The following is a 122,337-nucleotide window of genomic DNA, read 5'->3' as shown; positions in this document are numbered from 1 at the left end:
CCCAGACAGACTTTTAATTCATTTGAAAGCCTGATGCTTAGCCTCGTCCACCCCAGCTGTAAAACTCAGAAACCAGTCTTACTTGTTATCATCTATCGTCCACCTGGGCCTTACACAGAGTTTCTGTCTGATTTCTCAGACTTTATATCTAATTTAGTTCTGAGCTCAGATAAAATAATTGTTGTGGGTGATTTTAACATCCATGTAGATGCTAAAAATGACAGCCTCAACATGGCATTTAGTCTGTTATTAGACTCAATCGGCTTCTGTCAAAATGTAAAAGAACCCACCCACCACTTTAATCACACTCTAGATCTTGTTTTAACATAAGGCATAGACACTGAACATTTAACAGTGTTTCCTGAAAACCCTCTCCTGTCTGATCATTTCCTGATAACATTTACATTTACAATAATTGATTACACAGCGGTGAAGAGTAGACTTTATCAAAGTAGATGTCTTTCTGAAAGCGCTGTAGCTAAGTTTAAGAATATAATCCACCCACTGTTATCATCTTCAATGCCCTGTACCAACACAGAGCAGAGCAGCTATCTGAACGCTACCCCAACAGAGGTCGATCATCTTGTTAATAATTTCACCTCCTCACTACGTACGACTCTGGATACTGTAGCTCCTGTGAAAACTAAGGTCTCTAATCAGAAGTACCTGACTCCGTGGTATAATTCTCAAACACGTAGCCTAAAGCAGATGACTCGTAATCTGGAGAGGAAATGGCGTGTCACAAATTTAGAGGGTCATCATTTAGCCTGGAGAAATAGTTTGCTGCTTTATAAGAAAGCCCTCCACAAAGCCAGAACATCTTACTATTCATCACTGATTGAAGAAAATAAGAACAACCCCAGGTTTCTCTTCAGCTCTGTAGCCAGGCTGACAAACAGTCAGAGCTCTGTTGAGCCAACCATCCCTTTAACGTTAACTAGTAATGACTTCATGAACTTCTTCACAAATAAAATTCTTATCATTAGAGAAAAAATTACCAATAATCATAAAAACCTATCTCTAATAATCAGCTATGTACCACAGGCCTTCAAGCTGGCTGTAGTTAAACCTTTACTCAAAAAGCATCTCTAGACCCAGCAGTCTTAGCTAATTATAGGCCAATCTCCAACCTTCCTTTCATATCAAACATCCTTGAAAGAGTAGTTGTCAAACAGCTAACAGATCATCTGCAGAGGAATGGTTTATTTGAAGAGTTTCAGTCAGGTTTCAGAGCTCATCACAGCACAGAAACAGCTTTAGTGAAGGTTACAAATGATCTTCTTATGGCCTCTGACAGTGGACTCATCTCTGTGCTTGTCCTGCTAGACCTCAGTGCAGCGTTCGATACTGTCGACCATAATATCCTATTAGAGCGATTAGAACATGCTGTAGGTATTACAGGTACTGTGCTGCAGTGGTTTGTATCATATCTATCTAATAGACTCCAGTTTGTACATGTAAATGGAGAGTCCTCTTCACACACTGAGGTTAATTATGGAGTTCCACAGGGTTCAGTGCTAGGACCGATTCTGTTTACATTATACATGCTTCCCTTAGGCAGCATCATTAGAAGATATAGCATACATTTACACTGCTGTGCTGATGACACACAGCTCTATCTGTCCATGAAGCCAGATAACACACACCAATTAGTTAAACTGCAGGAATGTCTTAAAGACATAAAGACCTGGATGGCCGCTAACTTTGTGCTCTTTAATTCAGATCAAACTGAGGTTATTGTACTCGGCCCTGAAAATCTTAGAAATATGGTATCTAAGCAGATTCTTACTCTGGATGGCATTACCTTGGCCTCCAGTAACACTGTGAGGAACCTTGGAGTCATTTTTGACCAGGACATGTCCTTCAACGCACATATTAAACAAATATGTAAGACTGCGTTCTTCCATTTGTGCAACATCTCTAAAGTTAGAAATATCCTGTCTCAGAGTGACGTTGAAAAAGTAGTTCATGCATTTATTACTTTCAAACTGGACGACTGTAATTCATTATTATCAGGAAGTCCTAAAAACTCCCTGAAAAGCCTTCAGCTAATCCAAAATGCTGCAGCAAGAGTCCTGACAGGGACTAGAAAGAGAGCAGATTTCTCCTGTATTGGTTTCCCTTCATTGGCTTCCTGTTAAATCCAGAATTCAAAATCCTGCTCCTCACATACAAGGTCTTAAATAATCAGGCCCCATCTTATCTTAATGACCTTGTAGTACCATATCACCCTATTAGAGCACTTCGCTCTCGCTCTGCAGGCTTACTTGTTGTTCCTAGAGTATTTAAAAGTAGAATGGGAGGCAGAGCCTTCAGTTTTCAGGTCCCTCTTCTGTGGAACCAGCTTCCAGTTTGGATTCAGGAGACAGACACTATCTCTACTTTCAAGATTAGGCTTCAAACTTTCCTTTTTGCTAAAGCATATAGTTAGGGCTGGACCAGGTGACCCTGAATCCTCCCTTAGTTATGCTGCAATAGACGTAGGCTGCCGGGAGATTCCCATGATGCATTGAGTTTTTCCTTTCCAGTCACCTTTCTCACTCACTATGTGTTAACAGACCTCTCTGCATTGAATCATATCTGTTATTAACCTCTGTCTCTCTTCCACAGCATGTCTTTATCCTGTCTTCCTTCTCTCCCCCCAACCAATCACAGCAGATGGCCCCGCCCCTCCCTGAGCCTGGTTCTGCCGGAGGTTTCTTCCTGTTAAAAGGGAGTTTTTACTTCCCACTGTCACCAAAGTGCTTGCTCATAGGGGGTCACATGATTGTTGGGTTTTTCTCTGTATGTATGAAGCGCCTTCAGGCGACTTTTGTTGTGATTTGGCGCTATATAAATAAAATTGAATTGAATATGTTTTTTTCTATGGAGGTGATACACACATCCAGATGACACAAATCAACTAGTTTAACTACAGGCATCCATAACTTGCTACTTTTAAATTCTGAGAACTCTGAGTTTATTGCACTTTGGCCTAAAAATCTTCTATTTCTTCATTTCCATTTAATACTTGTACAGCTGCTGTTATTGTATATTTATATTTGTATACATTCTTAAATATTTCTATACTGTGTATTGTGTATTTTGTTGTACAGTTATTTTATTTTCAACTTTAACTTATATATTTTATCTTCTTTCCCAGTTAAATTTACCCTTCATTCTAATTTGTGTTGTACAGTTATTTCAGTTTTATATTTTATTTTATTCCATCCTAGTTAAATTTACCCTTTTTAATTTTCATATTTATGTCACCGGTTCTGTTCATAATTTTTATGGACAGGATTTCTAGGCGCAGCCAAGTGGCGGAGGGCTTTCGCTTTGGTGGCCTCAGAATCTCATCTCTGATTTTTGCAGATGATGTGGTTCTGTTGGCTTCATCGGGTGAGGGCCTCCAGCTCGCACTGGAACGGTTCGCAGCCGAGTGTGAAGCAGCGGGAATGAGGATCAGCACCTCCAAATCTGAGGCCATGGTTCTCAGCCGGAAAAGGGTGGAGTGCCCACTCCGGGTCGGGGATGAGTTCCTGCCCCAAGTGGAGGAGTTCAAGTATCTCGGGGTCTTGTTCGCGAGTGATGGGAGAAGGGAGCCGGAGATCGACAGACGGATTGGGGCTGCAGCTGCAGTAATGCGGACGCTGCACCGGTCCGTCGTGGTGAAGAGGGAGCTGAGTGTAAAAGCGAAGCTCTCAATTTACCGGTCGATCTACGTCCCTACCCTCACCTATGGCCACGAGCTGTGGGTAGTGACCGAAAGAACGAGATCGCGGATACAAGCGGCAGAAATGAGCTTCCTCCAAAGGGTGGCTGGCCTCTCCCTTAGAGATAGGGTGAGAAGTTCGGCCATCCGGGAGGGGCTCAGAGTAGAGCAGCTGCTGCTCCACATCGAAAGGAGCCAGCTGAGGTGGTTCGGGCATCTGACAAGGATGCCTCCTGGGTGAGGTGTTCCAGGCATGTCCCACCGGGAGGAGGCCCCGGGGCAGACCCAGGACACGCTGGAGAGATTATATCTCTCGGCTGGCCTGGGAACGCCTTGGTATTCCCCCGGATAAGCTGGAGGAGGTGGCTGGGGAGAGGGAGGTCTGGGCCTCTTTGCTTAGGCTGCTGCCCCCGCGACCCGGTGTTGTGCCAAAAAGTGATTGTCTGCCAAAAACTGATTTCCGGTATTTGCCAAAAACTGATTGCTCGTATTTAAACTGCTATAAGTAACTTGTTGGGCTATAATATGTGAAACATATGTCAAATGCATCCCTCATGGATGACATAAAGTCATCTTGAGCCACAAACAACATTCGTGTAACAAGGTAGAAGCCGCAATCAGTTTTTGGCAGCGACTTTTATAGAACCTTTATTTATGCAGTTAAAAAAAATCTCATTAACATTAAAAATGTCTTTTGTAAGAGTAAGTTGGCCAAGAGGACAGCAGAAATGGCAGCAAATATTACAATATTTCTGTAAAAATATTTTAAGTGGGGATAAAGGACCGGATTGGTTATAATGTAAGTACAATAGCAGAGAGTTATAAAGATACTTGAAAAACAGATATTGTTTTAATTCTCTATATAACCCCTTTGTAAACCCTGTTCACCGAAGTCTATTTACGAACATACGTAAAGATATTACACATAAAAAATACACAGAAACATTGGAAATCAGTTTTTGGCAGACAATCACTTTTTGGCACAACACCGGCCCCGGACAAAGCGGATGAAGATGGATGGATGGATGGATTTATTTCCTATCCTATTCATAGCCTTTTCTTTTTTTCTTTAGGTCACGAGCAGTTGTGTAAGCATTTCACTGCATATCGTACTGTGTATGACTGTGTGTGTGACAAATAAAATTAGAATTTTTAAACATGATCTCTAATGAGTCTCTCTCTTGCAAGCAGGTAAAGCACTGCATGTGTTATATAACTATCTGTGAAACTGAAAAGAAAAACTCTACTCCTCCAAAGGAGAAATTCATTAGTTACAACAGGATAACAAGATTAGAATTTCAGCTGTTACAAAGAGTATTTGTAGCAACATTTTTGACTGACATGAGATAAATACTTTATTTAACCAATAAGCAATACACATGCAAAGCAAAATAAGCAACAGCCAGTGTAACCTCTACTAAAACTTTGCTCAAGATTAGCAAGCAACTGAGTCTAAAAGTGGTGACTTCCTGGCATGAAATATATTTTATTTTATAATATTATTATATTTCAAAATTATACATGTCACACACACACATCTTAGACTTCGGTGTTTTATTGAGGAACAATAAATATCAGTAGAGAGCAGTCAGTCCCAACGCTGGCATGAAGTGTGACTACTAGGGTGGATGGTCATCTTCCACACGTCGTTTCTGGTGCTGCCAGAAAAATAGTCCGTACATAAAGACGTCCAGGAAGAGGTGGAGGAATCCATGTCTGTGCTTTGGAGCTGTCAATAGTCCCACAGGTTAATCAGCAGGGGCACATGAAGGAGAAATAGTGGTTACTTTAAAGGTGCTTAGGACGCATCGACTTACTCCACAGGTTTGTCCACCATAAAACACCAGTGCTGCTGTCAGCCAGTCAAAGTCAATATAAATTAAAAACACAGGAAGGCAGGATGTGTTGCCCATCACATACTCTGTTCTGGAAACAGCAGAAATGCAACCGTGTCCACATTTTGTCGTAACAAAGCAGATAAACTCCCCTGCTATTTGTAATCCATTAGAGTGCCACATGAATACAGCTTAAATGACAGCGTGCGTTGACAATATGTACACCTGAAAGTATCCATTTAGCAACAGGCAACACAAAACTGCTAATGCTGCAAAAGTTCAAAGATAGGACATCTGCCCAAGATACACATTTCCAAACATTTTACTCTCTGCTGCCAAACATATTTACATTTTGAGCGCATTTAGAGGAGGTGAAACACAAATATGGCGCGTCCCTTCATGACACATTTATGGACCACAGAAAACAAGGTTAACAATTCTAATTGTGAAATTCATCCATTTATGCCAAGTCTGCAGTTTACATAAAAACCCCTTTAAACAATTAAAGAACATTTAGCTTAGCATAGGCTAGTTTGCTTTATTACAAAAAATAAAATCTAGATTTTAAACAGTGTATAAACAGCCAGTGCTACTGCGGCTGTTACACAGGGACTAAAAACGTAACCTGTGACTGGCTTGAAGTGGGACTTTACGGGAATCATGACACACACACAAGCATGAAAGTTGTTAAGACCATAAACCTGCTACTTCTCGCTTCCTATGCTAATTGGTGACAAATGGGTGCTATTACACTCAGTCTTGTTTATAGAAACGTCATTTTGTGAAGTAAACGTTCTAAAATTTCAGCTTATTCCTGATGTTTGATATGAATGCAGTAAAAAGCTGAACTGTGTATACTGATTATTGTTTTTGAAAGAACCGTTTTGTTGTTTTGTGGAAAAGTTTAATAACTGCCAGGACTTTAATTCATTAATGTTATACTTGAATTAATTTCTGTCGTATATTGTTAATGTGTCAGGTATCTCCATAGTGTAGGAGTTCACACTTTTGGCCCACACACGCTGGTTTCAAGGAAAAGGCATAAATCAGCTGAAATTCATTTTTCATTCTTAGATGAGCCTGTATGTTACAGTTTAGCTGTTATTTAGTTGTTGAAACTGGCAAACTGGCAAGAAATCCTACATGAATTTGTGTGTAGGCAGATGGTGTAATTGTGTTTGTAAGGCACACAGCCTTAAAACCTGATCTTACATGCGCACATCTGTGAAGTGAGACATAGATGTATAATGTAGGTAGGAATGTTAGCCACAGGTTAAACTCTTAACACTGAGTCTGTCATTGTGTCAGTGATCCCTCAGCTCAGTCTCTTCATGGCATCGTACTCTTTCCGTGCACAAAAGCATTGTTGCTCACGCTAACAACAGTTAGGTTGATGCTACTATAACCAACAGTTACAGGTAAGATAATGCATCTACTCGTACCAACTGAAGGGGGCTATGCTACACACAGCTGTTACATGTCTGCTGCTACAGCTATGTCTCTATGCTGTCATTTCAGCATGCACTCAATTTTTTGTTTTTCTTCCAAGCAGCCATATTTCAGTACACTAAGAGAATCAATAAGGCAGAAAGATGCTGTGATTCATATCAGCAACGACAATCCTGCAGCCTAGAAAAGACCTTAAAGCAAAAACAATATAGAAAGTATTTTCATGCTCAATCATCAAGGTAAGGAAATCCCAAAAAGTGGATTCTGTTCATCTGGACGTTTCGTCACTCATCCAAGTGACTTCTTCAGTCGTACGCTTGGCCACCGCTACGTCCAGATGAACAGTTTTTGGGAATATAAAAAAGTAGTTCCCTCAAACATGACAGTGAATAACTGCTTTGCAAAAGTCTTTTTGGAACAGATTTTTGACTTGCAGCTTGAGTTTAATGTGAGCAGGAAGCCAAACAGTCATTTTCCAAGTGTACTGAAATAACAAATACATGGAAGGCAGGAAGTGCTTCTAAAAGCTGATATGTCTGCAGAAACCTGTGCACTGTGATGAACAGCATTAGTTCATCAAGTAAAAAACTACAGATCCTTGGTCTGATCTTTTGTTTAAATAGTCTTTGAAATTCACAGGAAGAGTGGAAATACTGCATGCAAGCTCATGGGTCACCCACAAATTTTAACGTCTCTCATGAAGAATCAAGCAACATGAGAACATGTGGAACTTATTGCTTTGGTTTCCAAATTGTCCTTTCAATTTAATGTCCTCCAAACCTTATCATCCATCTAATCACAAGGCCAAGGAGCTAACAGTTAGACGGACAGAGTGAACTGAAGAGGAGGACAGAAAATTAACCAGAGTCCTGTGGAGCTAAAGGTTGATGCCTTTGACCAGTGAGGCTTCCAGTGTGATGGAGAAGTCGTGCAGTGTCTCAAGGACGCTAATAAGGGTATTGAGAGTGGAAGGGTCTCTGAGCATTGCTGTGTCCTCATACATCTGCAGGATCACTGGACATTCCACGAGCAGGGGGAGCCACTGGGGCAGCAGGCGGTCTCTGTGGGGCCAACAGTGATCAGAATTATTAAAACTTCACAGTTTATCGCATTTTAAATTTCAATTTTTAATTCAATTTAGTTTTTAAAAAATGTTAGTTTCAGTTTGGTTTGATTATTTTTATTCATTATTGTAGCATTATGTCACAAGATAAAGCGCCTCGAGGTGACTGTTGCTATATAAACACAACTGAACTGAATTAGCTTCAGTTTGAGTTGCTACACAAAGCCTCCCATTGCTGAGGTGACAATCCTGACCACACTGACAGAGACTCAACCCAAGGACATCTCCTAATTATTGTTTAGTTTGGTTTTAGTTGAACGCACAATATGATTTGGTTTAGTCTTATTCAAGAGTCCAGTTTAATTTTAATTTCAGTGAACAATGTTTTTCTGCATACCGACAGTAGTGTTAGCTTTAGTTTTATTAACTGTAATAATGAGACAGACAATTTAATATGTGTAGTGTATAGTAAATGTGTGTGCTTATGCTATGAACAATATGTAAGTAAACAGTCTGTGTCAGTTAAACGTAGTAAGAGTTAAATCGACTTAAATGTTAATCAGTGGTGAGACTGCAGATTTTCAACAGGACTAAAAAGATAAGCAATGTGGATTACTGGGTCTGGTATTGAGATGAAGCATGACAGGTGGAATATCCGGAGGCTCAACACAGGGCCGGCAATGAAGACAGAGACTTGGGAAAGAGGCCAGAAGAAGACAAGTTGAAGCCCCTCTGGAGAACAAATGAAACCCTCAGGAGTCTTGAGAGCAGGCTGTCCATAAGAAGACAGAACAGGAGCCCAGCAATGAAGACGGTGGACTACCAGAGATGACTTGGCCAGCGATGGTGAGGCAAGACAGGGAAGCAGCAGCTACGGCAGAGGCCATCTGGTGGCCCAACAGGAGGCCAGCAATGCTTGGGAGGAGGCCGAAGACAAGGAGAAAGGCCGGGAGACTAACGGCTGAGGGAAAGCCGAGCTGGTAGCTGAATTTAAAGCAACTGATGGTGAAGCACAACAATCTGCTAGTTTTGAAAGTAGCAGCCATCTGGCTCAGACAACATGGGACCCTCTGGCTCAGCTTCTGGCTGCTCATGTTCAGCCTGTGCAGGACCCACTGAAGGTTCCTTCTAGGATCTATGCCCAATGAAGAGGATCGGCTCCCTGGCTCAAAGTACTATATCATCTCAAAGGAGCACTTTGCGCTTAGACTGTGGGATTTCTTTTAGTTCCTAGGGCATTAAAAGTAGAATGGGAGGCAGAACCCTCAGCTTTCAGTTTGGATTCAGGAGAAAAGCAGGTTTTCTACTTAGATTAAGCTTAAAACTTTCCTTTCTCATGAAGGTTGTAGTTGGGGCTGTATCAGGTGACCCTTCTTTAATTATGCTGCACTAGGCCTAGGCTCCTAGGGGCTTCCCATGATACATTGTGCCTTCCTTCTTCACTCACCATGTATTTATACACCACTTTGCATTTAATTATCATTAACTTCTGCCACAGTGAAGAGAAACAAAGAAAAAAAGAAAACAAGCCAAGTGTCACCTGTGGCCTGTGACTCAGTGTTTGTGTGCTTTAGTTATATTCTTTAATTATTGTAATTCGTGGGTTTTGGTTCTGCTGTGTTATATTTTTAGTCCTATGGTTTTGGTTTCTGTCATTAGGCTGTCTCGTGTTCCTCGTCTTGTCACACTCGTCCTCGTGTTCCCTCTGTCTTCCCGGTCAGCCATGTCTCTCTGTCTCAGTGTCAAGTCCACATCTTTGTTATACCTGTTTTATTTTGGCGGTCCCTCATCTCATGTCAATGTATCTAGTTTTGCTTCCTTTGTCTCGTTCTGGCTAGTTAATCCCAGCTGTGTTTCCCTCCCATTTCCCACTCTGATCACTCTGGTGTGTATTTAAGCCCTGTGTTTTCTTTGCTTTGTGTCGTGGCGTACCCTCACCATGCTGGTGGTTTCCTGTCTGTGTTCATGACTAAAGCTTAGTTCATGTTTCTTAGTATTTAGTTCTTGAGTCCAGTTTAATATCTAGTTTGAGGTTTTACTTTTTTTGTTTGAATGAAAGCTGCTATTAGAGTTTCACTCTTGACGTCTGAGAGTCCTGCATTTGCTGCCAGCCACACAGCACTCGCCTCGACAGTGAGCATTTATTTTGTCCTGTCTCCCCTGCCCTAGAGGAAATCCAAGACAAATGAAAACTTCTGACCACAATCGTGACATGTTTTTAATATGTCAAATTTCTGATCGAATAATCACATATCAAAAGATGCTATCAGAGCCCACACCTGCGCAGGAACAGCTTCCATCACAGCTCACAACATAATTTACATTAATTCGTTGTCTCCACACTGACCTGGCTCCGAGGCAGACTAACAACTGGAACTTTCCGTCCTTGCCGATGTTTCTGGAGGTGGAGTTGATCGCATTGAAGTAATGACAGAGTGACTGACAGGTCATCTTCATGGCCTCAGTGGTCTCCTGAAGGTCTCCCACCTGGTCAGCTGACTCCATGTAGGCAACAGCCTTCTCTGTAGGGTTTTAGAGGAGCATCACACACCATATCAGCTTACTTAAAGCGCTCTACTGTTGTGTAACAGCTCAACAAACTGAGAACACTAGGCTGAAGGCTATGTTACAAATTCATTTGAAAGCCCAGATTACACAAAAATAATTGTAAATGTTGTATAATCCTCTACAAACATGTATAAAAACCATGACACATGAATAAAAAGGTATTCCACATTTTTTCTTTAATCCAGTAAAACCAGTACACATTGTAACACAGTTTAGCCCTTGATTTTCTGCCATGGGCCAAACTGAACAGTTTTCCTCATCAGCAGCAGAGCGTGCCGTCTCTTCACACTCACCCACAAAGTCCCACACAAACACAGTCTTCTGGAAGAGCCTGGCAGATTTGAAGCCGTGATGGAAGAACTGTTCCAGAGCCGCGACCAAGCTATTCTCGCCGCACAGCAGAACAGTCAGACTGCCTCTCTGTGCAACACACATCAACACGTCAATGCACAAAAGCAAATGTTGATACAATGTAAGAAGTTTGACATTTAGCAAGTGACGCTGTTACTTTGTCTGTTACTTAGTACACACATGTAACGAAGCTTGCTTGTGTGGGCAGGTAACTTGGCACCCTGTCATCTAAGTGGCTTAACACTTTTTGCTAATTACACTATTCCCATGAACGTTGGAGTACCTCTAAAATTCGATTCAACAATGTGCTGTGACAGACTGTCACTGAAGAGAAATGACTACAACTTGAAAGATCATCACTCTTTCAGACTTTCTATGGTCAAAGCACAACTTTACTTATGGACACATAATGAATGCACTCCCTGATGGAAACAGGAAAACAGAACCCACACTACTCAGAATTCACAGACAGCATAGCAGTAGTTAAGCTATAAGGCACGCACTCATTAGAAAAGGATTTCAGAGTGCTGAAAGTCACTGACCTCTTTCTCTGGTTTGTGGAAGTGTTTGATGATGTTGTTCACTGCCTCCCCAATCCCCTCTTGGATTTGTGCTGAATTCAGCTCTAGAATGGGGAAAACATCTGCATCAGTACAGACTGCTACAGACCTCTGAACCCTGACAGCCTGAGGTAGCAACAGCTAATGTCTGTAGCTACCATCCTTCCTGGAAACGCTGCATTTTTGAGCTGCAATGGAAGTCTGAGCTTTAAACCACACTTTAAGAATTACCCATATAATTGAGTTCCTGGCAGCTTAATAAAGAGATTATCATTATTATTATAGAAGTTGATATGCCTTAAAGTTTCCAAAAAAACTACTGCAGAAAGGGTTTTTAAAAAAGCATTTAATGGAAGCCTGGCAGTCTTATTTTGATGATATTATGAGATTCATTGCACATAAAAGCTCAAAAATAACGAAAACATCGATAGAGCCTGAAAGTGTTTAGTGAGGTGGTGGATGACTGAGTAATTGCACACAGACCATCTTTTGTTCCTACTGTGGATAAAATCTATTTAAAATCCTGCACTTCAAATATCAGAAAGTGCGGCAAAACCTGTCAGGAAATGAAAACATTTCATTCTCAGTATTAGAGATTTCCTGTTGTGTGAGAACGCTGACAGTTACTGACTGGTATCTCGTCCGGTGAGCGATGTGATGCTGATGCGTCTGCCCTGGGAAGGTGAACGCTGTAGCGGGGGTGTACGGCAGGCCCTTGCAGAATCATCCTCTCCGCTGGGCAACACTAATTCCCCGATTAGGACCCTTTCCAGGCTGCCGTCATCCACACCCTTACCGAGCCATCGACCGCAGGGGAACCTGATGGACAACAAGGTGCTGAGGTTACACATCAACGCTCTACATCTGTTGGCATCGTTCTATTTGTTCTTCTGATTTTCAGGGGAGATATTTTATATTTGACTTGCTATCAACAAACACGCAGAATGGTTCCTACTAACTAGCACTTGGTGTGCATCAGAGGGTGATGTACTAAATGTGGTTCAGACACACAGGCGGGCGAAATCTATGCGTTTTCCATCCGTATATCGGTTTGTTCTTTCTCCACACGTCTCCGCTCTGATCTTCTCTCTTTGTCTTTCGTATGTTTTATATTTTGTATTTTTCAGTGTCTTGTTTCTTTTCTTGTCTGCTTTTTGACGTTATGAGAAACAAACAATTTAATATTTTCTCCGATTGGGTTATACAAACAAAATTGACCTCCAATATTGTCAGTGAGCCACACATTCCAGTTAATTTAACAAATGTCTCTATAATATAATATAATGCTGAATGAATATGCCTTTTTTAACTCACTAACAAGAAAAAACACTTTATTAATTTTCATTTTAAATTCATCAAAACTGCCGAGAAACAGCAAACTATTAAATGCCCAGAGTGTGACACGCGTGCGCCAGCAGTTACACTCATGACAGGACGGTTATCGGCTGCTAGCTGCACTCTTATTGGTCGTAATGTTGTCTGAGGTCTACAACAATCTAATTTGGCTGCACAGAAAAGCATGTGAGGGAAGTTTACTAAATGAGTAACAACAACAGAACAAAGACAGGTCCTCTACTCGCCTGTAGGTGTGTCCTGTGATCTCGTTCCGCACCATCACACAGTCCACCAACCATTTAGCCAGGAGGCCGGCATTATCGTGACCCAGCTGCACCGTGGTGAGCTTCCCCAGGTTCTGACACTGAACACAGAGAGCAACTAGTTAATCAATACAATATCAGATCCTACTCTCTTTCATTACTGTGCATGATATACTTGTCTGTCTCTGGTTAATTCAGTTATTTGGGCACAAACGTTTTACTTTTTATTTATTTTTTACATTTCCTTCAGCATATTTTCCTAATAGCTCCAGCAAAGACACACAGAGCACAACTTCAGTCAGCACTCATGTACGCAGGGTAAAGGAGCAACTTTGAGCAAGTCAAACACAGAAAAGAAAAGCAAGCATTTCAAAGGGATACGCTTGATGGTGGGAGATGGAGCTGTAGAGCAAGGGCTTTGCCTAACCTTGAATATGGCAGAGATGTGCGTGTGAGGCCTGAAAGCAGACTGAGGGAGATGGAAACATACGTTAAGACACAAAGAAAGGACAATAAAACTCACTCATGCATGCAAACTAGGCTTGGCTCACAGAAATCCTACTTGCATGATTTGACACTGTAAAACAAAATTGATTTATTGGAGTGCACTGCATAGAAGTGCAACTAGAGGGCAGTCTTCACATGACCTACATCACTTCATAATCGATCTTGCTTGATGGAAAATTTCTTGAGGTAAAAGGAGAATTGTTTAGGGCTTAGGAAGTAGACTGCTGTGAATGTGATGGCAGATGCTGCTGAAATTCACCACAACTGGTTCACTTTTAGAACTAAAACAGCAGCTTTAAATGCTTCTTAGTCAGGATGGGCGATAAACTCGCGCAGGCGACTTTTTTGTGAATTTATACGTTTTGTTTGCAGCGAATATTTTACTTTCTTTTCTTGTTTGTTTCAGAGTTATTATAGCTACTTTTTGGATTATTCATTTATTTAAGATGCACCAAATCGCACAAAAGACTTAACGTTACATCAAAGATTTATTTTTATGTTAGCTGGAGGAGACATTTTTATTTTTAACTTACTTTTGTGTTTCATTTTGTATTTGTTGTTTGGTCGGGTGTGTAAGACGGATAAACACTGGAACGACCTGTAAACACAGTTACAATGGGGAAAAGAAGCCAGTTTCTTTGTTTCCCTCCCTCCATTGTGGGTTTTTAAAATGTAAATAATATAATAAAGTTTTTGTTTTTTTTAACATGAGTTTGAGGAAATGAATGGCTGAATTTGGGCGCACTCTGAGGAGGCTGCATGTGCCTGCAGATGGAAGGCAGTGCCGTTAAAACAGTGTTATTTTTTTTTTCCATTGGCTCCTTCTACTGGGTTCAACCAAAATTATTAGCAAACTTACTCATGGGCGAATAAATGAATGGCTCTTGTAAAAATGATCGGCGAAAGGCTCGGCCTATCGTCGATGGTCGATGCATTCATCCACTCGCCCAACCTTAGTTCTTAAAACTGCAAAACTCGTGCAACGTGGACACAGAGCAGGAGAAATTCTCCAGAAGTTATGGGAACTAACTCTCCAGTCCAATATTGCCTATTCAAGAAATGCTGAAGCCAAGGCAAGAAGCATTTTACATATCACTTCATGTTTTGGAGCCTTGTCCCGAGACTTCTGGGATGAACTATTCTCTTTACAGCACCTTTAAGAAACACTGATTTTTGATTACTGTGGCTTTAAATAAGCTGCAGTGCACCATGTGATGTTTGACAAACAGTGACAAGGAGTGAAACATAGAAAACACAAACTCAATGCCTGCACACAACATCAGAGTGGCTGACAGCATGATCAACTTGTGGGAGGTCAAAGGTCACAGTACTCACATCAAAGGTCATTTCTAATACGTTCTTGGGGATCTGCATGATGCCCGAGTCTCCCAGTTCCCCTGAGACGCACACCCAGGGGTTGGATGTGGTCATAGCGTTGCTCAGCTTCTTGATGGGGATGATGACGACTCGGTATGGGATCACTGCAAAAAAGACAAAAAAAGCCTCACAATTTCACAGTCAGCTATTGATCCGTAGCTCTATGAATAAAGTAACTGACATTTTTACTGTAAGGCTTCAGTAGGTGGTGCAGGAGGGCTGAAGGGCTTTCCAGGAGTTTGATGTCATGCCATTATAAACAACACGACCTCATTATAAACAACAACACGACCTCTTTTCATAGAAATGCTGCTGACACACAATTTCAGTTCCAATATACGTTTATATGTGTGAGTGTATATATACAGTTCATAAAAATACACATTGATATGTGACATATTTAACAGCATAATTTGCTGTTTCCAATCACCTAAAGCTTCTCGTCTTAAAACGTTTCTTTTGTTCAAGAAAAGCATTGCTGTGGGTGGCCAGAGGTCAGAGGTTATGTGTAGCTGATGGAAAACTCACTGATGGTGGTGAAGACACTGGTGAAGCAGAAGTAGTCAACAGCATTGAGAGAGAGCAAATGGAAGAGGAACTGCTCCTTCTCCTCCTCACAGCGCAGGAAGGCGTAACGTTTGTACAGCTTCCTGTGGCGGTCAGTCAAGTCAGGTTCAGATACAGCGAAGTACATCACATCTCTCCTCATCAACATCCATGTCAAAAGTCTTTTTAGTTTGACAGTTTTTGCACCCTTAATAACTAAACAACAAAATAAAACGTTATCTTTCTAGACTAACAATTAGAGAGCCCGACCATGAAACTAGCAATGAACTGAAACGCTTCTGTTTTGTTTGAAGGGGCAAAATGGAGGCGTGCAGGGAAGCTTACAGTTATACTTCACTCAGAAATGGATGTGTGGAAGTCAAGTGGGAATGTCATTTGGCCAGATGGACCTTTTACCTCCTGTAAATGAATACAGCAGAAAAATACTCCCAGTGCTGCACTGGTGTGGCTCAGGGTGCTCACTGCTGCCCCCTGTGGCATGATCAAGCCACACAAAAAAGAGCCACTTTCTCCCACATCGTATAAAACGGAGGGTTTTCTACAACTTTGTGTCATGTGTTTTAACTGTATGCAAACCCTTACTGTGAAAACGACTGCAAAATGTATGTTTAATAGTGCACGACATGTAAATATGAAGGTGGGATTCAGTCACCAAAATGCTTACTTGGTTAAGGCTTGTCGCGACAGCAACTGTTTGAGATGCTGAGAGAGCAGCTTCTTTTCCAGGGACAGGCGAATCCAGGCTCTGGCTCGGCCAACGTCCGTCTTGATCTCTGACATACTCTGGATATGCCTGGGACAGACGGAGAAGAAGAATAACGCTGTGGTTTTAAGATGAAGGAAAAGTTATTTACTTTAACTTCACTTACAGATTTTATACATTTTCACAGATGCACCAACACGGACATACAAACTACTTGTTTACAGTACGTGCAGCGAGTATACTGTATATAATATGATGTTTAATACTAACAGGAACACCTAAACAGTGTTACTCTAGTCTACCTGTTGTAGAAGAGGCTTGGACAGTGCAAAGGACAACAAAGTCATACCTCATATCCTGAATGAGAGACACACGCAGAGAAGGCATCGCTATGGAACTATCAGACTTCCTCCTCTCAAGAAAGCGAGGCGCTACAAGGAGAGATGGATTTTTTGTTGATGCTTTAACATGTGACTGAGGCTTTCGACTGCGTGTGTGTTCGTGTATGTTACCTGGTGAGTCAGCCTGCTGCGCCAGCATCTCCTCCCGGGCCTGATAGTGCAGCAGGTGAGACCACAGAGCAGACTTCCCCTGAAACATCACGATCAGCATGAGAGAGCCGAGGACAGAAATGACACACATAACAGCAGTTATTGCACCGATGGATGAGGCATCACATTATACACAGACACAGAGGGAGGAACCTCAACATCTATAGCGTGTTGAAGAAACCTAACATTTGTGCAGCACTGTATATATCTTTACTTCAGTGTGTGTGCTGACCTGTTTGACCTGCAGCCCGTGGCTCCAGATTCTCTCTAGCAGGTCACACAGACTGGCGATCAGAGTGTTCTCCTCTAATCCAGTGATGCTGGCCTCGCCATGACCCAGCTCCACCGCCTCGCGGCCCATCTTCTCCACCAGCATACGCTTGGTCTACACACCCACATACAATTAGAGGAATCACTGTGATATATTATGAACATACTTAAAATCCAAGGCATATGACACATCCATGTAACCTATCCTCCAGTTATATTAAAAACCACTGCATTCTGTGGATGGACGTGCCTCTTCATCATTTCTTATGATGGCTAAATGGGCAAACTGGAGTAGAAGAGCCTTGCTTTGTATTGTGGAGAATTTGTGTCATAGTTGAGGAACTTTTTATGTGTATGGGTTAGAGATGGCACGATACCACTTTGTTATGTCCGATACCGATATTGATATACCGATAAATTTGGATATCGGCCGATACGAATCCGATATAGTGTGTTTTTTAATCAATAAAAAAAACACTATAAATAGGGAACCACCCCCCACCCTCCACCTCATGATGCTTAATCGACGTAATCAACTTTAATTCGATGCAGTGTGAAAAAAAATGCACAGAAATCAATTATTTTTCCACAATAATTAAATAGATTCAATATCTTTCTTCTACAGAACTGCAGACTGCACAGATGGTACCTTCCCAAAGGAAAAAGTGCTACAGCTTACTAGGGTATATATATTAGACTTAATAGTCACTATATACAGTAATTGATTTCTATTCATTTTACATCAAATTAAAACTTTGGGTGTAAGATTCGGATAATTATTTATTAAAAGCTCGACATTTTAAATGAGAATAAGAAAGAAAAGTATGTCTTTGTGCCCCCTTTTCCCTGTTCATGCCCTCTCGGCCCCCCTGGCTAAACTTTGCTAGATCCGCCCCTGCACAGTTACAGCCGTCAGCTACGTAGAAAAAGATCCTCGAGTAGAAAGTAATATTAAATAAATTCTAACAACAGCTTATCAAGCTTAAACGTGCTGCTGTTGTTCAGCCGCTGGTTTCCTCTTTCTGGTGCAAAGTGGGCCAAAAACAAACAAGAGAGACGGACTCACGACGGAAAAGCCGATCAGCTGATCATTGATTGAAGTGGCAGCAGGAGAGAGAGGGAGAGGCAGTCGCTCCATATATCGGTTGTCAAGCTTAACGCTGGAATGCTTTACAAACATTCAGAGATGAACTTACACACTTGCTTTACTTCTCTCTGGGATAACTTTCTCTGAGATAAAATGCTCGTTTGGTAGCGAGGCTCCAAATGCTCAACCAGACCACCGACAGGTCTCACACGCCACAGCCGCTCTATCACGTGACGCATACTGCTCCGACGTGCTAAGGTTATGAGCCGAGTTACGCCATGTCGCAAGTTTTTTGAGGTGCTTTTTTGATATTTGATGGATCGATTACATTTTTTATTTCCCTCCAATATCCGATCCAGTAATTTAGGTCAGTATCGGACCGATACCGATAAGTAATATCGGATCGGTCCATCTCTAGTATGGATTTGGAGGTACTCTATGCGACACACTGCAGTTCATCGTTAAACATTACAGGAGTCATTTTGATAGAACGCAATAATGTGGTAATTTCACAGTTATTACCACTCATTCACCATGGTAGTTTATAAACAGGAAACAGAGCTGCAAAATGCAAAACTGCCCGTTTCTATTTAATAACATATTAATAACCAGGTAAAAACCCTTGGAAACAAACTTAAAGAATAGTAATGACTACCAGGAAACTCCTGTGGCAGTTTATGTGTAATAAGCAGCAATTTAATACTATGGTCATGATAGCTGATTAAAACAAGCATCAGAAAATCTGTAATGAACTGGAAACACTTATGCAAAATGTCAATAATTAAAGAGTAACCCTTTAACTGAGAAGTATAAACTGTATATATATTTACAGTTTTCAGTAATAACTTCTGTAAATGAAGGACAGCGAATGAGTGCATGCAAGAATCAAGAATCATGGGTCATTTCCAAGTGCAGAAGCATTCTGTTTCACCTTCATGCGACACTCCTTGAGCAACCCTTCCACAAACTTCCAGTTGGTCTGGGCGATCACGGCAGGCGACAGGTCGGAGAGTTTAGGCTGTCGCAGATTCTTCCCGAGGCTGCGGGCCTCCTGCATGTACTTCTGAAGTGCAGACGACGATATTTAGTGAGATTTAAATAACAGGCACTGAAAGTGTCATTCTTTTGTATGAATGTTTGCAGTTAACACGTATTAGAGGTTGAGGTAAGCATCCTCACTCCTGGCACAATCTCACAAATACGTGCCTTCCTTATACACTGTTAATAACCTGTTCTAGTATTTCTGTGACTGTTAATGGTAATTTTGTTCATGTGAGACACTTCGAGGAACTTAAGTGAGTTAAGTTAAAGGGTGTGACACAGGAGGCGAGTAAAAAGAAAGGCTGTGTTGGCAGGAAGTATCACTCAGTCTGGAGCATGGCATACCAAATTCAAAATGTTTCCTATAATGAGCTCTGAGTGCTTCGCAGAAATGAGAAATCCATGCTCTTACATCACTGTTCTCACAAACAGAAGATTTCCCACTGCTGCTGTTTCACATTTAAAGTGTTCAAAGCAGAACATGACATGGAAATAGCTGGAAATACTGTCAATGATGTATTTGATGTCCTTTTTTTTTTTTTCAAATTAAAGGTTCAGTGTCTAAAATCTTAACCACTAGATGTCAGGAGATTGCAGTTAAATTAATTCTGTTTTTTTTTTACCATCCCAGTTTAAGAGGAAAATTCTAGCTATGGTGTCTGCTGTAGGACAAACAACTCAGGCTGCTGTAGTGAACGTAGGGTGTCACTCTGCTGTTCCCCTCAGCTGTCAATACGCCTGCATGTGTATTTACTCTGAAGGAGGCTGTACAACTTTGTGGAAGAGTCCGACATGTGTTGATGAGTCAGTGCAGCTCAAGTCTGTCTGAGGCAGGTTTTTGAAGATGTCATAAATGCTTCTGTTGGTAAGAGCTGCTGTTTTTGCCATTGTTAGCTGCTGTTAGATGGCATCAGTGAAACTGATGGGACTTTTTATGACACTGAGGCCTAACATTGGTATACTGGTGTAATGGCTATAACTGTCTGGATATGGGATGGTCACATCTTCATCTACTCACAGTGACAAATTGCAACAATATGAAGAAAAAACAAGCTTGTTTATGCACGTTTTTGTGTTATTGCCCGGACTTCAGTCAGGAGACGAGGCTTCAGGTAAGACAGAAGAGGATGACATACATACATACATAGTAGATACATACATACACATACATGAAACGATAACACGCATTTAGGTGAATCTCGACCGCTGTGTTCAAGACAGGAGGGCAACATGGTGGTTTCCATAACTCGGTGCCAGGTCCAATATATTTCTGATGGATTCACTCACAAGTTTATGAGAATGTAAATTTTTTGAAACACACAATTACATATGAGTGCAACTTTTTTCCTCTTGAAGGACCTAAAAATTTACTTGCGGTACCTTAAAAGTGAATCTCTCTGGATTTTTGACTGCTGCACATTCAAAACAAAGAATTGGAAGATATGCCTTTGCTAACTGTGCAGCTCACCGAGCCTAAACACCCCTCAGATATGCAAAAAGATTGTATTTTGCTTGTTTTATTCTTGTTTTCCTTTAGAATTTTATATTTTTTAGTATTCAGCAAGGAATTGTGCCTTAGAGAATGTGGGAACCTCGGAAAAGTAGGTGGAAGTGAGGGTGGAGGCTATGAGAGGGAATCCAAAACACAAGCATCTCCTGCACATACCAGGCAGGAAGCAGAAGCAGATTTTTTAGGTGGTTTGACAGGAGGAGGGGATGCATTGTCCCACTCCCAAAATGCCATGGAATTCTGTAGGACCAGGCAGCCCTCCACCTGCTCGAGGAGGAAGAGCGGTACAACCCGACCCCAGACGGACCGGAACAGGACACACAGCCAGATAGAAGACGACAGAGCCAAAAGAATGGAACATAAGAAGACAGTGAAGGTAGCATAAACATAACATAAACCAAACAAAGAAAGCTCAAACAGAAGGAAACATAAATGTAGTTACACAACAGAACAAAACAATAAGCAGAAAATAAAGATGAGAGAGTTAGAGAACAGTGGAGACCAGGGAGCAGTCAGAAGGATGGTTTTTCACCTCTTTCAGGTCATTATCAAGGGTTAGATGTTCCGTTTGTTGTCTGTGGCGATCTTTTCTGCGCTGAGCTGTTGTTGCCTTGTGACACCACCTGCAGAACAAACACGCTGTGAATATACTGCGTAGCCTTTAACTATCTGTGCTCCTGTGAGTCAAACTGAAGGGAGAAGAAAGTACATCAATTGTATAAAGTTACTTTAAGATTTAAGGTAACAAAAACATTTGCCTTTAACAGTAAAGCAGTTAATTCACAACAGTTTTTTATGTTTTACTTCGTCTTTGATTTGAACTGCATTTTAACATTGATGATATTATTACGAGCAGCTTAAAACAATCCTATTAAACTATTCTATAAAGATTTTTCAGCAGTGCAAACAGATTTGTCAACATTTTTGAAGTTTTGCTTGTTATGTATCACTGATTATGGAATGCCACACGAATAAAATGGAGAAAAGGAAATAGGATCTGAGTGCATCTAGCTGGGCTTTCAGTTGTATGTGTGTAACCTGATCTAACCAATCTCTGTTGAACCTACATTCAAACTGTACTGGAGTATTCTGACAAAGACAGCCTGAAGCTTCTGCTGTCGTCTGTGAAATCTGTCCACAGTGGAGGCTGACTCACTTGTTATTGCTCGGTCCTGTGTTGAGCACTTCGGTCTGCAGTTTGGGGAAGAACCCCTGCTCGTACTTCCCCTGACCGATCTTCATGTCCAGCAGGTGTGGGTGGATGGCCGTGTGGTCAATCTTCATCAGCCGCTGCTCAATGGCCTGAGCTAAACAAAAGACGGTACAGATTCAGACAACGCTGTAAGGACGTGAAACCATCATGGCATTTGGAGAATTCCAGTAGGTGTCACATTACTGAAGGTAATTTCAGATTTAAACGCTGCAGGCATGCATGTGGATTTATGTGTTTACTGATTCCACCATCTAGATCGCATCTTATCTGAACACACACACACACACACACACACACACACACACACACACACACACACACACACACACACCACTGGAAAAAAAACTGCAATTAAGATGTAAGACATTGCGTGATATGTCGCCGTCCTTCACAGATAAGTTTTGCTGCAAAGAGTGACTCAGCTTCCTGTTTGTTCTATTCTGTGTCACTTCTAGGCTGTACTTCAAAACAGGCTGTTTATATATTAAATCACAGCATGATGTATGACGTTGTGGTTCATTCTCTATAGAGACCTGGTCTGACTGACTCTTACTTGTTGATCCTTCTAAAGATTAAACATCATCAACAGCAGCGACTGCAAACACACTCCATCTTCATCTGTCATGTGGTTATACTGCGTTTGTCTCTGACTGAAGTCCTCAGAGAGCAGGTGGCGTGTTCTCTGAGTGGAGGCACTGGAGGGAGGCAGGCAGAGGAAAGGCCTGTCCATTGTCTGCATAATTAAGTATGCAGACCATTGCAAATGAAGTCACCCTTGGCAACTGCAGTTCACATGGACTGGCCTATTAGTGCATGGAAGTCAGAATCACTGAACACACTGAGCCACGGCAGCTCACTCGTACAAACAGCGTTATCTTGAGCTGACATGTGAAGAGTTATAAGCCACTGTTGTCGATCTCAGCAATGATCATGAGAACTGGCAGGAAACCAGAAGAACACCAACACTGTCAGAACATTGTGCTCCCTGCTTTTTTTCTAATTCTTGTGTCATGTCCTGCATTTTTAGCATGCTACCAAGGCACCAGCCCACACTTCATCCAAGGGGATTATTTCTAGAAGCAACAACTGGTCTGATAGAGACTACTCCTTATTGTCTTCTAAATGTTGCGAAATTCCAGACAAGGCCAGGTTATTATTCTTTGCAATTGTTAATAATGAGTTTATATGTTTTAAATGGTCATAAAGGGGGAGAAACTTTGCCTCAAGACAGTTTTTTAAACAGGTGCCTGATAGGATTCAAAAAGCTACTACGGACAAAGGCAGAGGTAATGCACTTTAAAACTGTCTGACAATGACGAATAGACAACAGATTAATGGGTAACTTAGCAAAGAACCAATTTTAATTTGTGTCTTTAGGACTTTGATACCATTAGCCTTTGCAAAAAGTCATAATTTATTTTTCATTTCTATAGTTGAATCACAGTTTGACAGGCATTACATCGTCTTTTGCAGCATCAAAAAGATCCCAAAGAGCTGTTAGTTGTGTTTTTAAAAAAACTAGAGAGGGGGACAAAAGGACTAAAAACGACCCACAGCAGATGAATAGCATCTCAAAATTATATCCTAAAGAAACTGGAAGAAATCCAGCAAAGACCTGCCCTTCAGAATGGCTTCTTAACAAATATTCTTCCACTGAGACAGTGCATGGATTAACTGAAGTATGGAAACTAGAGATGGCACGATACCACTTTTCTATGTCCGATACCAATATCATCAATTTGGATATCAACCGATACCGATATGAATCCGATATAGTGTTTTTTAATCAATAAAACAGTTTTTTTTAATATCTTGCTGCATTTTGTATAAGTTCATACTCAAGTTAAAACAAACACTAAAGCTATTCTGTTACACCTGTATGCAAAAAATACACTGCACCCAAAATATTTCATAGTTCAGCAACACTGATCAATCTAATAAACTTAAACCTGCTCCATCCTCCCTATTCTGGTATTTTAAAGAGTTAGCAACCTAACTAATAGGGTTCTAAAACTCCCAGCAAAAATAAATAAATAAATAAAAAATAAGGAACCACCCCCCACCCCATGATGCTTAATCGACGTAATCAACTTTAATTTGATGCAGTGTGAAAAAAAAATGCACAGAAATAAATTATTTTCCAAGAATAATTAAATAGATTCAACATCTTTCTTCTGCAGAATTGCAGACTGCACAGATGGTACCTTCCCAAAGGAAAATGTACTATAGCTTACTAGGGTATATTTTACATCAGATTAAAACTTTGGATGTAAGATTCAGATACTTATTTATTAAAAGCTACACATTTTAAATGAGAATAAGAAAGAAAAGTATGTCTTTGTGCCCCCCTTTTCCCTGTTCATGCCCTATCGGCCCCCCTGGCTAAACTTTGCTAGATCCGCCCCTGCACAGTTACCAGCGTCAGCTACGTAGAAAAAGATCCTGGTGTAGAAAGTAATAATAAATACATTAACAACAGCTTATCAAGCTTAAACGTGCTGCTGTTGTTCAGCCGCTGGTTTCCTCTTTCTGGTGCAAAGTGGGCCAAAAACAAACAAGAGAGACGGACTCGCGACAGAAAAGCCGATCAGCTGATCAGTGATCAGTTTCATGATTAAAGTAGCAACAGGAGAGGGAGGGAGAGAGAGGCAGTCGCTCCATATATCGGTTGTTAAGCTTAACGTGGGAATGCTTTACAAACAGAGATGAACTTACACACTTGCTTTACTTCTGTCTGAGATAACTTCCTCGGAGATGAAATGCTCAACCAGACCGCCGACAGGTGTCACACGCCACAGCCGCTCTATCACGTGACGCATACTGCTCCGAGTTACGCCATGTCGCAAGTTTTGTGAGGTGCTTTTTTGATATTTAATGGATCGATTACATTTTTTATTTCCCTCCGATATCCGATCCAGTAATTTAGGTCAGTATCGGACCGATACCGATACGTAATATCGGATCAGCCCATCTCTAATGGAAACAGGAAGAAAATGTTGCGCTTTGCCAAACTATGCTGTGGTTGCGGTTCTGTCATGGTGCAGGGCTGCATTTCAGCCAGTGTGAAGATGATCTTATCTAAACAAATGGAATTATGAAAGTGACAAAGTACAGTCAAATTTTTATCCACCACACAATCTGGACAGTGTTTAACCCTTTAAGACCTGCCATAGAACCAAGTCTGCCAGAGCTTATATTATATTTTTACATGCTGTGGAGCCATTTTTGGGAGCATTTCAAGTTGCTATACATCAATACAACCATTATAGCCCAGATTTTAATAATATGTATTCATTAAGTGCATAGAAATTACATAAATTGCAAAAGTGCAATAAACTACAAAAAAATTTTAATTCGTTTTTGTTTTTTTAACATATATTTCTAGTTAGAGAAATTTAAGAGGCTTATCCCTCAAAACTGTAAATACAAAAAAGTTGCAAAAATAGTTTCCCACCACAGGAAATTTATTTTGAGTGTCTTCATAGTTTTATTTTTGAAATACACCAATTTTTATATACTGCAGGAAAAACGAAAATAAATATTATAATGCAAATTTGCAAAAAAAACCCAAAACAGCATGTGCATCAAAATAAACTATTTCCAGCAGTGCAATATGAGTCCTCAGCATCCCAGAAACGACACAGAAAGTCATAAACTCAAACATAACTTTTAAAAACACCAGTATAGGCTCACAAGGCCCTGATGGCAAAAAACTACATTTCCGCAAAATGACGTCACTTCCGGTTTCGGGCAGGTCATGGTGGACATGCGATAGTTCGCGCTGATGGACGTAGGAAGTGTTACAAACAGCTGATCGGATCGGCGAAGCGTGTTTCCGGAATATTATGTTTTTGTTGCTGCAAGCGCTTTTTATGCAGTTTTTATATGTGGAAGGAAACCGTGACCGAGGACAAGCTGATGGCATCAGATGTAAGTACAACTCCTCTGGTTTCATATGCAAAAAAAATTATTGCGCTAGCTTACGTGGTTGCAGTGCTATCGGGATTTAAAAATAGTTACGCAAAACGGAGCGTGCTGCTCTGACCGGCTTTAAAGGGTTAACAGACAACAACTTCATTTTTCAGCATGACAACAATCACAGACCTCAGCATTACTGAAGCAGTATGGGATTATGTTGACAGAGAAGTAACAACAGGCACACAACATCCAAAGAAGAGCTGTAGCATGTCCTTCAAGGAGTCTAGATGACTATTCCTGAAGAATATTCAAAGAAATTCCAAAACAAGCTGTGATGAAGAATAAAGATTGGCTTTCAAACTTGATAAGAGCTGTACAAACATCTTCCATCTATGTTTGTACATGGTTTACATGGTAACTGCAACTTTGCATCAATCACTGAGCTAATTCCCATTTCATAAGCAAAATATAAAGAAATGTATCAACATTTTTGCATAATCTCTGAGCAAACACTACTTACATATAACAACTCTTCCACTGAAAGCAGGCACTGAAAAGACTTATTTCACTTCAGTGAGAAAGTTAATTAGCCTGGAATATTTTCATTTTCACAACACATGCTTCTCAAACCAACAATCTGAACCATGTTCACACAGAAATAAATCTCTCACACACACGTCCCCATCTGAGCTTACCAGACTCTTTGAGGATGGAGCACCTCTGGTAGCAGGACGACCGGAGACTGGGAGCACGGATATTATAGAGGCGTGCCTTGTCAATACGAGTGTCAAAGACATGGAGCATAGGCTCCTTCTCCTCCCACTGAGACATGATCTTGTTGTCGATGAAGGTGGCAAACATCTGTGTCTCGATGAAGTGAGACAGAAAGGGAAGGTAGGGCTCTGGCTGGTCTGACAGGAATGAAGCCTGTTCACAAGAGCATATGTATTTTCAGTACTGTGCAGTTCAATGTCATTTATATAGCATCTTTAGTAACTTTAGATTTTAAGGTAAAGACAGCACAATATTATAGAAAAACCTCAACTATAAAACAATCCCCTACGGCAAGCACAGGGAGAAAGAGCCCACTTTCAGACAACAATTTGTTTGTAATAAACAAAGCTAGCCTTAAACCACAAATGCCAGGAAAATGTAAATATAGAATTTTAACAGAAAGGAAAACAACACAATGAAATAAATAAGTCTAATCAGCACTAAACATTGACTGAAAATATGCAGACTGATTCTTCAGTTTAAAATACTGTCCATTCTTACATAAAATACTTTAATAGGAAACAGTAACAGGAACTAACAGGTTTCACAAATAAACAGAACAAAGAAAATAGAGTCCAAAGAGACTACGCTATCATTTCTTCCAATTATGGATGATCTCCAGCTAATTCATGATAAATCCTCTGGCTTTTCTTATGATCCACTGTCCTTCCCTTAGATATGCCCTTCTTTCCATTTGTTCTTTTGCTTTTTAAATCACTACCAAGTGAGATGAACTACAACTTATTTGGAAACTGTTTCCTCCTGTTTATGTCATTTTAGGGAGGTAAGCTGCTGTTTCTTTTAGTTATTTCTTGGTTATATTGTGGTTTGTTTGTTATTTTGGCCTCATGTTCTTTTGATATCATTTTGTACTTCTGTCCAATAACAACTAAAACATCTTGGGACTTGGAAAAAAAGGAACTGGTAAGAAGAAAAATGCCTCTTTTACAAATACCATGAAAACGTTGAGTACAACACTTGTTTTCCAATAAGGTACGACCTTTTTACAAACATATTTCTGACTGAGGCACAACGGGAAAGAAAACCTTGATCACCTTGTCAAAGTTGTGCATCTGCTCCCTGTTGGTGAGCCAGGACTCCAGATCAGGAGCGCTCTGGATAACAAACGATTCATAGTCTGCAAACATGGTAGTGAAGCGGCTGGCGAACACCTCCCTCAGCTGAACGTTCAGTTTGGCGTTCCTTAGCTCCTCTTCTTCACCTCCTGTTTGGTTTCCTCCGTCGGTGGGCTGACCTTTGACTCCAGCCCTCAGGGCTTCCACACGTGCCACAGTCACCCCAGTGCGTTTAGTCAGTGCCTGCAGTCTCTCCAGCGTAGCATTTCCCTGCAGCAGCTCCAGCACCACTAACTCCTCTCCTGCCAGATTGCCATTACGTCCATCGTCCTCTAGCTGTCGAAGGGTGGCGGATTTGCGTTCCCTTCCTGGGGTGGACGAGGTGCTGCCAGGACTGGAGCGGGTCCGGGGCGGGGCGCCAGTGTTGGCAGAGAAGCCAAAGCTTAATAACACCTCAGTGAGCTCCTGGATGAATTCGGTCTTGTTTGGGAACTGAGGGAAGTCCTCTGGAAGCTCGATGGAGTGGTTGTCAATATCCACAAAACACAGGTTGGCCTGTGAGAGGAAAACACGTTTTTATTAGGCTCTGAAATAAACTCTAATGGTGCAAGTTTCAGTTCTGTGATGTGCATTTCTGTTGGCACAACAAGTGAATTCAAATGTGTTCACCGCAGACATTGGATCGATGTGTCTTCTGTGCACTGCAGACAGGAGAAACAGCTGGTGGAGGCAGGATTAGTAAAGACAGATCGTTTTTAGGAGGTGGAGGTATGATGGGGGTTGGGATATGGAGTGTCGAGAATATAGGCCAATGGAATAACAGCATATATTCAGACACCAATCCAAATGTGATAGGATGGAATTTGCATCACGCCTCATGGGGGATTAAAGCAAAACCTCTAGAAACACTAAACATGTAGAAATGAGCTTCTACATATCACAGAATACAGACTGCTAAAGGACCTCTCAATTTAAAACGTTTTACAAGGACTATAAAAATGTTGCCAAACAGACCGACGTACACCACAGCTGGGGGAATTTCTTAGTTGTTAATTGATTGAATGTCCAAGTGCAATTCCTGTTTGCTGACTTCTAAATGTAGTAAATCTCACTGAGCAAAGTAAAAGAAGGTTTGGGTGAGAATATTGAATGAGTGTAAAAACAGACATCGAAATTAGGTGAGATGTACGTGGAGTTCTGTGAGATAGCAGTAAGGCACGTGAGCCCATGAGACTGTAAGCATACAGACACAACCAAAAACCAACTTGTTGAATTAAGTTTACAGAAACGTTCGTTTGGCTCTGGCCTCTCATAGCTATACTTGCAGGCAGAGAAAGGCACAGTGTAACAGAGCCAAACATCTCTCATGCTCACGTTTTTAATAAACAGGGTTAGAAAAAGACAAACTCTGGCTACACTTTCCTCCCTCTCATCATCTACTCTTTGTGTGGCTTTTCATTTCTAGGTCACATCCACTTCAAAGGCAAACACAGGGACAAACTGTTCATGCAGGGGCTCCTGTGAGGGGATAAGGAGGAGGTGAGGAGAGTTAGAAGGGAGCTGTGGGTGATGCACAGAGGCATCCTGCACTGAATTGGATAATTAACACCCATATGTAAAGTCCCAGATTAATGACCCAGGGTGATGATGGGGGTGTGAGCAAAGCCAGAGGCCTGAAAGAATCGATTTTCTGCTTTGTTAGAGCCTTATCGTGCCCTAACACATAAACACACACACACACAGTAACTGTAACCCACCCAGCACTGGACTATACAATGGTTAAAATCCAGGACACATTCACCTCCTCACTGTCTGACTGAGGCTGAAAAGTGACAACGCAATAAAAGACTACTCCTGTCTGGCTCTGCCTTGAGGTGAATTTAACGATAACAAGGAAACTGACTGTTTTTCATTTAATTATTTCATATCAGTTTATTTATATGTCTATAGCACTTCGCTCTCGCTCTGCAGGCCTACTTGTTGTTCCTAGAGTATTTAAAAGTAGAATGGGAGGCAGAGCCTTCAGTTTTCAGGCCCCTCTTCTGTGGAACCAGCTTCCAGTTTGGATTCAGGAGACAGACACTATCTCTACTTTCAAGATTAGGCTTCAAACTTTCCTCTTTGGTAAAGCATATAGTTAGGGCTGGACCAGGTGACCCTGAATCCTCCCTTAGTTATACTGTAATAGATGTAGACTGCCGGGGGATTCCCATGATGCATTGAGTTTTTCCTTTCCAGTCACCTTTCTCACTCACTATGTATTAATAGACCTCTCTGCATTGAATCATATCTGTTATTAACCTCTGTCTCTCTTCCACAGCATGTCTTTATCCTGTCTTCCTTCTCTCACCCCAACCAATCACAGCAGATGGCCCCGCCCCTCCCTGAGCCTGGTTCTGCTGGAGGTTTCTTCCTGTTAAAAGGGAGTTTTTCCTTCCCACTGTCGCCAAAGTGCTTGCTCATAGGGGTCATATGATTGTTGGGTTTTTCTCTGTATCTATGAAGCGCCTTGAGGCGACTTTTGTTGTGATTTGATGCTATATAAATAAAATTGAATTGAATTGAATTGAATATAGTGCAGGGGATGATACAGTTAAAAAAAACATCACCTCATCCAATAAAGAAGAACAGCATTGTAGCATTATAAAGCATTAAAACTGCATGTTAGGCTTTTATAAACTAAAACTACAATAAATACAAAGATAAAGATAGCAGATCCAGAACAAAGACAACATAAAGACTGTATTTCATCCAGCTGAGCTGGCTGCTGTGTCCTTATAGAGACTTGATCAAACGGAACCATTATTAATAAAGTTTGATTCAGTTTTTTTCTGGTTTAATAAGTAAAATGTGTGCCATGCTCATTTAAATGTGCAAGTGTGTTTGTTTTGTGTGTGTGTGTGTGTGTGTGTGTGTGTGTGTGTGTGTGTGTGTGTGTGTGTGTGTGGTTAGACTTAAAGGAGGTTACCTACACACCTGAACAGAAACTAGAAGATGTGAAATTATAAATTAAGTTCTATGTTATTACAATTTCCTGTTACAAGCTTTTCAGTTTGGGTGCTCCGAAAAGGAACATTTTTATAAAAATACAGATGACATCCTGATCTGGTGAAAATGCAAAAATCCTAGGTGACATCTTTCTGGAGTTTTGTGTTCACAAGAGTTTCAGAAAACCTGACCTCTGACCTCTTAGGTGGGACATAACAAAGTACTTCGTTACTGTATTTATGTAGAATTTTCAGGTATCTGTATTTTTCTTCTGACAACTTTTACTCCCTACATTTTAAACATGCCTGTTACTCTAGGTTTATTTAAAGAGAATAATGTTTTTTTTAACCCTTTAAGACCTACTATAGAACCAAATCCGCCAGAGCTTACTTTATATTTTTACATGCTGTAGTGCCATTTTTGGGAGCATTTCAAGTTGCGATACATCAATACAACTGTTATAGCCCATATTTTAATAATATGTATGCATTAAGTCCATAGTAATTACATTAATTGCAAAAAAGTGCAATAAAGTACAAAAAAATTGAAAATCGTTTTTGTTTTTTTTTACATATATTTCTACTTGGAGAAATTTAAGAGGTTTATCCCTCAAAACTGTAAATACAAAAAAGTTGCAAAAAATAGTTTACAACAACAGGAAATTTATTTTGAGGGTTAACTCACTAACTATTTCCAGCAGTGCAATTCGAGTTCTAAGCATCCCAGCAACTATTCAGAAAAGCATAAAGTCAAACATGACTTATAAAAACACCAGTATAGGCTTTTAAGGCCTACAAGTAAAAAAAAAACTACATTTTCCGCAAAATGGTGTCACTTCCGGTTTTGGGCAGGAAATGGCGGACATGCGATCGTTCGCGTTGACGTCTTTTTCAATGTGGGAAGTGTTACGAACAGCTGATCAGATCAGCAAAACCTGTTTCTGGAATATTATGTTTTTGTTCCTGCAAGAGCTTTTTATGCAGTTTTTGCAAAGCTATATGTGGAAGGAAACCGTGACCGAGGACAAGCTGATGGCATCAGATGTAAGTACAACTCCTCCGGTTTCATATGCAAAAAAAATCATTGCGCTAGCTTACACGGTTCAGGTTCTACAGGGATTTAAAAATAGTTACGCAAAACGGAGCGTGCTGCTCTGACCGGCTTTAAAGGGTTAAGGGGCATCCAATGTCTGCACAAACATCAACAAACACAGAAAGAGTGAGAGACAACTTCAGTCAGAAATAAAGATGAGAAAGACAGGACAGGAGAGGAAGAAGAGAGGTTGGATTTAAAGGTAAGGACGGCTCAGTAACCGACAAATTTAAGACATTTTGTCTTATAGCTTGTGAAACATCTGCTTACATCTTGTTGAAATCAGTTTTGTAAATCCACACAGAGCAGCAGACCAGCTAATCACAGCCTGTACACAAAGGAAATCTACTGAAACTCACATCTTTTCCCTGTGCTGAGCCACAGCACATGCTGTATCTCACGTTGACCCCTGACAGTACTCATGTGTGAAGTCATCCTCTTGATTCAGTAATTTGATATTTACCGGAGTATCTGCGCTTCTACTTAAATACAGAACGTCTGTACTTTTTCACCTCTGCCTGACCCAGAGTCAGATTTAAACTAGTCCCAAATTTCTAGGAGATGCACCTGTGACATAATTATGAAAATCCTTCATTCTCGAGTTACGGCGTTCACAAACTTGGCTGCCTTCTGACCATTGTTGATGCAGTTTCATGAATCCACAGCTTGATCAAGCCCAGTCACAGAAGCACCATACACCTACAGCACTCAAAGGATCTGCGGCCAGCATCCTGTGCCAGACCATAGACACCAACACTGGTACCCTGCCTGGTAGGACTCCTGGTCGATAGTAATTAATATTATACAGCTGGTTTTAATGTTGTGGCTGGTCTGTGCATTAACGCTACCCAGGCTGATGTTGTACCTCCTGAGGAAGCTCAAGTTTGGAGCGGTCAGTGCCCTCTTTGGACTGCAGGCCCATCAGGTAGGGAACAGGTGCATCTAGGAAATGAAGGAGGGAGGCTGGCAGGATGGGAACATAGACGTGCTGCCACTGGAAGGGAAATAGGAGGGTGGTGATGCCCTCTGCCACTGTCATCAACCGCTGGTAGTCTGAGAAACACAGAGAAAGAAGTGTGATGTGAGACAAGAGCATTACAGCAACACGTAGTTTCATGTCAGTTGTAAAATTGCACTCTGATGATCCTAAATTCATGCTAAGCTCCACCAAACACCACACAAGCACTGCTACAGTGTCTTGCAGGCTGAGTTCAGCAGCAGTTCAGAGTGAAAAGTCCACTTGGAGGAAACATAACTAAGGTTTCATGAATTCATCATCCTCTCCTCTCCTATGGTCCACTCCCCCTGGCTCAGCCAGCATCTCCCGATCTGTATGTGCACCTTCACTGAAGGTTTCCAAAGTCTTAACCACAGTCTGCGTGTCGGAGATACAGCTGGTTCACTTATCGGAAAACGTCCGTTTCTAGAAGCAGAATGTATTTACAATTGTGTTTAAATGTCTATATAAACACACACACACACTTGGAAACAATTATAAGCACAGCTGCTCTAGGTAAGTGTGTAAAATACATGTTAGAATAAATGTCACACACTCAAACAAAAAGTGAGGCAATAGGTCTTTTTCTTTTGTGTTGGGAGAATTAGTGATGTCTAAAGAACCAATACGTGTGATTCCTCTCAAAGGCAAATTTTGGAATCTGCAATAGTACTTGATGTTTTTTTTACTAAGGTAAATACCACAGGCAGCAAACCAAGGGTGCAATTGTTCTGAAACTAAAGGGGGCAGCATAGACACGTATTCTAGTCTATTCTTAAATAAAGAAGAAGAAGAACGGCAGCTAGGAGCACAGGAGGGAGGCAGAGCCTTCAGTTTCCAGGCCCCTCTTCTGTGGAACCAGCTTCTGCAATTCTGCAATGGCAACTGATGTTAAAGACTCATGACCAATTATCACAAAGGCTTGATTAGGTTTACAAGGAAATTACTTTTTCAAACAGCATCAAGTGGGTCAGGATCGCCTTTTTTCAGTCATTATTTAAAAAGTGCATTTTGTATTTACTTAAGCTTTGTTTAAGATTCAAATTTGTTTGATGATCTAAAACATAAAGTTGTGACAAATATGCCAAAAGAAGTAATCAGGAAGAGGGCAAACACTTTTCCCATCGTCATTAAGAACCTCCACAGGCAGAGTTGCTAGAAGTTACTAAAGCTGCTACCACAGCAGACACTTGTGTATGTTAAAGCTCTCGTGGTATTCAAAGCCCCTTGTACACATCATGGTACTGGGCACTATTGGCATACGGGGCCATATGGTACGGAGTAAGATGTGGGGCTAAGTTGGCGCAGTGCTCAGGTTTGGGCCTACTTTTTAAACTGCATTATAACACATATATGAAGATTACCTTTCATGCAAATCTAAAATAACTGCACTTAATCAAAGCACGATTTACAGGTTGGCTGTAGCTCAGGAAGTTGAGCTACTACTAATCAGAAGACTGGTGGTTTGATCCCCGTCTGCTCCAGTCTGCAGACGGGGATTGCCTTTGGCAATATTAACCCCAAGTTGCTCTCTGATCCATCCGAGGCGAGTGTTAAATTTAGGGGTGAATGAGGCATAAGGATGCATTCTCAAAGTGAAAATCTGAGTAATTAATAAATGTTTTTGTGGGAAAGAGACAAGCCAGGTTTTGAAGCTCCTACCTGTAGGCGTGTGAGCATATTTTTCATATGTCTGTACATGTTCAAAGTTTCTCCTTTGTGTGGGGAACACAGCAAGCAAATCTCACAGAAACACTCCTGTTTCTTAATGTTGCAGCATGTCTCATCCTATTTGCTCTCTTTAGCTTTAAAATAACAAGTTCTGCTGTTATACTTTAGTCATCAACACTTGCTGTTCTAATCTGACTTAAGTGGCGAGGTGCAGTATCTCATAAATTCCCTCCTCTTCCCTTTACTCACACTGACAGACTTTAAACTTGCTAACTCGAGGCACCTTCAGATATATTTTGGAAAGCCCCAGCAGTGACAGGGCTCAGGGTTGCTGTTGTTGTTATAGAACTGAAAAACAAGACGAAACAGGTCAAGTCATTGTGAAACTGTAACGGTGCATTAGGGCCTGATAAAGACCAGCAGCTCAGTCTCACAAGGCAAGAAGTGAGCAAGTCTGTGGTAAACAGCTGTTACTGTCAGGAAGCAAGTTGTCATCCCATGACAAGTCAAACACGCTGATTAATCACACTGTGTGAAAACGCTGGCCGACTGCTCTGGATAAACGCATACGATGCACCTTAAACAGCAAACAGACTAACAGTTCTTGTGAAGGTCAGGACAGGAAATGACATTTGCATCAGTGCAGTGTTAGTGCACACAGGCACCTGGCTCTGTCTGATGCTTTTTAAGCAGTTCAAGCAATTTCTGTATATAGAGAATAACTGCAGACAGATTCTTAAGGTGTATCTACAAAACACCTGTGAATCTCCTGCAGTGGTCCCATCAACATCCAGTGAGGTCAGTGGTTCCATCTTTGGCCTGTGATTGATCCACCGACCTTCTGCTGCTGGAAGTTTTTTAGCATCTACACATTTTTTTCTTTCTTTGAGTGGTTGCCAAAGTCAGAGACTCTGAGTAGGAATGTGAACATTATTAAACACTTTCACTGCATGTGACCAATAAAGAATCTTGACTAATCCTTCCGTTCTCTAACTGCATGTCTTTGGACTGTGAGAGGAAGCTGGAGCACGTGGAGACACACAACCTTCACACAGTAAGACCCCTGATAGTGGAATTGAACTCAGGATCTTCTTGCTGTGAGCCGACAGTGCTAACCGCCATGCCACAGTGCTTAATAATAACGGCTAGCTTATTATTAACACAATCAATAACGACACGGCAGGACAGCAGCTCATTAACGTGTAGCACTGTTCCATGTTTCCCTGCCTACAGCGCCATTATATATGAAGTTGGTATATTTCTGTACGCACATAATTACTCAACTTTTTTTGATCACTCGTGTTTGTGTAATCTGTGCAGAATGTAAAAAGACGAGGAATATGCTCATTTTTAATCAGTTTGTATTATTGAGTATTATTGTGGATTTTCAAAGAAAGTAATTGCAGAAACCGGCCTAATTCATGATTTCAAATCCTTGATTTTAAACTTGTGGCAGAAACAAAAGTACCTATAAGCATATAAAACTTAAGCTAACATTAAATGTAGCAGTTCAACTGCAGCTTAAACACACAGTCTTTCTGGAATTTGCACTCGTGAATTTGTATTCTGTAAGAAAGTTTGTTGACCTAAATTGACTTTGACAGTAACCTCAGAACATGCTGAAACAAGGAAATCACGTTGACATATGCACAGTCATAGTGTCTTCATGACTGCACAGATGAAAAGGTTTTTATTTGCCTTTAATTTGGAGCAAAAGCTTCAGTGCTTGTTAAAGTCTGACATCATTAACTCAGTCGGTTAAGCACACCGTCTTTGCAGCTATTAATGTTTTATCATATATGTCATTTGACACTTTAATATAATTTTTTTTGTAATGCAAACATTTTAAATGCAAACCTCACGTTCTCGCAGCAAATCTCCTTTGCAGAATAAATGTGACTCGGAAGGGCCACAAGAATCATCTTTACTAACAAGCTCACACTAAAATGTGTTGAAAAACCTTTTCTTTACTAAGAACAATACACAGTGAGGTGCGTGATCAGATCCAGAGAGTGAAGATGCCAGAACAATGGAACCAGACAAGATTTTACAAATGTAGAAAGGATCACTGGGACAACTTTGACATCTATAGTGAGGGAGTCGAGTTTTTGGTCACTCTCATTGATGCCCACTTCAATTGCTTGCCTCAAAGTTGAGAAGTTAAATGTCCCTCTTTCAGCAGAGTTTGTTCTGTCTGGACAGATAACTCCTTACGACATTTATCAGAATCCCATTTAATCAAACGTGACTCACAAACTAAAAAAGGGTTTTCCTCTTCATTTATTTACACGAGCGATTTCTACGTGCCTACAGAGAACCTGGACCTCCTAGAGGTAGTTTCTGATGGTTGTTATGAATGCCGCCTTTAAAACTGGCGTTTGTATTCCCATATATCATTGTGATGTTGTTTATTCTATTACTCTTGTTCTCTTCTGCTTGCTTTCTTTTTTCTTTCTCAGCAGGTGACCCAGGTGATTGATATATGCATTTTTTTTTCTCTGCCCGTTCTGCTGGTTTTTGTTTTTTGCCCTTCTCCCCCGTCCCTCTTCTCAGCTGTTTCTCTTTCCCTCTTTCTTTCTCCCCTTCTTTCCCCCAGTCAAGTCTGTCCCGTATTCAGTAAGTGAAAATAAAATAAACAATAAAAGGTGAATCAAATGGACCATTACGGCAAGGCTGGGATGGTCAGTTTGGTAAAGTAAATCCGTTGGGTATCTTTCTTTGCCTTTAGACAACAATTCTGATGCAAAAGAGCCAAACGGGACAGGCCAAAAAAAAACAAAAAAAAAAACTGGCGTTTTTTGATTTGGAGTTGAAGGTCTGGTATATGAGCTAACAGCTTCTTTTTGCATGACTCATCATGCACAGAAGATAAACAAGCTGCAGAGAGAGTGCTGAAGCTGCACTGAAACTGCAAAAGAGTATGACTGAGGAATGTAGGACAAATAATGATCTCAGTCTACACACTAGATTCTCTGCATTTGGCTCTAATACTCTAACACAGTGAGGAACGCACACACTGCGTCTCACTGCAGCTGTCAATAATAAATGAAAGGAATCCTAGAAGCAGGGAAATCTGATCACTGTGTATCTGAGTGTGATATGCACATAAAGCCTCATTACAGTGTTCTCTGTTTTCATCTGAGTTTTTACTTTACAAGTTTCTAATGCTTCTCCGCTTCAAAGTATAGAAAACAGGAACAGTATGTTTTCTTTTCTGTTATCAAACTGTTCTGGAGAACTGGTGCCAGAGGAACAACCTCCTTCTAAACGTCAGTAAGACAAAGGAGCTGATAGTGGACTTCAGCACTAAGCAGGAGAGGAACTACCAGACCCCCGTCATCAACGAGTGCCCAGTGGAGAGAGTGGACAGCTTCAAATACCTCGGAGTTCACATCACGCAGGACCTGTCATGGTCCTGTCACATCAACACCGTGGTGAAAAAGGCCCGACAGCGTCTCTACCACCTCAGACGCTTGAGAGACTTCCAACTGCCCTCCAAGGTGCTCAGGAACTTTTACTCGTGCACCATAGAGAGCATCCTGGCGGGAAACATCTTAACCTGGTTCGGGAACAGCACCATGCAGGACAGACGAGCTCTACAGAGGGTTGTGCGGTCAGCTGAGCGCACCATCCGCTCCGAGCTCCCTGACCTGCACTCAATCTACAGCAGGCGGTGCTGGACCAAGGCCAGGAAGATGGTGAAGGACCTCAGCCATCCCAACAACAGACTGTTCTCTCTGCTGAGGTCAGGAAAGCGATTCCGCTCCCTGAAGACCAACACAGAGAGACTGAGGAGGAGCTTCTTCCCGCAGGCGATACGGTCTCTCAATCACACCACCACACAGTACTGACCCACACATATGGTTCTTACACACACACTGGACTTTCTGGACTTTGGTTTTGCACAACACTGGTCACTATATTCTTCATTTCCGGTTAATACTTGTACAGCTGCTGTTATTGTGTATATATTTATTTATATTTAGATTTCTTCATACATTCTTATATAGTTCTATATTGTGTATTTTGTTGTACAGTTATTTCATTTTCAACTTTAATTTATATATTTTATCTTATTCTTCCCAGTTAAATTTACCCTTCATTCTAATTTGTGTTGTACAGTTATTTCATTTTTAACCTTAATTTATATTTTATTCCTTCCTAGTTAAATTTACCCTTTTTAATTTTTCATATTTATTTCCTATCTTATTCATAGCCTTTTCCTTTTTTGTTTCCTTTAGGTCACGAGCAGTTGTCCAAGCATTTCACTACATATCGTACTGTGTATGACTGTGTACGTGACAAATAAAATTTGAATTTGAATTTGAATTTCTCCCACTAGGAGCTCAGTCTGAGTGGAGTTTTTTTCTCCTCCTCTTACCTCATGTAGTGTATTTTCGTTGTTTTTTCCTATCAGCCTACCTTCTGACATGTCTGCCCAATGTGATGTTTGTGTAAAGTTGGTCAGAAGGTTCCTTTGTGAGTGCGCATGCGCCATTAGCGTGCTGCCTGCTGTAACCCTAATTTCCCTCGGGATGAATAAAGTATTCTGATTCTGAAACAAATTTTCTCCACAGACATCCACAACTTCTGGCAACCAGACAGAAAGCCTTACAATAGCTTCCAGTGGCTAAAAGGCCTCAAAGTAAGAAACGACATCATAGCATAATAGAGTGAAGACAAAAATGTATCCACTGAAACCTCTGAAGTTGATTAATTGAATTTGATTTCATTTTTTTCTCAAATATTTTTATTGAGGTTAACCAAACAGAATACACACACATTAATAACAAGCACAATAAAAAAGAAAACATCGCAGAGGTTGTGAAAGGGGAAAAAAGCATATTGCAATGAGGTCTTAGATTCTAAGAAAGAACAGAGCTAAACTTAGTTATTGTTAAGGTGGCAGTTAAATAGAGAAATATATATGTAGAAAAAATAATATAGAATAAGAATATATAAGAATAAACAAATGAATATCTACATGCATAGAGCAGTGATGAACTCAGGGCCTGGAGATTTGCAAATATTTCAGCAAGGACCCTCACAGCTGTTTGTATGTTTTGCTGGTATCGCTAATCAGAACAGATCTTTTCCAGGCTTAGACAGGACATCAGATCTCTCAGCCAGTGCGAGTGGGTCGGGACAGAAGGATGTTGAATTTATCAACTTAAATATTGAATCTCACATATCCTCAGACAGAGACATGCTTAAGTCCTGCTCACAAGCAGTTTAATGCCTGACAATCGAAGGGCCTTTAATGCCCACCAGCATGTGACAGATAGCAGATATTAACCCTTTCTGAGTTGGACGCAAAGTTAGGAACATATCTGCCGTCTTCAAAGTACCTCAGGAAAGTTCGACATCTAAGACTGAAGAAAGTGTCTAATCTGAAGACGCCTGAATAAATGTGAATTTTCAGAGAGTTTCATAAAAGATGCTAAGTTATTATCAGTGAACAAATCATTAAAGCACCTAGTGCTCCGTCCACGCCAATCTTGAAATACAGGATTGCTTGTAGATGGTTAGAAAGGGTCATTTGATGCGATTGGACTCAAACAAGACAAATCAGTCAGACAGAAGTGTTTTGTCATCTGAGCCCATATCCTCACAGTGTGCCAGACCAGCAGATTATCAGATGGCTGTGGAGTGGAGATCCAACTACTGCCGAGACAGATGCATCTTTAACATAATTTAACTCCGCCGGCACCCAGGACGCTGAATTGTCCCAATTTTGGAAATGAAACCAAAATATGCTGATCATATGTTAGCTACCCACAAACTGGCAACATAACAATGATTAAAAATGAAAATGTGCCATCATCTTACAGTGACCAAAAGCTAGGGACCACAGCAAGTCTTCCAGGTCCTGATGCAACAAAACAGCCCCATCACACGACCACCACCATCTTTTACTGCTGCTATGTCCCTTTTCTGAAACGCTGCATTATGCAGTGTGACACACGCCTTCCAAAAAGTTCAACTTTTGTCTCGTGAGTCCACAAAGTTACCTTTGCTACTGGTCCTGGCTACTTGCAGCAGATGGCCCCGCCCCTCCCTGAGCCTGGTTCTGCTGGAGGTTTCTTCCTGTTAAAAGGGAGTTTTTCCTTCCCACTGTTGCCAAAGTGCTTGCTCATAGGGGGTCATATAATTGTTGTCTGCATGTATTATTGTAGGGTCTACCTTACAATATAAAGCCCCTTGAGGTGACTGTTGTTGTGATTTGGTGCCATATAAATAAAATTGAATTGAATTGAAAGTATTTTCCCACTTTCCACACAGGGCTGTGCAGGGTTGGATTTCTTCCCCTTTAATAATAATAAACCTTCATTTAGAAATTTAGAAACATTTAAGTGTTACTAACATAGAAAAAATAGGAAATCAGGAAGGCGGCAAACATTTTTCCCACTACTGTATAATGTTACAGTAGTGTAACAATTGTTCATAAGGCAACATAAGATATTACTAAAATAAGGTAAACTGAAGCTGATGACTGGACATTTAACTTATCAATGACTCTCCAGGTCCTATAACATGTTAAAATGTCCATTGAAACCATGTTGGAAGCATGTTTAGAGAATAGGTTAATGGAACTATCTAACAATGTGTGGTATAGGTGACACAGCCTGTTTGTATTCTGTATGCAGAACCAATTCAAAGTGTAATAGCACCAGAAATCCAACAGCATGTGTAGAATGTACTTACCCTGTGAGTACAGCAGAATCTGCATCTCCAGCAAGGTGCAGGTGAACACCTGGACCAGGTTTTCCACGCCTAGCAGAGAAAAGGCCTCTGCCAGGGGGAAGTCGGCCAGGGGAAGCTCTCCTGGTCCCGGCCTTTGGCAGACAATGGATTCGTATATGCCGTGGAATTTGAGTGAACGCCCCAGAGCAGGCAGCGGCACCTCGTACAGGATGTTGTAAACGTAGCTCTCCAGTGGCAAGGGGGGTGCGGTTGCAGCTATGACAGCAGAGTGCATCTGTGCAAGGAAGCGCCGGCAGGCGTGCATGAAGGGCATAGGCGTGATCAGACACAAGGCTTTGGACACATAGAGCGTGTCCCGTGACGAGTCATAGCTCCCCGCTGCACGAGATAAAGATGATGAGGATGATGAGGTGGGGGAGTAACCATCATCTAAACTGCTGGCTAGTGAGTCCATGCTGGAGGAAGAAGAGGAGGAGGAAGAAGCGGCATTTGTTTGCTCGGCATTGTGCATCTGGTAGAGAGTCTGCATGGCAGAGCAGATCTGTGGGCTGGTCACCTCCTCATAAAAGGTGTGAACGAAACCATATGTTCGAGATCCATCCTCCTTGGTGATGATGAAGGAGTGGAACTGAGGCTCGCGCTGGTCTGCCTGTGTCCTGAATGACAAACCTTTGGGCATACAGAGCTGCGGAGAGAAAGGGCAAACAGAAGTCATCGCGTCAGTTCTGATTCACTCACGCTGGAATCTTTTTATGTGTCCATAATCTTTCACTTTTCCAGATCTCATAGGATTTTCAAACACCGGTAAAAATGGTTCTTACATTTAATTCTACAGCTGAAAATCTTACAAGAAAAAGGCAGCGATTCTCTGCATGACCATTCTCAAATTTGAATTTCTGCGGTTTTATGCTTTTGTTTTCCATTTTATTGTTATAATGAGTTCAATAAGGAAGATCTATGGCCTCACATTTGTCCGCTCCAAGGTGCTGCCGGCTAAATCTGAACTTCATCACTTCCATTCATGCCACGTACCCTCACTGCGTCTTTGTGCAACCCACCACCTCTCCATCTCATCACTCAAGCTCCATTCAAGCCACCTTCATCTCCACCAACGGTGTCTAGGCTCCAGGGGGTCCTCACCTAATCCTTTTTACAGCTGGGGTTCTGTTTTGCCGAGACAGACCATCGGAGTATTCTGTGATTCTTTCTAATGATCTGTCCTTATTGAACTGATTTGTTTGTTGCTGTGACAAAACAAAATACCTGAATATGTTAACTACGGCACTGAGGTAGTCTTTCATGGCATCTTATACCACACATCCACTATTTTCAAGAAATGAGGAGAAGATTAATTATTAAATAAATTTGCTAACTCTCTATAGCAATCACGTGTCATATGATTACTTGATCACTTGTTGCTTTCACAGCCAAACTCTATCAGTTACTGCCATCATCAGGTTTACTTGGCTGCTGAGACGAAGGACACACTGTGGAGACAAGTCTCAAGTCACCATGTCCATGCATGTGTACATGCACACAAACTGTTATCCACAATAATTGTTTTGACGATTTGTTGACATTTTGAATTCTCTTCCTTATTGTGCTCTGTGCTGACGGGCATCTAAACAAATATTTAGGCCTGATTGGATTATCCATGGCTCTTAATGAGCAGTTCAGTCAGCAATGAAAGATAATGATATAAATGATGACATCTGGCAAGTCTTGTCTCAAATAAGCATTAACCAGGCTTCAGTACAAGCCTGCAGAATGAACCAGGAAGCAGTAACAATCATCTAACTACGTGAGTGAGGAGCAACACAGGAGATACCGGTGCAGGGTGGCTGTTCATGTAGGAGCCAATATACTTATGAGCTCCACGATGTAGCAGTTAAAGGACAAAACAACCAAATTTAAATGTCTTCCTGTTTATAATACTGATGTGAAAAAGAAATGAGGACAGCAGCAGTTCAACCTATGTGCATGGTTTATTGTTTATGGTACAGGAAAACTGCTGCTCACAGACTGCAACACATCAGAGATCTAGTATGTAAAATGTGGTTTAACTTAAAGAGCAAGAATGGGAATATATACACTAGTATATTAGTATATATGTATACTAGTATATATATTAGTGTAATGTAAAGTTTTGAAAAGTGTGCGATTTCTGTGCCTGCAGAACATGGGCTAATACTCATTTGGTTGTATTTATTCTCTTTACTGACAGGACCATATCCATAAGAAGTGGGCAAACCTCCCTGCCATTTACAAATATATGATTTTCCCTCCCAGCAGAAACCTAAAGAGGAGGAGATTAGATTCCACAGACGGTGAGACGGTAATAAGATGAAGAGATGATGGAGGTATGTAGGTAGAAGAAGAGATTTAAGGCTATAATGATAATGATTTAAAGAGCTGTAATGATCAGAAAACATGGGAAAAGAAAGAATGATATTTCTGTCATTAAATGCCCTTGACATGGCATCATCAGGTTTCAGCTGCTGCACTGCTGCATAATGGACTGTTTCCATGTCAATGTAAGGAGAGATGCGCGGCTGAATTATTTAAAAGATGTGGTGCTGGGTGAGGTGGAAAACAAGGTGTGTACTCTTTATCCACACGGAGAGTACACGCCTTTGTTTCCATCACGAACACTGTGCTGGTCATGTCTCCTTCATTCCTGTCCTGCTGTCACATGTGGTCCATCTCTGCTGTCTAGGACTACAGTTGGAGATGGTAGGATTTCTTCTGCTCGCAGCAGGTGGAGAACTAGCTGACGGCCCAGTACGTTGGGCTCACCTATGCTTCAGAGCAGAGCAGGGACTGCCATCATCAAGTTTACTTTTGCATATAAAATGAGAGATTCACTCGAAAGGCAGCTGATTACACTACTTAGTAATTTATTTATATGAAAGCACTTTAAAAATATTTTATTTGCAGAGTAGAAACTCCCTTTAAGGCACATATTTGCATGTGTGCGCATCACCTTTGCCACAGGTAGAATGTAAAGCTATATATTCAGTACATAGCCTGTCCCTTTTAACTGTTGTGTTGCTATAGATCTTCCTAGATGTCTAAACTTAAAAATCTATTATTTCTTCATCTACATGTGATTCGTATCTGTTCATATATGTCTGGTATCTCTATCCCAAATACTGTTTGGCAGTGTGGAACTCTTCTCTTGACAAGATTTTAAAAGACCTAAATCAAAACCATAACTCTGCCACTGTCAGTACAGCTTTAAATGTAAAACTTTTTGGAGGGGATTTGTATTAATTGCTTTGTTACCCACAATTCCTTGAGGCCCAACTGTGTTTTAAATCAAAGCCTCAAAAGCTTCTTCCTCTGCCTCTGGCCAAAACCACTAATCTGCCCCATTTCCTCTAGAAATGATCCCATTGGGCTCTTCCCGCCGTAATTTTGATAGAATCCATAGCCTCCTTTATCCTCTGCCTATCATTTCTCCAGAAATCACAGTCCACATACCATGTTAACAGCATCCTGGTCGAATGGGTTCCACTCCACATTTTCTGGATAACGTGCCAGAACTTTGGACTTGAATGTCCTCTTCAGGGGACTCTGCTCAAAGTTTTCACCTGGACAAATGAGAAAGGGAAAATAAAAAGGTAATAATGCATCAACAAACAAAAAATCAAACAACTTGGGCCTGAAGCTGCAGAGTCATGCTCCAGATCAGCTGAGCTCAATGCCAGCCCACCTCAGTTTTAGCTAAACGGATACCCGTTTGGCGTGCTGTTCACAAATAGCAGGATACTGTTTGCTGGTGACTCTGTAGGATGCTTCCCCATGCTTTTTCTGACTTATGCAATGCCATATCTGTTATATTAATGCCTACTTTGTTCTGTGAGGGCTATTGCTGCTAAACTCGATGCTTGTCTGGTGTGCTTGTCATGTATGCAGGTGAAAACGCAGAGATGGGTTCTTTCCCCTCCTTAGAATTTGCAAGAATGTTTTGGGAGGTTCCAGAAAATAGGCATATGATTTTACAAACACATTACTCCAAATAAAATATCAACCCTAGTTTGAAAAGTGGTCCTGACACAGTTCCAATTATGTTGGACATGAGATACAGAAGTAGAACATAAAGCTTAGCAGAATCAGTAGCACTGGCTCAGTAAACCAAATGGACAGAATATCTCTGTGAGCGACTGAACTGCAAAGCAGATAACACCAAGTTCACACTTGTGCACCTGGAAGCTCTGCAGTGAGCTTTCCTGAAGATGCAATCAAAGATGTTTTCAAAGAGATTATTAAATACTATATAATAGAAAAAACAACACCACTCAAGTGGTTCATAAAGGAAAACAATATATGAAAAACCTCAAATAGAAATAACTGTTCTCAATTCTGGCTAGCTGAGCCCAGTTCCAGTTAACTCAGTTCATTCACAAAGAAAAAAAATCTCTATATTTTGGTTATCCTCTGTCAATTCAAGTCTACATCATAGAATGTAAAATACCCCACTTTGGGTTTTTAATCCACGAAGAGAACCCAAAAGAAGGAAATCAAAATCCTAAAAGGTTGATTCAGTTTATCTGGATGTAGCGTTTTCACTGGGAGAAACGTTTAGTCAGTCATCCAAGGGAATTCTTCAAACATCTCCCAGGGCCTCGTCACTAGGATTTGTAGCAGTTTTCCCGCCACCTTACGGGTTTCTGGCTTCTATTTCTGGCTGACATGAGACTTTTGTACATACTTTTTCGAATCCAAACCTATTCCTGGCCAGTATACCAATGTTTGCACCCTTTATTAGGCTTTGTATCTGCCAAAGTGGCCAAATGTAGGGTCATCAACTAACAACTGTAGAAGGGTTTCCCAGAGACAATCTGGTATGCAAACCTGAAGCTGTAAGACTCAGTAGACCTTGTCTTCCAGGATGGTGAACTTGGTAGCCTCAGTCACAGTGAGATTCCCATCATCTATTTTAGCATGGTAAATCTTTTGTATTTTTGCATCATTCTGGTTGGCTCTCCATATGTCCTCATCTGATAATGAAATGTGCTTGCGAGGTTCCCCTTTAACAGATAATATGCTGGCAACCTGGGTTTCATTGCTGGCAGGGTCACTAGGGGCTCTGGATAAAGCATTTAGCAGTGTTATATTTTACTGTACTCACCTGTAAAGGTGAACTTCTGCAGATACAGGATCCAGCAAGTGACTGTGCAGATCCCTTTTAGGTTTTGAACACCCAAACCAAGGAGGAGTGATCAGGTATCTCCATTTCTTGAATGCCCACACTACAGTTAGCACTCGTTTTCTGTAGTGGAATAAATGCAGGCCATAGGCCAGAATTTCTCTGCATAATCTACTTTGTTTGCACAAACACAACTCCAAGTCCAACATCACTGGGATCTGTATACACCACAAAGGTTAGGTCAGGGTTGGGATGGCCTGAGATATCAGACATCAAAGGAATGCTGACATTCTGGAGTCCAATGGACTTTGGGTCCTTTTCACTTCAGTGGCTCAGCAATCTGAGAGATACCAAACCTGTGATACCAGCCTGCCATTTCTAATAGCTGGCTTTTTTCATCTTAACAGTGAGTTTTGTCTGCCTTAATTTGTCTAATATAGCCCAAAGATGAAAAAATGCTGTTCTCTGGTTGGAGAATAGATTAAAAAATCATCCAAGTACAAAAAGCAGGACCAACCTCTGAGATCACCCAATGTTATCTCCATCAGCCTCTGGAAACTAGCTGGCTCGTTCCTCATTTTGAAGGCATAACTTTGAACTGGGAAAGGCTAAAGGGACAGGTGAACACTGTTTTGTCAATGCCTGGACACCTCCTGGGTAACAAAGGAGTTTATTAGTGAGCACTTCTGTGCATCCCAGTCTTCACATGCATACATCCCTGTTTTTATTAAGTTAACAAAAGAAGTGTCTCTTTTACCACTGCTTCCAGTTGGGAGACCTCAACTGCTCTTGGCAGGAGCTCTGCGTCAATGTTACTCTACTCTAATAGAAGCCCTTAGCCCTTACTCCCTATCCCCAATCACCAGGTATGTCCACACTTCCTCCAAAATCAAACCTTTTCTTCTAAGCCAAACCAATACTGGTGATTTTTACTCATCCCAGTAGGATATTCCTGGCACACCTCACTCAGGAGGTCCCCAGGGGTCATCACTGTCAAATGCCCAACAAGACTCTAAGATACCAGTTGAGGCAGCAACTTGTCCTTTATCCAGAGTGGGCACTTAACTCTTTTCTGGTTGAACCATAGTCTCAAACTTGGAGGTGCCAATTCTTACTGATGCTGCTTCATACTCACTTGGCTTTGTCTAGAAATTCTGTCCATAACAATTTTGATAAGAAGGTGGAGTCTACTACCCACCAGGAATGAGTCTGACTCGCAGTGTGAACCAAGTTCAATAGCTGTGCAAGGACTGAAAGGTTCGTAGCAACAGGCCGGACACTCCATACTCCTGAAGCATCTCAGACAGAATGCTCAGAGGGACATGCTCGAATGTCTTCTCCAAGTCCATAACATACATGTAGACCGGTCACCTTGTTTCCACACACATTTCAATATCCTCAAGAGGATAAAGAGCTGGTCCAGCATTCTGTGACCAGGACGAAAACTGTGTTTTTCTGCCTGAATCCTAATTCGACTAACAGATAGACTCTTCTTTCCTTTAGCCTGATGTAGACCATCCCATTGAGGCTGCACCTGAGAGCACTGTCTCCAGTCTCACTGCTTAAAGATGGGACCCAACATCCCAGTCTGTCAGTCCAGAGGCACTGCCCCACGTTTCCAGGTGACACTGCAGAGGCATGTCAACCAAAACAGCCCTACAACATCCAGGGCCTTAAAGACCATGGCTACCTCACCCCAGGGACCCTACCACCAACAAGCTGTCTAGTGACCACCCAGACTCTGCTTTTTCTATAGAAGACATTTCAATTGGATTAAGGAGGCTCGACTATATCCTCATTTGAGGTCAGTAGCACCTCACGCCATGTACCATGTAAATAGAGCGCCGTTTTCCTCTCCCAAGTCACCCGACTGTTTGCCAAAATTGCTTTGAGACAGATCAAAGTCTTTTTCTTTTCCCATAACAAAGTCTTCCTACACCCAAGTTTTTTTCCAGTGACTGCCTGAGCTGTGTTCCACTTGGACTGCAGGAGCCTGCCAGCTGCCTCCAAAATCTTACAAGCTAACCAAGCCCGATAGGACTCTTTCTTCTGCTTGATGGTGCCCTTCACCAGATGTGAAGGGCACCATCAAGCCTGAAGCCAAAGCATTTAAGAGTGCTCTCATGGGTACTGCAATACTGCAATATACTCGCTATTGTGCATCAGGGATAACATTTACAACAATCACTAAAGCAACATCTAATATACAAAGGAGAGAAACTTGGAAAAAACTGGCCCATTCTGCTCTCTCATACCTATAGACCAGGGGTAGGGAACTCCAGGCCTCGAGGGCCGGTGTCCTGCAGGTTTTAGATCTCACCCTGGGTCAACACACCTGAATCAAGTGATTAGTTCATTACCAGGCCTCTGGAGAACTTCAGGACATATTGAGGAGGTAATTTAGCCATTTAAATCAGCTGTGTTGGATCAAGGACTCATTTAAAACCTGCAGGACACCGGCCCTCGACACCTGTGCTATAGACATTTGACTGTCTACCCCAGGAGATAACTGCTTTACTATAAGGCTGTCAACTCTAAGGCAGAAGAGAAGAGAAGTCAGGCATAAGCACAATAACTAAAAAAAAAACCCAAAACAATAACTCGCTTTAGTCATGAAGACAAGAGGGACTGATTTGGATAACAAGTTCAAATAAGCTGACCTACATTCAGCATTGTCAGTTGTAGAATGCAGACAGGAAATGAGAGACAGCGACTGGCTAAGAGGATGAAATGGATTGAAGACTGTAATCCACATGGAGGTGGTGAGGTGATCCACGGGGATCTACAAAGTAGGGCTGCTCGATTATGGCAAAAATGATAATCACGATTATTTTCACTGAAATTGAGATCACGATTATTTGACGATATTTATTTAACCCTTTAAGACCTACTATAGAACCAAGTCCACCAGAGCTTATATTATTATTTTTTTTTTTTTTTACATGCTGTAGTGCCATTTGTGGGAGCATTTCAAGTTGCTATACATCAATACAACTGTTATAGCCCATATTTTAATAATATGTATGCATTAAGTCCATAGTAATTACATAAATTGCAAAAAAGTGCAATAAACTAAAAAAAATTGAAAATCGCTTTTGTTTTGTTTACATATATTTCTACTTGGAGAAATTTAAGAGGTTTATCCCTCAAAACTTTAAATACAATAAAGTTGCAAAAAATAGTTTCCCACCACAGGAAATTTATTTTGAGTGTCTTCATAGTTTTATTTTGGAGATACAGCAATTTTTATATACTGCAGGAAAAACAAAAAACAATCCTATGATGCAAATTTGCAAAGAAAACAGCATGTGCATCATTTCACTGTGGGAAGTGTTACGAACAGCTGATAGGAACGGCAAAGCGTGTTTCTGGAATATTATGCTTTTGTTCCTGCAAGCGCTTTTTATGCAATTTTTGCAAAGCTATATGTGGAACGAAACTGTGACCGAGGACAAGCTGATGGCATCAGATGTAAGTACAACTCCTCCGGTTTCATATGCAAAACAAATTATTGCGCTAGCTTACACGGTTCATGTTCTACAGGGATTTAAAAATAGTTACACAAAACTGAGCGTGCTGCTCTGACCGGCTTTAAAGGGTTAACAATGACTTTAAAAAATAATATAACATAGTGTGCAACACCACTGAAGTTTTTTTTTTTTAAACTCTCTTTTCAACCAACGGCAGTCACTCTCCAAATAACTTCTGCTTAGCTTTCCGAGCTTCCCTCGGGTCCTCTTAATCAGCGGTCTCCAACCTTTTTTGCGCCACGGACGGTTTATGCCCGACAATATTTTCACGGACCGGCCTTTAAGGTGTCGCGGATAAATGAGGGAGGGGCTAATAATCGGCTCAGTCATTTTTAATGATCGTTGAAAGCCCAGATCGTAATCGTGATTAAAATTCGATTAATTGAGCAGCCCTACTACAAAGCACAGGAATGTTGGCCTAACACAAACAGATAGGGACTGACATGATTTCTCTATCCCCAAAAGGGCCAAAAGTTTAATTTGAAGCTAAATATGTGGTACGATGCGCCCTGTGCTATGTGGAGAATTTCATGCTGGCCTTTAAACTCCCTAAAGCTGGTAAATAATATTAACCTAAAACTAAAACTGTGAAAAGATTTAATGGACATAATCATGAATATGGTTTACATAATAAACACATTTTCTTAGTTCTATTCAGATGTGTTTAATTGCAAAGAGAAACTCATCATAATTCAGGAAACACAGTGAAGTATGAACAGATGTGCAGAAAGACCAATTCAAACATGCAAACAGGTTTTATAGCTAACGCTGTTAGCATAATATTGCTGATAAGTAACAACTGGTATAATAAGTGGAACTTGCTATACTGAGTTTTCATTCCATGAGTAAAGGTAGTAAACTGGTGAAAGGGACTGTTTGGATCACAGCATTATATGAAGAACATATACAATAATACAAAACAAGTGTCATCTCATCTCACACGTAATTTTTTGGGAGCTGCAAAAAAATCAGACTGCAAACAAAGAACATTACTTTGCAAAATATGCTACAAATCTGTTTGAACTAAAGGTAGAAACAAGCTGCTTGGATGGAAATTACTGGTGCAACTGCATGAAAAAGCAGGGCTTTAAACAAGTGGTTAAAAACTTAACCCAAGATACAACATACCAGCAAGATTCTTTTTCAAATTTCTAATTAGTTTAAATTTACTTATTTATTCTCTAATTTATTTGTTCTCTAATTTCCTATGTGACAATATCGTGCAGGCTCCCAAAGTTACACAGTAAGGGTACTTTAGTTCTTGTTTTTGTTAAACTAAAGTGTTAAGCAGTAATGTCATAGTTTTATTTAAACATTTCGATGGAAAACAGAACCTAGGCTATTTTGACTTATCCCATGTCACGGCGTATACTCTGCCGCTGGCACTGTTTGGTAATCAGTTCATACTTCATATTAGATAATCTGTCATCAGTGAGCTCTTTGGAAAATAGCTGATTGATGACATCAATAAATGCTGCTGCCTGCAATCACTGAAATTAACAATTTTTAAAAACATATAATTTTGAGGCTATATCACCCACACCTAGTTTATCTAAATATATTTATATAAAATATTTATTTTAATATACAACAGTCCAGTTTATTTTCCTCATAAGGAAGTTGCTGAAAATTAATACTACATGCAGGGGTGCACATAAGTGGTCCGCTGGCATTTGTTTGAAGCCAGCTCACCTCCTGCAACCACTTTTCCAAGAATACGTGCTTCTTTTGCAGTTCGGACTCCTCCTGACGTTTCTTTGGAGGTGGAGGAACACCAAAGTAAAGGAGCTTCTTCGACATCTTTAAGAGCTCTAAACAAATGTCTGTCCTCCTCCAGAAAATCGTATGTATGCAAACGCGCGTTGCAACTTCTTATCTGGTGCGCGTCTTTTATTTTGACAGCGCATGCGCACCTACGGACCACTGACTATATGTAAAGGTTGACATCACACACACTTAGAGAGCAGTTGAGTGAGAACAAAGCTGGCTTGCAGGAAAATAATGTGAAGTGTAAGCTCAGAATCGAGGAGTACAGGCAGTGTGTTTTACCTGCAGATGCAGTATCTGGATCCCTGCCTTGGCGGTCTGCTTCTAGCCACCGGTGCAAAGCTAGAGGTGAACCACATGCAGCAAGACATGGAGCAAAAAACACAGAAAAAGAGCGCAATGTCATAATAAATGGACACAGAAAAGCAAATTAAATGCATGAAAATGAGGTAAGCATGAACATGACACAATAGATGATAGCATGCCATTAAGGATGCAACACACATGCTTCAAATGGAAGCGGTAACATTGTAAAACGACACTTTTTTCCTAATAAGGACTCGAACATTACAAAACAGAAACAAGAGATTCAACTAAAATGCTTAGATTCATGTTAGTGACCTCTTTTTGAAGCTGTCGGTGAAACTCGAGGTTCAGGGCAAGTGAGTAACACATTCTTTGGAGTCAAACCAAGCAGCATATCCAAAACACAACTACAGAAGCAGCAAGTGTACCATATTTATATTGCAGTCAAATAACTTTACCATTTTCACATAGAAGAGACCACAGAGATGACAGTTCATATCTGTAATGTAAATTTGACAGCGTATAAAAGTGACTGTCTGTTTAAGTGTTTTTCCCAAGAATTCTAAAGAGTGAAGTAGCGCCGATAGACGTGGTTAGTTGTTGTTGATTCACAAAAAGTGTCGCAGTAATTTATTTCAGTTATGGGTATATTTGGTGCTACAGATAGAGGACATAGAACATTAAGGAAAAGCTACAAAAACATAATCACTTTGACTACACTGCTTGCGCGCTGAAGGATATTATTGCATTGGAAGTCACAAAAGCCACCCAACACAGACGGCTCTGTGGTTCAGTGACCTGACACAATTTATACAGCTGGAGAAAATAAAGTATACTCTCAAGGGCTCGAAGGAGAAATTCTTTGCCGTTTGGGATACTTTGCTAAAACATTTAGAGAAAATTAAAACCATTCCCATCTGATACTCACTTGGCAGCTACCGTATACCCTTATTGTTGTGAAGGTGATTAATTTTGTGCAAACTATTGCCTTTTAAGTGCACATCTTTATATATGGTGAATGTTGATGTACCTCATTTAAATTTATTTTCTTTCTTTATTTCTTTATTTATTTTTCTGTCTCTCTGGATTGTGTATGTTCTTTGGGTGGGGTACATATATAAAAAGGAGCATTGTGACTTTGTTACACGTATATCTTTGAATTACATTCTTGACGCTCAATAAAAAAAAAAAAAAAAAAATATATATATATATATATATATATATATATATATATATATATATATATATATATATATATATATATATTAGGGGTGCAACGATATTCGTATCGATATTGAACCGTTCGATACAGTGCTTTCGGTTCGGTACGCATATGTATCGAACAATACAACATTTGTAATTTATTTTATCAACTTTCCTTCTGACGATGCTGTCTGTGCTGAGCGCTCAGTGAATCTGTGTTCGACTACTCCGCCTAGGCTGCACTGTCGAGCGCAGATCCACTGAGCGCTCAACACAGACAGCATCGTCAGAAGGAAGAGCGCAGGGCAAGCTAGCGAGACAGAAGTTAAGCTCTCTTTGCAACATGGACCTCCCCCACCCTCATTCAGATCTGGCGTTTGGAATTATTTTGGTTTTCATGTGACGTATGACCCTGAAGGTAAGCGAGTCATGGACTAAAGTAAAACAGTATGTTGGATGTGCCATGCAATGCTCAATTACATGGGTGGGAGCTAGTGTGTTAGCGCAGTTAGCTCGTTAACGTGTTGGCCGTCTAGCCCCATGCACGGGGCGATCGGCGGTAGCTCGTTAACGGAGATTTGCCGTGTTGTGGCGTTAAGGTCATTTCAACGAGATTAACCTGAAAGCACTAGTGGGAACACAACGAATATGACTGCACATTTACATCATCCTAGTGCAAAGACAAAAACAACAAGCATGCTACTAACTTTAGCCGAGTCATTTAGACAGCTGTTAGCACATGATTCTCCTTATGCTGCTGAGAATATAGCCCAGAAGAAGCGGATAGTATAGCTTTTATTTTGGAAAGAGGCATTTCTCTGTAATAAACTCTCTTTTCCAAAGATGAGTGATTCCTCAATCAGATACAGGGCTCGCAAAATCGCTAGCCCGACGTCCTGGGGCTAGCGATTTTTTTTCAGACGGGCTACCCTGCCCGTCGGGCTATTGTAGGAAGGAAAAATCTATGTCAATGCTTTTGCATTCTTTCGGAAATGTAGCTGGGTAATTATGTCATTGGCATCGGTGAGTCACTGTCAATATGTGACATATTGAAATCGCGTTTGAATTTGCGCTTGTTTTTTTGCTTTCACTTTGCAATCACGCGAACTGTGTATAGAGAGCGACAGCACTGATCTGTGAGTGATGATAATTTGTGCACCAATTCCTCTGACATCGTCTTATTAATCGTTAGCTTACTATGCAAACATGACAAGTGAAATCTCCCGCAGCTTAAACATGTGAGAGGTTGATCGCGCAGAGAATCGCTGAGCTTATGTGAGTGAGTGTGTAAAAGCAGCAGGATATATATTGTAGCGGATCAGGGCTGTTCGGGGTTCTGTTTGTACAGTTATGTTTTGTTTATGTTGCCATAGTGACGGGTGACGCCCTCTCGCTGCGACGGTGTGTCCTTCCGGGGTCAGAGGGCGCCCTGTGTGTTGTTGTTGTTGCTGTGCTGTTGCCGCGCTGAGCAGTTAGCTAGCGGCAGTGTTCTTCTGCAGATGTCAATAAACGGCTGTGCTCCCTGGCTAGCTCACGGGAAGCAAGACCAAACGATACCTCCGTCTCCTCCTTGTCTGAGCTCGCCACAATATTTTAGTTCTGCTGAGCCAAATAAGACAGGTCAGGGTGAAGAAGTGACAGCCAAAGAAAAACTTACCACAAAACGGAAAAGTTATGACAAATCAGACTATAAGGCAAAAAGAAAGTGCAGCTTTATGGTTTCATGGACAAAATAATTTCTGTGGCTGCAATATGACGAGCTATATAACCAGGGCTGCACATAAGTGGTCCACAGGTGCGCATTCGCTGTCAAAATAAAAAACGGGCACTAGATAAGAAGTTGCAACGCGTGTTTGCATACATAAGATTTTCAGGAGGAGGACAGACATTTGTTTAGAGCTCTTAAAGATGTCGAAGAAGCTCCTTTAAGCAATTACTGTGATGTTCCTCCACCTCCAAAGAAATGTCAGAAGGAGTCCGAACCACAAAAGAAGCACGTATTCTCGGAAAAGTAGTTGCAGGAGGTGAGCTGGCTTCAAACAAATGATGAACGCACAGAGATGTGGTGCGGAATGTGCCGTGAAAATTTAATAAATGACAAATTAAAAAGGCATGAACATTTTTTTTGTATCGAAAAAATATCGAACCGTGACACCAAAGTATCGAACCGAACCGTGAATTTTGTGTATTGTCGCACCCCTAATATATATATATATATATACATATATATATCAAAAAAAACGTTTTGTTTTTTTTCTGTATTAAAAAAAACTTGTATTAAAATGTTCAGGATGAGGTCAACATCGTCATCCTTCTGTTTGATTCTTTAGCCATTTTGCTTTGAGCCCGACTGTGCAGGGAATGAAGTTTCTGCTACAGAAGCCACAGGTATGGGCTCAAAATGTGGTCATAAATATTTTGTACTTGTAAATCAGTTTTGTATGTGTAAAAAAGATTTGTGTGTGGACTTAGCCAAAAAAACTCTGCAAGTTACAAGTACGAATTTTGACCCTATTTTTCTTCCTTTCATCTGATTGGTCAATGTCATTTCAATCACAAATGTAACAATCCAATCAGAGAACAGATGGGTTTGGCTCTCGGAGGGGTCAGTCTTCATTACAAAGCTTTCTTCGTTATGAATTAGCATACATGTTTTTATTGAACATTTGAAGAACCAGCAAAAAAAACAGAAACTCTTGTAGAGGACATAAAGTCAGAGATAGAAACGACAAGGAGCAGGTGCATCTAGTACAGGAAGAGGTGCTGCAAAAACCCACAGAGCCCAGCAGCCAGCGTAACAAATTCTGGATCCTTTGCTTTTAGTTAGCATTAGCAGCACATCCTGCATCTGGACTTTTATGCTGCGCACTGTGACTCACAGCCATGGTCCCGGGTCAGCCCTGACTTTGTGTTAAACTAATCCTAAAGTAATAATGGTATTTCTAACCACTGATATAGCACAACTTTTTCCTTTCAACAGCTGCTGAAAGTTAGGGGACCTAGCTGCTATCAGATATTTATATAGAGATCCTCCAGCTTCAAACTGTATTACCCTTCAAGGACCTGCAGTTCAAAAAAGCGCCCCCCCCATCCCCCCGACAGCCAAACCCATCTGTTCTCTGATTGGATTGTTACATTTGTGATTGACATGACATTGACCAATCATAAGTCCACACACAAATCTTTTTTTACACACACACAAATCTTTTTTACACATACAAATCCTGATTTACAAGTACAAAATATTTATAAACCACATTTTGAGCCCATACACAGGTTGTTTATAAAAATGTGTAAAAATACAACAAACTTTTACATTTTATATTTTAATGAAATCAGATTTAGTGAACGATAATCTTACTTTGGTTACCTAAAACTAGACTAAAGCTAAAATAATTTAGATGCCTAAATTATTACTAAAACTAAATTACATTTTAGTCAAAAGACTATGACTAAAAGAAAATCAAAGTTTGCTGTCTTCTAGCATGCCTTCTTAAATCTCTGCTGCTTTTTTAAAGACGTTTTTGGCGTTAAAGTTTTGCCGTTAAACACAACATTAATAAACCAGTTTGCACAATTCAGTTCTCCTCCTGATATTTTGGCTTGCTAAAGGAGTCCCCATATCTGCAAACTTGTCACTACACTCACTGTAAATACCAACAGCACTTTTTTCCCCAACAAATAATTTGCACTGACACAACATTCTAGCAGATCTACTAAGGTTGGAAATTATATTGGATCACAGATTAGAGGAGGCACTTTTGTAAATTAGCTAAGTTATTATGAATTAGCTCATCTACAAAGTTAACACAAAACAACAGATTAAAACTGACATCAACTAGGCCAGGCATGTCCAAAGTCCGGCCCGCGGGCCGTCAGATTTCACATGGCCCGCAGCTTCAGTCTAATTATGTATTAATAAAGCGCTTTACAATGCCACTATTCATTCACTCTCACATTCACACACTGGTGGAGGCAGCTACAGTTGTAGCCACAGCTGCCCTGGGGCAGACTGACAGAAGCGAGGCATATCGCGCCATCTGCCCCTCACCAGTAGGGTAAAGTGTCTTGCCCAAGGACACAACGACCAGGACAGAGAGCCCGGGGATCAAACCGGCGACCTTCCGGTTACAGATACGCTTCCCAACCCCCTGAGCCACGGTCGCCACGTATTATTTATGGCTCACTTTCTTCATGACTTTAAAAATGCAATTCCCTTTTTCACCACATGGTGGCAGCACATTTTTTCTGCTACCTGCACCTGAGCTGCGAGCCCGCCCTTCTCTGCTCTGCTTTTTTTTAACTTAAAATTCGAGGCAGTTGTGTTTGTCTTATTTGTAAAGAGACTGGTGCCTTGTTTAAGGATTTCAACATTAGGAGACACTACGAGACTAAACTTGCTGCAACATATAACAAGCTAACAGGGAGTGAGCGCGCTGAAAAAGTGAAGCAACTCCAAGCTGCTCTGGCTTTGCAACAGTGATTTTTTACGCGGGCCTGTGAGACACATGAAAATATCACGAAAGCCAGCTACGAAGTGGCTATGTTAACAGCTAAACATGGCAAAGCTTTCACTGAAGGTACGTTTGTCAAAGACTGTGTCATGAAAATGGTGGAGAACATTTGCCCCGAGAAGAAGCAAGAATTTCTGAATGTTTGCTTCAGACATTCACAGACAGCTGCGGGACAGAGGAGTGGAGTTGATATTTTTCATTAGCCTGTGATGAAAGCACCGATGCATCTGACACCGCGCAACTGCTGATTCTTTTACGAGGAGTCGACGACAAGATGAACGTGACAGAGGAGCTGCTGGATCTCAAAAGCCTTAAGGGTCAAAGCAGAGGAATGGATTTATTCATTTCTGTTTGCGAAGCTGTTGATGATACGAAGCTACCATGGAGTGAAGTTTCTGGGATCATTACTGATGGTGCACCTGCCGTGGCTGGTGAGCGAAGCGGACTGTCCACACTGATCTGCAATGAAGTCAGTAAAGAAGCAGGTAACGCTGTTAGACTTGACTGTATCATTCATCAGCAGGCTCTCTGTGCCAAACATCTCAAATTTGATGATGTTATGAAACCAGTAGCAAAGACAATCAACTGTATTCGCTCTAAAGCTCCGTACCACCGACAGTTTCAGCAGATTCTGCATGACATCCAGGCTGAATACGGTGACGTAATTTATCACAACGATGTGAGGTGGTCTGCACTACAGCGAAATTAGACAGTTTTTGGATGAGACGAGACAACCAATGGAAGAACTGTCTGATCCTGTATGGCTGGCAAATCTGGCTTTTCTGGTCGACGTTACGAAGCATCTGAATGCGCTGAATGTTAATCTTCAAGGAAAAGACGCAGTGGGGAGCCAACTATACGCTCACATCAAGGCCTTTGGACCCAAACTGTAACTTTTCCAAAGACACGTGTCCCTAACAGAGCCCTGTACCGCACACTTCCCAGCTTTGAAAGACGTTATTGACAGTTTCCCAGAGGACATTAATGTCCACGTGAAGAGTTACGCAACAGCTATCGCGTCTCTTTCTGGGGAATTTAACAAACGCTTTCAGGACTTTGCAGTTTTTGAAAAAGACATGCTGCTTTTCTCATCTCCCTTCTCCGTGGACCCTGATGATGCTCCTCTGCAGCTTCAGCTGGAGCTCATTGAGCTGCAGTGTGACGATGAGTGCCGCGGAAAACACCGGCAGTCTTCTCTTGTTGACTTTTATTGGCAGCTGGACAAAGACAGGTTTCCTGAAGTGCGATCACTTGCTAAGAAAAAGCTGAGCTTATTTGGTTCCAATACTTGTGTGAGCAAACATTCTCTGTCATGAAATTGAGATCCAGGATGAGTGACTCCCACCTGCTTGATATTTTGTGCATCTCAACCACTGCCCTCAAACCAGACCTGATCGCTTTACTAAAATCTCGATCTCAGTATCACCCCTCTCATTAGAGCAGGGATGTCCAAATTACTGGAGAGCTGCTATCCTGCATGTTTTGGGTCTCTTTCTGGTTTAGCACAGCTGAATCAAATGATGTCTCAGGCCTGTGCAGAACTTTGGTAAATGAGGAGATGTGCTGATGAGCCATTATTTGATTCAACTGCAAACCAGAAACAGAACTAAAACACGCAGAAGAGCAGGAGTGACATCCCTGCATTAGTCATGTGTTCCTGAACAGTAAAAAGAATAAAGCACACTAATGCAATTCACAAAAGGAAAATGTATTTTGTTTGTTTGTTTGTACATATTGTGTATATTTACATGTGTGTTTATTTCTTGTGGCAAGTGAACTTCCCAGTTGTGTAATCTTCCTGTGAAGATTTGAAAGATCTGATGTGAAAAACTTCTGGAAAGATCTTGTAAAAGTCAAGAGCAAAATTCACTTTTTTTAAACTTTATTGATAACAGACCACTTTTCATTACTTATAACTCCTGTTTAAAATGTTCATGAGGCAACAATATTGCAAACTCATGGAAATTTAGGGTATTCTATACAGTTTGTTCAATGTTATCTGACTCTCCAGATATAAATGAAAGGCAGAATTGTGTCTTTAGAGTTGTTCATGCTTGCCTGAGTGGCTTTTATTTAGGTACATTTCCATTTTAAAAATAAAGGTAATGACTATTAAAATTGTTCTTCATTACGTTTTCACGTAACTTTGTTATGGAAAAAAATGTCAAAAGGAACCATTGGCCCCCGGGCATCTTCACTTCATAAAATTTGGCCCTCTTTGCAAGAAGTTTGGACACCCCTGAACTAGGCTGTTTGGTTAGCGTGTTAGATTGATGTGATTGAATGTGGATGAGAGAGTCACACAAAAACACTCATACAAAAACAGTCTTGTTTGTTTGTTTTTACATACTATGTGCAACTAACATTTTTTTCATTTTCTTTGTTTTAAATTCAAAATTTTAAAAACTTTTCAATGACCTTTAGCTTCTCACGTGCTACAATAGACTGAAGTAGGGCTGCTCAATTAATCGAATTTTAATCTCGATTACGATCTGGGCTTTGAACGATCATTAAAAATGACTGAGCCGATTATTAGCCCCTCCCTCTTGCTTTACTCTCGCGCTGCTCCGTGTGGCAAATCGAGCGCACCTCTCTGCATTTCGAACACGTGTCACAACAATTAAGAGCAGCGGTCTCCAACCTTTTTTGCACCACGGACCGGTTTATGCCCGACAATATTTTCATGGACCGGCCTTTAAGGTGTCGCGGATAAATACAACAAAATAAAACTAGTACCGGTACCGAAAAAAATGAAATTTATTCATAACACACTGAAAAGACCCAGGAAAACTGAGTTAACGATAAAAATGATAACAAAATAACGCTGAAAACCGATAAACACCCTGAAAACTATACATTTCACACCTGAGCCTCAACTCTCGCGGCCCAGTACCAAACAACTCACGGACCGGTACCGGTTCGAGGCCCGGGGGTTGGGGACCGCTGATTAAGAGGACTCGAGGGAAGCTCAGAAAGCTAAGCAGAAGTTATTTGGAGAGGACAGTGACTATTTTTAAATAAATATCGTCAAATAATCGAGATCTCAATTTCAGTGAAAATAATCGTGATTATCATTTTTGCCATAATCGAGCAGCCCTAGACTGAAGTTCACGCTATGTGCATTTGCTGTTCTCTCTACAACACCATACTCTTATCTGATCTTACTGCTGGAGCATGATCTGTAACTGTGCATCAGCCAATCAGTGACACAGATGCACAGTTACACGTCCCCATCAGTATTATGTAACTCTAGAACATGCATTAGTGTGCACCGCTGCAGCTTCCTTCTCCGTCACTGTCCTGTCTATTCTGATACTTGTCTGCTTTTACTGATACAACACATGTGCAAGTACTACTACTGTGTCTGTTTCTTCCTGAAGTTGTAGTGCTGAACTGTTGCCTTAATGATCAACTTTGATTATAGAGTCAGAGTAATCTGCTTTTCATCGATCATATCTTTAAAACAAAGCATGAACTGTTTGGATTTTATGACAACTGTAGGACGTTATCTCTTTGTAGAATTGTAATGTAACAACAATGCTACACGTGAATACTGTGTCGAGATCATAGACTACTTGTTTTTGTCAGTCTTTGGTTATTTTTAGTAGAAAATGTTGCAAAGCAAGCAAACTGTAAAGTCTTTTTAAAAAAAAAATGTAAAAAAAAAGGTGCAACCTTCTACCTTAGGTACAAAGTGTGGCAACCAAACAGTGAAACAGGTCCTTCCTAATGAAGCTCTAAAAACCAGCGACATCGCCCACAAAAATAGAGAAGCAACGTGAAAGAGACATGAACAGAATGCAGCTTGCACACTTTACAGGTATATATGTAAATGATAATGAAAAGTTATTTTAATTGTGTGACATTGTTGTGACATTACACACATTACACCCCCCCCCCCACACACACACACACACAAAAAGCATGAATTTAGTGCTAATGCATACACACATCCACTAAAAAGATTTCATTGTATAGTTATTTACAAGTGTGGCCTGTCCACAAAAAGCCATGTCGTCATCATTTTGCATTTTCTTTTCCCCTTTGCATGCTGAGATCACAAGGCCTGAACCGAAAGTCTGTCCAGTCATTCTGTAAAAATCAGGCGTCACTTAGTTCAATCACTGGGTAGTAAGAAGTGGAGTGAACTGTTCTTCTTCTGCCGTGTGACAGGAAAACCACATACACAGTGCTTGCTGGCATTATCTCTTTATTACATCATGGCACCTCTTTCTGTTTGTTTCTGTTCGCTCCCCTCAGCTCGTGTCCCAGGTTCCCTTCATACAGAAACGTTCAGAGACACACAGAGTAAATACAGCAACAATTAAAAAGTGCTAAAACTGCAGAGCTAAGGTAATATACAGTGGGTTGTGTATATGTGGATTATATTTACATAGTGAACAGAGGTTCATAAAAACAACTTTGCCCTAAAAATAACAAGATTTCTTAAAAAAACATAAAAAAATCTTCCCACAGCTGACTACACAGCAAAAAGATGCATTTGCATTAGTCGGTCAACCACACACCTCTGTGAGATTGATGCAGAGGATTAACAAGCCTCAGTTCTGACTATGACTTAAAAGCCTGACTGTGAACTAATTCAGCTTAATCTGACTGTTGTTCTGCTCCGTCCTGAATACTGAGAGCCATAAACTGCAAACAAAGCAACCACTTGTGGCTGCAAGAAGTCTAGGAAACAGTCCTCAGCCCAAACCAAACACTTGATGACTTCATTTGCTCTCATTATGGGCCATGCTAAATAAAATATCAAGTCCAACTTTGGTCATTCTAAGTGCGAGTATAGTCATTATACTCGCTCATTTACTCAGTCATTTTTGACCTAAGTCCCAACCAGACGTTTTCATTATCCACTGATAACTCTGTTGTCACCCCCCCCCCCCCTCCGGTTAAGTCAGAGCTTCCCAAAGTGTGGGGCCCGCCCCCTAAGAGGGGCGCAGAGCCATTGCAGGGGGGGCGCGGTATGAAAAAAGAAAAAAAAAGAAAAAGGAACGCTTGGACACTGCTAGCATCATGGACAGGTTTTTGACGGGGCTCTCACACAAACGCAAAGCAGGAGATGAAGCGTCGCTGAATATGTTTCCAAACCAACTTCATTCTAAGCCAAAGACTAGAAAATATGGTGAAGCAAATCTTCCCTTTGGCTTCACCTGCACAAGTGCCGAGGTAGGTCTCCCTGCAGGATTGGTTTTCCCTTCGTCGGGAGCAGCGCTGGGCTCTCCAAATCACGGACAAACAGGATCCCACATTCTTGATTTTTAGTTCACAAACACTTCTTGCAATGACTAACTGCTCCTGACATTTTGGAGATGTTAGCTCTTTATACAGTAAAGTTACAGCTGGATACAAATAACATCAGGCTGATCCTGCAGCGATTTGTTCCCCCGGTTCAAATCACGGACTAACAGGATCCCACAGCTGTTTATGTTTTTGAACCTATTTTGCACAGAGAGGCATTTTTTGAAAAATGTACTGACAGCAATGTTAAATATTATTACACAGGAAAGAAACAACTACACGTAAAATAATCACACCGTGACGCCTCTGCCTTTGTAAATGGAGGGACAGTAACTGCATTTGTATATGTAAGCGTGTAAAACCTGCAGACAGTCAGATTAACAGTATTTTGTTTCTATCTGCCATTCTGCAGTTCATCTCATGTAAACAATAACGTGGCCACAGCGTGACGTGAAAACAGGCACATACCTCTGACGTTGCGTGACAAACTCTATTCCTCGTCCACACGTAAACACAAAAAAGGAGTTTTAAAAAATCTCTTCATGATTAGTCGATTTTTGTTGTTTTTTCCCTTTTGTGAAAAATAAAACTGAGATTTTACAAGCATCAGTTGTTGGACCTTTATTGTCCAGGTTATATATTAATGAGACTGATGAGAGTTGCATAGGAACTCAAACACAGTACATTGGCTAGACTCGTCATGCGTAAAACCTAACATTTAAAAACCCCAACGATTTATGAGGTTATCACATGGCTGCATGTTCTGGATACGTGGGTGAAGGGAGGAGCTGAGCTGTGAGCCGATCACTACCTCGTGGTAAGTTGGAGGACGCTGGACGGACCTGGCGCCCCCAAACATACAGTGGTAATGTACAGATGATGAAAATAAAATATACCTTAGAACATGCCAATAAAAAAGGGGTTCAACAGCACATCGCCTAAAACATATAAATAATTTAATCACTGCAGAAGAAAGGCATCATGGAAAAATGAATAAAGTGTGGTATAAGTTAGTCTTTATTTTTTTAATTTTAGCATAACGACTGTGAAAGACCAAGCCAATCACTGCCTTTACTTCAAAACTGATAACATTGATAATTTAATTAATATTATTAGAAAAAGTAAAAAGAACTGAGGGGGGTGGGTGCATCTGTTTTATTGATCAGATCAAGTTTAATTGACTTGGTGTGTTCCTTGTTCCTGAGCACTGTGCATACATACAGATACATTTATTTAAAATATATTTCTTCTACCTTGTATAGTGTACATTTTAGGTTATGCTGCATCTATTTATTCCTGCTCTTTCCACTTTGCTGCTGGAATAGTGTGAATATTCCCCTGTGGGACAATTAAATGCTTCTTTATCTTATCTTCTCCTGACAAGTATCACAAGAATTTTCATTAATCGACAAACAAACAGCCAATTCACTCTTCCACAAGGACTTCCAACCCCAAAGTGTAAGAGCTAGGCTACTATGTGACACACAAAGCAACATTAGACACACAAATTATTTAAAAGTCCCTCTGATTACATGAAATAGGTCCCAGGAAGATATCGCTGGAATACATATAGACAAGTGAGATAAAACATGTTCCTGAACACACACACACACACACACACACACACACACACACAAATACAAGATAAACAGCATAATCATGTTCCCCCCAGACACTGATGAATAATGCATATGGAGCCTATTGCCCTGGCAACCAGGTAATCAGATGGCCCACTGTGTGTGTGTGTGTGTGTGTGTGTGTGTGTGTGTGTGTGTGTGTGTGCGTGCGTGTGGGATCACAGTCAGGGAGCATGAGTGATGGGCTTTGTTCCTCTGTGCCAAACTATGAAGAGGCTGTCAGCATCTCACCTCCAGCATGAAAGGTGTGCACCCATGGATTTGGAAGCTGGGCTGCACCTGTCACTATTCTTAAACCTCGGGGCTTTTACGTCTCATACTACAGCATAATACATAAAAAAGGATTCATCTTGAATATCCTGGATATCTCCTGAATATCTCATGTAAATTAGCCCCTTTCTACACAAAGTCTATCATATGTAGACGTAACAATGCATCATGGGGATACAGAACAGTCTGAGACAGATCTCAGCTGTTTCCTTTATCTGAACAGGAAGAATCAACACTACACCAGCTATCACAGCACATCGAAGCTGGAGAGGAAATTCATTAATACTGTGAAGGAATATTAGCTCCTGGCATCATATTTAAGACAACCGATGCTCCACAATTTGGAGTGTGTAGTGGGTTTCATTTAATTTCATTCTTTCACAGCTTCAAGTAGGAGCTTTATCCTTGTTTCTTACCCAATCATAAAATTTACAGGATGATTTGGAGTTCGTTGCTGCAGAACTAGCTGCAGAAAGCATTTCTCAACTATGACACCTCCTTTTAAAACTACATGGCTTTCACAAAGATGGCTCACATATGTCCCAACTCAATCAAACTTCGTCTAACCATAGGTCTACTGTGGAACAGTTCTTTTCTGCCAACACTACATGTTCCTCAGTAGATTTTAGTTTAGCCTTTAGCTTCTTCCTGTTGCAAGACTTCAGCCTGTTCTCCGGGGCACAGATCCATGTAAAATGCCTTGAGGCAATTGTTCCTTTGATTTGGCACTATGCAGATAAAATGGAATGGAATTAAATTCTAACCGTACTGAACTCATTCAGACAAACACAGAGAGTCTTTGTCTTCTCTTGTCCATTTGTATTGTGTAGACAAGCAGCATTTTGGGGCTCTTAGGGTGTTTTCAAACACATATAGTTCAGAATCAAGTGATGCGCTTGCAAACTTGTAGCTTTTTCCTGTTGTTTGGTTTGTTGTCCACAGTACACAGAAAAATCCAAGTGAACCAAAATGCGTCACTACAAACCACGTGAGAATGTTCAGTCCACTCATTGGTCAGGTGTGTTTGGGGTACGAACAACAAAATTAAATACAGGAAGAAGGTCCTGTGCTCTGGACAGTTACACCTTCCCGTAATGAGAACATAAAGCTATGTGGCTCTGGTACTTGTAACGCACATTTACATTTGGAAGTTGGTTGGATTACGTTCACACCACAAACTAACTGCTCTGGAGTTTTTGAACCACTTTCTCCACACGGTCTCAGTGCGGCTGTTGTCCGTACCCGAGTTCACACCGGACCAAACACAGCAGGTGTGAAAACACTCTTTGTCCAACCAGTTTCCCTGACAATGGTTGGCAGGCTGGCCCATCCTTTTGGCTTGCATCGGTTTTTGTAGGGCTTCAATCAGCTGTGTTGGCAGTTAAGTAGTCTTTGCTACACAATTAATTAATTAGCATTTGCTACAGAAATGCAAGAACAGCACTAATAAAAAATCTTTTGTAGTCTTGATTTGTTATTTTGTGTTTTTGTGCTTGTGTTGCACTTATACGTGGAGTGGAGAATCTTTTATTTTTAAACCAATGGAGCAAAGAATCTGAAGTATCCTGGATTGTTAGCTAATAAAAAATTAAAATGTAATAACAGTTGGCTTTTAAAGTGAATTAGCTGAAACAGTAGCAGCTGTGTAGTACCAATTAGATGTTGTTTTTTTTAAAAGGGGGGGAAAGTGCATAACAGCGTTTATGATTCATGGCTTCTTTTCTCACTTGATTTTAGCTGTTGGTTGATTCATCCATCTCTCACGTCAGACAAGAGTTCATGTGCTCCAGCAGCGTTTCACACATTCCATGACCCCAGTGCTCTACAAGCAGCACCTGCTACATTTTGGCAGCCACACAAACATCTCATATGTGCATGGAACACAGATTCTCTCTAAACGGAGCCAGCGCCTGTTGTGCTGAGCTCAGCTGCCAGCGACTGGCACTGACTGGGTGAGAGCAGCACCAAGTCCGTCTCCTTAGCGACAATACAACTACAAATGGGGATTGTTGTTGAGGTATCAGAGGGAAAGGAAGGGGAGCAGGGAGGAGGTCGGGCTAATAACTTCTAATCTCTTAATCATGATGGGTTATGCTTAGAAGATGAGGCCTGCAGGGGGCGCTACTGAGTCTGTGTGTACAGTGTGCCAAAGTGTAGGTCTGTAGGTGGGGATGCTAAATTTGATATTTAATCAAATTTGAAAAAATGAGTTTGCAAAAGCGTACATTTGACTGGAAAAAAAACAGCATCACATGCTCCCACATGGCAGTACCATGTGATATGACAATACAACTTTTGGGAGGGTGTGAGGCCATTCCAACCCCCCCCCCCTTGGTAGAAGCACATATTTCAATGGTTCTAAGGTAGTTGTTCTTCTTTTTTTTTTTTACTTGTGTCAGTGAGTAGTAAGCACCTACTGGAGCTGTCAGTGCTCCAGTGTACTACAGTGCTCTTGTGTACCAGTGACTAGGCTCAGTTCAAGCAAATGTGCTTAAATACAAGTTATTTGGATGCGTCACCACTTGTCCGTCTGGACGGAGACTCAAAATCTCACCCCCAGATTACAGGAAGTTGGTTAAGGTGTTCAGAAATGACTCAGAAACCACCAAGGCTCAAGCCTGCCATGGAACGGAAACTGCTGGAATACCAGCATCATGATTTTTCTCCCCATACATCGAGAGAGTGCCAGCCATGAAAAAAAAAGCCTCTGTGTCAAAATCGATATTTGCAGCTGCCAACAACAAGCCAAATGGCTTCTGGAGAGAGGTTTTATGGTCAAATGAGACAAAGATTAAACTGTTTTGTCACAATGAAAAGAGAAATGTTTGAGGCGAGGCCAGGTTTTCAGACCGAACAACAATCTACCAACTGTCAATATAATGTTGGTAGTGTCATATTGTGCAGGTGTTTAGCTGCCAGCGGCAGTGGTACATAATGAAGAAGAAGGACTACCTCCAAATTCTTTAACTTCAGCTCAATAGTTGGGTGGTGTTTTCCTAGAGGACAATGATCCCATCAAAAGTGTTTTTGGAATGAGCAAAGCAGGCTAGCATTAGGTTTCTGGAATAGCCTGGTCAACTCATTGTCATTGGTGAATGGATTGGTTCTTATATAGTGCTTTTCTACTATACCTGAGGACTCAAACCACTTTATACAATCTGCAGCAGATTTTTCAAGTTCTTTATATCTAACATAAACACACATTCATACTCCCATGGATCAGAGAGCAGCTTGGGGTTCTCTTGCAAGGATTCCAAGGATATCTGGCATGCAGACTGGAGCATCCAGGGATCAAAGCACTAACTTTCCAATTAGTAGATGAGCTGCTCTACCTCCAGAGCTACAGCCACCCCTTGTTCGGAGACTGATGAAATCCTTCATGGGCACAATGAAGAAGGAAGCATTTACATACACAAAAAGAGAGAAGGAATGTGTCAGGATGCTGTGGGATTTGGAAGGGAAAATGCTAGCCCACAAGTCCCTTTATCTCTGCTAAGCTGTAGGCACCACAGTAGCTTGTGTTCAGCATTCTTTACTTATGACACAGCTGTGTCGGCACACAGCCAAATGTCGGGCTGTGAGGGGTGGAAGACCTACACACCAACCATCCATCAGTTTACTACCAAGTCTGTTATGGTATCCACCACATCACTGGTGAACCAGTAAGAGTTCAACTGAATTCTGTTTTATTTACATAGTGGCCAGAACTATTGCGTCAAGTAACTTTAGATTCTATCAAAAGAGTCTAAATATTAGAAAGAAAACCCCAACAATGATGAGGAGGCGAACCAGTTTTCATGTTATTTATCTTTGGCCCTTCTGTGTTTTGTTGTTATTTTGCTAATAAATTAATAAACACTAATTCAACACATTTATATATTTTTATTTATATTTCAGGAGGATTTTATTATTTATCTTCATTTAGGAGAAAGTCAGGCCTGATAATGCCTTGCACATAAAAAAAAGATTCTCCAGAGTCTGGAATATAGCTGGTTTGTTTACAGCTTATTTATTTTATTTACCATCTCATCAGTACATGGTGCTATCATGTACTATCAGATGCTTGAGTCAAGATATTGGGATGGTTTTAAACATGGAAAAATTGGATCAATGCATCCTGTCAGAAAGAGACAAGAGAAAGATTTAAATGTTATTTCTACACTAAAGAGAAGCAAAATGAGAGAAATTTGATCTTTGTTTCTAGTTGTTTCTAGTTAATAGAAATATAATGTCACATCTGCTACTAGCTGTGTTTGAAAGTGTACAAACCTGATGATACAAACTCCCAAGAAGTCCGCAGTTGTTTTCTGAGGATAAGGAAGTAATTTGGAACTAGGGCTGAACGATATATCGCATTTGCGATAATATCGCGACATGATCAAGTGCAATTTTCTAACCGCAAAGGCTGCGATTATACTGCGATTATATTATACAATTCATGGGCTGCATCCTCCTGAGGCCGCATTTGTAGACCGATTACGTCACAGCGACGCGCCGAAGGCTGTCCAAATTACTACCATATCCCAGAATTCATAGCGCGGCCCAGCCAAACTCCAGTTTCCAGCAATGGCGGCCGCTACTAAGTTTTAAAATTACTCATACTAATCTTTCTGGGTCACAAAATAAACTTTTAACATATTTTCAGGCGAGAAAGTAGTTGTGTAAACATCAAATATCTGCTCGGTTTATCAAGATATCCCATATTTGCAAAAGTGCTTCGACGTTTTCAGAGGCGTCTGCTACCCACCAGCTCGACAGCTAGCCGGGAGCTCGAGGGTTACTGATGCGGCCGAGAACGGCACAACTCCCGGCACATCATTTTCAGATCACCGCGGAGTTTCGCTGCTCGGGTTAAACGTAATATATAAGTCACTTAGACAACCTAAAAATGTTATTGTTGGGCTTTTTTCAGTGTTTTGTTTGTTCGTGAGTAAATCGGTTTGGCTGAGATTAAAGTTCTTAGATTAGATAAAATAAAACTTTATTAATCCCCCGGGTGGGTTCCTCCTTGGTTTTCACACAGCTGACTAAACGTCAAACAGAAAACTTATTAAACAGAAGTATGAGACAGTCGAGAATTTACACCAGTGTCTGGTTATATTTTAGATAGCAAGAAGCAGACGGCCGAGTTTATTAAACTCCACCGAGACAGCGGTGACGCTAATCAGAACTAGACCGTCCAATTTGTGTGTGTGTTTATACAATTGCTATTATGTTTGCACTTTATGTGTAATGTTACTGACTGCAGAGATCAGTAAGATGTGTGTATTTTTTATTTATTAGTTTTATTTATTTAATATTATTTTTTAATTGAATGACTGTCTAGTAGTTCACAGATGTCGAAAAACTGAGTGTGGTAAAGCCACTGATTTTGTTTATGTATATTTCTGCAATCTGCACATTGTACTGACTTTCATTTTAATGTTTACACCAGGGTTCCTTGTCAGCACTTTATGCTCAGATGTTTGTAAGCTAAAAATAAACTATTGTGTATGTTCAAATATACTGTTGTGATTGAAGAAGTTAAATAAAAATGTCAGTCATCAATTCATGCATCACCTCATGTCATCATAACAGAGGTCTGTCTTCCAGGAAAGAACAGTTTAAAATTAATGTAATATAGTATTGGCCATACTATATGATGTATTGCTTGTCTTTGTTTAATAATACAGAAGACAAATACCTTAAAAAATAATCGCATATCGCATCGCAATCGCAATATTGGGGCAAAAAAATCGCAATTAGATTATTTTCCATAATCGTTCAGCCCTATTTGGAACTTATCTCAAAAACAGCTGGAAACCTATGTGTCTGTCACAATAAACAAAGCAGTGTTGGCTCAATATATTTTATGTATTGATCTGTTGTGCACTGAATTACTCAGCAACTGAAAAAGCCTGAGGCACTGAGGCATATTGTTACAGTGATCTTTAACAATCTGTTTTCTTTCCTTGTTTGTTTGGAGATTTCTAGAAAATTTGTTTCATCATAATTCTTGTTAGTCAGATCTAAAATAAAATAGCATTGTTTAGACTTGCAATGTGCAATGCTGTGGGTGTCATCGTTTCATAAACACTATTGTTGAGATGAGACAACAGCAAAAGTGGCCAGCAGGTGTCACTGTGGAGAAAGGCGCCCAATTGTTCTGGAAACTCGATGCAACTCCAGCACAACTGCTTCAAACGTTTCAGTGTTTCACAAAACACTGCTTTGTCCATCACTAGGGAACACACAAGGACATGTTAGCAGTCACGCTGACAGGGAAACTACAACTATATACAAACACAAATATGCACTCTGGGGACAATCAAGAGAGCAGACCATAAGACGATTATGGATTTGTGTTATCTGGGCATTTTCACATTTTTCTGTTCCAGGTGCTATGTTTGTTTTTCTTTGTGTGATATCCTTTTATTATGTTTTCTCCTATTTTCTCCCCCCTTCCTTTTTCTGCCTGTCAGCTTAGTCACTGTCATACTACACATATACTGTAATAACTGAAATTACAGTAATGGTTCTCTCCATCTCCTTAAACAATAATAGAAATGAATAAATACACAGATAAACAAACCACACAAACAAGAGGAGACCTCATCTTGGAAAAGCAAAACTACATTTGGCACAACATCACATTAGGAGTTTAATTTTGTTTGCAAAGCTGCCAAACGAGAATTAGGATTTTTTTTTTTTAAAGCAATGTGGTAAAAAATAACTGGTGGTGAAACAAGGTGGGCAGGAGCCAGGATAAGCTTTCAGGTGAGCAGCTCGAGCGAACACCAGTGTGAGTGGATCCCATTGATTGATACATGAGCTGCTAGTTAATATATCAGAAGGTCACACAGGCATCTGCCAGCTAGAAGTGATCTCAGTGAGTATGCAGCTTAACAGAACAAGAGAAATAACAAAACTCGGCGCACAATAGTAATCAAAACTAAACTAAAAACTCAGTAACCGGAAATCTCAAACTGAGCTGCAAGCAACCCAAAGGTGAGTTAGAAATCATCACCATGTAGTTTGCAAAAAGCATAATCCCAAGATGATTGAAGCAGACAGCTTTGTCCCCTTGGCTGTGCCTGAAATCCACAAAACCTATGAACAGAGCTCTCAGTGCAGTTGTAAAGGGAAAAATATAAGTTTACAATGTTTGGTAAGTGTGACCAGGATGAAAACAGCATTGCTCCTCCTAAATATTCAAACTCATGATGTCATGGATCAGCTTCATATCTTGTGGATTAGGACTAGTGGTGCAACGGATCACGGTTGATCCGTAATCCGAACCGATCCCACTCCACGGTTCGGCACGCACGTGATCCGAAGATTCGAAAAAGAAGAAAGAAAAAAAAGTATGTGTATGGGTATGCGGTATTTAAGCAGCCCTTTCCTGCCCAGTCCGACCGGGCTAAAGCTATTACAAAAGCTACTGGGGTGTTTAGCTGCAGACGGGAGGCCGTATGATGAACGTGCTTGAGCCACGCTACGCGTCCACTTCAGTGGCAAGATCGTTCCAAGCATGTATGAGCAGGAAAAGATTTAAGTTATGGCTGAACTGTCCCAGGCATCTTCTGTTGCCCAACTACAAATGGGTGGACCTCCAGGGCAACGGAAAGCTACATGACCGCTCATTATGTCACAGCGGAGTGCGATATAATGAGCTCTATGTATTATTGTAGGGTCTACCTTACAATATAAAGCGCCTTGTGGCGACTGTTGTTGTGATTTGACGCTGTATAAATGAAACTGAATTGAATTGAAGTGAGTGGTAGATGCAAAGCCCTATACTGCCCTATATTGTACCATAATTTGTTTTTATATAATTTCGTGGAATAAGTATTGAGTTGAATGTTTTTAACAGGCAAAAAATACTTCACTAAGTAAATAAGTGAATGCTAAATTTTTGTCTTTTTTCTTTTTTTGTTAATCCAAAAAACTGATCCGATCCGTGACTTAAAACCGTGATCCGATCCAAACCGTGAGATTTCTGATCCGTTGCACCAATAATTAGGACTCAGACTCAGTGAACTCAAACCTTAGTCCAAAACATTGGCAGAGCAGGGACTCCAAGTGTCCAGGACACAACATAAAACATCAGGAGGAAGTTATACGTAACACAAAACACAGAGAACAATCGCTGTCAAAATAAAACAGGAAGTAAAATACAACTAAACTTGGGGACCAAGATCAACTTGACAGAGGAGAAATGGACACACGAAAACAGAGAAACAAGACTGGAACACAAAAAGGGACTAACTAAATACTACCTAGCAGACACCCAACCCAAAAATAACCTAAGATGAAGGATTGCTGACAGATATAATAAACAACACGAAGGAAGATATAAACACTGCAGCCAATGTTGCAAAAAACAAAGCAAAACAGGAAACAAGACTAAAACACATCACATCACTGGCCTGATCATCAAAGCCAAAAGCAATCATAAGCCTACCCTTAAACATGAAGTGACACATCACTTCATGCTTAAGGGTTTGTAAATGAAGCATGGCAGACCCGACAACATATTCGCACTTTTCAGCACGCTTTATTACAGTTTTTGTTTCTTGCAACTCTCGGCTGCAGCTTTTCAGCTGTCAGCCACACACAACACCAACAACAACAACTTCAGTCAGGACCGAGTACAGACAGGGCAGGCGTGACGAGCTGATCCGGCACCACACACTACGCCCCGCCACACGATGGTTTCACGCCATCAAATTAAGCCATTACTAAAAAGCATTTTAGCAAAAGTTTACAAAACCATTTGATGTATACATCAATATATATGAGGTAAGAAGCAAAGCTCCTTCAATCTGTACTCAGTCTGAAGAGTGACTGCTCTGGCCACCCTGTTACATCTCATAGGACAAAAACTACGAGGTAGAGAGCCGACTTCCTAACTGTGCATTTCTTTGTGTACGTGTGTCAATAGTCAGCTGTTAGCATGGCAGCTGTACCCACAGGGATGTGGGACCTCTGCCTAGCAGAGGTCTCACCTACTGGGGCCTCTGCTAGGCGTTCCCAGCACACTACACGTTTAGGTGCACCGGGTCTGTCCAGCGTCCTCCCCCGCCACCTGATCCAACTCACCACCAGGTGGTGATCAGTTGACAGCTCAGCCCCTCTCTTTACCCGAGTGTCCAGAACATATGGTCGCAGGTCTGGTGATACGATTACAAAGTCGATCATCGACCTGCAGCCTAGAGCATCCTGGTGTCTAGTTTCTTTATTGCTTTAATTAGTTTAAACTAATTTTAATCCACCAATAAAACTACTTCTCAAGAAAGGAGTAAACGAGGTTGTGTTTTGCTTGCTAAGAAATTACTACGTTTTTAAAAAAATGCATATATAAAAACAATTTTAAAGATACATACTTGGGAGCAGAACCAATGGGTGTGGTGCTCTGACCCAAAAATACGAAACATAAATCGCATAGTCCCGAGAGAAAGACTAAGATATTGTTGGTTTGGGTCTCTTTGTGATATATATTAATGTAGCGCAATTTTTCCAACAGTGTGCTATTAGGTCAGCCTGCTGTATCTAAAGCTTCTCCCAGTTAGGCATAAGCATCTGGAATTTGTTTAACCATATATCTTTAAGATGAACCACAATCATATTAGTCATGCACAACAAAGCCCTATTATGTGGAATGTTGGTCTTAGTGACAGCTGGATTCTGCCGGAGGTTTCTTCCTGTTAAAAGGGAGTTTTTCCTTCCCACTGTCACCAAAGTGCTTGCTCATAGGGGGTAATATGATTGTTGGGTTTTTCTCTGTATGTATTATTGTAGGGTCTACCTTACAATATAAAGCCCCTTGAGGCCACTGTTGTTGTGATTTGGTGCTGTATAAATGAAATTGAACTGAAAATTCCATCTGAGCCTTCAAAGCACAATGACACAATGGCTCCGTTAAACCTAGAGTACTGTGAGCGTCCTGAGGCTTAATAAGGCTTTACCTGGAAAACACATTATAGAAAAAATGGAGCCATGATAACAACAGACATAGACAACGACATGTTTGTTCAAAAGACCGGTGAAAAACAGCTGGTGTGTGAGAGAGAGTGTGTGTGTGCGCTCAGTGGGTAAAGTGTATATCTATCTTTGTGCTGCCTTGACACTAACCTTCGAACTACACTGGAGCATAGAGACACAGCTCACTGGAGCGCCCAATGCAAATATGCATTCTGGTTGAAACTCTTAGAAATGACTGAAAAACATCTGTACACAAGGGATTCAACATGATATTCTGCTTTCCGTGCCACAGATGCAGCTTAGACAAAGCAAACAAACACATTTAGAACGTCCACCTGTGTTAGCCATAGCACCTAGTTATATCAATCTAAAACTGAAGAAGAAAACTAAATATAAGAAACAAAACAAGACAACACAGTTGATTTTGTGCGTGAGCCCAAGTTTTTAAAGTCTTAAAAAATAGCCCTGATATAACTGTGATGTCGCCTGGGAGATCTAATTGCAGCCATTGAGAGTCGAAGGTTATACAACAAATTGCTTTATGGAAACACTTGAGTGAAGTTCATATTATTCATTCTGATCTTTGCAATCCACCACGTCTTGAGCGAAATATTTAGCTCTTTAGCTGCTAAGCGCTTTACTATGATTACTATACTTGTATCTGGGTCTGTAGCTTCTGGAACAATGAACTAAAAATGAAATAAAACAGGCAAAAACATTTTTTAGGCTACAGTTTTTAGTGGTTTCATCTCTTTCTGTGACAGTAGTCGCAGACTGGAGTGATTTTCTTCAATTTTCTCACTATTTATTTATTTTTTTTAAATCCCTGCTCATCAGCTTCTCTCCCGATCAGACTGCGTACCTATCAGATTTGACCGTTTTGTCACGTTTCACTGCTGCACTAAACAATCCAAGCCAGTCTTTCAGAAATAGCAGCTGAGTTGCTCTAATCTGCCTTGACAAGTACACCAACACCCTAATTACATAACCTGGTGTTGCTTTAAGGGTAGGAGAGAGGGCTTTATTTGTATGTGACTGAATGTGGCTCGAGCTCAATCACACAGATTGAAACACAGTTAACTACGAGGTAATGATGTGATGATGGAGGAGATTTTGGCTGTAGGGGAATTAATGTGGGCTGTGAAATAATAGGACAATCCATCAAGGTACTTATGCTAACAATGTGGGATTAGCAGGGTTTACCAATCGTTTGTATTTAACATCCTAAGATTAATAGAGACAGCTGATAGAAGCTGTAGTTTTACATCAGACAATATCAAGGTCAAAGAATGATTTCAAACTGGTACCAGTTATGGTAGATCAAATTTCACAACAGAAAAGATAGACAGAGAGAGAATATGACATGAACTGCTTATCTGAGAGAGGTCATGCTTTTGTTTATTCAGCCTTATCACACAGACCAGAGGTCAGTAGATGAGTTGGAGCTCATTCTCTGAAAAATCAAAGTCCAATTCGGCTAGTAAAAGGATCAGGACACACACACACACACACACACACACACACACACTGTGGATTGACAAATGAGAGGATGCAGTTTTCACCCTAGAAAACTCTCTTACCCACCTAAGACCCAAACTCTTTCATGGTGTGCACTTTTAATTTCTCTTTGCTATTTGGGCTGATTGGAACCTGATGAATGTAAAAACAAAAAAATTACCTGATTTTTTTTAACCTGGTTTTTGTTTCTGAGAAAGGATTATATAATTCTATAAGAGCAGAAGCAATCAAAAGTGACAACTTAATATCTAAAAAGTAGGGCTGGGCCATATTATACCGTTCACGGTAATACCGGTATAATGTTAGGCAACGATAGGAAAATGAAATATCGCGATAGAATGGGAGTAAAACGCGCATGCGCAGTGCCTTTGTTTTCATACGCACATGGCCGATTGTTGAGTGAAACAGATGAACCAGAATTGGTTTGTAAAAATGGTGCAACTTCAGTGATGTGGAACTGGTTTGGTGTTTGTCCGTCAGATACACGACAAAGCACATTTTTTTGCAGAACATGCAAGCGGCCGTTGTTATTGTCGTATTTGTCGGACTAAGATGCTCTTAAATCTGGGAGTAATCTGGGTCCTAAACTCCGTATGCTTCAGGTCAAACAACACTGCAGCATCACTTAGAGTTAAAAACTGTCTAAATTCTTTCATCTTTAATAAAACGATCAGCATTGCTGCTTTACCAGGTGTAACTATGAAGTTTAACTTCCAGGCATCCATGAAAACAAAAGTTATTACATTTAACGGAGTTAGAAGTTAGCAGGAAGCTAGCGGAAGTTAGCTCGCTAGTTTCGCTAGTTACCTAAGCATGATATAGCATGTTCTGACTGAGATTTCTGAAAAAAATCAAACGTACAGCTCTGCTATCACTTCCAACATAAATGAAGACAGGAAACTAAACAGCAGTGACGTTTGTAGGGTTACTGAAGTTGGGCTAGCTGGTATATAATGATGTGCTACGTGATCGCTAGCGACACAGCTATGTTAGCATAACATAAACAGTGAAGCTGGAGGACGAACACTAACACTTTTCCACTTATAAAAGTTAACGTGAAGGTTCTTCATGGTTAGAAACAAATGCAATCGCATGGCAGGATGCTGTAAACGGACCAAACTTCAGTCAGGAGAACAACTGAGATAATCCATCCACAATACGAGGTTAGTCATTAATATACTGCAACAACATGGGAATAGAGCAGCTGCCAGAGAATTCAACATTAATGAATCAATGGTACAGAAGTGGAGGAAGCAAGAAGAATGAGTTTAATAAAGTTTGATTTATCTGACTGCTTTGTTTCTCTTAATGTGCCTTATAATCCCGTGCACCTTATGGTCCGAAAAATACGTACTGCACACTGCAGTTTAATGTTGCAAAGCACCTCTTTTTAACTTCAGTGGATATTATACATGGTTATGCTCAGGATGTGTCAGCCCATTTCTACTGGAAATGCCTTTTGGTTAAACTTTCAGCGAGGAATTTGCATTTGCACTGTTACATTTTTATAAAGCTTTAATGTACATAAAAACCAGCTTCTTGTTTAAGTGAAAATAAATGGAAGGTTGTCTTTTTGCGCTAGTAATATTGTGGAGTTGTATTTTGTCTCGCATCAATTATATCGTCGGTTATATCGTTATCGCAAATTTTCAAATATATATCGTGATAAATATTTTTGGCCATATCGCCCTGCTCTACTAAAAAGCATTTTAAAAAAGTCCCTGTGAGCACTGTGACCTCACAAAGGTAAAGTGAGCTCATTACACATCCCGACTGTCTCATATGACAGGCTTTATGGTGTTTGTATAAATTCTTCCAACATTTTCTGGTATCCATGAACAAAAACAGCTACAGTGATGTGATGTCAGCAGCAGCTCTAATCCGTCATAAGGGTCTTAGCTACCACTGGGCAGTCTATCTCAGTTATGTAAGGAGATTTACAGGCACTCTGCCATAACACCACACTCTGCAGTTACCGTGATCAAGTTTATCAGAGCCAATACTGCCTGTATATGTCCCCTGGCTGTATAATGCTGGAGCATTATATTTAAAATCAATGAAAACTAATTTGGACTCATTAGTCAAAGCTTAGCTTCCAGTGTACTCTGTTCAGCCTTTTTTAGTTAGCTACTCCCAGTAGCTTCTGTTTAAATTGTGGCTATTGATTTTTCTTTCATTGCTAACTTATTTTTCTGTCAAAAGTGATAGGATGACACACACACACACACACACACACACACACACACACACACACACACACACACGTGAATCAGTTGATGAGTAAACTTGTAGCTTTTTCCCATGGTTTTGGTTTGTTTCCACACAGAGAAAAACCCAAGTGAACTCCAAGCGAACCAAAATGCGTCGCTAGAAACCATGTGAGAATGTTCAGCCTGCTCATTGGCCCGAAGTGTCTGGGGAGGTAGTAACAACAGTAAATACAGGAAGAAGATGCTGAGTTCTATCGGAGAACATAGAGAATTTCCATTTATTTCACATGTAAATTGTAAATGCATGGGTGCTTCTGCCAACAACCATTGCAGTCTCTCTCTGCAGCTTCCCTTTTAACTCTTCAGGCTCGTGCCTGTTTATTCCATAATTAAATGCAGCCGCTCTGAACAGCTGCAATCAAAGAACAAAACCTCAAGCCTCTACACAAAATCAGCAACAGAAAAAAAGTCAGTGGAGCTGACTCATCATGGTCATGTCCAACTACAACTGTTGCAGAAATCTACAAGAAACAATCTTTTCGGCTTTCACTGCCTCTTTTGTCTCTTTAAGGTCATGTTGAGACAGAACATATGGCGCTTGGGGTTAGAGGTCACTTCAAGGGAGGGGCGATGAGATGGTTGTTCAGGCCTTTCAAGAGCAACTGCTCACTTTGGTTTAAGAGACTGAGAGGGGTTTGTGAAGGGATATTACGGCAACAGCTCCCAGCATCCTTTGAGGTTGGCAGGCCCCGCTGACTCCCACAAGCAGGCGATGGACCATTACCACCCCCTGACTCTTAACTTTGATTAGCAGCCTCTCATCCAGGATGGGGCCCCATATCTCCTGACTCGTTGCTTCCCTTTTATCAATGCAGCGCTGCTCCAAACAGTAAAGTGTCATTTATACCTACGTTGTAGGCTGAATCTATGTACAGCATACACACATGGCCCATGCCACTGCCAGCATTTATATCTGTGCAGTCCAGTGCAACATGCAGTTACATTTCCAGGGAAATGCACCTCACATTGTAGGTAGAGCTGGGCGATAGAACGATAACGATATCTATCGCGATATAACTTTTACTCGATAGAGAAATTAAGCTATCGCGATAGACCTCGCCGCTCTTGTCCTCAAAAAAAGAAAAAAAAAAAAAAAAAAAGGTCAGCCAATCCAAATTAAGTAGCGCAGAGCCGAACCAATCACAGCCGCAGCATCACGTCGCGTGACTTGTTACGTACAGCACAAGTGCCAAGCCGCACGTGTGTTTGTTTGGGAAGCAGCCAGCGGGTAATGGAGCCAGCGGGTAATGGAGGAAATGAGTGTGCCGACTAGAAAAATCAACCGAGCGTGACCGAAGAGAAAACAGATGATGGTTCCAATGCCGGAGAGATTGTCGAACGGAAGAGCCATAGAAGTTCCGTAGTGTGAAGGTATTTCTGCTATTTCAAGTCTGACAAAAAACAGAGTAGCGTGCACTGTAAATGTGCCGAAAGCAAGTCTGGAAATACAATAAACTGGTGCATGCGTCACACTGTGCGCCACGTTATTGTTTCGGTTAAATGAATTTCTACAATACTGTTAATTCTACTCTCTGCAGTGTTTAAATGCTTACATATACACACAGTTACTGTCCCTCCACACTTACGACTCGGGTCTGCTTCTATGCCCCAGCTTTGTTTACTTTTTCCCACCGAGGCTTCTAGACTTCTGATTGGCCAACATTTCTGCACGGTTAGGAATCTAGCGCCACCTGCTGCTTTGGCATGTTCATAGCAGCGTTTTCCTTCATTTCTGCCTTTATGTGTGGACGGGATTATTTTTTAAAACGAAAACGGAAAATCTCCGTTTTCAAAAATACCCGTGTACGTGTGGACGTAGCCTCAGTCTCTGACTGGAAGCGCTAATTCGTCATTCGGCTTTTGTCAGACTAAAGTAACTGTTAAAACTGTTTGAAAAGCTCAGCTATACAACAAGGAGAGATCGAGAATTTCCTTTTAGTTCTCAGTTTATTTGATATTGACAAAAGTTAGTCAGTTTTGTCTGTTCTTCTGTAAAACAAACTAAGATTATTTTTGTATTGTATTGTATTGTATTGTATTGTATTGTATTGTATCTTTATTTGTTTCAGACATATAAAACAAAAAACAATATATACACACTACATATATTTTCATTTACAGATACGAATATATATGTAGATATACACACACACACGTATGTGTTCAGATAAACAAAAAATATATAATGAAATAAAACAAAATCGTCTGACATAATGTAACAATGTTTGGTCTGAAAATTTTTAGAATTAATATTTTGTTTCTAAGTGGAATTGACAATTTAGTCTGTTTCGTTTGTTCTATTTTGAAACTTAAACGCTTTAGCGGCTGCCTTTTGTGTAGTTTGCAATATTTGCCTTTATTTATCTGAAAAAGTCTCATGTTCCTTAAGTACATCTACCCTGTTGAACTTATTATGGGAAATAAATATTTAAATAAAAACAAGCTGCTGATTATTTCACATTTTACTTGTGAGCAACGGCACATTTAAATCTTACAAATATAGTTATTTGGCTTATATCATGATAGATATCGTTATCGCCTGAAATGAAAAAAACATATCGTGATATGAAAAAATCTCATATCGCCCAGCTCTAATTGTAGGATTTCAGAATGGTCTGTGGTTATGATGTGACTATAGCAAAGTTTAACACAGAATTATAAAATCCCTGTAAAACTAACAATCTAAAATGTAAAGGACTAAAAAAAAGACAGCAGCATTTTTTAAAAGTTAAATCCAACATCTGTGAGCAAGATCTGGGATCTTCTTCAACACTGAACATCCGACACAACTATGTGGCACGCGTAGAGTCGAGAGGTGACAATTATTTCATAGTTCACAACGCCATAGAATTCATTTTATCATTTCATTTGTTTGTCTTCATGCTACTTGGTTAAGTGAAGCAAAATTAAACAGATTATTATTCCAGGAAATCTATACGAGATCTGACATGATATGTTGGCCCAAAAATTTAAATATGGTTAAATCACTGAGTGGGATCTAATCTGATTGAGGAGAAACACTTCAAAAGTCTACCTGAAAGCTCGATGTTCCACAGGTTCACCAAACAACACCTTCAATGGTTTTTGGTTTTTCTGGATAGATCTTTTTAACCAAAGGCAGAGCTTCCGCCAGCTTGAGCGAGTTTGGTCAAAGCATGTGACAATAAATGAAGGAGGAACCATCAGAATGGTATGAACTGGTTGTGATATCGTACTTTTCTACTCAAGCATTTAAAGCACTTTATACAACATGTCTCATTCACCCATTTACACACACATTCATACAAGTGCTTGTTGTTCTTTTGGGAGCATCAGAACTCAGCCAGGAGAAAACTTTTGTCTCCATGTCAAGTGAGGCAAAAACCTCCACAGTCATTAAAAAGTCCACCTTTAGTGACAAGTTCTATAATAAGAGGATGCTGTTGGTCAAAGATTGAAGAAAGCAGAGTGGAGTCAATAGCCTGAGTGTGTGTAGGGGAGTAGAGGAGGCACTGCTTAGGCCTGGGTGTGTTATATTACAGAGATGTGCTCAGTGTAGCCTGGAGGAAGTGTCCAAACAGATTACTCTAAAAAGCTTAACGACAGGCCGGCCATGCTGACAGAACACGAGGCAACAAATGGGGGACAGCAAAGTAAAAGAGACTGAGGCTAGAAGAGAGGAGAAGGAAGTAATGATGCGTGGAAGAAAGAAACCCACATTCAGAAAGACTCAGATCTGTAGCAAGCGTGGCAAAAGTGGAGTCACCGTCCAAAAACTCGGAAAGAAAAAGGAGTTAAAAATTCTAAAATGAGATCAACATTATTATTACAATACAAGAACTGCAGAGATGTTAGCAGTCATTAGCCATTGTAAGTGTCTGTGCCATATAATCTGTCCATTACCCATGCACGCTATTGTTAACGTGAGTCAACAGACGCGTCCGTTACTGTTGTTAGTCCCTGTCATTAGCATACTTGTCATGTTGGCCATTATGATGCAGTCGTTGTCCTGACTGCTCTCAGGCTGCTCTGGTGCAGACAGATGGTCCAGGCCAGTGGGGAGTTTTAGCAGTTTAAATCCCATTGTGGCCTGCAGCAGCAGCCCAAAGACACTCCCACGTCACGGCTGTCCTGTAAGCCCCTGTGCTTCAATGATATTTAAACCTGCACTGGGCAGCTTCCAAGCTGGTAGCAAGGGAGGTTACTGTGCAAACACAATATTAAGAGTCATAAATGGGTATAGAATGGCCCATCGGAGAAGTAAATCTCCCCAGGGATCGATCACTCAGCATCTCACAATATGACACTATCACAATGAGAGATTATTATTGAGATTTTTAACATTTTGCAATGCTGAGTATTGCAATAACATATATTTCAAATTTATCACCTTATTTCAACCGCAAATCCTGTTCTCACGGTTAACTTCGTCAGTTTCTGTTGTATCCAATAAGATAAAAGTTATTTTTGCTACAAAATGAGATTCTCAGGCATATCAGCGCTGTCACTACAACCTGCCATAAATGTTGCCATAAGATGAAAGTTGAAATCACATCATATATGTTTATTCTTTTTATAGTTGAGCAAGCTTAACATAAACAGTTGAACTGGTAATGAAAACATTTTAGATACATTCCTGCAAACAGGAATGGTAATGAAAGGTTATGAAAGTGTCTTTCGTAACCTGGAAGATTTAGGCTACAGGGGTCTGAAACCACCAGCTGCTTCCCCTCCACCAAGAGCGCATACCTTTCTTACATCGAGAGACAGAAGAGAGATGTGCAAGCCATGACCTCATATCTAAATCTACACGTGACAGCTCTCACCCCAAAGTTAGCTTTTCAGGCTGGTCACTTTAACTCCACAATGCTGCTGACCCAGAATGCATCTGGTGTTAGAATGCACAAACTATTTTAGGGCCTGTATGACAGCCAGGATGTATTTATACCCCTGAGGCTGAGTGGTGTGGTATGGGCTGTGGGCCCGGGCTGAGACAGTGACCTCTTACAGGAGACAATTAACCAGTTAAGAAAAAGTTCCTCACCAGCTGATCGATTCTGAAGATTTCAGCTCAAGAGCAGAAGATAAGTTTGACTACATTCACATACTCAAAAGACCCCTTTTGAAGGATGCAGGTGGATGATATCAAGGATTGCCACAACAACACAGTGGCCAATGAGCTAGGATATACTACGCTTAGGATTGGCTGGTTACCAACAACGAAACTTTTAAAAATAAGAGTGAGCATTGTCCAAGAGGACATAAATTGTGCATGATGTTATTTTCTCTGACGTATAAATTAATGAAAATATAATTAAAAATACAAACTGATACAATTACCCACACATGGACTTTATTTTTCACCAAAGTCCATGTGGGAAACACTTGTATGATAATAGACAGAAGGTACGGCCAACTCTAAAAGGAGGTTGAGGCAGGTCTGCAGGAAGTTGGGTCCTCTTAGTAAAACAATAAGCAGACGGAAATAAGGCCACAGTAGTGCACAAAAAGCTGGGAGGAGGGGAGTCGCAGCCTAAAAAAAGCAAAAACAGCCTAATGTGGGTCACTCTGTTTGTTTCTGCCTCTAACTTAGGGGCAAAAGAATAAGTGGGGTGCTGAGATGCTGCCTAAGCTTGAAAAACAACCAAACAATCAATCGTTGCAAAATTATCTTTGTGTACAACTGGAGATCACCAGAGACCGTGGCAGCAGATCTGATTACAGACAGTCAGAGCAGCTATTTCACACTTTTTACTATCGTTGTATTCATAAACATTTAGTTCATTTATAAGAAAAACTGTTTCCATATTCTTTTCCTGATAAGATTTCTTCTTTTCACAGCCTGAGAGCCCAAACAACAGGCTATTTTATTCGACTGGGATTTTTCATGGTAATAGTTTGACAACATGATGAGGCTATACTACATCATCTTTCAGCCTTTGTTGTGTCCCAAAAGTACGTATGATGAAATTGCCAAAGATACGCTATTTGAGCAGAACCAGCTCAATGATTTGGGATGAAGGATTTCTTGAGCTGGTCCAGAGGCTCCCTCTTAGAGCTGACTAACTAATCTTGTGATTTTCTTTTTTAAACAGCCCATTGGGAATCCTCACCAAGCTGGCCACTTCACCACTGATCACCTTTGATGAAGTTTAAAGCATAGGAAGCATATAATGCATCTTTGGTATAAAACTGTAGCTTCCCACCACAGTAGTTTTAAGTATATTTTTAAAATACTTACTTATAAGGGTTTTTTTTAAACAAATGATGCCTTTACAGTTTGTATCTCAGCAGTGCAGCAGAGGAGCATCACTGCTGAGCAGATGGCCACAGTCAAGCAGTGTCTTTATGGAAAGCAAGGATAAGCAATTGGTTTATGAAACCCAGTGCTGGGAAGTTATTTCCCCCTTTCAATAAAATTTTAATATATATCTGTGTATATGTTCAGTTTCGTTTGTTCTAGATTAACTTCACTCGTTTCACTTAATCATCCAGGCTTTAAGCCAAGTCACTTGTGTGCAACATGAACACATTGACTTTACGATTCGCAACTTTGCCCCAGAGGCAAAAGTTACAATTCAACTGTGATGCAATACAGCAAGCAACTCTCTTGTTGATCCACAAAGCAAAGCTTTCCACAGTGCATTTAAAAAAAACCTCCACTCTGGCTGTTGCAGAGGGAGAAAATACAAACTGAGCCCGTGAGTGAATGCATCTGGTGACAAAGCAAACGTGCTGAAACTGAGGTTGGTGCCACTGAAGAGCAGACATCGGCTCTCCTTCAGTCACCAGGATGAAAAAGATTTCTGTGAATACACAACAGGGATCCTGCCGGAATTACATGTCAAAAAATACATTCTGCTGTGGAGACAAAATCCCCATCTTAGTCCACACCTGTGGTAGTACTGAACGTAACTATGCTTTTTTATTTTACTATTAAAACTCATACAAACAAACCGGCGAAGAACGCGTAACATATCCAAACATGTCTTTATTTTGCTGTAAAAGTTACTTAAAATGTATAATTTTAAGCCACAACAAGCATCAAAGTCAAAATCGATTCATTTGGGAAACACTGACACTGAAGCTGCAGAGCAGCTCTGAGACGTAGCACAGCACAGGAAGCCCAGATCAGATTATAGGATTCGGAAAAGATAGGTTACTGCTGATTTCTCAAAAGCTTATTACCTTAAATGACACTGGTTTCCGCAGCTCATATACTGTGATCAGACAGGAATGATGCATATCTTTATTCTAATGTATAGACACTGCTTATTTGCCCTGTAGTAACTCTTTGAAGTAACTGTTTCATTCCACTTATTTGTAAAGGTGTGTGTGTCACTTGTGTTTTAGGGTGTTCTGAAATCTCACTATATGTCACATAAATGTATTAAATGGTTTACAATAAAAAGCCAGAGCTCCATAGCGGTGGATGGATCGTTACAGTTAACAACACCGTGTTAAGCGAGAGGGGACCGCTGCGGTTCCATTTGACTTTAAAACACGTTCATAACTCAACAACAGAAAAGAAGCCACATACCTGCTAACTCGTCCGGTTCAAGTCCCGTTTCTGTGTCTATTCCACAAATAACAAAGTAGTGCGCGAAGCGGCAGGGCGCCGCGGCCGACCCCGCGGAGGTCCCGCTCATCCCGGCTTCGGTGAGCTGCGCGGTCCGTTCCTAGTTCTTCAAGCGATACATCCAAGAGGAAAAGGCGGGGGGCTAAATAAAACGCTCCAGTCTTTGATAACGCTCCACTGCTGCGCGTCGTATGAGAAAATGAAACATTCGCAGTATAAGAGCTGCTTTAAAAAAGTTACCTTTCAGTGACCGGAGCTTCTGTGCAGCTTCCCAACACACTACTAACTCTACGGGAGAAGAGAGCTGTGTGAATCCCCGCCTCGGCAAAGCTCGGAGGAGTCGGTGACGAGGCGGGATATTCAAATACGACCTATGGTCCTCATATTCGTCAAGCTGACAGACTGCAACACACGTAGGGTTGCCAACTCCCTGAAAAATAAATAAGGGACACCTCGTGGCCAGGGCCGGGCAACCCAGTTGTCTTCACCCTTCCCAGTGTGGTAGCTCTTTTTTTGTGTGTAAAATTATTTTTTAACCATTTGACTTGAACTTGATTTAAGCAGATGCATATTCTTTGTGATATGACCGTATGGGAAACAAATGATCATTTAGCCATTTATTTTTAGCTCAAAATGAACACATTAACACAGTAAAACAGGTCTCTTTCTTAAACAGAAGCCTGTCATGCTTAACTTTTGAGAATATAAGTAAATCTTTCTTTAAAAGAACTCTGTCCTGCTTAACTTAAAATTATATAAATTAATAGAAAGCAATAGAACGAAAAACATTCTTGTAACAGTGCACATTTAGTGCATTTAGTACAATTGGCTTCAGTTGAGGTATTATTTCAGCTTTTCTAAAGCTAATCAGCTGCTCCTGTTTGTAAACCCACTTGTTCCCATGATTACGCATCATAACTCATCATCATTATTCATCTATGTATTACTTTTATGTATTAGTCATCTATTTGTTGTAATCATCCATCCTTGCATTTGTTTATTACACAAAATAAGTTATATTATCACACTTCTGGCCACATAGCCCTGATATTCACCGCACATGCCCATATTAACCTTAACCAGAGGGTTTAAACAACAAACCAGTGTTTACATACCATATCTGCTTCTGCCGTGGCCTGGTGGACAAGAAATTGGTAAAGGGTTCCCCGAGCTTTCACGCCCCTCATGTTCTTCATGTGCCCACCAATAGAAGCATGCCTATGGAAAAAGTGCGCCAGCACACAGTGCAGTGCGCTTTATAGTGCACTTTTCCAGCCAGGTGTTTTCCTTTTCCCAGTCCTCCCTGTACTTTTGCAGCCTTTTTTTTTCTTTCTCTGAGGGGAACAAACATTGCTGCTCTAATGCTGGGCTCACACTGTGCGATTTTTGGCCCATTTTGAGACGATTTTTGAGTCGTGCGGCCGATTTGGTGATCAGCCCGATTGTGGCCTTCATCGTGCATCGTGTAGTATACGTGGGGTAACGAGAAGCGATTAACACCTCACGACCAGCTCCCGATCATCAATCGCTCGTGAGGGTGTCACCGCAGCTGCTCACGCGCAAACACGTAAACGTCGGTGAAAAAGACGGCGCAGCACAGCTGTGCAGCGTGTGATCTGGACACAAGCGATGGAGGCACAACTTGTAGAACTTTGGAAAGCTCATCCGAGCCTTTTCCATGTGGCATCACAAAATTATCACGACCACAACAACCGTGAAAATAGTTGGATTTACACTGTTGCTCATTCACAGCTGATCATGTTTTTCATTAGCAATTTAGCAAAGTTGATGGTGGTGGTGTGTCTGTGTGAGTGAAAGACAGAGGGAGAGAGGGAGCGACAGATTTTCTGTTATAACCTTCATGTTATGGACGCACAGTGTGCCGTCCGAGACTTGCACCGCAGTGTCGGCGTTTGTTCCCCTGTTGGCCATGCTTCTTGTTGTGGTCATCGGTTGTCTTCCGGTATTTTCTCTGTAAGCGACCTTTCCTCGACCAATGAGATGAGCGGTAATCTGACTTGTCATACTCGAATTGTCATAAGTGTGCTGTCAGCTCATTGGTCACAAAGCAGGAGAGGGGCTGGGAATGATGTTTTCAAACAAAGTGTTAATTCCATTAAAAGTTATAGACTACTTTTGATTCTCACTGTATTACGGGACAAAGTGCGTCCCTTAGCTCAATACGGGACGTGTACTTTTGTTTCTAAATACGGGACGATTCCGTTTTTTAAGGGACGGTTGGCAACCCTAAACACACGGCTACTCGTTTATAAATAATTAAATAAATACCCTACTTAAAAATATGACTGACTATTTGCATTTTTGTAGGGATTTAAGGTCCTTTTCATGACTTTTCAGCACAATTTAATAGTTTTAAAAGATCTCATCACCCATACGCATATTATGTCGCTTCCATTTTCAAATAATAAGAAGTTGTGTCCAACTAACTTTTAAAGGCACATAAAAACCAACCTTTGAAAATGACAAATTAGAAAAGAGACAAAATTTTCTTCCATGTAAAAACAGGTAATTTAGCCACAGACAACAGTAAACTGCAGCGTGTAGGGAGTGTATTGTTCTGAAAAACAACACAGAAGAACGATGATTTTAATAGCTTTTAATAGAAAAATAGAGTTTTTGTTGCATGTGTGCTAAAAAACACAAAACTTGCAATGGTCATTGACCCTCCACCCAGAACAGTAAAATCTACATGATTTAACATTCACGTGCTGACTCTGATAAACACAAATTTCTGTAATTGCAGGTCCTCAGATTTATACATCGTCTCAATTTAATAATTCGGCGAGTGCACTATATATTGCGTTGTCTCCCTCTGGTGGTCAAATGCATGGACGCACAAGAAGAACAGCAGTTTCAACAGCTGATAGCTGGAGATGGTTTGAAATGGTGCCTTTTCAAAGTAAAGACAAATCTTTAAACTCTTCTTCTTCCCGTTGATCATCTGCCTCCATCTCACCCTGTCTTCGGTCACACCGACCCTCTGTATGTACTCCATTATCCTTTTCTGTGATCTTCTTCTTATCCTCCTTCTTTGAAGCTCTGGTTCTAGCATCCTTTGTCCAATAATATCTACTATCCTACAGTTAAATGTTCAAGTCTTACAAGCAAAAACATTTAACAACATAAATGCTGATCCCTCTCCTATTTAATCTTAATATGTACAGTACTCTGTTTTTGTAATTATTGTACATGACTTAAATATTTTTTCTGTAAAAATTGTGTGTGTTTCTGTTCTGTGTCCTGTTTCGTTTGTATATGTGCTTTTTTCTTTGCTGCTGTCACAACCAATTTTCCCCTTGTGGGACAATTAAAGGATTATTCTATTCTATTACAAAGTAGCTGGTAGGAACAACTCTTGATTCCAGCTAACAGAATTGTGTCCTGTCCTTGTGAGTTTCTGTTTTCTGCCCCATGTTCTCGTGGATCTTGAACTTTGCTGCACTCTGCAATCAACCTTGATAAAGGTTAGGGTCCACTTCCTGAGAAATGTTGTTTCATGACAGAACAGTGTGAGTGTCACATGCAGCTGATTGCTGTGATGTTGAATTCAATTCAATTCATCCATCCATCCATTCGCTTCCGCTTATCCTTTCAATTCAATTCAATTTTATTTATATAGCGCCAAATCACACCCAATGCCAAGGAAGGTTCTCCTGTCTGAAACTGTTGTATAAGCATGCAGCACTTTAATTTTGGCTCTTGGCAAAGGCGGTCACACTTTTCTCTTCTCCTCTCCTTCCTTATTGAAAGAAATCTCCGTCCCGGGTTTCTCCATGGATCGGGTTTCCTCCAAGGCGTGAGCACCGATAAGCAGAGTTCTGTATAAAATTAATTATTCAAAGTAAGCTCAGGTATGCCGTTCAGCAGGTTAGTTACAGCGCCGGGAGTAGCTTGGGAGAACAAAATGACACAGAAACTGCTTCAGGTTGCTCTTCCAAAATCAACTCAAAGGTTTATTCAGTATACAACAGTTTATATAGAGGAAAAAAAAGGTTCGTGTGTCAGCAGATTCTCAGTTCAAACCGGTACAGACCAAATAAGGAAACGTCTTCCTGCCTTCTGAGCAAAGAAGTATCCTTTGTGTAGTTTATCAGTTCAGCTACAATTTATGATCATTCCAGCAAAATACACTCCTAGACATAGAATACAGAGTTCTTTCATTAGTGAATTCTGAAACAAACCACCTGGCCTTTAACAAGCTCTTTTCTAGGAGATAAAGAAGGGAGGATGGGAGTAAGGAAGTGATCTCTGTGGTGTTTTCGACCTTGAGGTACCATCCTGTGATTCTTACACATTAATTCTTGGGTCACAGAGAAAGAGAAAAACAACTAGTAAATGGGCCTTATTGAGTAACAGTTTTCACTACAAAACAATATCCTGTAAATGCTACCATGGTATCAAAATATCACAACACTTATCTTCCCTGCTTTGCCTCTTATGTCCTTGTCTACTCTTTTGTGTTTTGTATTACTTTTCCCTGGAACACTCTCTCTCAGTCTGTTCTCTAAAACCTAAAGAGGAATTATGGATTTGATCAACTGGTCCCTAAATGCAATTAACACCCTTTTCTCAACGAGAAGTCTGGGCTCGGGTGAGCCTGAGTGCTGAAGATATCTACCTATTTGGAACCATGATAACAGGGTTCTTGCTGACCGGAGCTGGCTTATCGAAGATTAAAGAAAGCAAAAAACCCCACAAGGCTGCCCGCTGGGATTGAATCGATGGGACGAGTGGTGAGTTCTCAAAATGGGCTCATTGAGCGCAGCACGGATAAGATCTTGGAGAAGCTTACGGCTGCCGTGAACACTCAGAATAAGACCTCTGAGCGAAAATTGATCACATCTTGGAGAAGCTCACTGCGGTCGTGAGTTCTCAGAATCGGCTCTTTGAGCACAAGAATGACAACATCACAGAGCGTAAGTTTGATAAGATCATGGAGAAGCTCGCGGCTCTCCAACGGGAGATTGAGAGACCAGTGTCGGACTGTCAGAACAGCTTTGAAATTCACATGAGTTGTTCGCATTAAAGTAAAAACCACCATCACTTCATGTGGATACTGCTTCAGCACCAGCTGTGGTCTCAAGGCTGGAGCCGAACAACAACACCCTGATAACGACTGTGTTTAGACTGTTCCTCCCCCATGCAAGGCCACCTGGGTTGGCTGGAAGACTGTTTACTAAGCCTGGCAGGGCGAAGGACACTGTCTCAGCTGAACTCTGGACACACACATACACTGATACACACTCATCCCCCTCCCTTTCCAAACGCCTTCGATGCTTGTCCCCTCCCGGGGAAGATGGCGGTCAACTGGACCAGCACAGACATGCTGCAGGACCGGATGCTCTGTCTACACCGGCTCTCTCTTACCCTTTACCCGCCCCTGTTGCACGTCTTGTGTTTCAATGGTGTATTGACAGTCATGTGCTTTTTGTATGCGCTGAGGTATTTTTTTTTTTTCTGTTCTCAAACTGATCTCCCTGTTGGAGCTCAGTCTGGGGGGAGTTCTTTTTTCTCCTCGTCTTTCCTCATGTGGTGCATTTTCCATTGCTATACATCCCTGTCTTCCCCATGTGATGTTTGTGTAATGTATGTATGGTCGGAGGGTAAGATGGCGCTGGCATGGCTGGCAGCCTTAACCCAATTTCCCTCGGGATGAATAAAGTATGATCACACAATCAATCAATCAATCTTGAACTCACCCTAATAGGGGCATGCTGTTGGTTATATATATATTAGGCCCTGAACTTGAAACAGGCAACAAGTAGTGAAATGCATTATAAAAATATGAAAGTATAAAAGGAGATCTTAACCATATATGAAAATATTTCATCCTAACAATGGTTTAATTAAACCTTAGTTTTTAGAGTAAAAAATCAAGTTAAACTGATCTGATTTCAAAGACTGGAAAGAAAGAAAACTAGTGAGATGTACAGATAGGTCCATAAATATTTGGATAGAGACAATTTTTTTCTAATTTTGGTTCTATACATTACCACAATGATCTTCGAATCAAACCACTTGAATGCAGTTCAAGTGCAGCCTTTCAGCTTTAATTCAGAGGGTTGAACAAAAGCATTGCATATTTTTTGCATTGAGTTCACCAGTGCTTTCTGTCTTTCTCAGGATGTACAACACTGTACATGGACTAGTAAAGCGCTATATAAATACAGGCCATTTACCATTTACCATCCTTAACGATTGCTCATCTTGATGCATGCTCAATCATCCAGGTGATTCATTCATCCATCCCAAAAAGTTGCTTTTGTTCATCTGGACGTTGCATTTTCAGTAGGAGAAACTTTTTGTCACTCAACGAAGTGACTTCTTCCGTCTCAGCTGACTTCAGGTTTCCCCAACCTTACAAGGACGATGTTTGCACAATGACTGAAACTAGCGCCACTGGTGAACAATGGGCTGTGAGGTCAGTTTCTTGATCAGTAATATACATTTGTCATGACCATTGATCATCAACCACTGATCAAAGATCACTGATCAATATCCAAGAGTTAAACGACACGGAGACTCCAGCAACACTTAAAAGTAATAAGAAACAACTTTATTAAGTGACCAACGTGTTTCAGCTTGTGGCCTTCATCAGGGTCATTGTCAAATGTGAAACAATTTGTGTTTAAATAAAAGTCTGGAAACAGAAAAAAAATTCAAATGGACCAATCACACCTTCACAAATAAACCAGCTGACCAATTGATATTTAATGAGGTGGTATTGGCTAACTGGTTAATTGGTTAGGTCACAGCCCAAATAGATTCTAGACTAAACCATTAAAGATTAAAAGGGGGAGGGGAAAATAAATAAATAAATACATCAATAAAATTTCCTCACATGTATTATAGTAATAATGCTCAAAATTACACAGAAAAATGCAAATAAATTAATATAAAAATAAAAAAAGATAAAAATTAAAAGTTAATATAAATACACAAACATTAAAAGAGGGAGACAAAGCAAAACATCTAGTTAAAAAACATAAAAACACAAAAGGTACAGTTCACAGAAACTCAGTAATAAATCCTCACTCATAGGATGTAAACTCGAAAACACGAAATATCCAGAATGCTTCAATTCTTTCTGATAAAATTAATATTACCACTTCTTTGACTGGGTTTAATGGCTTCAATGCCTATAAAATTAAGCTGATTTATAATGTTTTTTATTAAAATGTCTTGCAACAGGACTAGTTAATTAAACTTCTGTGTTCATTAATTCAATCTTTCATAGGGCATGTTGGGGTGGAATTATTTGAAGTGCCTCAATTCTATGCTTTATATTAACTAAAGTGCCATATAATCATATAGTGTAGTATTAAGTGGACACGGCCCTGAAAATAAAGGCATTAAACTACGTGTCCCAGCTTTGGCAAAGTCAGGCTATCGACCGGACCTCATCCCACAGGCTATACCCACCAAGTCTGTATGGTTTATCGAAGATACATAAACAGGGTGCACCTTTAAGGCCAACTGTCTGTATAATCAACTCGGTCACTTATAACATCTACGTTTCTGCCTTCAATCCTCAACCCGCTGGTAGGCAGCTCTGAACACCACATCCAGAACACTTTGGATTTTGTTGAGAAGGTGAGAGATGTCATTATGGAGGCAGATGGTGGACCGACACATCAAATTCACCAGGGAGGATATGAACAGTGGCAGGTTAGCCTTCTTAGACTGTGAGATTTCCATCAGTAATAGGGGACATCTAAAAGCTGACGTGTACCGGAAACCTACGCATATGGGTCAGTATTTAAGGTTTGACTCTCATCATCCACTGGAGCACAAACTGGGCATCATCAGGACGCTACAACACAGAGCAAACACCATCCCCACGGACACAGCAGCCAGGGAGGCAGAAGAACATCAAGAAGGCCCTGAGTAACTGTGGTTATCCCAGCCGGACACATTTACTGTACATTTACAAATGTACAGTTATAAATGTTTTTTATAACTCCATGCACATTTACAAATGTTTTGCACATTTGCATAATGTACTGTTTATAAGATTGGGGAAACCTGCAGTCAGCTGAGACTCCACTTGGATGAGTTACGAAATGTTTCTCCCACTGAAAACGCTACGTCCAGATGAACAAAATCAACTTTTGGAGATTTACTTACCTGGATGATTGTGAATGCATCAAGGCATTTTAGCCCATCTCTAATATTTTTACCTCTCTTATGAGTTATCATTGGTGGTTCTTTAAAGGTCCCTAATAAGTTTGGCATATCCTTCAAAATGATCCAATGTTTTAAAATAATTTCTTTAATGTTTCTGGTTTTTGGTGTGAAGGTTGTGCAAAAGACAAGATTGGATTTAAGTTTTGGAGGTTTCTTGGTTTCTAAATTCTTACATAAAAGATAGCTCTCATGTGAGGATATTTTATTTTTTTATTTATCTTTATCTTCTTCATGCACCTTGGAAGTAGGTGAAGTTGTGCCAGAAGTATTTGTTGCTATCAATGGCCAAGAGTACCATTCACAGACAGCTTGGGGAAAGGCTGCAATTCATGGTCTGGCAGTATAAAGGGTAAAAGGTGTCTTTTACTGAAATGTGGCTTTCAACTGACCACTCTGCCATACAAGCCACATTGGTGGAGTGCTGCAGAAATGGTTGTACTTCTGGGAGGTTCTCCTGTCTTCACAGGACAATACTGCAGCTTTGTCAAAACATCGGGTTCTTGGTTATCTCCCTGACTACAAGAAAATCCTTGAAGTCCAACCTTTGTAATGAATTATTAATTTAGTTTACCTGCATTTAACACTACACGATATTTGGTAAGAGGACGGTTGAAAAGAAAATAATGGTGGTTGCAGTTAGTAGATGAACCCATGGTATAATTTTAAAAGTCCTAGGTGTTTTTCAGAAAAGTTGACAGGCATTTGACGCTTTCCAATATTTTAGTAGCTGCCCCTATGGGATGACTTTGGATATCCTGTTACTTCCTTCTTGAGTTAACACATTCCAGTGATTCCTGAGATTAGGGACAAAACAGGTTTTAATTTTCTAAAATATATTTTTTGATTTTTCAAAAACATATTTACATATAATTGTTACACAAAGTTTTGGCTGTCTCACCGTGTTTTGGTACAATCTCCCAGGTGTAACATTTTTTAATAATTTATGTTTTTGCTGGAGAAGTGCAACGTTTAGTCAACACCATCAGACACAAAGAAATGCAAAAATACATATTCTAAATTAAGTTGTTTCAGCTATTTTGACTATTAGTAGCTTGTCTATTCTACTGTTTATGCACATATGTTTTCAAACTAAAAACCATGTTTAAGAGTAAGATTCTTTGGCTTTTTATTATTAGAGTTACAGTCATACATATTTTCAGAAGCTTGTATTTAATCTCTATAAGAAACAATCATATTTAGCAGCATGCAAATTACACATTTGAGAAAACTACGTATTTCTATTGGAAGATCATGAGGGAGGAAAATATATGGTTCTCCAAAAGAGAAAAATAAAGAAAAACTCCATATTATGGAGTTGACAAGGTGCTGACGGTGGTGACACACTAGTAGAGAACAAGATATTATTTCTTTCAAAATGACAATTAAACCTTAACAACTTACATAATATCACAAGACACATCATAACAATTCTGTTTTTGCACATGTCAAGTTCTACATCTTAATAGTTCACCAGCCAGTAGCTGCCTGCTCCTTGATTCCTAAAGTTCTCTGTGGTTGTGTTTAGACCCTGCTGGACTTTCTCTCCTTTTGTCTCTGTGCTTGTTTCCAAAACCTTCTCTTCTGCCTTTTTTCTTTCTTTCAGATCACTGATGTTCTTTATTTTTCCCTCTTTCACTCTATTTCTCCATCTTTCCCTTTATGAGAAACTCTTTCAACTCAGGCTGGCTGTTAATTTTTTCTCTCCTTTTTTGATCATTCCTGTTCCTCCTCTTTCGTTCCTCTACTGACAGCTTCCCCTTTGCCATTCTAGCCTGAAACATACCATTTTGTAATTACTATAATTTTTCTGAACCATATGAATTCATTTGGATTTTATCTGGCGAACATGTTTTTTCTCTCATCTCACGAATCACTGATTCACGAGATTTTCAGAAAACTTTACCTGTAGGATTCAAACTAATGGTATCAATTTAAAAATCCTACGTTGCCTCGTTCTCGCATTGACTTGAGTATCCACACCGACTGCCTGGCAGGGTGACAATACCCCATCAGCCTTTGAGATGTGAGAATGTTGTATAAAGTGCTTTGAAAGGACTTCAAGGAAAATTTTAAGTTTCGGTGTGATTTTTAATGTACGGTTCATATATAGGTGATAGTTCTGGTTTTCATTGACCAGTGCCATGTTCTTAATAAAGTGCACATTTTACGGCATAAATTTGCAACATGTACACTTCATTTGTCAATTTATCATTTCTCATATTTGTTTAGCAGTATAATTGAAAATACAGTTATAGTTGGTGTGTACTAGATAAGCTTTCAAGGTAAAAATGTGAAGCATGAAGTAGCCTTTGCAAACAGATTCCTGTTTAAACAAACAATGACAACGGTGACACATGTTAACAATATAACATTAATTAAACGTACATATTTACACTGACAACAGGTAAAATATTGAATATTTTACAGTTTTATATGAATGCCGCTGTACTGTACAGAAGAGCTTTTGATAAACCAAAGACAGAAATGGTGGCACCTCTACAAACATCTGAAACAACTCAAAATAGTTCCCTCAGGGCTGTTAGCAAAAAAGAAACGTAAGAATGTATAGTTTTACATTTGGGCCAGAAGCCAGATTCATGTTTTATATGCAGTCCGTGTATATATTGTTGAGGATCATCTTCTGTTAGCCATGAAGCTTGTTTCATTCTTCCACTTATAGCCTTCACTCACAGGGAATCCTACATTTAGAATCAAGTTTAGGAACATGCAGTGAGATTAAACACATTTAAAATAATTTTTTACTTTACCTAAATGAATAATTAATGAATAATAATCCAAAACACTTTAAAGACTTCAAAAGTACACACTTTGTTTCTGTGGAGTGTCCCGATTTCTGGCCTTGGTCAGCTGAATGGCTTCACACTTGGTCCTCTTCATCAGAGGAGGTACAGACGGATAGAAGCTGCGTCTCCGCCTGTGTGCCACATCATCACCACATCTACCTTTCTTCATTGACTTGAAACTGTTCTGGGCTCGTAGGTTACTCTCCACACTAGTTTTTTGATCTCTCCTGGTTGGGACAAAGCTCTTTTGACTGTCATTAAACACTTGCTTCTTGGCTGAATGCTGCATGCATGTAAAGGATGATGGGTCCTTTGTATGAGTGTAAGACTGACCTAATGTTGAGGTGCTGCTGTGGGAATGAGCTTGCTGTAAACTGTATAAAGAAAAATGTCGTCTGGCACTAGCTGAGCTGGTATTAGTTTTAGAAAGTAATGTATGGTGTGTATCAGTGTGGCGCGTTCCTCTGTATCCAGTCTTGTCATTTATCTCTTTGTAAAAATGTTGCGTCTCCTTTTTAGAGGAGCGAGTGTTTTTGCTGGTTTCTGGTGTCACCAGAGTTTTATTTTTTTGGACTGTAGACTGCTCCATGTGCTTCAGGTGCTCACTAGGCTGAGAAGCTCTCTGAACAAAAAAGTGAGGACTCACAGGATTAGGACTCAAATCCAGAGTCTGGAGACACCTCTTAGGCATGTACTCGGAGGATGGACTAGTTTGTGCATAAAGTAAGGCATCATTGCTGCCCTCAGTTTGTGATGAGAGTACTATGGTTCTTCTCTTCTGTGTGTTAACGCATTTTTCTAATGCTTTTTCCAAAGTCCTTTTTGCCTTTTGTTGAACATGCTTGTGGCAAGCTTTAGTGGAGTATACCGCCCGCTCCCCAGACATCAGAAGCTTCTCAGATGAGTCTTTGGATGACAGACCGATTTGAGAGTTTTCATTGGCAAAAATGTTGGTTTGAGCTTCCATGAAGGTACTATTGCTATTCTCCATGTCTAAAGAAATGGTCTTCCTTTTGGTAAGGACTTTTTCCATGTCTGTTTCCACTGTTTTTGAGGTAGGTGGTCTGTTGGCTTTTTGCTGAAAATGCTTAGGATGCCTTATAACTTGAATCAGTTTTCTCTTCTTTATACTGTGCGATAGTCTAAAACTTACATCCCGTCTCTTTTCTTTCAACTGTGGATGTTGAAGTTTGGGTTGATGCTGAGACTTTGTGTCTGCAGGAAACATACCAGGCTCTTTGGTCTCCGTTTTAGCACTTTCATGCTTGCCGTCCTGCGTTTTATTATTTTTCCTTTTTTCACCTTGTGAAGTACCATCCCTCCCCATCGACTCAGAGATTAGTCCACTTCTCCTCTTGACATGTCTGCTGCTTTGTTTTTCTTCATCATCACTGTCAAATATTACTATAACAGCAGGATCATCTGAAATGCTTCGTGCTTTTCTACCATGGTGAGATCCAGTATTATTACACTTTTCTGTCCTTTGTGAAAGGTCAGGGTTCCCACTCTGGATCACTTCATTACAACATCTGGATAAATCTATAGATGTACGTCCATTGGTTTGACAGTTTCCTTCCACAGTTTCAGGAGAAGGTTTCTTCAGTTGATTAAGGCTGGCAGCTCCACTGTTCTCTGTGCGCGTAGAGAATAATCTCTTTGTTTTTGTCTCTGGACAGCTTTGGACACCTTCATCCTCGGTGTCAGAATCAAGGTTGATGATGTCATCCTTTTCTGAAGACTTGCTTCTGTTCCCCGTTTGACTTGGTTGTAAGTTTGCCATCTCATGGTCTTCATTTTCTTTTTCAGAACCAGAGTCATTTTTCTCTGCTGACGCAGGCGCTGACAGGTTACTTAACCACTGTTTGGACACGGTCAGATAGTTACGTCCTGAATCAGCAGAGTAATCGGAACTATCGTCAGTTTCACAACTGTCATCAGGAGCACTACGTGACTCCCTATTTTGTGGTCTCTGAGCTTTAGTCTCAGTTGTGCCCCAGGAAGAAGGCACCATGAAGGACTGTTGCATTGTCTCTCTAGATTGTATGACTTTTGCTAGATGAGAAGGTGTTTCAAAAACCTCCATCATGGAAAAAGCAGAAGCTGGCACATGGTTTGGAACAGATCCGGGTACCTCACAGACAGCTGGATTTGTGTCACTTTGTTTTACCTGGTCTTCATGCTCACCATCATGCTGTGAAACAGTTTCTGGGTCAGCCTGGCCTTCATCTGCTGGTTCCCATTTAACATCTAATACGCTAATAGGCATAACAAGCCAATCATCGTCCTCATCAGTCTCCTCTTGATCTTGCGCGTCAGAAAGGGGGCTCAAAGAGCAGCTTGCTTGCCAATCTAAATGTTTCTCACCGTCACATTTAGGACATAAGAAACGTTCAAACCCATCCTCAGTTTCAACAAAACATGGACAAGAGCAATCTTGTGCTATGCCAAGTGTTTGGTTCTTTGGAAGCTTGGCCTGACTCTGCACACGTCCAAACTGCGTATTACTGGCTTCAGACACGTCACATGAAGGTGAAGGCATCTCCTCGTCATTATCATCATCATCAACTTCTGGATTCTCATCTTTACTCACATCTTCATATGAAGGGTCCCTTTGATTTGTGTTTAGGAGATTCGTGTCCATATTCGATAAATTTTCTGTGTCTGAAATATCTTCATATTGTGGATCTTTTACAACCGTTACATAGAACAGCTCTCCACTGCTCACTTTATTCAAAGGAAGAGATGCGCTTAAACAAGCCTGTAAACACACACCAGTTGTATCCTCTTCAGCATTTTTATAGCTTGTTTGGTTGCGCACCGATTGTTCACTTTGGTACATAGAGACTCGCGTTTTGCCAAGCTCAGTTTGATCAGTTAATGAATCTAGGCTGGAAAGTGCAACTGCATCCTTAGATTCAACATGGCAGTAGTGTTGGTCTTCAATTTTCTGAAGTTGGTTTACATTTTTATCTTGATTTCCACCAATCACACAAGGCCCACTGCCTAAACCTACTCCTTCAATTGGTTTGAGGCTAACATCCTCCCTCTCCCATCTCACATGCTTGGATAACAAAGGTAGAGTGCCTGGTGTTTCTTTGAGTCTCTCACGCTCTCCTTGTGAGGAACTGCAGCGGACCGTTAATCCTGGGTACTTCTCAGTCTCTTCTGGCACGGTGACCCCAGACACTGCTGTCACAGTCACTGGACTCTCTGCTTCATTCTTTGTGCAAGTGGCAGCAACATCCAACATGACATGTTGATAATCTGTGGACATAAAGAGATGAAAGTTACTTATATCGCCACTCCAGGTTTGTTGCAGTGTGATTCAGAAAAGTTGTCCAGCTCTGCAATTCGTTTTACATTCTTCAGTCTAGCATTTGGATTCTTTGGTGCAGGTACTGAATAATTAGGAGTGGTTATACATTATTTCATCAACACTGGCATGTCTTTTACCTTCAGTTATCAGAACATGACTGACAACCCTTTACAGACATAATTAGATCCAAGCAGATGCATTTTGGGAGAATGTTTTAAACTTTATACAGCAGAGATTAGTGTACCTTTTAAACAGTTCTCTGATGCAGATGTATCATAATTCTTGTTAGAGCTGGGAAATAATTCGGTTCCTTTGCTGCTTTTCAACCCGTCTTGGTCAAGAGGTTGTCCAGTGCAGTGTTGAATCCCAGAAGCGTTGGAAGTCTCTTTCTTCTTTACGTCTGACTTGTAAAAGGCAATCTCTTTATTGATGAAGTCAAACATTTCATCTGTCCATGATTTGGCTTTCTCAACTTCAAAATCTTCACATTTTGTTGGTTGACGGCTGTGAGGATAAGGAGAGATCTTCCGCTGTCGTTTCCTCTTCAGTCCACAGTTTGTTGAATTTCTCACTTCTTGATTCTTACAATGTCGTTCATCTGAAATATCAGCTCCAATATCAAGTTCAACATTGGAACCCATTGTGTCTCTTGAAGATGATGAGGTGGTAATTAAGGATCTACAACAATGGGCATGATGTGGACACCTTGCTCTTAAGCCCTGGAGAGCATACATCCTGCAAAAACAATGTAAACCAAAATCTGGGTTATAGTTATACAATTACACACACACACACACAAACACACACACACACACACTTTGTTAACAGTTTAAATGGCCAACATGGAGACAAATGCCACCAGTCTCCATTTAAGATGAGGGCAGTGAACCTGTCTGTGCCTCCTGAAGCCCATTAAGAGTTATTTTATTTTAAAGATGATCAGCTTCAGTGGACAAGTTCTCTACCTCCGCCCTGTACACAGTCTTATCTCCATCAGAGTTGAGCTGAAGATGTCGTATATTATGTTATTGAATGCTGAGCTGTCCATGCAGAGCATCCTTACGGAGCCCTTCCTCTTCTCCAGATGACCTAGCTCTCTGTGAAGTGATGGTGATTGCTTACAGAGCAAATCAGTCCACAGAGGATGCAAAGTGTTGGGTGTAGACAGTCTCTGATGTGCTGAAATAGTATTCACTCAAAACACTTAATTACTATAGAAGTAAGGGCTATAGGTCTGTAGTCATTCAGGATGTCTATACCAGGCTTTTTGGGGACGTGAATGATAGTGGAGGCCTTCAGACAGGTAGACGGGGAACTGTGCCATGAGTCAGGGAGAGGATGCACAGGCTTTAACCACAGCCCCTGAGACTGGCAGCTCTCCCGGGGTTCACCGCTCTCAGTCTCCTCTTAACTATCATTAGCTTACAGCTTGAAGTGTTTAAGGTATGTGCTAACTAAAAATAAAGGCAAGATGATGGTTTATTAAACCTTTAATGACATTTGCAGGTTGTCTCTGTGGAGAAATATAAATAGGACACCGGAGTAAATTCTCTACAGTCTCACTCTTCTGTTTAACGTTTATTCAGCTGTGTGAAAACCAACTTTGATCTCAGCAAACCGATTTACTCAGGGACAAATAAAACCCTGAAAAATGCCAAAAACATTTTAAAGTTATCTAAGTGACTTATATATATCATGTTTAACCTGAGTAGCCAAAGACCGAGGGGGGTCTGAAAACAATGCGCCGGGAGTTCGTTGTTTACGCCGGCTTGAACCCCCCAGCTAGCTATCGAGCCAGTGGGTAACAGACGTCTCCAAAAACCCGAGAGCACTTTTGCACGTATATGATGTCTTGATAAACTGAGCAGATATTTGAAGTTTACACAGCTACATTCACACTTGAAAATATCTTTAAAGTTTATTTTGTGACCCAGAAAGAGAAATAAGAGTAATATTAAAACTAGGTAGCTGCTACCATTGTTGGAAACTGGAATTGGCTGGGCCATGCTATAAATTCTGGGATAGGTTGGGCCAAGAAGGATACACCCGACCCATCCTTCAAATCTGGGGGAAAAGGAGGACACATTTGTTGGCTGCATTTGGAGCAGTCTTTGAATTTGGACAGCCTTTGTTGCGACACTGTAACATAATCGGCCTACAAATAGAGCTGGGCGATATGAGATTTTTTCATATCACGATATGTTTTTTCCCCATTTCAGGCGATAACGATATCTATCACGATATCAGCCAAATAACTATATTTGTAAGATTTAAATGTGCCGTTGCTCACAAGTAAAATGTGAAATAATCAGCAGCTTGTTTTTATTTAAATATTTATTTCCCATAATAAGTTCAACAGGGTAGATGTACTTAAGGAACACGAGACTTTTTCAGATAAATAAAAGGCAAATATTGCAAACTACACAAAAGGCAGCCGCTAAAGCGTTTAAGTTTCAAAATAGAACAAACGAAACAGACTAAACTGTCAATTCCACTTAGAAACAAAATATTAATTCTAAAAATAAATCTTAGTTTGTTTTACAGAAGAACAGACAAAACTGACTAACTTTTGTCAATGTCAGGAGTTTTCCTGTAATGCAACTCAGGTCAGAATAAATGACACTCAGACAGGTTTGCAGGTTTAACGTGCACACGGGTGAGAGCTCAAACGGAGACTCACACTCCGCAGCCGTTGCCACCCTTTATTTATACTCAAGCATGTTTGCATCACAGACACATGAGTGGAAGAGATAACATACAACAGTAGAGACTTTATGCTGAGCTTTGCACAGTGTAACTTCTCTAGTAAAAAGAGCAAACACATCTAGAGGACCTCAAATGAAATGTACTTCTATACATAAACATAATAAAATCTTTAAACAGTCAATATCAAATAAACTGAGAACTAAAAGGAAATTCTCGATCTCTCCTTGTTGTATAGCTGAGCTTTTCAAACAGTTGTAACAGTTACTTCAGTCTGACAAAAGCCAAATGACGAATCAGCGCTTCCAGTCAGAGACTGAGCTGCACCGCTTTATTGTATTTCCAGACTTGCTTTCGGCACATTTACAGTGCAGCTACTCTGTTTTTGTCAGACTTGAAATAGCAGAAATACCTTCACACTACGGAGCTTCTCTGGCCTTTCCGTTCGACAATCTCTCCGGCGTTGGAACCATCATCTGTTTTCTCTTCGGTAACCTTCGGTCACGCTCGGTTGATGTTTCTCTAGTCGGCGCACTCATTTCCTCCATTACCCGGGCAGTACGGCGGCTGGCTGCTTCCCAAACAAATACACATGTGCGGCTTGGCACTTGTGCTGTATGTAACAAGTCACGTGACGTGACGCTGCGGCTGTGATTGGTTCAGCTCTGCGCTACTTAATTTGGATTGGCTGTTCCTTTTTTTTTTTTTTTTTTTTTTTTTTTTTTAAGAGGACAAGAGCGGCGAGATCTATCGCAATAGTTTAACTTTTCTATCGAGAAAGTTATTTCGCAATACATATCGTTATATCGCCCAGCTCTACCTACAAATGCGGCCTCCGAAGGATGCCACCACAAAATCTGGACACAGCTACGATACCAGAGACAGCTTCTTCTTCTTCGGGGTTTAACGGCAGCTGGCATCCTTGCACATGCATTGCTGCCATCTTCTGTTCCAGTCTGTTATTATACTCTTAAATCCTACTACTTATTCCTGCATCTTACAAAGCTTCAAACGATGCATCGACAATTTTAATAGTCGATGTAATCGTGACTAAACGACTAACTGTGGCAGTCCTGATTACAAACTGAACAGACATGACTGGGGGATAGGATTGCCTTGACAGTGTGAGGAGTTGTTAGAAGACGTAAAGTCCATCGTGAACATCCGATGACTTGTATAGTGCACTATATAATATTTTGTATTGTATTCATTGTAGACTGGGATTTCTAATCAATTTAAAAGGTTTTTAAGCATACCTGAGACCAGAAGGTTTGGTCTAAGCTGACTGATGGTTCCCATTTTGTAACCTGAAGTGATTCTGATCTACCTTAGAGAGTGTCCTGTACCGTATTTTCACGACCATAAGATGCACCATACTAAAAGGCGCCGTCTCAGTTATGTGTGCCATTAATGTATTTAAGACACACATAAGGCGCACCTGATTATAAGGCGCATACAAGTATGCGTGTTTAAAAATAAAGCGGGCGCAAAACTGAGTTTGGTACTCACATTTTTATTACCGGTAATTGTCATCAAACCCATCGAAGTCCTCATCCTCTGTGTCTGAATTGAACAGCTGCGCTAAATCTCCATCAAACATGCCAAGTTCACTTTCTTCACTGTCAGAGTCACTTTCCGTGCCGTGCGGCTCCTCGGAAATGATGCCGGCTTTTGCGAAAGCTCGAACAACAGTGCCAGCAGACATGTTAGCCCAAGCATCTACAATCCATTCGCAAATTATGGCGTAACTCGCCCGGCGCTGCCTTCCACTCTTAGTGAAACTGTGGTCCCCATCGGTCATCCATCGCTCCCACGCCGCTCGGTTCACACCGATGCCCAGCGGCTGGAGTTCCTTTGTCAGGCCTCCCGGAATGACAGCAAGCTCACAGTTCATTTGTTTCACTAGTTTTTTCACATCGGCTGTGAGATGGGCACACATAGAGTCACAGATCAACAGCGATGGTGATGCGTGGAAAAAAACCACCTGGTCTCCTTACATACACCTCCCTCAGCCACTCATCATTTCCTCATCCATCCAGCCCTTTTCATTTGCCTTAATGATGATTTCTGCTGGAAACTTCTCTTTAGGCAAAGTCTTTCGCTTAAAAATCACCATAGGCGGCAGTTTCTGTCCATTAGCATGGCAGCCAAGCACAACAGTAAAAGAAGACTTTTCATACCCCGTTGTGCGTATCGCTACCGTGCTGGTCCCCTTCTTCTCCACAGTGTGACTCACCGGGATGTCAAAAGTGAGCGGCACCTCGTCCATGTTAGTGATGTGGCTGGGCTGGATGTGTTTGTCGGCGATGTGTTTGCTGCAGTAGGAGCGGAAGATGGCCAGCTTTTCATTACCGGTATAATCCGCTGGAAGTTGCTGCGCTACCGTAGTCCTGGTCCGGATGGAAAAATGGCACCGTTTCATGAACCGAAAGCACCAAGATGGACCTCCTTGGAAATGTTCAATGTTCATCTCTTCAGCTAGTGAAACTGCTTTTAGTCGAATGGTGACCGTCGAAACGCTTCTCCCGCTCGTTCTTTGCTCGATGATCCACCGCTCGAGTCCTTCCTCCAACTCGGGCCACCTCGCCTTATGTCCGCGGAAACTCAGCTGCGTCTTCTTGACCTGCCGGAGCTTGTTTTCTTGCTTCCTCCATTTGCGAACCATCGATTTGTTAATCTTAAATTCTCTCGCGGCTGCTCGATTTCCATGTTCCTCTGCGTAGCTGATGGCCTTCAGTTTAAACTGTGCTTCATAAGCGTGTCTCTTTGCCATTTCCAGGGTTGTTAAAACAACGATGTTCCACATAATGCACATACCTGTCCTTTTATACAGGTATGTGCGATTGTCCGGTATATACGATCAACGCCCACACTTCACCCTTTAGCGTTCTCATGGTATTCTCTACTACGTCCTCCTTACAACACAGGGCGCACTGCGCTATAGGGCGCGCCGTACTTTTTAAAGAAAATCTTAGACTTTTATGTGCGCCTTATGGTCGTGAAAATACGGTATATTTGAGACAGTAATTTGAGAGTTTTAAGATAAAGAAATTGTACCACACCCGGTGTTTGTAGTTCAACTTAAGGTTTAAATTTCCTTTTTATTACAGACTTAATTTGTTAATACAATTTGTTAATAAGGGAAGTTAATCTTATTATTCTGTAGTATGTCAGGGTTGTTACTTAGCCTGATAGGGCGGAGGACACCGTCTCAGCTGAACTCTGGACAGGCACCCACACCCCCCCTCCCTTTCCAAACACCTTCGATGCTTGTTTCCTGTGGGGGAACACGGCGGGTCTGTGTGCCGCGCTGGAATGGTAGCGCTATGCAGGATGACTGCTTTGTTTCCTTCGGATTACTCCTCACCCCCTACCCAACCTTGTGGCTTGTCACGTACTCCATTGTTGTACTGTGGACATTCATGTGCTCTCTGTCCAGGAGATTTTTTTTTTTTTTTTTTTTTTGTTTCCTGTTCTCATGCTGTCCTCCCATAGGTGCTCAGCACGAGTAGGTCTTTTTCCTCTTCTACTTTCCCATTGTTGTGTACTTTCAGTGTCTTTCTGTAACGCTGCCGATCTCCGACCTGTATTCCCATGTGATGTCCGTGTGTGTGTCCCCGACTTACACACCTCGCAGTGGGGTTCTATTCCACTGCGGGGCAACCTGCATGTGGCCAATAAAGCCTTTCATTCATAGGTGTAAGTTTGCATGGGATTAATGAAGACTCAGTCATTTCTTAGAAACTCCCACCAGCTGTCAGAGAAGAGCTGACGTTGATGTTTTAAGGCATTCATGTCATTTGATGTTTGAGCTGATAAATGGTAGATCTGAAATCTCTAAATTATTGCATAGTGCCCATTCTACATCCAGCCAGGGCTCATCTAAGAGGGTGTGTTTTAACCATCCTGTGATGAACTGAAGCCTGTTGGCTAAGAAGTAGTGCTGAAAGTTAGGCAGATCTAGTCCTCCTTTGTCCCTTGTAGTGTTTTTAAGCTGATACGCAGGGGTTTATCTTTCCAAATGCATTTGGAAATATACAAAGATGGTTTACCTGAAATCACTTAATTTTTGGCAAGACCATCATTTTTATTGAAGCAATGCTTCCCATGAGTGATGTGGGTAGAGATTAGGGCTGGGCGATATATCGCGTTTTTTAAAAATATTGATATAAGCTGTGACAATATCCTTTATATCAATAAAGTCTAGGTTACGTTATAATTATAATGGTGGAGCTGCAAGTTTGCCTCCCTTTCGTCCACTTTTGTCTCTAAACAACGTTACTCGGCGCCTCGCCTCTCTCCTTCACTGAACACAACTCCCCCTCCTCCCCCACCGCTTCACCTTCAGGTAAGGACAAGATGGACACGGCAAACCTCCGTTAACGAGCTATTGCACATAGCCCCGTGCGTGGGGCTGGACGGCATGAACGTGTTAGCGAGCTAACCGCACTAATGCCATGCAGCTTACAGGGGCTGCACGGCCTAAAATCCTTTAGTTCTCTCAAAAGTTGACAGCGCGCCTTATGTATGAATTCTGGTTGTGCTTGATGACCGCAAACAGATTTTATGTGGTACACGGCGCTCAGCAATAGGTCAAAAAATTTTTTAGTACGACTTTGGTAAGCTACGGAGCTGCACCACTCTATGGATTATCGGCGCATTACGGCTACCGAGGAGCCTCGCGGAGTGATACGTACTGTGCTTCAACGTAATATTACCGTACGTGTGTGTATAAGGACCATAAATTGCACCTGTTCAGCAACGTGGTTACAAAGAGGATTTCAAACTCCAGGCTGTCAGTCACGAACTTGGGAACAGAGCAGCTGTGAAATCTGTCTTTGTTATTATGCTCATCGTGTTTTAGTTTACATTTTGACTGCACAATTGTGAGCTTTTTGTTATGCAGAAAAAACATTGTTTTCTTTTATTTTTGGAGCATTATCATTTAATGAATGCTAATAATTTAGTTTTGAGTAATTTTTTCATGTACATCTATGCTGTATGTTAATAAAAGTGCTTGTGTGCCTGGGCGGTGGGTGGAGTGCCCTCAGGCCTCTGGGCCTGAAGCCCAGTCCTCTCTGGCACAGCTGGCTGCCAGCAGAGCCCGCGGGCACGCCACTGCAACCCCCTCTGGCCTCTGCTCCGTGACCTCTTGTTTGGGGCTCTACTCAGCTCTTCCCAGGAGGGTGGCACGGTCCCCCCCCTTTGGTGGCCCTCGTACTCTGGGGCCTCTGGATGTCTGGAGTCTTGATCTCCTCCATACCTGCTTCATGCCCTGGGGGACGGGGCTATGGCTCTACACTCCCTAGCAGATCGTTACAAACCTTTGGAATACAAGCATGCTGATCCACACAGGTATACACAGATGCGGACTACACCTTTCTTGGCTGCTGCCTCAAAGCACATTGTGCGCCGTCTATCTTGCATGCTACACAATAGCGTTTAATATTTAGTATCTACTGTCATCTACTGCTAGCTAGTTTGTTGCTCTTTTTGTGTTTGCTTTCTCTTCAGGGCTCGCAAAATTTCAAAATCCCTGGTAGCCCTTCGGGCAGGGACTCTTCAGTTTTTGGTAGCCTGAATAAAAAAAAACAAAAAAAAAAAAACAAAAAAAACAAAAAGCAATTTTTTGATTGATGTTTTGTTTCCGTTACAATATTATACATTAAAGTATAATATTGTAACGGAAACAAAACATTAATCAAAAAATTGTTGAAACACAAATTACAACATTGTATAAAAATTACAATCAACTCAAATACTTGGTTCTAATTGAACAGAAATTTCTATGAACTTGTAAGAACTGTGTAGGACATGAATCCGTCTGTGTCAGATCCTGAATTTGAAATTTCCACTGAAGTCTCGGGTAAGAGACAAGTGGAACTAAGATCGAGGCCATTTGCTGTTTGAAGTTTGCAAAGACTGCTAAATTGTGCCAGTGGTAGTTCACTCTTTGCAACATAGTACACTGTTTTAAACTGATTTTTCAGGTTTATTTTTAGTATGTTATTTGCAATTGGTGTTTGTTCTGGGAAAGATATTGCAGACTGAACAATAATGCGTTTCTTGCATTTCTCATGGGGGCCTTTCTTAAAATGACTGGTCCCAGTAACAAAGGCGCTTGTCGACTCAGAAATCGAGAGAAAACCAACAACACACCCGGCAGAACATTATGTTATTTACACGGGTGCACATAAGTGGTCCGCATGTGCGCATTCACTGTCAAAATAAAAGACGCACCAGATAAGAAGTTGCAACGCGCGTTTGCGTCCATATAAAAGGCTGTTTTTGTCCTAGAGTGGGATTTTCACGGCACATTCCGCACCACATCTCTGTGCGTTCATCATTTGTTTGAAGCCAGCTCACCTCCTGCAACCACTTTTCCGAGAACACGCGCTTCTTTTGTGGTTCGGACTCCTTCTGACATTTCTTTGGAGGTGGAGGAACATCACAGTAATTGCTTAAAGGAGCTTCTTCGACATCTTTAAGAGTTCTAAACAAATGTCTGTCCTCCTCCAGAAAATCTTATGTATGCAAACACGCGTTGCAACTTCATATCTTGTGCGTGTTTTTTATTTTGACAGCGAATGCGCACCTGCGGACCACTTATGTGCAGCCCTGGTTTTTTAGCTCGTCATATTGCAGCCACAGAAATTCTTTTGTCCATGAAACCATAAAGCTGCACTTTCTTTTTGCCTTATAGTCTGATTTGTCATAACTGCTCCGTTTTGTGGTAAGCTTTTCTTTGGCTGTCACTTCTTCACCCTGACCTGTCTTATTTGGCTCAGCAGAACTAAAATATATATCTGTCTGTGAAGGTTCTCAGTCATCCAGGTCATCGTAGTCAAATATATATCCTGCTACTTTTACACACGCACACACATAAGCTCAGCGATTCTCTGCGATCAACCTCTCACATGTTTAAGCTGCGGGAGATTTCACTTGTCATGTTTGCATAGTAAGCTAACGATTGATAAGACTATGTCAGAGGAATTGGTGCACAAATTATCATCACTCACCAATCAGTGTCACATATTGACAGTGGCTCACCGATGCCAATGACGTAATTACCCAGCTACATTTCCGAAAGAATGCAAAAGCATTGACATATCTTTCCTTCCTACGATAGGCCGACGGGCAGGGCAGAGATAGATTTTGGTAGCCCGACTGGAAAAATCGCTAGCCCCGGGACATCGGGCTAGCGATTTTGCGAGGCCTTCTCCTCTCGTTAACTGAGAAACTGCTGGCATATTTGTTTTACATCTATACTGTCCAGTCTCTCCTGGTGGACATGGTTACATACAATTTTCGACTGATGTGGGCCAAAGCCTAGCACATACTTCCCAACCTTGAGACCTCAGAATTAGGGAGACATTCAAAAGGGCTGTTGGGGTGGAGTGGTATACATATGCATGTACAAAAAAACTTGTATCTTACAGTGTTTATTTATCGGATAAAATAAGTTAAATGCCACCGTTATTATTGTCCAGCCTGAAACAGGCCGGGGGTTAGGGCTGTGCGATATGACCAAATCTACGCCCTTGCCTCACCAACACTACTTTTTGCCTCAGCCTCTACCAGAGCCCCGTTCCGCTTGGCCTGTCAGTACATATCAGCTGTGTTAGGAGCCCCACAGGCAAACAAGCCTGATAGGACTCTTCAGCCTGATGGTTCGCTTCACCTCTGGTGTCCACTATCTGGTTTGGGGGTTACCAACATGTCAAGTAACAACCACCTTGGGTCCACGGCTCAGTATCTCTCTTCACCTGAGGGTCCAGAACATATGGCTGCTGTAAGAAGATTTTTTACATAATACAATATAATCAAGTGTGCCTTATATTCAAGTGTTCATATATTTCAACATAACCAAGCTTATTGTTAAAGAGAACATGATGTATTCCTTACTTCAGTGTGTGAGATGTCAGATAAGCATGATATACTTCTGTATTCGTTATTTCAGAGTAGAGCTGGGCGATAGAACGATAACGATATGTATCGCGATATAACTTTTACTCGATAGAGAAATTAAGCTATCGCGATAGACCTCGCCGCTCTTGTCCTCAAAGAAAAAAAAAAAAAAAAAAGGTCAGCCAATCCAAATTAAGTAGCGCAGAGCCGAACCAATCATAGCCGCAGCATCACGTCGCGTGGCTTGTTAGTACAGCACAAGTGCCAAGCCGCACGTGTGTTTGTTCGGGAAGCAGCCAGCGGGTAATGGAGGAAATGAGTGTGCCGACTAGAAAAATCAACCGAGCGTGACCTTAAGAGAAAACAGATGATGGTTCCAATGCCGGAGAGATTGTCGAACAGAAGAGCCAAAGAAGTTCCGTAGTGTGAAGGTGTTTCGGCTATTTCAAGTCTGACAAAAAATAGAGTAGCGTGCACTGTAAATGTGCCGAAAGCAAGTCTGGAAATACAATAAACTGGAGCATGCGTCACACTGTGCGCCACGTTATTGTTTCGGTGAAATGAATTTCTACAATACTGTTAATTCTACTCTCTGCAGTGTTTAAATGCTTACATATACACACAGTTACTGTCCCTCCACACATACGACTCGGTTCTGCTTCTATGCCCCAGCTTTGTTTACTTTTTCCCACCGAGGCTTCTAGACTTCTGATTGGCCAACATTTCTGCACGGTTAGGAATCTAGCGCCACCTGCTGCTTTGGCATGTTCATAGCAGCGTTTTCCTTCATTTCTGCCTTTATGTGTGGACGGGATTATTTTTTAAAACGAAAACGGAAAATCTCAGTTTTCAAAAATACCCGTGTACGTGTGGACGTAGCCTCAGTCTCTGACTGGAAGCGCTAATTCGTCATTCGGCTTTTGTCAGACTAAAGTAACTGTTAAAACTGTTTGAAAAGCTCAGCTATACAACAAGGAGAGATTGAGAATTTCCTTTTAGTTCTCAGTTTATTTGATATTGACAAAAGTTAGTCAGTTTTGTCTGTTCTTCTGTAAAACAAACTAAGATTTATTTTTAGAATTAATATTTTGTTTCTAAGTGGAATTGACAATTTAGTCTGTTTCGTTTGTTCTATTTTGAAACTTAAACGCTTTAGCGGCTGCCTTTTGTGTAGTTTGCAATATTTGCCTTTATTTATCTGAAAAAGTCTCATGTTCCTTAAGTACATCTACCCTGTTGAACTTATTATGGGAAATAAATATTTAAATAAAAACAAGCTGCTGATTATTTCACATTTTACTTGTGAGCAACGGCACATTTAAATCTTACAAATATAGTTATTTGGCTTATATCGTGATAGATATCGTTATCGCCTGAAATGAAAAAAACATATCGTGATATGAAAAAATCTCATATCGCCCAGCTCTATTTCAGAGTGTGTGTGTGTGTGTGAGGTCAGATAAGCGCTGAGCTAACGTCTAACCTCTCCCCGACTCCTCACAGAAGAGGAAGTACTATGTAACCTGCTTTTCCCTATAAATAAAGCAAGCAAGCCTGCAATCGGTGTGTGTCTTCTCAGGGACATTCACCCTGAGAAGACACACACACACCGAACGTGCGCACGTTCTTAAAACTCTGAGTTGGTCTGCAGTGTCTTATTTCTCTTACTTGTGATAGAACAAATGTCTACCCCTGACAGCTGCAGATCTGATTATTCGATTGCAAAAATCAATCATCAACCTGTTGCCTGAACTGTCTTGGTGCCACGTGCACTTATGGCTGCCCTTTTGTTTGAACATGGTGTTCATTATGGACATACAGGACACCACTCTGCTTCAGATCTGGCAGGTCAGTCCCAATCACTAGTGATGGGACGTTCTGTATCGAGGCTTCGAAGCTTGTGTCAAGTAATGGAGGGGGCGTTTCCGCGAAGCGCGTATCGAGGCTTGCTTCATTTATGGGAGGAGCTGAAAATGATGACGTCCGAAGCCTCGCTGCCCGGCTGTACCACGTGACTGGTTCATGAAGTAGTTCGAACTTCGCCGCGAGATATGACAGCGATATAAACCCCTCAGACTTCAATCAAAATGTGGGTGTTTGATGGAGAGTTGTTAGTGAGAGTTTGGAGACAGTTTGGAGGTTTATGAGAGTGAGGAGAGAAAGTCAGGAGAGAATGGAGCCAGCTAAGAAGAGGAGGATGTCCTCCCCTGTGTGGGAACATTTTGATCTTATTCCTCCCAACAAGGTATGTAAATTTCTACAGAAGATGTATTTTCATGATACTGATGGTGCAATACAATTTATGTTGAGCTGTCTTGACTTTTGTACAAGGTGAAGTGTTTGCTATGTGCCAGGGAGCTGGGATATAACAACAACAACACCTTATCCATGCTTAGGCACTACAGAGCTTTGCATGAGAATAAGGGGGACACCGATTGTGGAGCAAGACCAGGTGAGCCATCAAATGCAATGATAATATAGGATGCAGTAATGTTACTAAATGATATAACAATATTATACAACTGTTATAAGTTACGTATGTGATATTTATATTTGTGCTTTATCTTTATTGTCTTTCCTCAGCAGAGCAATCTCAAATAGATGAAGACCTGGTTACCATGGTGATTGAGGACTCCCAGCCATTTAGCATTGTGGAGGACAAAGGATTTAAAAGATTTGTTAAATCATTAAATCCTAGCTATGTTCTCCCCACTAAAAAGGCCATAAAAGCAGTGAAAATTTAGTTTTTACAGAATAAAATGTGAACAGGCAGGACTGAGGCTCAAAGCCTCAGTGTGTAGCTGTCCATACCTCAACGTTACAAAAGCACAACCACTGTCCACACCCCAACCACACCTCACCTCACAGTAAATGATCATTTCCATTTTAAGCATTTCCAAATAATCATTTCCCATACTGCCACTATAAATATATACAGTATACTGCCATCACTACAATATACATGTTTTACACACTCCTTTTGTTGTTGACATTTACAGGCTGTGTGCAAAATGCCACACTCTTCAAATTCATGCCAGCTATTATTTTTACGTCCAGTAGGTGTCCTGCTAGAGCAAATGAAGCTTCATGAAGCTTCGCGTTGGGGTGAACCAATTGGATGAAAAGCTTCAGTGCTTCATGGGGCTTCATCTGCCCATCACTACCAATCACGCTGCTCCAGGTCTCACCAGCGTTGCCCACATGAGTGTTGAAGTCTCCCAGCAGGACAACAGGGTCTCAGGTGGAACTACCTCAAACACTCAGTGACTCCAAGAAGGCTGGGTACTCTGAAGCTCCGTTCGGCGCAGAAAAACATAACCTTGAGCACTTATGATGAGCATTTTTGTTTCCTCATAAAGAAGGGATCTAACCACGTTCACATTATATTTTTTGGGTGTCTTAGCATGTAGGTTTTGAAAATGAAAAGCAGCTATGTAACTCGTTTAGAACTGTGCTAAAACCTTAGAATCTCAGCCAAACACAGAAGAAAAAAGACAGAAACTGGCTTCTCAGTTTCCTCAGTTATCTTTGAAGTCAGCCAATAGACTAATTATTATCAGGAGCTATTGCAGCTAACTAGCCACATCAGAGCCACTTCTGCCTTTCTGTGTTTCAGCCTCAGTAACATCTGCTCCAAGTTTTACACCTCTGATGAAATCTCACAAGTGTAAGTTTATTTTGATACCAAGATTGTTTACACAGAGCTTGTAATTGCAGAACAAGGAACAAGTTAATACTGGGCCACTGGTATATAAAGAGGTCAGTTGTTACCTTTGGCCTGTCATGCTCAAACTCTCACATTTCAAAGACTCTTTAGACTTTGGGGGTTCTTTTGAACAATCTACAAGAACATTTGAGAGCTACTGCCTCAAAGTTTGACTGAAGAATAAGATTTTTTTTTTTATTCAACATGAACTTGTTAGTTTATAGAAGTGAAATAGCTGTCACACCATTCATGTGACATGGCCATAATGGCATAGCTCAGCTGCTGTCAGGTAACTATAGAAAATGTAATTTCAAACTTAATTTCTGTTATTACTCTGACCCACCTCTATGCGGCATTAATGAATAACAGCATCTACCACTCAGAGTTAATATTATTGTAACATACCATAGTTTATGGGGTTTTGATTTGGAATTTCATGGAAATTTTCAAGGTGTGCACGATGAATTCTTTGCGCACGCGGCTGACAAGTTCAACACGCGCGGTTTGTTGAATTTACGCGCGAGGAAGTTAATTGCTTTTCCCCACACACATTCACACTCCGACCAGTGCATCGGGAGCAGCTTGACCAATGATATTTGGCATGCAAACTGGAGCTGGTTCGAACAAAGCTTCTGATTAGTAAACAGCCACACCGGCATGTAAAACACAGACAAACACTGACTTACAGTTTCACTTCTTTTGAAGAGATGACGCACAAAAAGTGAAATACATTTTGTTTTACATATAAAGCACACACACACACACACACACACACACACACACACACACACACACACACACACACCTTGTCAGTTAACTTACCACATTCGCCTTACTTATGACAATTTCCGTCTACTTCGAGGCTTCCACATGAACGCAGCAGCATATTTCCACTCCAGACTAGTGAAATCCACGAGAATGTTGGTTGTCATCAGCAAGAGTCCATGCTTCCTTATAAATTAATAATTAGGACTTATATTTTCCTCACACCCGCTTCTGTTCAAAGGGAATTTTGTCGACAGAGTCCGTGTTCCTGCGAACGGCGGTGTACCAAACACGCACGCTGCCTAGGCCACACACTTCAAACAAACACAACAGGAATGACTCAGCTGCTGCGTTTCCTCTTAACTGTCCCTCTCCCTGAAGGAATGAAAGGGCGAAACGGAGCCTTTATGTGTCATGTGAGCCAACTCTGATTGGTGTGTTTTTGGTAGGCGGGGATAAACTCGTACGAGGTGGAGCATAATAAATATCTAGAATTACATGTAAGCAGGGGTGTCCTCAGGATCGAAGACGTTAATCCAGAAATCCTGTATCCAAGTGTGCAAGCTTGGTTCTGTTTCTTTCGGGTGGATTCACATTATGACAGCTGACATCTTAATGCATGACATCACAATCTGGCAGCTGCTCACTAAACATGTAACAACTGTAAAAGTGCTGCTGTTCCTAATCTAAGTACACAATATTTAAAAATATATTACTATTGATTTAACACAGACTAGTATCCAGAATTGCAAGTGTACAAATCCATATACTATCAATGAAAAATTTAACACAAATTCTCCCTGTGGTGGGGAATTTATATATATATACAGGTGCTGGTCATAAAATTAGAATATCATCAAAAAGTTGATTTATTTCACGAATTCCATTCAAAAAATGAAAGTTGTATGATGTATACATTCAGTCCACACATATTTCTTTCTTTTTATTTTTTTTAACCTTTAACATTTTAATGATTCCGTTATACAGACAGGCTTTTCTCTAAAAAAGAAAAAAAACATCCACTGAGCTTGCAAAGCATGCATGAAGATATGTACATTTCTTTTTTTTCCTTTTTTTTCACATATTTCAAGTGTTTATGTCTCACAACTTTGATGATTATAACTGACAACTAATGAAAACCCCAAATTCAGTATCTCAGAAGATTAGAATATTACAGTACAAAGAAAGGTTTTTCAGAAATCTCGGCCAACTGAAAAGTATGAACATAAAAAGTATGAGCATGTACAGCACTCAATACTTAGTTGGGGCTCCTTTTGCCTGAATTACTGCAGCAATGCGGAGTGGAGTGGCATGGATCCGATCAGTCTGCGGCACTGCTCAGGTCAGTGCTTTAAGTGGCCCAAAAGAGGTGCCGGTACTCTATTTTTTTCCGCCTCCCCTGAGGTAACAACAACTATATTGAATGGGTTTTATATACAACAGTCAACAGACAACCTTATACAAAATAATAAATCATTTTATTAGTTTGTGGATTTGCTTGAGCTAGAAAGAGCTACTGAACATAAATAAAATGTGCACAAAGGTATTGAAATTTTTTTTAACAAAATGTACATAAAATAAATTATAAACTAATTTGTATTTTGCTCTCTCTCTTGAGTCCCTGCTTGTATCAGCAGCAGCACTTGTAAAGTGTACCTGCAGAGCTTGGTAGTTCTCCCATACTGCTTTCACTGTTCTCTCACTTGAAGCAACCCAAACATAATAACCATAGAACAGTAGAACATAATCTTGAGTCTTGAAGATGGTTCATTTCTTTACCCCTGAAAAATATACAAAAGCAGATTCAGCAAAATACAATCACAGTACACCAAATGAAAAATGAGAAATACTGTACAAATCATTTTACCTAGAAAAGGCTCCAGCACGTTTTGGGCTCCACTTTCCTTTCACTTTGGGCTTCGCAGTTTGTGGATGCTGCACTTCTCCTCCCTAGTGCCAGCCATGTCTGCACATATGTTTGTGCGTTAAACTGATCCAAGGGTGGTCCGTTGCATTTCAGGAAAATCATATTTGAAAGCCTTTTGATGTCGAGAGAGTTTCTTTTATCTGTCAAAGTATCATTCATTGAGCTGAAAGCTCGCTCGCATTCACTTGTTGATACTGCAATGGTGTGGACAGCTGTAAGAAGCGGCTTCAGGGCTGCTGGTGTCTTGGAAGCTTTAAGGTCTTTATACTCCCTAAATCCTAGGACACTTTCCCTCTCCCCAACTCTGAATCTCTGACATAAACGTCTGACCGCTGCATCCCCATATTGAATATCTAGAGATGCAGGCCAGGAGTCAGACTGGAGGACCTTGATGTCTGAGAGGAGGTGACTATCTGTCTTTTCAGATGAGGTTTTACTGACATGCGAGGAAGTTGTTGGAGTCATCCTGCACTTAACATTTTCAGCCAGGCTATGGAAAAATTGGCCATGGTTGATTTTTATAACCCTCTGATTTTCATGCAGGCATACATTTCTGAAGATTTTCTCCCTTTCAGCTTCAATGGCAGTTTGTGTGTAGGGACCAGGTGTGGATACCATTGACTCAAACACCCGGATTTGTCGGTCCAGCTGCCTGTCGGCTTGATCCAAAGTCATGTCCCGTCTCTGGAGCATTCTTGAGAGGTCACTGAGTTCTGTGAGAGCGCCATACATGATGCCAAGATTGACCACAAAAGAAACAGTAGTGAGAACATCATTGAGTCCTTTGTATTTTGCTCTCTCTCTTGAGTCCCTGCTGGTATCAGCAGCATCACTTGTAAAGTCAAGTCAAGTCAAGTCAAGTCAAGTCAACTTTATTTTGTCAATTCTGCCACATGTACAGGACATACACAGAATAGAAATTGCGTTACTCTCAAACCCTAGTGATTAGAAAAATGCAAATAAAATAATTAAAAAGTAAAAATTTAAATAAATTTAAATAAATACAATACAATTTTACGTATAACAAAAAAAAGCTATGCAATATACAATATACAATATACAATATTCAAGTAAGGCAAATAGTGCAAATGGGGATTTAGTAGTGTACGGTAAGAGATAGTGTAACAACAAAGGCTTATGAGGTCCAATGCTTAAGCAGTCCAATGCTCCACAAAGTGACTGGTGCAGGCCAGTGAGTGCGTCAGAGAGAGTGTGTGTGTGTGTGTGTGACAGAGTTCAGTGAGACCGTGGAGGAGAGAGGGGAGAGGGGGCAGAATCGGGAGGGAGTTTAGCTTCCTGACAGCCTGATGGATGAAGCTGTCCTTCAGTCTGCTGGTCCTGGCCTGGAGACTCCGCAGTCTCCTCCCTGACGGCAGCAGCTTGAAGAAGCTTTGCATTGGGTGCGTGGGATCAGCCGCTATGCAAAGGGCTTTTTTAGTGAGACGGGTGCTGTAAATGTCCTGGAGGGAGGGGAGAGAGACACCAATGATCCTCTCTGCAGCTCTCACTATGCGTTGGAGGGTTCTATGGCAGGACGCATTGCAGGCTCCAAACCACACAGTGATGCAGCTCGACAGGATGCTCTCGATGGTGCCTCTGTAGAAAGTGTGCATGATGGGGGCTGGAGCTCCTGCTCTTCTTAGTTTGCGGAGAAAGAAGAGACGCTGCTGTGATTTCTTGGCCAGTGCTGTGGTGTTGTACGTCCAGGAGAGATCCTCTGTGATGTGCACACCCAAGAACTTGGTGCTGCTCACTCTCTCCACAGACGCTCCGTCAATGGTCAGAGGAGCATGTTGGGTGTGCATTCTCCTGAAGTCCACGACAATCTCCTTCGTCTTCTCCACATTCAGAGAGAGATTGTTGTCAGCACACCACGTGGCCAGGCGTCTCACCTCACTTCTGTAGTCGGTCTCATCCCTGTTGCTAATGAGACCCACCACCGTTGTGTGTAGTGTACCTGCAGAGCTTGGTAGTTCTCCCATACTGCTTTCACTGTTCTCTCACTTGAAGCAACCCAACGCACTGATAAAACACGGCCTATCACAAGGAGACGTTGTCCAACATTGTGAGCACTCTCAGTTAACTCCCTTTGGTTTTTTGGTGATGCATGGTAGAGGGAGTAAAGCTGATCTAAGAATATTTTAAAGTGGTTGATTCCTCCTACCTCCTTCAAAACATCACAAACTGCCAGTTCCAGTCTGTGATTGAGTCGCCTTGAGGCGACTTTTGTTGTGATTTGGCGCTATATAAATAAAATTGAATTGAATTGATTGGAACAATGCCAGACAAACAGGTAAGGGAATTTGGAACAAAGCTGCGCAGCAACTCCTGCTTTCCTCCCAAGCATCACTGAGGCTCCATCACAAGCAAATGCCAACAAATGTTCCTGTAGGTAGTGAGGGTCAAAGCCATCATTATGAAGACATCCTAACAGTGCTTCAGTGATGTCCTTTGCTGTGGTCCCCTGCAGCTCAATCAGTTCAAAAAATATTGTGTCTGGATTTTCACTGGAAATAGCTGACCGCAGGCACACGACAAGCACAGACTTTCCACTTATTGTAGTGGATTCATCAATGAGCGCACACAATTTTCTTTCATTCATCACTATGTCATTGACTACCTTCTTTTTCATTTCAGCTGCAATGTGATCCAGTATATTTGCACATGAGTTATTAGAGTGCAAAACTCTGCCCATCTTGACACCATTTAAAACTTGCAACTGGACATCTATTGGCATGTCTGTAAAGGGACGCCCATGCTTGCCAATCTTATAAGCTGTTCTAAACACATTGCAAGTTGAAGCGTAGTCAGCCTTTCTCATATCTTCAGTGTGTTTTTGCATTGTATTTTGTGTTGCCTTCTCTTTTATTTCAACTGCTTTCTTGTGATAAATTGAGTCTCTCTGCTCTTTTATTTTCTTTCGTAGTGAGTTTTGTTGTGCAGCCTTGTCCCTTCCAAAAGACGAGATTAAGCACCCACTCCACTCCTGCGACACTCTCTGCCCTTGCTGCATGTCCACGCGAGCACAAACTTGACTACACACACTACAACCCAACTTTTGATTTCTGCTGATCAGCCACTTGTAATTTGTGGAGAAATACGGGACTTGTGCTTGGGACCAACATTCTGGCCACTCATGCTCGCTAACGCGGCTGTTGTCGTCGGTAGAAATGGTGTCATTCTCGTCCTCGTCGTCGCAAAAAGTGCCGTCGTCCGCGGCTGCGGCACTAGTGCAGCTTTCATTAGCTTGCGTCTGACTTGCAGCGATATCATTCTGGCTTGGTGGGGTGTCAGCCAGTGAGTCCTCTGATTCTGACCTTGTTCTTTTACTACTCAGAGTCTGATGCCAGGAGAGCATATTAAGTGTTCATTGTTTTTGTATTTTAACCGAGCAGCTGTTTGCGCGTTTTACACACCCTCTCCGGACCACGTTGAGTTGTTGACATGACAACGGCAAAAGCGACGCATGCGCTTTTCACTTGTAAAACACATTGGTGTATGGGTAATGTAGTCTCTGCTCTCGGTGGGACGAATTAGGAAGCGTGCTTGTGAAGGGCGCTCTGTAAAGCGGCAGCGCAGCCAAACGATTATAACAGATGTGCAAATGAGAGTACCGGTACGCTAAAAGCACGTTCTGGGCGCATGGAGAGGTGGCGGTACTCTCAAGAGCTATATTTAGAAGTGGCGGTACTGAGTACCGGCGCGTACCGGCCCACTTAAAGCACTGGCTCAGGTGTTATGAGAGCCCAGGTTGCTCTGATAGTGGTCTTAAGTTCTTCTGCACTGTTTGGCATATCGCATCTTCCTTTTCACAATACCCCATAGATTTTCTGTGGGGTTAAGGTCAGGCGAGTTTGCTGGCCAATTAAGAACAGGGACACCATGGTCCTTAAACCAGATACTGGAAGCTTTGGCACTGTGTGCAGGTGCCAAGTCTTGTTGGAAAATGAAATTTGCATCTCCATAAAGTTGATCAGCAGCAGGAAGCATGAAGTGCTGTAAAACTTCCTGGTTTATGGCTGTGTTGACAGTGGAGCAACACCAGCAGATGACTGTAGCTTGCCTCCACCAGTGTATGAATGTGAGAGTGAATGAATAGTGGTATTGTAAAGCGCTTTGGGTGCCTAGAAAAGCGCTATATAAATCCAATCAATTATTATTATTATTATGAGTAGTAATATACCTGTACCTTTTCTTGCCCTTATAGGGCTTTGGAGCGTGATGTCACGGGGGTGGGCGTGGAAAGAATTTTGGCCCGATCCGCCATTTTGGGGGTCTAAGTGAAAAAGGAGCGAAAGCATAGCCATGGTTCGTTCTTGCTGTGTGGTCCGCTGCAATGTTCGATCGCACGACCGGCAAGAGAATAAGCTTGAAAAGGGTTTGTCTTTTCATTCTTCCCCAACCTGGAAGCAACATGAGGCAGCTCGTGTATCGATGTTACCAAACGAAGGCGTCCAGCCTGGATAGCAGCTGTGAGACGAGCTGATATCCAGTTCTCTTCCATCTCCAAATATCTGTTGGTGCTCCGGACATTTTCATTCCGGTAAGTTCTAAATATGTTCATATCACTCTTTATAGCCTTTTAGTTTTATTTTCTATGCGCTCTGAGCTCATAGCAAATTAGAACAAACATCCTACTGAGTGATTTTGCAGAACTACCTTCTATTTATAGAGTTGCTAATTATTTGGCATTATTGCAGCAAACCAGCCGATGAAATGGATGAAACATCGTGACTGAGTTCCAGCGCTACACGAGGGACCTGCTTCAAACATACCACCATGCCAATCAGATTACTTCTTCCATGTGAGGGTGAAGAGGTGACCCTTCTGGATAAGATGGTGAAGGTTTGCTGCGTTTAGTGAACAGTGATAATAAAACCAGGGAAAATGA

At 41.0% G+C, this 122,337-nt stretch overlaps 2 protein-coding genes and 1 pseudogene across 9 annotated transcripts; all 3 read right to left on the bottom strand.

The window, feature by feature from the left end:
* Positions 1-4,473: 4,473 nt before the first annotated feature.
* LOC146554874 (DENN domain-containing protein 5B-like) lies at positions 4,474-86,403 on the bottom strand. 7 transcript variants are annotated; one of them, XM_085252475.1, is made up of 24 exons: positions 86,071-86,403; positions 51,897-51,956; positions 44,649-44,758; positions 41,166-41,850; positions 32,658-32,845; positions 27,692-28,267; positions 26,558-26,789; positions 21,888-22,038; positions 21,264-21,354; positions 20,888-20,995; positions 19,112-19,243; positions 17,056-17,208; positions 16,785-16,863; positions 16,622-16,703; positions 16,234-16,362; positions 15,531-15,652; positions 14,961-15,106; positions 13,546-13,587; positions 13,101-13,219; positions 12,152-12,339; positions 11,503-11,585; positions 10,903-11,029; positions 10,389-10,563; positions 4,474-8,039 (listed from the first exon to the last, which is right to left on the bottom strand). In XM_085252475.1, the coding sequence occupies exons 1-24, from the start codon at positions 86,177-86,179 to the stop codon at positions 7,856-7,858; spliced, it is 4,071 nt and encodes a 1,356-aa protein (XP_085108601.1). In that variant the 5' UTR covers positions 86,180-86,403; the 3' UTR covers positions 4,474-7,855. The 7 variants fall into 7 exon arrangements, with proteins under 7 accessions (XP_085108601.1, XP_085108604.1, XP_085108603.1 ...); XM_085252478.1 differs by lacking the exon at positions 51,897-51,956; XM_085252477.1 differs by lacking the exon at positions 13,546-13,587 and having other exon boundaries at positions 4,475-8,039.
* Positions 86,404-95,426: 9,023 nt separating this feature from the next.
* Positions 95,427-115,890, bottom strand: LOC146554873 (uncharacterized). Of its 2 annotated transcripts, XM_085251255.1 has the most exons (4): positions 115,577-115,890; positions 100,682-101,172; positions 97,146-100,385; positions 95,427-97,016 (listed from the first exon to the last, which is right to left on the bottom strand). In XM_085251255.1, the coding sequence occupies exons 1-4, from the start codon at positions 115,579-115,581 to the stop codon at positions 96,952-96,954; spliced, it is 3,801 nt and encodes a 1,266-aa protein (XP_085107381.1). In that variant the 5' UTR covers positions 115,582-115,890; the 3' UTR covers positions 95,427-96,951. The 2 variants fall into 2 exon arrangements, with proteins under 2 accessions (XP_085107381.1, XP_085107382.1); XM_085251256.1 differs by lacking the exon at positions 100,682-101,172.
* Positions 115,879-121,330, bottom strand: LOC146554872 (E3 SUMO-protein ligase KIAA1586-like; annotated as a pseudogene).
* Positions 121,331-122,337: the final 1,007 nt, after the last annotated feature.

This window comes from Mchenga conophoros, linkage group LG17, assembly GCF_057382185.1.
Source record: "Mchenga conophoros isolate Kocher_MC1m ecotype Shallow Benthic linkage group LG17, M_conophoros_male_GT1.1, whole genome shotgun sequence".
Lineage (NCBI taxonomy): Eukaryota > Metazoa > Chordata > Actinopteri > Cichliformes > Cichlidae > Mchenga > Mchenga conophoros.
Note: the sequence above shows the minus strand (reverse complement) of the source record. Positions and strands in the feature narration are given on the sequence as shown.

Bases quoted from the DNA above. Each gene is read 5' to 3' on its own strand.
- LOC146554873 (XM_085251255.1), bottom strand. The intron at 100,386-100,681 runs GTACACTAATCT...TTATGTCCACAG, and splicing joins ATCAGAGAACTGTTTAAAAG to ATTATCAACATGTCATGTTG. The intron at 97,017-97,145 runs GTGTGTACTTTT...TTCTAAATGTAG, and splicing joins GGACACTCCACAGAAACAAA to GATTCCCTGTGAGTGAAGGC.
- LOC146554874 (XM_085252475.1), bottom strand. From the start codon at position 86,179: ATGAGCGGGACCTCCGCGGGGTCGGCCGCGGCGCCCTGCCGCTTCGCG. The intron at 51,957-86,070 runs GTATGTGGCTTC...GTTCACCTCTAG, and splicing joins TGAACCGGACGAGTTAGCAG to CTTTGCACCGGTGGCTAGAA. The intron at 11,586-12,151 runs GTCAGTAACTGT...TCCCCATTCTAG, and splicing joins GCTCACCGGACGAGATACCA to AGCTGAATTCAGCACAAATC.